We start from the raw sequence: 121896 nt of genomic DNA, 5'->3' as shown, positions 1-121896 counted from the left end.
CGTGATATCGATGTCCTTGGTGGGCGAACGTTGTTGGTTCAGTATTGTAATACAATCGTCAGCGCGTGATATCGATGTCCTTGGTGGGCGAACGTTGTTGGTTCAGTATTGTAATACAATCGTCAGCGCGTGATATCGATGTCCTTGGTGGGCGAACGTTGTTGGTTCAGTATTGTAATACAATCGTCAGCGCGTGATATCGATGTCCTTGGTGGGCGAACGTTGTTGGTTCAGTATTGTAATAGAATCGTCAGCGCGTGATATCGATGTCCTTGGTGGGCGAACGTTGTTGGTTCAGTATTGTAATACAATCGTCAGCGCGTGATATCGATGTCCTTGGTGGGCGAATGTTGTTGCTACAGTATTGTAATACAATCGTCAGCGGGTGATATCGATGTCCTTGGTGAGCGAACGTTGTTGCTACAGTATTGTAATACAATCGTCAGCGCGTGATATCGATGTCCTTGGTGATCGAACGTTGTTGCTACAGTATTGTAATACAATCGTCAGTGGGTGATATCGATGTCCTTGGTGGGCGAATGTTGTTGGTACAGTATTGTAATACAATCGTCAGCGCGTGATATCGATGTCCTTGGTGATCGAACGTTGTTGCTACAGTATTGTAATACAATCGTCAGTGGGTGATATCGATGTCCTTGGTGATCGAACGTTGTTGCTACAGTATTGTAATACAATCGTCAGTGGGTGATATCGATGTCCTTGGTGATCGAACGTTGTTGCTACAGTATTGTAATACAATCGTCAGCGGGTGATATCGATGTCCTTGGTGATCGAACGTTGTTGCTACAGTATTGTAATACAATCGTCAGCGGGTGATATCGATGTCCTTGGTGATCGAACGTTGTTGCTACAGTATTGTAATACAATCGTCAGCGCGTGATATCGATGTCCTTGGTGATCGAACGTTGTTGCTACAGTATTGTAATACAATCGTCAGCGGGTGATATCGATGTCCTTGGTGAGCGAACGTTGTTGCTACAGTATTGTAATACAATCGTCAGCGCGTGATATCGATGTCCTTGGTGATCGAACGTTGTTGCTACAGTATTGTAATACAATCGTCAGCGCGTGATATCGATGTCCTTGGTGATCGAACGTTGTTGCTACAGTATTGTAATACAATCGTCAGCGGGTGATATCGATGTCCTTGGTGATCGAACGTTGTTGGTACAGTATTGTAATACAATCGTCAGCGCGTGATATCGATGTCCTTGGTGATCGAACGTTGTTGCTACAGTATTGTAATACAATCGTCAGCGGGTGATATCGATGTCCTTGGTGATCGAACGTTGTTGCTACAGTATTGTAATACAATCGTCAGCGCGTGATATCGATGTCCTTGGTGATCGAACGTTGTTGCTACAGTATTGTAATACAATCGTCAGCGCGTGATATCGATGTCCTTGGTGATCGAACGTTGTTGCTACAGTATTGTAATACAATCGTCAGCGGGTGATATCGATGTCCTTGGTGAGCGAACGTTGTTGGTACAGTATTGTAATACAATCGTCAGTGGGTGATATCGATGTCCTTGGTGGGCGAACGTTGTTGGTACAGTATTGTAATACAATCGTCAGCGTGTGGTATTGATGTCCTTGGTGGGCGAACGTTGTTGGTTCAGTATTGTAATTCAATCGTCAGCGCGTGGTTTTGACAGACCGGGAATTGGTTTGTTTGGATACAAATTAACTATGTTTGCACTCAGAGCTATCTGCTAAACTGTATTTTTACCTTTACCATCACAAGGTTAAAACATCAAAGTGGAAAACAATTATAATCAAGACTATACTTACCCAGGGAAAAAGTTATGCGCTAAACTCATATTTTATGTTGGGACAAATTATACATTTTATGTGTAAACTTTGATCTCTTGTTGTTTAGTATAATTTTTTCCATGTTTTAGTTTGATATATGTTTTTGTAGAGCTGAGCGTACTTTTGCTATTTTCTTCCCGTTATCCCACAACGTTATGATTACTACTATATATCCTTAAAAGCTATTGTAAGGATTTTGATGTAATAGCGTTTTGAAAAAAATATTTTGTTTGATAATTGTATGACATTATCTTATATTTGTTATTTCCGCACTTAAAAACAACCTTTAAACCACGCTATCAATTATATTTTATTTAAATGTATCAATATACAGCATGTCGCACATTTTATACAAAAACCTTCCAGTATTCATCACAAATATAACAATGCTACTTACATTATGTACATTTAGTCACACTGTAATTTTAAACTGTTGAAATTAGTACACTATTCTTGATTATCGTTGCCAAATGGAAAAACATTCTATTAAACCTAAAACCACTTGACTAAGGTAAAGTTTATAAAAAACTCCGAAATCTTGTAACTTCAAATAATATTCCTTATGCATCTTGCTATAAATCCTAAAGCTATATCGTTATAAAAACGTTCAACATTAGTAATTTGGATTTGACGTAAAGTAAAGGTAAAAGAAAAGAGGGTGTTTGTTTAAATCTCAGCGTTAAATCTTTCTTTGACCTTTGCGCTTAGAAAGGTCGTTGATTTACAAACCGAAATAGAATCTTGCTGAGTTTTACTTAAACATTACACTTTCAATTACAAGATTTTATGTTGAAAAACTAGAATAATTAGCCTTGTCAACTGCTTAGTTGTAGTGTCCAGGAATATTATAGTTTGAGGTTTTGCCAAGCAGACCAAAGAAGAACTTCATCTTCCACTTATTTACTTGTTTTTAACCACTGTTAAAAACATACTAGAGACAATATATTTACATGGTTTAGTTTTTTTTTTAGTCGAGGAAGGTAAATACATACACGATGTTGTAAGTTAAATTGCTTTAGGCTTTGTTTATTGGTATTTACGGATGTGATCGAAGCCATCTTTAAAATAGTAATTGTTATAAAAACAAATGTACGGTAGACAATTATGAGACAATAATGAGATGTTGATGAAACTTATCCAGCCAACGTGTGCAATGCCAACAAAAAAGCTCTCTGAAACTTTAGATTTTTTAGGTTTCGTTGAACATTGACATCGGCTCCATTTCGGACAAACATCGACGCACAAAACAACTTTTCATTCTTTGTAGTAGCCATATTATTACACAGGTCTGCTACAGTTAAGCATGTAGAAGAACAAAACATAACCAAATCAAAACCAATCTATGAATAACGCTCTTTACTAAAAAAAACATACAAAAATATAAATGATTAAAATTTAATTAAAAAAAATTAATAGTGGAAAAGATAACTCTTCTATAAAGAATTAGTATACTTAGTTTAAGTCCAGGAAACTGCTTTGGTCGATGTAGTATTCTAAGGAGTTAAGTGAGCGCCTGTTCCATTATGTATTGTGTAAAGAGGCTTCCTACAGTACTTGGCTTTGACTTGAATCTCTAGCTTACCACACAATCTCTATAACTATCAACTGAAACACTTAGTAGATAGCACAAGTCACTGTTTATAATTGAAGATAAATAATTTAATATGCGTGAATTGAGATCTATAACTACTTGAATAAGACAAGGGCAAAAGCATGTCTGAAAAACCTTTGTATTGCAGAACTGATTACTGAAAGAGTTCATTTTAGGATTACTTCATTTACTGTTTTAGAAAATCTATGGTGTGTGATTAATACTTTGAATTATTTAGTAGTTTTGACCTGTTGTGCGTTCAAATAAATAATGTAGTTGTTATAACTTCTCCAAGACTACAACATTTCATTTATAAATATATTTTTTATCATAATATGTTTCTATTGTCTATGTTTTCTAAATATTCATAATTTAGAATTAGTTTGGAGTTAACATGCGTGCGTGTTAAAAAAAAATAATTAGAGTAATTTTAGTAGTCGCCGTTGACACATTCATGTTATAACAGAATATATCATGATATAACATGTATCGTGTTATATATATTTATATAACCTATATGTTTACATGTCATTTACACATTTATTCATACTCAAACACAACGTTTGCACGTAACAATATTAGATCACATAACCAAGAAGTAATTTATTCATGGGCACAATAGTCCAGCCTTATTTGACAACGAGATGAGGATTAAATAATTATTAAAAATGGCGGAAGAAACTAGAAGACACAGTTGAAAATAGAAAAAGTTATCATCGAGAAACTTAGTTCTTTATAAATTAATTATCTTTGGTTTTATTTATAATAGAATTTACCCTTGTATTTTTAGCCTAGCAGATCAAATTCCTAATTTTAACAAAATTCCTTGCTCTATTATTTAAGTACTTCCCGTATTCAGTTAAAATATGGTGGCATTTAAATTCCATTTTCTATAATTAAACCATTTTACAATGTCTAATTTGATCGAATATTTTTTGAGTAAGTAAGGAAAGTAATAATCTAAACCCGTCACGAAATGTTGAGTCAAGGTAATATCAAATCACTGACTTTAATAGGATCGCCGCCCAGAATACGTAATTCCTAGATTATATTGGGTAACTTACCAAATGTACGGAAATGATGACGTAACAGATGCTTGTGGATTTTAAAGTATAAAATACTTACTTACATAACATTATAACAAAAAACGAAAATGCAAATAAGTATTTGCCATTGTATTATGTATTAAATCAGGTAGGGCTGTTTTTAAAGGATACATTACACGAATTATTATGTATATTGTCATGATGAAAATGGATTTTTCGGCACTATGGACGTTACTAAGATGCAGTAGTGAAGGAGTCAGTTATATATATAAAAAAAAATAATAATTCTGCACAAAGATTGTTAAATCCTTATGCAAACTAACTATTTTTCAACAATCTCACACTGATGGAAGAATATTTAAAACGTCTAACAGCACCGAATAGTTAAGAGCAGTCGTATTTTACGGAAATTAAATAAAAGAAACGTATTATAACACTTAAAACATATATTTACGCTTATACTGTTACTCACAAGACGGTAAATATACAAAACAGATGGTACGTGGTGATCGATTTCGATTGGACACTCCAATCATCATCAGACCCAATAGGCGAATGTATTTTGTGGTATCAAGACTTATTTTGACCCCCCAGACATAAAACAAATAAGAGTATTAGACAACATATTTCAGTAGGCTATTAATCCCATGCGGGAAAATGCGAATTTAGGACAGCAAATATTCTGAAAATTTTGGTACTTAATTCAATACGAGGTATAGTTACATTAATATTGAGGTGTTCAAAATGGTCTGTATGCTGCCCTTGACAGTTTAATCAAACACATTTTAAAACACTGATATAGGCCTACATATTATACAGGGTGATTGATATAAGTGTGCCAGCTGTTTTATTCGAAAACCATAAGAGATATCAAAAAAAGTTAAATGGTTAGTGCCTTGGACTTTTGATTAAAAAAATTGTAGTAAAGTAGAAAAAATTATTTTAGCCGCCATTTTTCCAATATGGCCGCCAACTTAGATTTTTCTTATGGAACACCCTGTATTTTATGACGTATTCTGGTAGAAAATGTAATTTTAAGACGATTTTATTCTTGTGATTTTTGTCATAAACCTAACCGTTTCAAAGATAATAATGGTTTAAGTTGTGAAATTTTGAATGGTTTTCGAATAAAACAGCTGGCATGCTTGCTTAGGCCTGTATCGAAACTCTCTCATGCAAAAATGCCCTATTTAATTCTCGAAAAAACAAATAAATTTCGGATGTAAATTTCGTAAAAGTCGAATTGAACAACAACAAATAAATTGGAACCAAAACAACAATTAGAGTGCTTCATCTTGGTGTCTAAAACAACAGTTGGAGTTGTAATGCAATCAAGAGTTTGCTGTGTTGACAGACCAAGAATTATTTCATTTGTATACAAATTATCTACGTTCGTCCTCAGGGATGATGCTTCTGCAGGTTTTGGCTTTATTTTTATTGTACCCTTATTACATACATTTTGTTTGATTAGTCTGTAGATGTCTGTTTTATCCAATTATACATCGAAGATTTTATGGTTAACGTAGAATGTTAACTAATTAATTAATTAATTGTGGTTGGTTAATTAATGTGATAGCATATCATTTTTTATATTATATCTTAGGGAAAATGTGTAACAGTGTCATGAATATAAACATTTTTTTACAATTCAATATTGTATACAGGGTGATTGATATAAGTGTGCCAGCCGTTTTATTCGAAAACTATAAGAGATATCAAAAAAAGTTAAATGGTAAGTGCCTTGGATATTTTATTTAAAAAAATTTTAGTCAAGTAAAAAAAATTATCACTATCAATACATTTACACAAGTAATACACAATACCCAAGTTGTAATTGGATGCATCAGAAATTACTACTAACATTTTGTAGCACAAACACTTCTTACATTCTGACAAAATCCTCATCATATGGATTAGCGGACGACAACTTCAATGTTAATTTCGTCCGATTCATGTAGGAGCGTATTAAGGTTCACAATTGTTTATGGTTTTTTTTTTCACTTATGCAAATAAAATGATCTAATTACAAAATAACTGTAGCCTAAGAAAAATATTTTTTCGATGCAAGCACTTAATGTCACTAACATGAACCACACAATAATATACAAGCTGCAGATTGTACACTGGAATAGGAAGTCTACTGTTATCATCCAGAGTCAATGGTACATTAGAAAGACTAAAGACACGTGAATAAGACTAATTTCCCAAGTCTGAGGTTGTATACATTTTTATCTGAATGTATATAATTTTAAACAGTTGCCAAATAATCATAGTAATTTGTTATGACAATTTATATAGTTACAATGTTGAAAATCCTCATTAAAATTCTAAATGTTTGCAAAGTAGTTCTCACCACCACCACCGCAGCACTTAGCAGCACTGTCGCCTTACAATGTCTCCGTGTTGTCTAATTAACTTTAGCAAACTGAGGAGAGGTTTTAATTAGGTTGAATATGGTTACCTTCTGTGGTTTTAAGCGAACATGTTTTCATTTGACCAAACTCTTTGGCTTCAGCACTGAGCTTGTAAAATAAATTATGGTAATTTGTGGACGGGCAAATATATGGTTAAAAGAATCCACCAACCTCTTAAAAATCCCCGGGCTACAGTTCAACGACCGAAATGAAGCCAATATTAGAAAACGAGTGAGAGCCAAAACGAAACTTTTCGCCTGCAGGTGAATTAAATTTCTTCTTCATACTGCGACACTCATTAAGCTCACTTAGCAGCTTATTTTCAAATCGTAAGTTACTTACAAATACTTTTAAAATATTAAAATATACAAATACCTTACAAATAACCTTTAAATACAAATACCTTTTTAAATGGTTTATTTCTGCTTTTACATTTAAGATACGAACCCCTTACATAGATGCAATATGCATAACTCAGTCAACACAATAATGAATTCTCTATTTATTACTGAAAGTCTTTTACTTTTTTATTCGATTATACGTTGATAGCCTAGCAAATTCGTAGTAAAATATAATATGAAGATAATCACGACCACGTTTAATGCTCCGATAATTTATTTGTTAATCACAACGAAATCAGCTGATGAATTATACAGCCATGAGAATGTACAGCTATTATTTTTCTCTTCTCCAATTGATTTTTTTTGGCACATACAGAAAACGAGCGGTCTTTGCCCTGCAACGCATGTATGACAAACAGCCGTATGACGAAAATTACTTAAAACTAGTCCACTGGTTATTCCAAAAAATTGTTCAAATTGATAAAAATGTGATCGTATCTTTAATAAGAATGTTTTGTGTTCATAACATGCTATATTGAGTATTTAATAACATTAATACTGGACAGTTGAATAAATACGGCAACAGCTGTTCGTAAATAACTGAATAAGAAAATGGAAAACATTTTGGGAGATAACTTTATGAACAATGCATATTTTGGGGATTTTAAAATTAGTTAGCCAAGGGAATAGTACAGGATAATGAAAAATATACTCGTAGTTTCTTCGCGAGGGCAGAAACTTGTGTTCGACACTCACTCATTTTCTAATCACGTTTTCACCTCGGTCCTTAAACTAGAGCTCATGTCTAAACGAATAATTTTATGCCCAAGTGAATAAATATGTATACTATTTTATATTGTTTGCGTTTAATGGTGAACTGTAATTCTTATGATGTGGAATCTCAATATTCTAGATTTAGTTTGACTGGAGATACCATGAAATTCGCAAAAATCACATGATACATTCTTGTTGGAAATTAATGCCTGTGCAATTTTATTTTGTTGTAATAATGTTTTCTTTGTTTTTACATTCAGTTTTAGGAACTTTACTCGTATAGTTAAAAATGTTTTTGATTTACAATACTTGAGCTATACGATACAATGGAAATGTAATAAAATGCCACAACCATACAGGCGTTGTGATTGATTGAGGTTGGTTTTGTATGCATGGAAACGCCATTTCATCTTCTGTAGATGAAGCTATCGTCTCTTTTCTACTGTTCAAAATATATCGAGTTATACTGGATGTAGCATTATTATTCATTGTGTGATTTTTGTGGATAAAACTATCCGTCTCACAGAATAATTTCCTTTTCTCGGAGATTTTAACTGTCTGGGTTTAAACCCGGAACTTCTTTACCCCCCTGCACTAACCTTTGTACCAGCAACGCCTTGTCACAGTTAATAATAGGTTTGAAGTTTATTTTTTATTTTATTAGTTGCAAAATAAGATTTGTAATTTTCAATCGACAAGGCTTGAATTTTTATTATTGGTTGATCATTCATGCATTGAACTCAATTCAGACCTGATTCAAACAACTGGGGAAATAAATAAAACCTATAAAACTATATATAACTACAATCACAGTTGAGATGGAACAAAGTCCAATATAAGTCACATTGTTCCTATCTATTCGTATTCTCCAAGGAAATCACAACTTGTTCAATAAAACTTGTAGGCTAATACCGGTAGCTAATTTAATTGATCAAAATTTTGTTATACTTATTTATTCTTGTTGCAAATATCTGTTTGATTTGTTTAATACAATTGGAAATATTCGTGTTTTTATAATGTTAATCGAAACTTTGCTATCATTTTCTTGAAATCTATACTTTAAAACAATTGTGGTGTTAACGATATTGTAGACGCTTGTTAAAAAAATATGTAAACCGAAAATATAAAGGTGTATGATGCATAAATCAAATTAACAAATATTGATTGTAAAACTACCAAACATATTTAATATCAAGACACCAATTGAAATAATTTCTATTGATAAGAATTTTGGAATTGTTTCAGCTTTACATAATCAATGTAACTGATTTGCAATGAATTTATTTTTAGTAAAAATATAAAAGTGGACTTGAAAAAGTAGAATTTTAGATTTAAAACGGTTTTTTTTATGCAAAAGTTTTAAAAGTAACCAAATATTTTTACTGGAGTTTTTCAACTAAATTTAGTCTAAAAATAAGCACATTGCATTTTGGATGGGTTTTTGTTGGTTTTAAGGATAGATAAATACACGAGTTAACCTACTGGAAGCTTTGTTACATTATGTATTAGATGAAGCTTTAGTGGGAGGCTTTAGTAATCTTAGAAACGCTGTAATGTTCTCTGTGTGTTAAATATCTGTATTTTATCTCACAGATTAAAACACTTTGCACTGTACTTTTAGCACGATAGAGCCCCCCTTTTCAAAATTATAATTATCAAAAAAATATATTTTACTGATTATAAATCAAAGTAGATATTCTACATCAAAATAAAACTGTACCACACAAAATGAAGTCTTAAGTCGTCTATAAAATCAACTTAACTTTGAATTAACATTTATGGCAATACAAATTTTATGCATTTTTATCTTTGTTTCGGCTACCAATAATTTTATACTTCCTAGTCTCAAACTCAAACGCTAGACATCCATGAGGAGAGTTTCAAGGACATAAATAAACCTAAACGTATATCTTAACCAGGCTCATGAGTGGGCTTACTTTTCGGAAAATTAGACCCCAGTTAATACAGTAGTGTTTTCCCTTTTAACAGTTTTACACCATACACAGCCACATTAAAAATAGTTATAGCTAACAATGAAACAGTCTGTACAGACTGTCTAATTTATTATCATTTATTTTATGAGAATAACTTTTTTACAAAAAAAAACCGTCTTCAATAGTACATATTATAATTTCTATATCACTTAAAATAGAGAAATATAAAACAATTATCGAGAAATATTTTTCAAAGATTAAATAATAAACAAAGGAATAAGGTCATTAACATTTATCAAAAGCTTCTTTACTTACTTATTACTTTTAATATTCGACACAATAATACTATTTATTTTTTTTATTTTGGACTACAATTCTAAACTGAAGTAGTATTTTTATGATATGCAAAACCATGTAAAACTTATTCCGACATTAGTCAGTATAATTTTAGCCCTAACAATAATGTCTTAAGCCCACTCAATTATTAGCGCCTAATCCTCAATAATTATTTGGTAAACAACACTAAACACGAAACACTATTTTGTAACGTTTACTAAAGTAGTAAACAGCTGTATTTTGTGGTGAACATTAATTAAGTCTCCCGATAAACCCTCCAAACCAACCCCAATCAAGCTCGGTTGGCTACAAGGGTCTGTTTAGCGTTTAGACCCTTATCAGACCCTCGACATCTTAAGTGCTTCATTTAGTTTTAACACTAAGCTCTGTCTTAGTTGGTCATACGTAATTTCCTTTTAAATATATCTAATGTCACTAGAAGAAGATTTGAATGAAGGAATAACAGAAAAGTAGACACTTTTCTTAATAGAACTTAATAGAAAAGTAGACAAAATTACTGAATATTACTATACAGACTTTAGTTCCTAACCAATCTTCTTACGTATACCATTTATAATTTGAAGAATGTATCTGTAAAGTTTTCTCTTAATACAGACTTATCTGAAAACTGTATGTATGGAAATGTTATAAATTCTTCTTCTTTTTAAATGCCTGATGTAGTTTTAGCTAGATTTGTTTTATCTTGTAAATTATTTCATCCATTGCACGCTTTTACTCTCTTTCTACATGCATTCTAGATTGACATCCAATCTTGTTGCCTCTTACTTGATTTGATATTTCAGCCCCATACTTTAAGAACCCATAATATTCAAATGGTTCAAACCTGTGCCCACAAATTGAATTAAAACGTGACTCCCCAACACATTTTTGGGGTGAACCCAAAATGGACGAACTACTTTCGACCGCAAATTGGTCACTAGATGGCATCCAAGTGACCTGCCTTGGTAGCACAATAATGTAATTAAGTTTGACAATAATCTCTCTTAGCAGCCTCGTCACGGCGATTGGCGGCGTCCATGTTTTGTCTAATTAACTCTGGCAAGTTCGCAATAGAAACGTCCAAGATGTCGTTGGTCAAATTAATTAGCCTCGCTAGATAATAGAGCAAGAAACTGTCTTTTGAGACAAGGAATAAGTTAAGAGTAAGGTTAAGCTGAATAATGTAGTTCGCCCAGCAAGACATGTTGTTAAAAAAAAGTACTTGGCGTCAAGAATATCCTATTAGGTAAATAATTGATTTCTATATTTTACTGTTTTCAATCAAAGATTTTGTTTGGTTGTTTTTTTCATTTGCCATAATTTACAACCTGTAACACTTAAATAGGGAAATATATCAATCGAGTTCCTTAACACTCAACTGACATTACTGTCAATTACTAATTAAAACAAGGTGAAAAAATCAAAACGCTTTTGATAATTACAAAACTAGAAGCTAAATGTTTTTAATTTTATACTTTTCATGGTGTAGCCTACCGGTACTTGTACTAAGAATACGTGATTCATGAGGGACAGGAATTCTAGTTGAGAACTTATCTGCAAATTTATACAACCCAAGCAAGAGCCGTAAAGCAAGTTTAATACAACAAGAAACAACCATTACCTACCAATCAGAATTGTATAGTTTCAACGAAACACATTAGGATTTCGCTCGACCTAAAAAAGTAAAACTTAATATTTGTATAATTTCCCTTGTTAATATCATATGATGGTTGATGATTTAAAAGTATAAAGATATCGCAGAAGTTTGCTTGCAGGACGACCTAGGTTTAGAAATTTGGTTCCAAACCCCTCAATCCCTTACGGTCAGTATGAGGGAAACGTGACACATTCGTATTGCACCCATCCAGTCAAACACACTAATCACCAGGCCAGCGAGAATTTAACTAACCTATAAATTTATCTCGTGATATCAATTTGAACTGAAACCACTAGGGCCTACTACAATTTAATAAGCTGTTTACATTTTGATCACTTACTAGATGAGCCTGATTTGAGAAAATACATGAAATCAAAATTAGTCTTTGGAATATTAACAGGTAAGTACTGAGTTTATTTGGTTGGAATTACACTGTGCCTCAAACTATTTGAACAAACTAAATAATCGAATTTGCATAGCGAAATTATAATTTCCAAGAGACAAGAGCATTAACCGGATTTGGACAATCAAGTGGAATTGGATGGCCAATTGAATTGAGTATCGTATATCCACGTAGGCAGGGATTGCATTTGCAATCAACATTACACCTGGATGGTGGAAGACGTATAACATTACTGAACAGACCAAACGTGGATATGCAAATAGTGTATTCCAGCACAGATAGAGTATTTTGATACTTTAAAACCAAAGCAAATATGCTATGGGTATTTATTTACCTAAATATGTAATGTTTGTATTAGTAGTCTATACTTCAAACGAGAATGTTAGAGCGCAAAATATGTCCTGAAGATCCCGCAAATGGTACTGTTACAACGGTGTTGTGCAATGGTTCACAGCCTCATTAAACTGAAAGTCTACCTCATTTTAAAATATAAAATAGGCTTCAAAACCGAAAAAAATACCTCAATTGAAACCCCCCTCTATTAAATGTCTTAAGATAAAACATAGCTCAAGAGACGACGCTTGGGATAGCGAGCTGGTGTAGTGCTAGAGCACGGGACTCCGGTCCCAGGGATCCTAGGTTCAAATCCTGCCTAATCACCAATGGATTTTATCTAAGTGATAATGCCGCAACCCTGTCTAGTCTGAAGTAATGTAAAAAATCTCAGGCTCGTGTCTAGCGTCCTAGGTCAAAAAAGGAGGAAGCTGGCGTAGTCAAATCCTTCCAACAGTTAGTATAAAGTTGGACGCATAAATTTCTTTAAGCCAAAAGAACTGTCTTTCGTTATAGGATATGCCGCTACGAAAAGCTAAACAATGAATTAATCATAAGTGATATTGATATTTTTTATTTAAATTTAGGACAACGAATCCTGGAAATATTATGATCTCTTGTAACTAAATGGTTGAGAACAAACATTTGATATACAAATTTTCCATAGCTCTGTACTCATTAAAACTGTAAGCGGGTTATGTTACCTTCAATTTGCTCTTGGCTAACAAGGTCAGTAAATGGGGTAGGATTGCATTTAACTGATGAATAATAGTTTCTTTTATTTTAAGTTTAGGATTACTGTATTAACAACTGTAATATGTCTATGTGTTTATCAAGACTATCAAATAACACTCTGCTCAATTGGTCCAGCCGTTTTCACGTGATGGAACTTCAGAGTTACACACAAACATCCATACTTTATTTTTACATTAGTAGGATACTTCTTAACTTCCCAAACGTAAAAAAAACTCATATATAGAAATAAAACACTGTATTTTTAGGTCATACGACAACGGAATGCCGTAAAAAGATTATTTAGAACTACTCATAAAAACTACTCATACTTTTTATACGAAGGAAAAAGAATTGCTGTTCGTATGTTGTTTAGTTAACTTTAATACACAATCATTTTCTAATAATATATTTACGATTGTATTATATCCAAAATTCAGCCGTTTCCATCCTCGTCATCTGAACTTGCAGGTTTCTCCGATTTTAATTTGTCAGTTTTATTTTGTTTTGAGGACGTCTTCGATGCACTTTCATTATCCGTGGGATTTGCTGATGGTTCAGATTTATTTTCCTTATCCTTGCGTTTGTTTTTTGAACCGCTTTTTCCACTGTTTGACGATTTGACTTCGTCATCATCATCGCTGTCTGTATTTTTGTTTTTGTTTTTATCTCTTCTATTTCCCTTAGAATCCCTGTTTTTATTTTTATTACCTCTTCTTGACGATTTTCCAGCGAAGAGGTTTCCAAAGAAGTTCATAATTTCCGGAGCAAAATTAATAAGTAGGAACACTCCCAATGCAATCACGAGCAGCAAGAAAATATACATAATCCAATTCGAGGCTGATTTTGCAGATTTCTGGAAGAACAATATGTTTACAATAGAATTTACATATAGACCCAAAATTTATAATAATCTGTCAATGTTATTTTAAGATATACATGGTTGTCTTATTTTACTTAAGCATGTTAATCAATTAATAAACTTCGACAAAGGAGTGAAAACAGTTATTAGGTATTTCAACTCTTCCCTTTCATATATTTGTCCGTTTTAAGAAGCTATAAGGGATACATTTATAATTTTTTCATTTGAAATACCTGATTTAGTACCCCTTTCAATTCAAAATCAGCTAAGTAATATACTGATTGGCCTATACAGGGGTACTGGGTAGTGTATAGTAATCTTAACAACAACACAATTACTCATCGTTGATAAGTATTGCATTGTTTTACCATACTTAGTCTTAAAGATTATCATAAGAGGTTAAGTTTACTATTATAAACATTTGAAATTAAACATACCTTTCGGTATATCCCAATGCAATAGCTTCCAACGCATATCTCAGGTTCTCGCTCTTTGCATTTCTGTAAAAGTACTAAACATAAAAACACTTTTTTTAAATTGGAAAATATATTGATTTTAGTTGGGAATGTTCGTATGTCAGTTTGGTATTTGTTAGTGTATGAATTCATAGATATTATACTGTATTTCCACAGAGCGAGCTGTTTTCAGTTACTGATTTCTGTTAAATATACCAACATACTCGTCAAGCCAAACTAGAATGATAACTACTTGATTCAAAATATATCACCTTTCATTTAATTATACTAACAAAGTATCTATACACAAATAATAATTTTTTAGAAGCTTTCTGAGTGGTTCCTCCAACTATGTTATATTTCATTAACAAAATTTAAATAAAGCTGTTATATATAGATGGGTTGACAGTATACAAAAGTGTAAGGACATTAACTAACCCTGCAAATACATGAAAAAATAAAATTAAGTTATCGTTGAACATTCTATGTTGGTTACAAAATATTTAAATCTATTGTGATATTGAATGAAATTTTGAAATTTTCACCTTCCGTATTTCCAAAAAACCGTTTTGTTTACGCGTGTTGTAATGTTTCCTGTAACAATGTGATAGTATTTTTTGTTTAACAAGTTTTTATTTACAATCTGTAAATAAATAAATTTTATGACAATTTAACATGAGTTAATTACACTCCATTGAGTGCCATAACATACAAAACAAAAATCTATAATCAATTATAGATGTCGATTGGATGAATTCTTTTGAGCCTATATGTAGCTTCTCTGTCATCAAGGAGGTTATAAGATACGGTATGGTATTTTGTTGTCAAGTAGTTAACCTTGAAGTGTAACTAACCGTAACCATGGCTATGAAACTAGCCTGCTTAAAACGGCTTACAGTATTGGATAATATAAAGATACAATTTAATAGCTTACCCCCATTTAAATCAAAACAATTCTGTCACTTCGCTATATCTGTACTTAAAAATCACAGCCGCGCAACACAATTCAAACAATTTTCATTTAATACATATCAATTGTAGATTAGGTAAGTGCATAATTGGAATTTTAATAAAAAATATGTCGTTGCTATGATAAATATGTGTGGACAATTGAACATGAAATTTATAAAACTCTAAATAGGCCTCAGCTTCAAAATTCATAATATACAATTCATTTGCAATAATTTTGAATTTATCGTAATAATTATTTAGGGTTGGTCAGAAACAACATTATGTGATGACAGCTGAAGTTGCTGTATACCTTATATAGTGTAAAATATCGAATGGTGATGAAATATATATAAGTCCGAATTACTATTGTAGGCAAACAAATAATTTACAATAAAGTGTGATCCATCTGAAAATAATGTCATTCAAAACAAGTTAAAAAATTCAAAACAGTTTTAACAATAAATTTAAAACAAAATGAGCAGAGTCATTTTCCGAAGCAATAAAATGCAATGCTCGCAACAGGATAGTCTATTGGCACTGTTTTACCGGCAATAAATATCACAAGTTTAGTGTGTGTCGGACACAAATGTTTGGTCAGATTGGATAACTCTCCAGACACACCTGGGTTCTGCGCCTGATCATTCGGCAGTGAATTGCAAAGAGAACATGTATATTAATCCAACTGATACATCAACCTTAGAGTTGAAATCAACCTCATATTTTATAAGTAAGTACCAGGAGATTGAATTAAACATAATATTTATTATATAAGTTAATTAGCTAAATTAAAGATAAAATAGATTAATCAATAGATTATACGAAGAAAACATTATAATACACCTTTACAAATATGTAGATTTCAGTCAAAATAACCTGTACAGCTGTTTTTATTAACTGCAGCTACAAGAGTTATCGACGATTGGGCACTTTAAAGGGTTGTAGGACTTAAAATGGAATTTTCCCAGCCTTGTGACCAACTCCAATGGATATCTTGTGGCCAAATACCCGATGATAAACAAACAATCAAAAATATTTGGACAAAAATATAAGTTTGTACACGTGCTTGTTTACAGGATATTAATTAATAAAAATAATTAATCATAAATGAATCATGAATAAATGACCCAATCGTAATAGTTTTTGATGTAGTACTAGAGGTCGCCCAGTGGTTGAAAACTCAACCGAAAATATGTATTGTGCAGACACTGTAAATAAAACATGTGATTGGAATTTGTTAAATTTTTTCTGATTTTCTGTTTATATTTCTTCATGAGCATGGCAACCTATACGGCCCATGTTGATCTTTTCAAATTTAAAATGCGTTTATTGTGCTTATTTTTTAGCCCACTTTAATTTATAAAGGGATTCTGCACATCTATAGGAAAATATCTTTCTAACAGAACGCGTATATTTTCTTTGCGATAAACGCGAGCTGAGAAAAAAGGTTTTTAAGAAACATGCTTTCCTATTAATGTATAGATAGTATTTTAAATCATACACATCAGTGTAATTTAAATATTATTTACAAATGCCAGGATTTTTTAACAAGATGTCCAAAACAATATCTCACTCCATGATTTATTATACAGCAGACTAATCGATCATACCACTATTTTAAAGTTTTAACCTACTTATGCACAATATTTATAAACATTTGTTCAACTCGTCATAAAACGCAAAAATTGTAAACAAACGTGACAAAACCCAGCTGTCAGCAAATGTTACAAGCGTTGACATGTTAAATAATGAAACAAATACATGTTCGGGCAGACTATGTGAGGCGAGTAATAACCGTGTGATAGAGAATGACACTGGGCTGAATTAACAGATTGTTTACGGAAATTAAACACAAATTCAACCAACATGACACTTCTCATGATAAAAAAACGTGTGTGTTATATTGTTCTTGTAAACTATACTTGTGTTATTAGAACTAAATAATAAGCACCATTTTGTTGCTTTAGCAAAATGGTAATCAACTTAGGATTAATAATTTGAAAGTTACAGAGCTTGATATATTCGTTGCATTGTGACTATTTACGCCAAAAAGAACATCCGAAAGCCCCAACAGTTAGTAAAATATCATTGACAACAACGTACGTAAAAAAATAACTAGAGAATAGGTGATAAACTTAATTCACATAATAGGTTCCACACGAACAACAAATATATAATATTTTTAAGAAATATATGAATAGTGGAAAGGAACATATTACGGGAAGCCATAATGTAACTTCGGTTTCAGAAATCAATTCATTATTTTAAAAATTTTCATGTTTTTTGAGTATAATGAAATTACATTTTATACTGATTCTTGTATTGTTTGTTTAAGAAAATCCAGCAAATTTAGTTATAGTATGCAACAGGCATAATTTGGTTTATTTTAATTGTTTGTAGTGGTAACATTGTTTCTTTTTTCATTTCCCTCACTAATTTTGATTTCATTCATAATTCTGTATCTCATGGTAGGTAAATCTCGTAGACATTGTAAGTACAAAATATTATTATCCATTATAATCTGGGAAAGTTATATCTGAAATAAAAATTTGTATTAAAATACTATTGAACATGGATATGGGAAAATAATATTCAATGTTGGTTAACCTCAAATTCTAAAATGTGATTAATTAGGTTATAAGTATGTTAACTTGCAAAAAGCACATTGTACGAAAGAAAATGGTAATTGAAATTTATATTTAGAATAGTTATATTAGTAATATTCATGCATTTGTATATTTTTTTACTGACGAGTTCCTGTATTAAAATAGAGCTCTACGGAAGGCCATCATAAAGTAAGATTGTTTTAATTAAATATTTATTTAGGGCTGAGATACAGAGGTATAATTTAACTAAATGAAAAATATATATTTGTTACGATTTCATTTATTTTATTAATAAAAAGTCAATGGTGTACATGGAAATGAAATGGCTTCTTTTTAACTTAGGCTAATATTGAAGTTATACAGCTCTGTAGTATAAATTATTACATTTATACTTGTTTATTGGACCCTACGAGTATAATTTTTACTTGATCCAATATCTTGAGGTCTGAAAAGAGATTTCTAATCAAACCAATGAGATTGCCCAGCTATGGCATGAATGGTTATCTTCAATATTTATCAATCTAATAATGTAAATGTAATGGAATTGCTGAGCCAGTATTGTTGATGCTATTTTCAATAATCTGATGAGTTCTAATTCAAAAAATAAAAACTTTTTCTTATACTTGGTGGTTTCCGAATATAACGAAATAACGAATAAATCTATCTTGTTAGAAAACATTAGTTAATTTGGGAATACGGGTTTTTTCCATTGATACTCGGTTTTAAGGGGTGGTTTTCATTGTTTATTTTTTAGTTGTATGAGTAAAATTTTAATATTTTTTTTTCAATCAACATTTTTTTCGCGAAAAAATCCAAATAATGCAAAAGCAAATTAATAAAAATATGAAAATTGTATTTTTTAATGTTGGTTAAAACATAAGCCTATAATATTTATAGTTTTGTAAAACATATTTATGGCCATACTCATACATTTGAAATACTGTATCAGTCATCTAAAAAATAATTCAATATGTAACGAAACAGTAAAAAAAAAACAAAAATAAAAACTACAATTAAAAATAAAATTACTTGGTTTTGAAGACCAAACCAATAATTTCCATGGGGATTCAGCCTAAGAAATGCTCTAATTATGCATTCTAAGTGAGGAAACCCATTTAAGGCAGATTTGACATTGTACCAGCCTTGTTTATGGCTAAGTTTGGTATATTATTGCTTTGTTGATTATAATAGGTATACTCATATCACATAACTGGCATACATTTTGAAGCTGTAATATATAAAACATTGAATAGTAATACTGTAATTGAATTCACACGAGATGTGTATTGTGTAGCTAATATTCAAAGTGTAACTGAGTAGATGAATGGTTTTAGTGATAATCTAAATTTTAAAGTCACCGATTTAATACTGAGAAAAAAAAATCAAAATTTTTGTATGGTTCGAAAACGCAACTAAAATTAACTAAAATTAAATATTAAAAATAAATTCGAACGACAGCGAGAGGGATTAGAAAGATAATTAAAAAGTTTATATCATATGTCAATAAAAAAAGTTTATGACCCACGCTTCTTATTTAAGAAATAAACTCCACTAAGTGTAAATATAATTTACAAAATATTCTTAATCATTTTATCTTTTAAACTCAACCACGTGCTGACAAATTGTTGATTCTGTGAGCATGAGGTTAATCAAAATTCAAACTGGCTTCAAAATTTCGGTTTTTTGTTTCTATAGTAATTCAGAAAATTATACAGTAAAACTTCTTACACGTACACTTACATTGTACCGCCAACATATAATTTTAACGCTACAACTATCCAAGATTACAGTTAATTGTGACAATTACACAATGGGGGTACGTTTCTTACATGTAGTATTAAAACTAAACTATAAACCTATATTATATCTAATAGTATAGTATAGTAATATCTTTTCACAGATTTTGGTAGCATGTCATGCATCTATTTCTCCAGTGAGAGAATTTTGAAATTAACATTTCTAATAAAATTAATTACACCATAGAGTAATACCATAGACTAACCAACTCAAGGTACGACTGAGGGAGTATGTTTTATCTATGGCAATACAAACTAAAACTAATGTTATGAGGTTCATTCAAAATGAATAGCTATACTATCTCTTACTAACGACTAACTGTCATACTGGACCTAAAATACGTTTTTATTTATTCAAAACATTACACTACAAAATAAATACAAATTACTGTCAAAATAATTATTGATTAGTTTATCTATAACTGTAACAATATTTATAACTAGGAACTAATAATATATAGGCCTATATATTTTCTGGATTTTGTTTTATACTTCTACCTTCATGTAATACGAATACAATTTAAATGTAAGTCTATTTAAATTGAATTGCATTATGTTCCATTTAAATTATTCTTTTTAGTTTATTTTAATCAACTGACATTTTGAAAAAAATTAAATTACTTATAATTTCAGATTGATATTTGTATCGGAAACCATTGCGTCGGTGTTTACAGAAAGGTAGGTGATTGTAATATTTTTAATTTATTATTTTTTTATAATTTTATACATAGTGTAAAAATCAATATAACTGCTACGAGACATATTTTATACAGTGTGTAAATTAAGTCTTGAAACAAATCTGTATTTTTTAAACCAAAATAGATATAAATAATCTGTTTGTTGAATTGATTGTTAACAAAAAGTTCCACAATTTTTTACATCAACAATATTTTTAACCCCCCGTAACAGGGTCGGAGAAGTGGGTGATACATTTTTTGTATAACAACCCCTGTTGATTGATCCCTCATTTTGAAGGGCTTGTCAAAAGAAATACAATGACTCAAACCCGAGGTAGATATTTCATCCCTAGCCCAAATACAATCACAATAATTAGCAGGTATTCTAAAATTTGATTTATGTGAAAAAGCGCCTTTGATTTGAAATTTGATTTATGTGAGATATTCACCTCGGGTTTGCGTCATTGTGTTTCTTTTAACGAGCCTTTAAAACTGAGGGGCCACTCAATAGGGGCTGCAATTTGAAAAAATAAGTCACTCCCTACCCTGTTAGGGGGTTAAACAATTTTTTGGGTGTATGAAGTTGCGGAACCTTTGTTAAGAATCAATGCTACAAACAGAATACTTCTGTTCTGGTTTAAAAAATAGAGATTTGTTTCAAGACTTAATTTACACACTCGTCAAACTGTATGTGAAAAATCCCAGAGGCCTAACAGTTTGACAAGGCCTTCACAAAAACAGTAGACTGGCAGTTTCCACTGTGTATCCCAGCCTTTAAAATCAAGGACTAAGTTTATTTTATAACAATTATTTGTTTTTGACTGTTTCAGCTAAATCCTAAACCAATTTGGTTTTGGATACGCATACTTTCGGTTGTCATAGTGATACTATTGCTCCTTATATTATTTGTACCAGACCTTACTGAAAGGATTAAGAATGCATTAATCAAAAGACCAACAGAAGATTGTTCAAGTGAAAACGTTGCCAATAAAAATAATGTTAAGAGAAGGGAATATAATTGTCTGGAGAAAAGTAATAAAAAGCAAAACCGAGGAGTCGATTACGAAAATGAATATATTTCTGAGGAAAACAACTTTGACTCGGATGAAAATGAACAGCAAAAACCATCAGGAGATATAGAAAAAAGAAAAAGGTCTACAGGAACAGCATACACGAAACGAAGTGCAGCACCGTTAAATATACAAATATTCTTTTAGAAATTATATAAAACAACTTTCAGAAATTCACATTATGTTCAAATATAAAACAACATGTTTGCATATCCAAAAAGAAGTGTTATTATAACAATCCTAGACAGAACACTTTGTGTGATCCATGACAAGTTTTATGATATCTTGTTTACATGCTTTGCACACAAAATATACTTATTTTTCGTCTTACTGCAGCAAAAACAGCAGGCAGCAATATGCATTAGGTTTCTAAAAGTTCTTTTCAAATCTAGGGAAACAGGTAAGAACAGAATAGAAGCAATGGCATAGTTGTACTTTTATTATTTAGTAGTGTCCCGTTGCTCGAATTCGAGCAATTGCTAAGTAGTAGAGGTTACAGGCGTTATTTTAAAACGAATAACAGTCATAATTTCCGATGACTTTAAAAGAGTCTACTCAAAGGTTATGGAACTATTCACGATTTACATAACAGTTCCATATAATAAATATGTCTTGTAAATATCTTAGATCTTTTTTGTGTTTTTTACAAAGATTTCCCACTCTTAGCCGCATTAGGCTGTCCATAATAACAATTATAAAATAAAAAAAACATATTCATTTCTTTTACTTGGTGGTGTACTATGACTTTGCTATATTTCAATAGTTTGCGAATCGGCTCTTTTAATCATTGTTTAAGAAATACAGCATAGTGTTAATTCAGGTTTCTTTATAGTAGGTATATCAAATTCTATTTCTCTGTCAGGCTTTCTCGCTTTTTCCATTGTATTATTTACGTCAACCCAAATTCAAATAGGCTGGTAAATATTTCATTTCAACCAAGTCAGTAAAATGTTTGTAGCACACGTTTCCTTAAATTGCAGCTAAAATATTAACAGCAATTAAATTATCCAGCTGATCAAAATGTAAACAAATATGTTCTTTATGGGAATAACATGGGAACTTTAAAAGCCACTGGGGCAGAGCCCAAGGGACTTTTTCAAAAATGTAAGGCCAGTTTACAAGTCTACGCACCTATACGAACATTTTGTTATATAATATGTGGGGTTAAATCTTAAAACAAAAAAGCCTTATTGTTCACAAAGTTTCATGTAGCGTATTAATATAGATTTTCCAATCGTCTAGGCGAAGGAAATATTAATGACTTTTAAATAGAACACCTGTACAATATTACAATGTATTTGTATTTGACCAATCACTCTCTTACTAAGCGTAATTGGTTGAAATTGATCGCCTTTGTAGTATATTTATTAAATACTTCATTCTTGTAAAAGTGTACAGTATAACAGTATAACAACTGTATATATATTTACAATATTGTAGGACGTAGTCAATCTTATTATATCCCTATAATAGTGCAAACATTTACATTGCAAACAACAATTAATTTATAAACTCAGTCTCTAACAAGCCAGTATTAAAAGAGTTCAATTTTATAATCTTATATCCAATATATTCTCTTTGGAGTAGAACGCTGTTCAACAGGTAGGTTATGGACACAGTTTGAAACTAAACTAAACTAATCCTATCAAGACAGGTTGATTAATCTGACATTAACCAACTTCTGGCTCTGACAAAGAGAAGCTAGGGTCTATGGTATGTTTTGAGAAGTAATATCTGTCAGTACTTTAGTGTCTTATGATATGAGATGGTAGAAACACTAAAACTAAAAAGTAATGAAAGAAATCAGTCTAAAAATCTTAATCCATATTATCAAACCCCCTCAAAACCTGTATAATCTACTTATAGGAAAAAGGTTTTGTAAGAACAAGATAGGTAATTAACACATTGCATAGTAAAGGTTTTAATTTTACCAAGCAGAACCAGAGAACACATCTGCAATATGACAGTTCCAATTGTATTCCAATACCGAGCAGGTGCTACCCACTTGGAGGTAATATAATGTTAGACTCTGGTTTCATATTTGGTCTGCAGCTCTCTTGTTTTTCAAATTATTACTGTGGTACCTAAGTCGGTTTTACTTTATACGTTAAAAGTTACGTTAATAAGTTGTACGTTAATAAATGAGATTTGATAAAAACTGTTTCACGTACATACAAAAGACAAACTTTTTAATCCAAACATAATCATGTGTACGGGTAGTATTTAATATGTAAATAATACTAGATTTATCGTACATTTAAATACATACCATATATAAAATACTATTCAGACTTTCGTATCCGTTTTAAAATGTGTACATGTTCATCTAGGTTGCATGAAACAAAACATAATACCCATTTTAGCAGTACTCAATTTGATTTTTCTTTAAAAAAATTATTAGTGATTTCTTAAAATTAGCGAAGAAGTATTCCTCTTTGTGTCGTAACACACATAAAATAAGTTGAACATCATCCTTTATTTCCAATTGTAAACAGTGTGAATGTGGTTATTAGTGCAGCCCAGTCTAGTTGTTATAGTCTCGGGCTTTCGGCATGAGTGGGGTGGTTCTCTCGTCTAGCGCATCCACAAACATTTAATGGGCTTGGATCACTTCCCCTTAAACGTGATTGATATGGTTTTTGTTATTACCCAGGCGTAACCCTAATGGGTAGTTGAACAATTTGTTTTTGAAAGCTAAATTTCTGTTTTACAAAGGAAAAGTCATGTTTAGAACAGGAAAGTTATATGTTTTGCCAGATTTTAAACCGACGATCATCGTACGGATGAGCTATTTTAGTATACATAGAGATGAAAATAATAAAAGCTCCGTTGAATAACGTAAAATAATGTGTGTAGAGCCTTAGTAGACTACGCCAATATGTCAGGATTGCAATTGTATTCCAATATAGCAGGTGGTCTACTCTCATAGGCAAAGCAATACTGTACACTGTAGTTTGATATTCGGTATGGTCCCTATAACAGGGGATTTGAACAGTTAATAGAAGTTGTCATGTAGTTGCCCAACTAGAGTAATGAATAATTAGTTAAACCACACTAATCTTTTTAATAAGCATGAGATGCATCCATTTTGTGTCAAGATTATAGTGATATGCAATTTTTAGGCCCTTAGAGGTTAACCTAGGGGGTTTTCACATACATTTCGAATTAGATACAGCATTATGTTTTAATTATATAGCTTAAATTACAAACTATTTAAATGGAAGTAAAAATTAAAAAAAATTAAATATAGTGATCTGCATACCTTCAGCCATTATTTAGATTGTAAATGACCTAGATGCTAAGGTCAACACTTTAAAGGGGATCTGGAGTTCCGGAAAACATGTGTATAAATATACTCCGTTTTAAAAGTTAACATACAAGCAATAATATATCAAGTAGTTTTGAAAGACGTCTATACTATTTTCGTACACGAGTTAACATTATTTTAGGCGATTTAATTTTTTTTACCTGACTATAAAGCCTTAAAACACTTTTATAAACAGTTAATAGCATGTAACCTTTTAATGCAGCGTAAACTGGGATAAAATAAACGGGAATGGTTTACGAAAACTCACCTTCAAAGCTTTGATTGCCCTTGGAACTTGGAAAGGTCATTGACCCTAAACTAACAAAGAATCAGTGCAAACTTGCTTCAAAGGTTGCAAAGTTTATTGAAATAGAATATCGTTAACTAATGGAATGCATTTTGAAATATTTTTTGCAGTTTATGAAATACTTACAATCATAATATTCACCAAAATAACCATTATTTTGCCATGTGTTATTCTATAGCTGTAAACGTTTAAATATTTGGTTACTTAAACTAGTTCAGTCTGGCTTAGCTCAAATCTTCGTATAAATACATATTGTGTATGTAAAGAAAGAGACAAATTTTTCTAGAATAAATAAAGCTTTTCTGTTTTTGATTATTTTGAAATGGCAATTTTTAGATTGAAAAGGGGATGTGTTTTACCATATTTGTATAGATCACTGAAATTGTTAATTGTTCAGCATAAGACTGTTTCATAGTCAAGAAAAATTGCCAATACTTTCATATGAATACAAAGTCCACTTTGCGGGAGTATCTAAAAAAATCTGACAAACTACAATGAACTGTTAGAAATATGAATAAACTGCAGTATCGGAAATTTCGATCATATAGAAATACACGAATTTTATGTTTGATATACAACATATTTCCTTAAGAAACAATTCATATATTTTGCAGCTCTCATATTGTGTAGTCAATAGATTCAGGAATTACTTATTCACGTCAGGATTCCCATTAAGCCAGATGCGGGATAGTCTTACCTCAGTATAACACAGTTTTGTGGTAATTTAAGCTAAAGCATTTTACGATATTTATACCTACGATTTACTTTACAAATAATTATAAATTAAAAGATTATACTATGGGTATTGGGTTTATAAATCCTTAGAACATGTTGTTTATGCTGTATGTATTACTTTTAAATGTTACTTTTTAAAAAGCTTACATTTCTTATTATTTTTCACTTCCACAGTATAGAACACAATAAACCAATCTATAACACCAACGGTCACTCATGGTACTGAAACTATAATTTGAATGGAAGATGAAAAACAATCGGTAGGCTAAAATTGCAAATTAATACAATGGAAAAACTATGAAAGTTAAAACGTATTATAAAAAATATAGTAACTTTTCTACTAAAAACATTTTTACCTAATTGATGGGTTATATTATGGTCATACAAAAGATAATTACAAGAAGAGTTTAAAAACCAAAATAATCATAAATATTTTACATCTTATATTTTACACCTCTCTATTTGACAGGCACATGACAGCCTGCCATTAGCAATAAAAATTCGTATTTATTTTACCACAAGGAGTTAACTTCAGTAAGTGTAGTATTCTAAGAACTTCACCAAGCGTCTGTTCCATTATGTATTGAGTTAAGAGGCTTCCTACAGGTACTTGGCATTAACTTGAATCACTAGTTTACCCCTCAATCTCCAGGAATCTACAACTAAGAAGTGGAAGTTCCGTTTATACGGCGAATCCTTGATAAATGATATTCCCTTATCTTTAAATATTTTAAATAAACAATTAGCACAATATAAGAACCAAACTAGTAAAGACGTATTGAATCTGAATGCATGCTGTTGTTTTTAGTAGAATTTTTCTATGCTAAATTCATTTGTTGTTGATAAAGGGAATATAGCAAACTCTCAATAATCCAGACTAATTGGGGTTTAAAGCCATCCAGGTTGATTGATTGCCAGCTTACTTATGCTTACCTTATACTGCTTTTTGCGTAAAGGAGACTCTATAAGACCCATCGATGTATAAAACAAACTTAGTTTTAACCATCGATGACAAGACCTGCTATACAAAAATATAGATACATATTAGGGGTTTATGTTTTAAAGATAGCTTAAAATTCATGTTCAGTCATGTCTGAATAATCAAAACCTATATAATAAACAAATTTAGTTGTACTACAAAACATAATTAAAAATGTGTAATGCCATTTTGCAGGCTATACAACTGTAGCAATATATCAATGAATAGCGTGATTATAAATATGAGATAAAGAGTCTATTTATTAAAGTTTTTATTGGGATGCATATAACTAAATACACAACACCAAAACTGTTTATGTATTGAAGGAAATATGTTACAATCGTATAGCATAACCCCCTCAAACAATTGTGTATTCTATAATGCGTTAAATGCTCTACGAGTACAAGCAAGACTAAAACTAATTAATCATTAAGTCGGTTGATTTAACTGACTCTGACACTTCTGCTTCTGACAAAGAAGACGAGACTCAAGATGGAAACTTTTTATAATTACAAGAACTTGATAATACAAGCAGTGGAAATTATGTCTGCGTCAAAAGCTTTTTTATCTCAAAAGCTTTTAGTTAGCAATCTTATTTCTCGACTGCTTTTACTATTCATAGCTAAGTTCTAGGATCTTTTCTTCTTTTCTTCTATTATTTTCTTTATGCAATGTTCTGTGTTATACTTTTTGTATTTACATTTTTTATTACTGTAGTTGAAATTTGTATGGCTTATTATTAGACATAAATGAACTGATTTGGTAATATTATATTTTTGTACAATTTCTGGAATCGAGCTTGTTTAAGTGAATAGGGAAAGGGAAGAAGCTATTACTGTAGGTGGGAGACCTAGACACGGGACCCATTTCCTTTTTCATTTCATTTAAACATTTTGATGACCCCAGAGGCAAAAGACACTATTAAACCAAATGTATATAAATGTTACAATATATCCAAATGTATTCAAATGCATATCCATTTGAGATGAGAACGTGCTATGAGCGTATTTTCAACCAAATAGGACTGAATGTTGAGTGTAGAATGTTGTGTGGTGCCTTGTTTAGATTAGTTACTGGCTAAGACCAGCTGTTTCATTAGTCAAGATCATTCATTGAATAACTTCTTGATCATTCATTGAAGGACAGCTGGGTCTAGTGTCGAACCACCAAAAAGCTTTACACTTTTCTCAGGATCGAACCGGACCTTTTGATTACCAGGCGATCACTATAATCACTGATCTACTAATGATATGTTTGTGTGTATGTGTGTCCGTGAACACAAAACTAAGTATTATTAGGATTTTAAGTTTTTTAAAGTCGATTCTCTTTGCTTAAAAAAACAAAAAAAAAAACACTAACTTCTTTTTATGACATAAGATGTGAAATTGTGAACGAAATGCTATGCACCAATACTTGAGTATGGTAAAATATTATCATTTGTTTTAATACATGTTTTAGACATTATTTGATGATATTATTGTTCTTAATGTAAACAGACAGTTGTGAGTCATACATGTATGTATTATACTAAAAAAAAACAAAAAAAAAAAAACTAAGCACCATCGAGTAATGGCCTACCAATATACACACAATAATATATAATAAGGCATTATGCATGATAGTATAGAAAAATATTGAAACAGGGACATAATGGCTGAGTATATAATAGAGTGTGATGACCTTTAAAGCTTGGTTACTGTCTCATATCAGATATTTAACAGACGGGTTCATTTATTAAATGCCTTCATACCCAGTAGCTCACGTAATTTAGTGTATGTTGAATGTTCAAGAAGTGAAAACTGGGTTCTATATCATTCCCCAAAAAGCTACTGACCTTTCCCAGAACTGACCAGTCAACGAACTACACCAGCACTTGTGATTAACTATTGATCCCAGCTATTGTAATAGCATTAGATATCAATATATTTCATTACCATTAGAATTATAAAAACTATACTAATCTTATACTTACAAATCTTATACTTAGCTATCAAACCAAAGCAAGTGAGGCAAGGCCAAGTACCAAAGTAATCCAGATAAACATCTCAAGACAAAGACAGCAGTTGATGGCATTGTCTGCACTCCGCTACCGCAATGCTGATGTTCCGGAGAAAATTCAAAGTTGGACTCAGAAAAAACGATCAAATTTTCCTGAGAGATGATTTTTAAGTAGAGATTTAATATTCTATATATCTTATCACAAACCAGTCTACAGTTAGATCTCAACTAATTTGTAAGTTGACTACTTAAAAATAGAAATATATCCTCCCTTTGAAAAAGGGGATGTTTTGTTATTTAAATTGTTCGAATTTTTATTTCATGCCATAAGTATGTTTTTACCATAGACATTTTCTTAAGTAAAATCTAATGTCTCGTCACAAGCAAGAAGCTAAGATGTCAATACACGGAAAATGTGTGATTTGAATAGTTTCACCGTAAAATTGTCAGAGTTAATTATACAAAACAAGAACATTGTCAAGCGACGGTGCTGCCAAGTGTCGCAGTGGTGGTGGCGAGAACTACTTGATTAAACTAATCAACTGTTTGTATCGCAAACAAGCTACAATAGCTACTGATTAATTAATAGAAGCATTTAAACAATTGATTTCAAATCATATTATATTTTAGTAATATAATTTCAAAATTGCACCATTGAGAATCATATTCTAAAGAAGGATGATTACAAGGGGCTGGGTTGGATAGTGAGTTGTTAAAGGGTGTTATGATTTTTACATTGATATAACATCATAGTGTAACATTAAAAATGTTCTCAAATGATAATTTTTTAAAACCTGTTTTAAACCCCACCAAATGTGTACACTTTGAATGTGATGATTTTATAAAAATATATACTTACACCCTAGTTACGTTTCTTATTTAAACTATACACGTTTTATTTAAGTAAAAATTATAATATTAACTAAAGTACTTCTCAAACTTAGACGATAGACATAAATATAAAATTATTCCAAAACACAATTTACGATTGTAAAAGAAAATAGAGTGCTATGATGTGTAAACTAAATGTTTTTAGTGTTGAAAATATAAACTAGTTGTATAGGTCCCCCCTGTTGTTTTGCTCTCAAATAACAAAAGGAAAGTATTTATTCTAAAATGGTTGTTTTAGCGAAATTCCCCCATAGTTATACAGAATAAGCTGATTCCGTAGGTGTTATAGTAAAACCTAGAGGGACCCATTTACTTTTTCGTTTTGAGGTCCCCAGAGACCAAAAACCTCCCGTTCATTGCACGTTTATTCCAATGAGTTTGTCTAAACGATTGAGGTGTTATGGGTTAATGGTCTAATAACTGGCTTTTAAAATTTTTGACCCTAAAACATATAACTTGGTAGTGTCTTTTTGAAACATGTTGTACAGCTTAAAATTAGTTTAATATACTAAAGGTTTGTTAGATGGTTAATGATTACGTAGAAAAAAAAATTAGAATGCAGTTCTTATGGAGGATAAGTAAACCGTCGTAATAGGCTTGTAAATTGAAATATTTTTACCAAAATTGGAAAATGTATTTGTTTAATCTTAAGCCGGTATTTATCTCATATTTGTACAGTAACTCACCTTATTACCTACCCTGTAGAAGCCAGCCTACTTGTTAAACCTAAGGTTATCTAAAGAGCAACCAAAACAAATTTTGTTAATCATGGCTTATCTTCAAAATGACTGTAAAACGTCAGTTTTGTGTATTTTAGCCTTAGAACTGACCGAAAATACTACTTTTGGGAGTAGCCAAGCTGTTTACATGCGAGACACGTCCCCGCTCAGGTGTTGAGCCAAGCACTTCGACCATGTGTTGCCTACTATGTTATTCTACCTGGAGAACAATCCTACACGCTATGGGGTTGTAGTGAAACAGATGTAAATTATAGTGATAATTTAACTTAAATAAAAACTAAGTTATTTAATCATCTACTATTTACCTGAAAATATAGTCATCAATCTTGAAAGTTTCTTATGGTTCGTTGTGTTGATAAGATACCTTTAAATACTATAACAAATAAGTTTTACAAATTAACTATTACGATCACTTTACAGTTTTTATTTCAATAGGGTAAAAAGTGTATTGAATTTGAATCGCATATTTATCAGTGTAAGTTGGCTAATAGTGTAATGTTAACTATTGTGGTACCAAGTACGCAGATTTCAAATTAAGGTGAACACTAAGAAACATTTATTTGACATCAAAATCAAGTATAATATTATACAAGATTACTAAATCGCCATGCAACTCAAATGCATTTAGCAAAATTATTTAATGTTTTAAAATTTTAAACTATTGTTCAACAATCTTTGTTCAGGACGTCAATAATCTTAAAATAGCCCAAATATTTCTAACAAAGCGTAGCCTACTCTAAATATAGTTGTTGATTACAGTAGTATTTCATATAAATTAGAAAGAAATGGGCTATTTTCGGTCCCAAACTGGTAGTTTTATTTTGTCCATGTTTGAATAGTTTCAGTGAAGCTGGAAACCCAATTCAACCACTATATTGCACGCCAACACACCTGACAATTGGTTACATTTTAAATCCAATTTCAATTCGCTGTTCAAACCAATCTCCTGTTAGTGACAACTGGCGCGGTAGTTTGAGTTGGTTTTCCCTGAAAGGAAATACTGTATATACGCTTATGTAGTTTTATTTTTCTGATCCCTAATCACTTAATTAAAATATTATTCAACAATTTACTTTTACTGCATAACATCTTAACTACCAACATTGAAACATAGCCAATGGAATCAGATTTTGTTTGGAAAATACTATAGTTGGGATTTCATGATGATTTTTGTTTGAAATTTGACTTTGTTAGTGTGTACAACAAATAATGTTCATTATGTACATTGAAATAGTGCTATAACTCAAATGAGTAGACTATTGAATACCCATTAATGTACAGTAGACTAAGTTTACATATTTTGCACCGTATATATTTTTTTAAACTGAATGAACATTACATTATGCATTATTTTAGCATTATCTCCCTAATAGCTAATAGCTTTGCAGATGAGTTGTTATAGAGATCACCTGATATAAGAAGTTTGCCGTTTAGATACTGGGAAACGATAATAGCTTTTAAACATTCATTCTCAGCATAAAAATGGCTTAGTGTTGATATAGTCGTGCTTTTTGCATAGATATTTCAATTTTCATATTTCAACTATTTTTTACTTTTAATGTACACCATTTACTACTAAACCTTTACATGAATTCCCGTTCCTCAGTTAAATTTGTAGTAGATTAATGACAAACAATCCGCCATGTTTACATCTTAAAGAAGTTAAAAATCTCCGGCATTTACAACTGTAGTATATAGTTTTGCAGTAATGATGTATCCACTGCCTCAGACTGTGGTTTAATGGCCTGATTGAGGGTTATCTGATCCAAGGGTTTAGTTAATGTGGTTAAATACCCATTACACCCTATTACTCTGAATACATCATTAAATTATGGTAACCTCTCCTAAGATACACTGTAAATCAAACTGTAATACAATGTCTCGAATAGGTATAAATGCATCAACCTAGACTTATCAGAGCATGAGAATATTCCAGTCGAATATTTTAGAGTCATTAATTACCACAATAAGCGTGTATCTACACCTAAATAGTAAAATATTGCAACATAAAAAGTAAACCAATAACTTAGGCGTCACTAAAAAAAAAATACTTTTTATCGTAATCAGTAACCGGCGGTTTGACCCTGAAATGTTTCAGAAGCTTTAAAATGCTTCTCCACCAGACCCAGCTGTCCTTCATCTTAGAGGTTCTAAAAGTCCGGGTGAAGACCAGCTGCTTAAAGTCTGCAATAATTTCACAGATTAAGAAAAGAAATGCTATCATATAAAATCGTTTTACACATTGAAAAAGATGCAACGACTCCTACAACTTCACATTCAAGTCTTACTGGTGAAATCACTCATGTTTCCACACTTCAACTACTGCAACACTATGGTCAATGATATGATTGTGACTTTAGAAACGAAATTGAAAAAAAAAATTATATTTGTGTTCAATCTTAAGCGTGACGACCACATCCCACCATATTACATAAAAGAATCAATTTTGAAATTAGATGGCATCGGAAAAATCCAAATACCACCATAACTCATCACTCATTCAGCCATCAATCTTGGAACAGGACGACTGTTTCCATACCTTATCCCTTTAGTCCATAGAAAACCTAGTCCGACTGATGGTGGCACAAGGAATATTACCTACCGGATGGTCATGGCTTGGCAGGATGGCGTGCGTATGACTGTATGTTAGGGAAAAGAAATTCATTTTATGTTATTTGTTTTATTTTAAAAAATTTGTTTTTTTCTTTTGTGAGCAATTTAAGGTAAGTGCTTTAGAGGATGAAAGGACTACGAGGTCCTAAGTTTGCCTCAATAACGAAGAATTTTCAGTTATTTTCATTTAAAATTTAAGGATTACAGATTTGTTTCATGATTGATGATAAAGGATGCCTTTGGGATATGTATAAGCAAATTGTGTCTGATCTACCGAGATATAGCTTAGTGTTGATAGTAAATTAAGCACTTGAGATTTCGAGGACCTGATAAGGGTGAAGCTGTGCTAAACAGACCCTTGTAACCAACCGAACTTGATTGGGGTGGCTTGGAGGGTGACTTAATTAATGGTCACCACAACATACAACAGCTTTGTTTACTAGTAATGCAATATGATTAATTATTGATGAGTGTGAAAACTGCAAGTGTCCTGACTAATAATCTTTTGAAATTACCTCTAACATTGCAGTCTATATTAAAATCATATATCCATGGAATTTTCAAATTATATAAAGAGTATTTTAACAATGATCTTCTTGAAATATCCATCGTGATAACATCTTTGATAACATTTATCTAAAAATCTTTGTATTTTACTTTATTTTACGTCACTTAAAATAAGGCATATACCGTATTTTGATATTGTATATGTTAAAATACCATATTATGTATATATGCTAATGTGGTATATGGTGCGCTGGTACTGGGTGGCATTGGTTGGCAAAGCAAGTAAAAATAGAATGGTTGGCTACTTTCAAAGGGAGTTTAACGCGGAAAAGTGCTAATATTATATTTTTTCTGATGTTTCTACTGCTTCGTCGTTAACTTTTATTATATATTCATAATATTGTTTATTTATTCATAAAGATGAGGTGATGTGTTATCTACTTCTGTCCTATTTTATAAAGAAAAAAACCTCAGAAATAAAACTAGTCTTAAATGTGACTTTTGGTTAACCATGAATTATGTAATGGTAGTTATGTATTATGCATTCCTATATTTCTCAGGCTTAGTATTGTTCTTGGAATTTCCTTTGTCAATCCGTGGACCTAAAGCGTTTTAATTTAGAACATTGGGTATGTTCGTAAATATTCATTGGTCACTATGACAATAAAGATAAAACTTGTTGTGTTTACTTACGTTCACACTATTAAAGTTTTTACTTACTTTAAAAGAAGAATTAAAACGTGGTTTTGTGAGGTTCGTCGCCCTTTGAGTTGGGATGTCTTCCTTCTATGTTTCTGTATTAGTAAATCACGCGTATTATCTAAACCAATATTAACTTTGAAAATCCAACCAGAGCAGCTGATAAAGTAGTGGAGTGCGATGTATCTATAAAAGATAAAGGGAAGAGACACTGTTTAAACGCAGAGAATATTAACAGTGTTTCTGATATTACTAAATCTTCACACTAAACCTTCATCTAATACATAATGTAACAACAGCTTCAAGTTAACTCTTTTTATCTACCTGAAAACACAAGAGCTCCGTGTAAATTTGAGAATTTTAACTGTAGCCAAAAGTTCGTCACAAAATCACATGTTTTTTCAAATATTTGGCTTCTTAAAATGTTTTGATATTACAAGATTACGAAGATCTGTATTTTTCAAAATCAATTTAGATGTAGTTGAGGTATCTTGGTAGTTCTACAAAATCACTATGTTTCGTCTTTTGAACTGTGAGGTCTGTCTTTATGTTCATTATGTTGTAATTATTTTAACAATAATCACGTTTATAGTTAGTTTAGGCTTACGGTCTAAGTACAATAGGAGAAGACTTCTCCTTACGTTTGGAAAGAATTCACTTATGAATTAGAATGTTATTAAATTGCTTTTAGTATAAACCGTTACAGATTAATGACTATTTTAAAGGAATATTCCTTACAAGTTTTACTCAAAAATCATAAACAATATAAGCTATTGCATGTTTATTATAACATATATGTTTTGACTTTGCTAATAATTAATAATGGATTTAGGTTAATTTATATCACATTACAAACATAGAGAGGAATTCTATACAGCGTTATATCGAATCACTACGTACTTCATTGCACAGAATATAATAATTTCCCAAGAGATAACATTTCTATACAAGAATGGTCACTGGCACTAGACCTCATTCGATTTATTAAAGTTGTTTATAGCTTCCTTGGTATTAGATATCTTTCTTTTTAGATGTTTGAATCAGGTTAAAGCATGTATGAATGCATGAACAATTTATTTTATTTTATATTTTAAATATGCCAATCTCCAATGGCCTTTATATTAAGGACTAGCATCTATACCCGTGCCTTGCAACAGGGTCATTATGCAGAAGATAATTGTTGGTTCTTTGAAAATGCCTTAAAACTGGTTTCACCCCTACCATTTAAATTTGAAACAAAAAATTGTACTGTTTTTTTTTACTTGATAATAGTACGTTTTGTTAACTCATACACTGAACTTGTGAACACCTATTTATGCTACCTAGGATACAAAATCAATGATAGATTTTAACGTAGGTATAATCAAATAACATGTTGAATGGTTTGTACTGTAAACGAAAAGCTATCACAATAGTTCAAAACCTGTCAATAGTGAATTTCTTAACATATTTGAGTGAAACTATCATCAGACGAACGGAAATTAGTTTAGTCAGCAGGTTTGCTGCGGAAGGCAAATTCTATTACTGTTTACACAAAAATATATTTAACAAATAACTCTCATAAAACTCATGATAAGATACTGCAATCCTGATACGGCAATGATTATAGGATCTCAATTATTTACTATATCTATGAATAATTTCTTTTACAATGATTTATTCCCTCTAAAATCTTATTACAGCATTTCACAAATATTAGAACAGACTTGATATAGATCATAAACATAAACAAATGACGTATCTGAATGAATCCTATACTAATAACATTAACATATGGTTTGACATCTCCATTTAAGTAATGTTAAATAATGTTTACACTCGAGTGAGTGACATCATGTTTTATGTTTATGGTCCATACCCTTTCATACACAGTTCCGCTTGTTTACATTTAAAATTTGTGGGTTTGTTCTTCGTTACCATGGAGACCACTTAATATTTACTTTTATAACTGTCACCTCAGAACTTTGAAATCCCGTGGGGTAGAGTCCTTGGTCAACATTGAAGCAGGAATAGTTCTACTGTATATGCATCCTCGGTGTTGTATCTTTATTGTTGTCCAATTTGAGTCCAGTCGGTTCAGTAGTTTTTAAGTTTATCTCATACAAACACACACACAGACGGACAGACAAACACCTAGACACCTACTCTTCTTTATAATAGTATAGCTAGATAGATTGATAGATAGATAGATAGATAGATAGATAGACATAGATAATACCATTAAATGAGGGTTTCGAGTCCGCTTTGAATTGTATGTGCTTTATCCAGAAAACTATCTCATCATTTGAAAACATTCAAAAAATAAAGAGCACTGTTCACCAAAAGCCATGCGAAGAATAATAACTTATCTAGTATTTCTCGATATAATGCGAACACTACAAAAGAGCTTTTCGGCAGAAGAATATGATATGGTGTTTCTATGCATACAAAACAAACCTCCATCGATCACTCCGAATAGTATTGTTATAATAGACAATATAAAATGAATGTAAGATAGGATATCAATTGAGTATTTGGTGGCATCTTGAAATTTATAATCGTGCAGTTACCATCAGAAAGAGAAACATATAATACGTTACAAAAACAAGATGCAACTGACAGTTGAGTTTCTTTACATTTTATATGGTATTAAAGAGTCTGTGTGAAGATTTGTATGAATATAATTAAATCAATACAATATAATTAACAAAAAAGTTATAAGCAACTGTAAGCTTATGCCAAAGTAGGGACGATTTAACCAAGAATATATATCCACACTACTTCACTATTCTAAAAATAAAGTATTTAGAATAGTAATAAATATGTATTGTTTGAAGCGAAAGACCATTCACATTTATAAACTGTATAGAATGAGCAGAAAGATCTATTTCTAGACAATGTAAAAAAGCTTAGTAAAAAAGCAATATTAACTTATTGTATTTATTTTAAATTACCTGTTTCATTCTTTTAGTGAAAAAGATCTTAGATTATTTAATTTTTGATGATAAAATCTAAAATCTAATTAGTTTGATTTCCGTATAAGTGTAGGTTGATACTTGAAAAAATTAAATAAAAATAGCACATAAGAGGTAGATTTGGTAGTTTTGCAATGATAACGTTCTTCCATAGAAAATAAATTTGTTTCTTTGTCAATTTACGGAATTTGTTGTTCTAGCATCCGACATTTACTGAAACGTTTATTATTATTATTATAACCAAACGATTGTTTGTGAAATCTAATGATTAAAGTGAATTATCTACGACATGTTATTATTTAAGTATATAAAAAGTTCGACAGATAATTATACATTGTTCGGTAAAATGAAATAAGTTAGCTTATACCTACTTACAAAAGGTAATATATTTTTTATATATTATATATAAATATATTATATATAAATATATTATATATAAATATATAAATATATTATATATAAATATATTTTTTATTTATTTATATATTTGTTATTGCAAAATAGTGCGCGAAGGTTAATTAGAGAACACGGATATATTTTTCAGCTACAGTGACTATCAAACAAACGTTGACTATCAATACAATCTAATATCAATTTTAGTCTCCAATAGTCAATGGTGCTACTAAGTGTGGCTTTGGACTACTTCATAAAGATTTAGAACCAAACAATGAGGATTTAAAAAATTTTTGTTAGTATTCAATTAATCAATTATTTAAGATGGGGACGCCACTAGGTGTATATCTTAACCCAAATATGAGTGAAGGATGAGTGTGATGATCTTGTTGTATATTACTGTTAATTTATTTTAAATGTTAATACCTTTGATAAGTAATTATTTGTATAGTCATAATTAATGGCTGTATAGTTTATTCGATGCTAAAGAGACATTACAATATCTCTACAATATCTAAAACACATTTATAATCATGCGATCCCCAAACAGTCTCGTTTCCATTATCCACGGCTAGCCATGAGATGTCACTTCCATGCATACAAAACAAACTTCTCATCAATCAACATGTCTGAATGCCACTGACATTTTATTTCACTAACAGTTTTATTTGGATCTTTCGTGGAAACATTTACTGTACAAAATTGTCTATAGAAACTATCTATATAACAAATTATTTAGTTTTTCTATGTATTGGTGTTATGCAGTTCAAAACTATTATACTATCGGGGGGCTACCTCTCGTTACTATATGAGACAATACGGGTATTTGGAATGTTTAAATCAGTAATTTGTAGTTGCAATAAAGATCAATGGATGTTAGATTTATTTTAATAAAACCATATAACAACATGAAAACAAAAAGAAACACTACTAAAACTTATAATATTTAAAACCTTGTACTTTAACATTTAACGTCAATCTTTTTTGCTATCAGTTTTCACAAACGAGTTCAGTTTTAAGGACAGTTTTTTCTTATTTGTTCTCGATGCCTTCTCAGGTTCTTGAGTGTCGGTATCTTCCTTATTTGAGTTAAATTTGTTTTTCAACGAAAATCTCCTTTTACTAATATTACTGACTCTCGAATCTCGCTTTGTATATTCTTCATCATTACTTCTTTCTATATTAGGTGTATTATGATCATAATCCTTTTTCTCAATAACAGATTCCTTGGAAGATTCATTCTTCGATAACCTAGAATATTCATTATCATTCGAGATCTGGTTAGACACATGCCCAGTTTCCAACTCATCGTCTAAACCTTCTTTAGTCACATGCCCAGCTTCCAACTCATCGTCCAAACCTTCTTTAGTCACATTCCCAGCTTCCAACTCATCGTCTAAACCATCTTTAGTCACATGCCCAGCTTCCAACTCATCGTCTAAACCTTCTTTAGTCACATGCTCAGCTTCCAACTCATCGTCTAAACCATCTTTAGTCACATGCCCAGCTTCCAACTCATCGTCTAAACCATCATTAGTCACATGCCCAGCTACCAACTCATCGTCTAAACCGCCTTTTGTTATGTTTTTGCTCTCTAAATCATCAGGTAAATCTTGTTGAATTGAACTTGTATCATTTGGTTCAAAGCTAAACTCGTCATTTGATGACTTATTGAGTACAGTTAAACTATTTTTACTTCCACTTCTATTAAATTTTTCATTTGGAATATTGTCTCCTAAGGTCATTCCCTCCCTTAAATTGTCATCTTTGTCTTCCGATGAATGCCTATGAGAGAGTTTGTCTGAGTTTATGCTTAAACCATTTTCACTTTGTAAACTTTTAACGTCATTCGAAGATAAATTATCATTGGAAGATACATTATCATTTTGAATCAAATTCATGTCGTTCGCCTTTGGCTTATTTTCACCTTTTGGCTTATTGTCATCTTTTGGATTAATTAAATTGTTTAACGAAATGACTGATACTCGTTGGTCATTTGCGGCTTTTGTCGAGAAGTCATTCGATACACATTCAGGTTGAGTCGGATCTTCAGTTGCATCCGCTGTAGAAGGAATTTTATAATTTCCTGTAACACTTCTCCGCTCTTCTTCTCTTCTTTCCTTTTCTTCTTCTCTTACACTATCAAAACTCTTCTTAGTTTGCTCTTTATGATTCTTTGGCCGAATTTCATCTTTGGTGGGATTCATAGATTTATCTTGGTTACTACCAGAGACTCTGCTTTTATTTTCACTCTCGTTGCTATTTTGTTTACGATTCTTTGACAGTATATCTTCAGATATCCTTTCATTCCTGGGTAGTTTTTTTATATTTCCAATGTCATTTCTTTGCTCATTATTTGACGCTCGTGAATGTGGGTGAATGAAAACATAATACAAGGCTGGAGAGACAACCAAGACTAAAAATAATATCCATAAGAAATATAGTAGTCCGACTGACTGAAAAAAAAAATAGTTGTTAATATTTTAGTTAATAGTACGTAGTAAGTAGCTTTACATATTGTCATCTAGCACTAGTCAAATGATATTTAGTAATCTGTTTCGTACACATTGTGTGGCAGTGATACTATTGACAACTGCCTTTTCAGAAAACTGTGCACATTTGTAATAATAATTTATCAATAAGTGAAGAAATCTGAGATAAGAATTATAACTTATTACATCATCAAAGCCATGCCAAGACTGCAAGTCTAAAAAAATCTCGGTTGATATTTGGAAATCTATATAATGAATAAAACCAATCACCATTGTGTATTTATGGATTACAAGCTGTGACAAGCACTTTTTCTAAAACAGAGTGTTTGGCAGCAATATTTGCATTCCTAATCGATATTTTTATCAACTGCTCACAACTGTATTGAAGTTTCTAGTGGTTTTATATCACATTTCTATATAAAATCCTATGATTATATTCTCATCAATCCTTCAAGGTTTTTTCAATTATTTAAATACTTTCAAATGGTTTAATAATTTTTATATTTTTATAATAATAAAATATAAAATAACTACCACTACAAGTATACTGAAATAAAACAACTTATAAAGTTAATAAACAGAACATGTAGTGAATACATGGCATAACAAAACCAGTTGAATGGTCATACCATCATTATTGCTCTCTGGTTGTCAATGTATGTGTAATTTATCAATATTTAGATAGGAAACGATCATGTTTAACATATGCCTAATTACAAATCCAACTGAATATAGAATCGATCATTCTCAAAGTTGATGCAGAAACATTTGAATTTGAAGGTTTTTTTAACGTTTTTTAGCTTTGCTTTGTTAAAGTTCTGAGAGCTTAAAGAACGAAACTGGATAAATAAAAAAAAGATTAAATACGGACAAAGTGTCTGATCCCTCGACCTTTTAAACGTATTGAAATACACTACTTAGTAAATTATGTATGTAATAATTAGAATACCTGTCTTTTGTAAATGCCACAGCAAACGCCACCCATGCAAAATTCAGCACTTTCTTCAGGAAGTGCCTGTAGCAGTAAAAAAAAAATATGTTTTATGAAACCTGTATATTATGTTATTTTAACTTTTTAAATATAAATAGATAAAACAAAGATACATTATGATATGGTAATGCAATGATGAATGGAAAGAGATTTATTGACATTGTTTAACATTTAAAGAATCTTAAAATATTTCTTTTAAATAGTTATACCTCAAGTTGGCAAATGAATGTAGTAGGTGATTCCATTAGTATATTGTTTGTCAAATTGCGTTTTATTTTATAATCTTAAATTATTTTAAACCTTCAGTTCTGGCCATTTGTTATGTGCGGATACAGAAATTTAGATTTTGTAAAGCTTATTCATACTTTTAAACCATGGTAACAAGGTAATCTGATATAACGGTCAAAGATAAACATAAAATATTTATTATTCATAGATGTAAACTGAATAATTGCAAGCTTGCTGCTGTTTGAGTCACATTAAAATGAAAACGGAGTTTAATTAATCTTTCATGCAAATCTTTATCAACTGATAGACATAATCTTTCTTATCCCCTTTGGATTTAGATACCTAAGGAAATAACCTTTTAATGGTAATGAACTGGGCTCGGTTCCGCTTAAAGTCGGGTTTATAAATACATGGCCTTGAATGATTTGACTGCTTTTCACTTTTATCATTAAATAAAAACATATTTTTAACTTCATTAAGACAATTGAAAGTTTATTGGCATTGACTGTGGGAGGTAAACTTCGATATTGTGGACTGTTTAAAAAGGGGATCAATGTATATAGACAAATAGAGTAGGGGAAATACCAATTATACAGTATAATAAACTAGCAGCTATATCCGTGCCTTGAAACGGGGTCAGTATGCAAAAGAGGCAATATTGGTTCTTCGGAATTGCATTAAAAATGGTTTCACTCCAACCATTTAATTTAAAACTAAATTGAACTTGATAATCGTGGGTCCGAACAAGATATGAACGAAGTCTGGATTCATATAGATTGCGTATGAATAATATAAATTCCGAACAGAGACTGTATCAACCATAATCATATAATAAACTTATTGATACTTAAACTTCTGTTATCTAACGATGATGTCATGTAAAGGTAACTAAAATTCATAGACCAAAATATCTTATCGCTTTTTTAAGTGGACCCAAAGAAAATAGCTAAAATAACGTCCTATTCTCCCAAGTTTCAGCACTTAAATGCCTAATCCTCAATCTCTCTGAATCCGTAAATTATGTTTTAAGTAAAAATGCAAGATGTTCTCCAAATGTATGAAAACTATTATCGATGAGTGTAATTATAATGGGAAATTTAACGAATACAACTATCAGCAGTTCTTAAAATTGTTGCATTATTTTGCATCAATATCACTATCGCTCGACCTTTCTTCATTAATGTTGTCCGTCACCCAACCAAAAGGAGTGATCCTTGTCACCGGCTCTTCAGCAGCTTTTTTATTTTCAGAGTGTTTCTTTTCAGTTGATAATGAAGTTTCTTTACCATCATTTTGTAAGTTTACATCTTCAGAAGCCTTTAAGTTAGATAATTCTCTTGTTTCTGATTTTCTCATCTCAGTTGATTGCATTTTTGCCAACCCTGTCATTGGTTCCTCAGTTTCTCTTCTACTTTGAGTACTTTCTCTTTTAGGAATTGACGAGGTTTTCAATAGGCCATTCTGCAAATTTGTATTCCTGCTAACATTTAGGTTTGACGTATCTGATTTTCTCAAGTCATTTGATTGCGTTTTCGTAATTCTTGCCATTGGTTCTTTAATTTCCCTTATGATTTGAGAACTTTCTTCTTTAGGAATGGATGAGGTTTCCTTTAGATCATTCAGCAATTTTGCATTTTCGCTAACCTCTAAGTTTAACTTTTCCATTGTCTCTGATTTTCTCAAGTCATTTGATTGCGTTTTCGTAATTCTTGCCATTGGTTCTTTAATTTCCCTTATGTTGTGAGAACTTTCTTCTTTAGGAATGGATGAGGGTTCCTTTAGATCATTCAGCAATTTTGCATTTTCGCTAACCTCTAAGTTTGACTTTTCCACTGTCTCTGATTTTCTTAAGTCAGTAGATTGAGTTTTTGTATTTATTGCCATTGGTTCTCTAATTCCTCTTTCATTTTGAGAATATTTTCTTTTTGGAGCTAACGAGGTTTCTTTGAAATCGTTTTCAATTGTTTCCTCCTTGTTAAGTGGCGTTTCTCTGGATTCTGATATCCTTGAGTTAGTTGGTAGTTTTTTAGACTTCAGTGTCATATTTTTTATGTCACTAAAAGAGTACATATAGTTATCGTTGAAGGGAGACCTGTTGGGGTTTTTTTTAGTAACTTTATCTTCAGATCTTTTTGGTTTTTGTTCATTTGTTGTGAGTGATTCAGACTTCAAAACTTGTTCTTTGTCCTCTTCTTTGATGATTGACGCGGTTTCTTCTGTCTTCATGTCATCTGCATTTACCTCTTCGTGAGAATATTTACCTATCATATTATCTGTTGAGTTTTGCATATCGTTATTATTATTATTACCCTCTTTACTGTCATTAGGTCTATCATTTACGCTGATATCTTGATTCGGTTGTATATTTTTAGTTTCTTTTCCTGGAACACTGCTACCATCACAATTATCTTTACGGACGTTAGATACAAAAAAATTCTTGATTTCTTCTGCTCTTTCCGGTAACAGCAGGATTATCAGCAGAACGGCTGTTATTATTATCAGAACTACCAAAATCACCCAAGACCAAATCGACACATCGTTTTTCTGAAACATACATTCATTCAAAATCTGTAATTAAAGAAAAACAAGCAATTATCAAAACATATTACGAAAGTTTTTTCTTTAGGCATAAGTCATACGATGATTTCACACTATAGTTTAGTTACAGAACAAAAAGGTTCAACCTAGACTAATACGTCATGTAGTCAATATTTATTAACATATTTTAAATCCAATCACAAATATTACACATACGGATAATACAATGTTTAAATGTTTGATAGTATAAATTATGCTTGTGTGATTAAATGGTACTCTTAAACAGAACAAACCAAGTATTGTAAAATACGCACTTTAAAATGTACAATCAGCCTAAAAACCAAAAATTAAGCTATTCTAATACGTAATTTATACGAGGACCACTAAAGTAACTCACTGCCTTAAACATTCCAATGCAGTAATTACTAATACAAATTTCAAATGCTCCATCAAACTTTGGTACTTTCATTTTCAGTTTTCTGCAAAAAAATGATCAAATAGTAATTTAGAGTATTTGTTATTATTTAGCAACACTGATCGAATGGCGGTCGGTAAGGATCAAAACGGACCATCGGACTTCGCCATTGTGTGCTAGGACAGCTAACACTTATTCCTACGAAACAAAATAAATCTAACAATTCAACCAGACAATTTTTCACGTAAGAACACTTTCCATGGCTTAAAACTAGGCCCAACTGCTATTGGTCATTGGGAAATAAATCGTCAAAACAAAAGAAACAGCATTCTATTGACCAATAATATAGCTACACAAAAATACATTGAACCAATTGAATTAGGGATGCAAATTAGAAGCTTTTACTTTATGTTACTCTAGCTAGGTGGCGTTACAAGGAATAAAGAAAAGAGGAATGCAAAGATATATTATTATAACATTGCATGTCTCACTATAATGCACCTGCAGTTTTGCTATTCGAAAACTACGTTTAACTTTTGATTTAGTTTAGTTTGTTACTATTTTTGACTTTTTATGAAGTAATATGCCCCACTATGGGAATAAAAATTCTGAAATTGCCCATGGTATACGCTAAGAAGTAGCTATTATTGAAAAGTGCATCCATGGTAACGCAACATTTTCTTACACTTATCAAAGTCTCTAAAGGTTTAATTGAACTGAAAACCCTTCTTCTTTCATAGTTGGTTTTGACAATTGTTTAGTTTAGTTTCTGATAGTATCTTACCAAGAAACGTTTGAGTTCTTACGAGTTTTCGTTCCGATAGTTTAATGATAATAATATACAACTAAAACAGTGATATTTAGATTAAATACGTTTTTAAATATAAAAAAAAACATGTTGGGTTTATTAAACTTACAAATTTTGATACTTGACCTTTACATTTCATTTCTATAGAAACAGTATGATAAATTGATGAACCACTGGTCTTTATAAGGGATGGTCACCTTAACATCACAATAATCAGCACCTTACACATTAGTGAGTTGTAATAACATGACATTGTAATAAATAAGAGGTCTTTTAAGTCCCTTCATAAATTAGGCATAGGCCTACTACAGGACATCGTATTGATGATAACGATCAGAATATTCTAGGAAGAAATTAATACAGTCAATCTTTAATTGCAATTTCTCATTCGAACGGAACTGAAGGACTCCTAACATGTAAAATCGCAAAACGAAAGTCGCGAGATATTTAAATTTCCTTCGGCGAATCTTGTTGTAGAGTCCTTACTTTTATATTCCTAGAAACTGAAATAATTTATAATAACATTCTTCTCAGTTATACGTATAGCTACTGTATTCTGTACTGCGCTGAAAAATTAGGTACTGTCAAAATTCGTCAAACTATTTTAACTATTATGTCTGTAACCTTAGCCACCAGTACAAAACTGTACGCAGTACATGACCCATTGAGCTTTAAACGCAAACAAACTGATAAAACCATTTATCTATATTTATAAAAGATAGTATATAAATTTTAGTAGACGATTTTGTAACCAATACTTTATTGGACTTCTGATTGTCATTTCAGTTAACGTCTCAACTCGACCATTATATTACCACCATTTTACACAAAACATTAAAAACTAAACCACATCCGTTTAATATAACTACCTCTTAATATTTATTGGGTTTCATTCCTATGTAAATGTAAATGTGCCACAGGTGTAAATGAGGGTTGAGCATTTATTCCACAAGGACATTAAATGATTAAACCCCACGTACAGTAAAAACAAATATATATTTCAAGTTTATTGAAATTAAATTTAACAATATTTGATGGTTTTGAATTTAAACCTAATTAACATTACTTACATGTAATCACGATTTGGCACTTCAATAGTTTGAAATATAATACATTTTATTTGCATTTGTATACTAATAATAGGTTAACGAATAATTGTATACTATAATGTATACATAGGCATAGTAATAATATTTGTAGGCTAACGCTAACGTTAAGCTTATATTTGTATTTTTAAGAATTTTATATTTTTATCTTTTATATTAAATCTTTAACTGAAAAACAAACTTAGATTATTATAACCCAACTTTTCATCCACCACTTAAATAAAAATCCTTATAAAGAATTCTCAGAACAAAATCGATACACTAAAGTGGTGAACTACTTCAAAAACATTTATTCCAAGAACGATACATCCGTGATACTGTTAAGTAGATAAGGCAACGGAGAGAAGAAAAGTGTTAAGCCTTTTCACGAAATGCATAATGGAACATCTACAAGAATAATTCTACTTACGCTTTTCCTCATAAATAACAAGATTTCCTTATTTATTTTGACTTTTCGTAATTCATGCTTGTTGATTTTTCAATGTTTATTTGATTGAAAACAAATGCATTCAATTGACTTGTGCTGGAAAGCTAGTTATAGAGATATTTTTAACGGTGTGTCTACATTAGTGTTTTCTTGTTACATATAATTGCAAACGCTTTGAAGAAAATATGCTTTAATCTCCGAGCCTAAGGAACGAAATTATCTATTTGGTATCCAACTACGAGATACTAACCAATAGGCAAGCAACACACGACGAGTTTTGAAGGTGAGAGGTGGTTATTTTATGCATATGTGATCGATATAAGGAATAATGTTTAAACTGTCGGGCTTAACACATACGTAAAGACACGTATTAAAGGGAACAGTCCAAACGTTTTCTTCTTAATAGCTTGGTCTAACTATTGTTTAGGATTTTGCGTTTATAAATCATAAATTGAACTACACAAAACTACAACAATTAATACGTATTAGAACATTTCATGTTTTGGTTATAGTACGTGTTCAAACGCGTGAGATATTTGAACCAAACCATTCATCACAGAACATGTCTACATGGACGCGCGTGACTCACTCCACTTGTTTTGGGTTCCAGATTAATTTGTACAAAATATGTCACAGAAAATGCTGCGTGTAATGTGGCAAAGCTCACCAGTGAGTTTAGACAAATTCAAGACAAGTTATAATCTATTTCAAAAGGTAGAGTTTTGATTGCAAGACAACATTGTCAAAGTTATTCAATAATTAAATTTTGTATACATACTTAACTGTTTGAATGTGACTATATTACGTGATGACGATGCATCTAAAAGTGTAAGCACATTGAGTATTTTACTGACTAGATGGAGCTTTTTATTTAGTCCGGACCACTTATTTAAGCTAATTAGTATGGCCATCTGGTTTAATCTACGACTCATCAAAAAGCTACCGTCGAAAGATTTAAAACTCATTTGGTGGAATATTCCTATACTTATAATTCTCTTTTAATAGTTTAGACCTTCGTAGTAGGACTTTTAGGACTATTTCATTTCCAAATTAACTAAAACTAGTGTACCTGTTGCTCGAATTCGAGCAATTGCATTACAGGCGACTCAAAGATAATGGAAATACTCACAATCTACACAACAGTTAGATATAATCAAAATCGTTTGTAAATATCTTATCTTTTTTCAAAAAGCTGATCTTGTTTTTTTAGTGTTTTCTACAAATTTTTCCCTCTCATAGCCGCATTGGGTTGTCTATGATAACGATTATAAATGAAAAAAAATATTATTTCTATTTCTTCTACTTGGTTGTGTTCTATGACTTTTTCTATGTTTCCATTGTTTGCAAATCGGTTATTTCAATGATTGTTCAAGAAATGTAGAACAGTGTTAATTCAGTTTTATTTTTAGCCTATATCAAATTGTCCAGGATTTCTCACTCTTTTCCATTCTAATAATTACACCAACCCAAGTTTCGTTTACAGATGCAATATGCCAACGAATATCACCTACGTACAATCTCCAAGAAGTGGTAAAAAAAGGCAGAAACCAACCCATACAATAGATATAAGTTAACTCCAGAAGAAATAATTTTAAGAGTTACTGTGATTATAGGATTTTCCACTGATTTGGTAATAGAACATTATATTGCAAAACATGACACGATGCAGAAGAAAATCCATTTTAAAATCAGAAAAACCAATGGCAAATACTGTACTTCATTTTGACAAATTAAATAAATAACAATTTAAATATCAACAGCTGTTTCATTAAAAAGTAGTGTAGAATTATGCATATGGTCGTAATGTAAACAAATCTGAAGAGGCAACTTTAAATTCTTCTGGGGCAGAGTCCCAAGGAAATTTACCTCGTTTCTCTTTGTGGGCTCACCTACAGACCAATACCTTTCTTTAGACACCCCTACCAGGTTTCTACACCCAGCCGTTCTCTCAAATTAGCTGTGACAAAAACCCCGTTTTCCTCCATAAGAATAACATAGGATGGGACTTTAAAGGCCACTGGGGCAGAGCCCCTAGGGAATTTACCGCGTTTCTCTTTTGATGGCTCATCTACAGACCAAGACCTTTCTTTAGACACCTCTACGAAGTTTCTACGCACAGCCGTTCTCTCAAAATAGCTATGACAAAGTAAAACAGTTTCAAATTAATATATAGATATAAACGTATACATGCATTATAAATGTAATATTTCTATGGTAATTAGATCTTAGAACTAAAACATAAAACAAAACAATTTTGCCAAAATTTTATATTGACTACTTCATCGTGTTATATCATGACCCAACCCATTGACGATATTGAAGATTTAAGAAAAGATCTCGTTAAACTAAAGCAAGACATCAATCAAATACGGATGGAAATCATCCTTCTAAAAAACTTTTGTTGCAAGATACCCAATCGAAAATTCCACCTGAACAGGATAACAAATCCAATGGCATTTGAGCCTGAACTACTAGATTGTAACAGTTATTTATAGGTATGCTAGCTTAGTGGAGTAAGCTGCTAAACTGTTAAATTATATTTGTATTGGCTTCAATTGGTTGATTATATTTCTTAGACCTTAGTATGCAGTGAATCTTTTTACCATAAACCCAAATACTTTTTGTATTTTTATGAGGATTTGTAAGGTACTTTATTGGTTTACCTTTTATTTCACATTTCAGAACTTATACAAATTGTTACAATGCAATAACCCCATGTGACCATTACTCATATGTGTCTATATGTACATCCAATCTGTCTAAATATCCCATATGGACAGTAAACGTGCTGTTATTTTATTACCTGCTAAAATCGTGTTCGGCTTCGGACTGTAAACATCTGGTGTTAGTAAAGAGTTTTTTATACAAATAACAATTCAAATATCTACGATTTAAAACATAAAAAAGTTATATTTTAAATTGTATTGTAACATGTACGGTAAAATGATTAATTTACACAGTATAACACTTCTGATGAAAGTAATAAAGTACAGGATGACCAAACAGATACATAATTTTGAATGGTATAGTAATTATTTATTAATAAAATCAGTATACTGAGTCTCTTGTAAATAGAAGACATTTTTGATAAAAATAAGTTTACATGTACAGAAATAAATCTATCAAAAACAAGCTGCAAAATGCACTGACCTATTAATACATTCACTGGACCTTATAACTCATTTTTTATACAAATATTCATTCATTATCAACTCGCACGTCGAGGCATAAAATAATTTATACATTCCTTCATATCTGGTTAATCCAAGCCAATGTTGATTTTAAAAATTAAAATAACCATATACAAAATTGTACACAAACAGTTATTACTTTAAAATTTTTATACTACCTAATTTAATTACAAAATATAATTTCTTGACAAAATAAAAAAACCAAAGGATTTTATAACCATATGAAACACCAAGGCAAACCTTTTTTTTTCTTTATAAGCTGACAGTTTGTATTTTGTACAAAAAGTCTCTTTTGTGACAGGGCATGGACAGCCACCTCATACAGTAAATAAATGCAATATAAATTTTATTTTATTTTAACTATTTATTAATTTATTTTTTGTAATATAAATACAAACTTTCGTGTCATCTCTATGCTAGTTTTGAATAAAAGTATAAAAGTCTTTAGGTTTAGTTTTCATAAGCATTTCTTAACTAACATGAAAGTAAATATTAGTAGTTTTTATCTTTACATTTACATATTAGCATTTAATACATGATTCTTATGATATATGATAATTTTTTTTGTTGAAAAATAATTTGATGATTATTGCTTCATCTACTTAAAATATAGTTAATGAATTGGCGTGCTCTATACACAATAGATAGTTTAGCCTAAATGTTACCCTTCTTATTACAATAATAATACACATTTGGCAAGTCAGATCAAAATTAGCTTATGATCAAGCTAAGAGGACTGTTATAAACTATAAATTTCATTCATTAATTCAATTTAATTCAATGTAGGTAAGTCATGAATAGGAGTAATTCAACACAACTTGAAACTTGAGAACAGAAACGCTGCTTATAAGTTTTCAATAAAAAAGTGCTGTCATTTAGGACAAACCAAACAAATATTCAGAACATTAATTCATCTGGAAACATACCGAGTCGCTGATAAAATTATTGGCGAAGTTGAAACCAATAACTCCAACGTGAAAGGTGTATTTTTGCGGTTTCGCTTTTGTAAAAGAATTACTTTTGTAATCAATGTGAATTCACCAAGGAAAGATTATTATCCACCTCGTATAGTTAGATGGTTGTTCCATAAGAGTTAAAAATATATTCAATAGCCAAATATTTTACATTTCGACTCTTATTGACAAGAGGTAACAGATAACGGGTTTCAACAATTAACTTTGGATGTGTGATTGAATACATTTAGGCTGTATTGTCATAGTCCTACAAACCCATTATTCGTTACAGCTAAATCTTCGACAGAATTTCGCACAATTTAAAAACTGTTTGTGTAGCTTCTAAGATAATATCCGTTTTTGCCGTTACAGAGATGCAATGTTACTTACTCCACGAACGCAATGGAATTTGTATATATAAACTTTTTTTACTCTTCAGTTTGCCTAAATTTCAATAAATGAGTAGGCCTATAGATCGAAGTGAAATATCCAGTGTGAAACAAATATGACCAATTACAGATTTTAGTTTAAAAATGCATTTTTTGTTAATCGAGACTGTTGGAAAACTTTGTGGACAAACTTTGAATCTGCAAAAATGTTACACGTTATTGTTATCTGTATGAACGTTATTGTTCCTAATATTTTCCCTTCATAATGCATCAAAGACGGCTATTTTCAATACACCCGTTGCCTCGCTAAAGAAGTTCTTTTATTCAAGGCATAATTAATTGTAATATTCTCACAGGCAAAACAAAGAAGTAAAAAATCTGCTGGATGTGAGGAGTTTAGCTGTACATGTTTATGTAAAGAACCTTTTAGTTTTTTTTTCTTAAGGGGAGTTGTCACCTTTTAACGCCCAATGAAAATGGAATACCAAGCATACCTTTAGGTGCCAATAAATTTCAGCTACCACTATTAAATTTCTACTTAATTTTCATAGTTATAGATTAGATTAAATTAATGTTCAATTATGTCATCTACCACAAGAATCATGTTTCCTATGATCAGCACTATGAAGAATGAAAGAGAGTTAACCACTATTTCAGTAAATTATGAATTTCAAACATTTTAGAATTATAAGTTTTACACAATCAGGAAATTATTTACTTGGAAGTTTCTTCACACAACTGAAACTTTATTAACTTGTTTGTGACTAAGAAATAGTAGGTTGTAAGAAATAATAAAAATGCGATTTTCACGAAATAGACATTTATACATTAGTTAGGAGGTGAAATTATTATTCTTCTCACTCAAGTTTCCCATCTAACCTTTGGTAATTGAGATTATAGTATTTGACAGAATTCTCGTCATTATTACTATTATTTTCTTTTTTATTTTCGTCAGGGAGAATGAATTCCTCTTTGATATAAGTTATTTTGATGTTATCATTACCAATGTTTCGAGGAGTATTCTTACTACCATGTTTAGTAGAAGAAGACTCTTGACTCCCAATAGGTAACTCTCTATCAGCAGACGTTTGATTGTTTGCATTATCATTAGAAGTAGTAGGAACATCTCTTGTAGAACCCTGACTATGAGAATCATCATTTCCACCATCAAGGTCTTGTGATTCATCCTTCTTCACTAAATCTTGAGATATCTGAGGTGGAGATGTTTTATTTTCATCCTCGTCTTTCTCCTCGTCAGATTCATCCTCTACCTCATCAGTTTCATGTTCACTCATCTTTCCAATCTTATCGTTACCATGCTCTTCTTTGCCTACATTCTTTGGTTTTATTTTCTCGTCCTGCAAAGGTTGACGTCGTTGCTCGGACCGGGTTTGAGTATTGTTTTTATCTCCTTCCACATAGGTTATCCATAAGTATATCAGGTAACAAGTTAGTACAACGATTATCAGTGATACTAAAAGTAGACAAACGACGGTTGAGAACCAGCTCTGTAAAAGAAAATGTTTTACTGGACAAAATAAACAATACTTTTCAATTATTGAATACTGCGTACAGTTAAAACTCACAATAGTTATATATGATGAGAAAGACTATTTCGTAATATGACGTGATAGTATGTTGATGGATTACTAAATTACAATAGTATCACATGATCTTTTTGCGTTTAAAGCTGTTGAAGTTCATGATTTGATAGAGAGAAAATGATAGGCCTACATGGTGTTCCGAGTTTAATAAGTAATACATTGCTAATCCAACATGCGATTATCAGAAGCATGTAATCATAGGCTAGGATTATTTACACCTATTATGCCTCCCAGGCGCATTTGACTTATTTTGCTGGCAATTGGCTAAGGTAGAGCGAATTGATAATTGCTGCCTAGCTCTATTTCATGGTGTTTCTGTTTTTATAGAAAATAAAATCTTTGAGTTCACTCAGCAATCGGGAACTCTCTGTAATCTTGCAATGCCAAAGTCCCGAACAGAAATTAAACCAGAGAATTGTTGCTGTGATAGTGGTTAGCGATTGTCGTTAATACTTTACATCAAAAGACTGAAAATTCCTACTTTTTGTTTGTAAACTCCACAGCATACATCTTGCACACAATACTCTGGATATTGACCCTCTTCGACCTGAAATATTCAAAGTTAGATTAGGCAGTACCTAGCATTTGTAAAGTAGACATTGGCCTGACTAGTTCAACTTAGCAACGCAAGCATGCAAACATAAAAAACGTAGCCAATTGTCTCTTATTTTTTCTTACAGTTATGGTGTTAAAAGCTATATAAAACAATGCTTTTTTATTTAATTTTAATTATGCTTTGGTTGGTTAGGAAAGGAACATAATGAATAATCACTGTTAATCTAGGCTGCAATGCCTCCCACGTTTGAATTTTAAGCTAAACATGAACACAGTGTGAGTGGAGTAATATGTTCTGTGTAGCTTAGTTACTAGAGTGGTCAGTTATACATTTAGCCAGGATCTTTATTAAAAGCCTGGTTATCAAAGACGGATAAAGGTTAAATGAACTTTCTTAATATCAAACTGGTGATGTATTTTATTGTTAGACAAATTCTCAGACCACACAGCTGCATAGAAGTGCTTAGCTCAATACATGAGAAGTGCAGTAAATAAAAATATTTAAGTTGTAGTCTTATTTAGATTATCAATGTATACTACATATACTGTTTGAAGACCTATTATCAGGATGATTACTGGACATAGCATTATATAAAGCAGATTAACCAATTAATGAACCGGGTGGTTACAAAATATTATAACTCTGTACCCAATTATTATTGTGACATTTTTGACCTTGACGTCTGCTCTATGACCTTATCACACCACTTAGACTATAGTCATAAAACACCACCGGACTAAACACCTGCTTTTTTGTACTTTCTATGTTTCCAAGCAACAGAAGCTAAAACATTTTTGTCATGAATAAAGCTAACAAATATCATAAAATATTTAAATGACATAGAAACAGGAAAATCTTTACGAAATATAAATCCTATTTAACCTCCATTGACCAAGTAATGCGTTAATTGGCAATTACGGGACGTCTAGCTAATTCAAGAGTATTATGCTTTATAATTTATTGATTACCTCTAAGTGGCAGGTAAATTTCTTTTTGCCCTCCATTTTCAACGTGTTTATAATTAACCTCTTTCAAAAGTTTACTCTGAATTTAAACATGATAATTGCACACTTTCTGGAACCTGAAGACGCGAAACTATAACCGTGGTAACGCGACTAAAAATACATTGCCTATCTTACAATTCGTCAAATGTCTTACATGAAAAATATCATAGAGAAAATGTATATTATAGAAAAAAATCATTTCTACAACAGTCTTCAAAATGTTACAAAACGAAATATTATCTAAATCAAGTTAGGTAAATTTAGGTTAAAAATGTCCAACTACGACATTAACATTTGAAATGTCTTGAATGATTTCGCTAAATGCCTAACTACTGTACAGAGGCTGAATGGAGAGCAATTTGTCTAATGGGCCCGCCATGCCATTGGAATGCCCGTGGGTTGGAATCGAACTCTGTTATTAGAATGAACTACTTTATGAAATAGTCATTTAAAGGTTTTTTATATATTTAATTTATTTGTTCCTTTGTTTTACTTTAAAATAGCAAAGTGCTATATTTTTTCTCTTTACGGTGTAAATGAAAAAATACATATAATTTTTAAGTAGTAGAATATAAATTACTTGTTTTGTGGTATAGGTAGAACACTAAAGTATAATATTTTATTATTAAGGGTTTTGTTGTTTAAAGTTGTTTTATATCGAAAACACAGATTTAATCATTGATATACAATAAAGGTAAGGCCGTATAGTATGTATTGTTATAACGTATGAATTGCTACACGTTTTGCCATTTAAGACATTTTCACTCATCCATAACTATAAACTAGCAACAATTCATAAAAATATGAGTTTTTTATTGAAATTTTACCGTATGAAAATAAATTAAATTAGTTAAATTCTAAGATATTATAACTTGTTATTCAATAGAACTATTTTGAGATCATACATTTTATGTTAGGTGATAGGTAAATATAATTTGGTATAAACATTCTTATCATATAGTGTTTATTATAACAGCTTTGTTAAAACAATTTTTCTTTTTAAATGCAATAACCTACTGCACTCTTGTTTTGTTGAAACTTATCTTTACATGCATTTATAGGAAAGAAAGCAGAACATTAGTAGTAGGAAATAAATAAAACCTTCCCCAACTTTTGTATAATATTATGTCCTAATCTTTTATAGCTTGTATATATATATATATATTAGTCGTTGGGTTTCTCACGGAACGCTATAACAAATGTTGATATTAGGTCCTGAGAAAAGCTAGATCATTTCTGAATGGTTCCAAACTGGGCTTGTTATTAAATTTTTGTCACTGGGCTCTCAATAACTGGTTGACTAAAGAAACAGATGTCCTTAGCCAATAAGAGGTTAACAAGGTTGACAAGTGGTGACGTCTTCACATAATGACCTCATCAATAGTGATAACGAATATAACTCGGTTGGTTACAAAAATTGATCTTGAACATTTTTAGTCATGTTAAGTATTTCTGAAAGAAACAAATTCATTTGGAAAACAATTTTTGGGTGTTATTTTTTGTAATGGTCTAACATTTTAGGATTGACATTAAAAGTGTCTAATTTCGAAATGTCGTCCTTTTTCAGATAGTGACATCTTTTTAAGTTTTGAATTTCAAATGTCATCAAGTCAAAACACTACTGTATATAGGCTGGAAAATTTGAGACGATTATGTATTTTCCCCTTAACGTGCAGATAAAAATAGTATTTAAACTCATGAATGATCGTATATTATTGAATAAAAATACGTAGTAAATTTATGACGTTACAGGTGTAAGAATTTAAACACATAAATGCATTTTAGGGTGTGCTTTTAGTTCAGATTTAAATAAGGCTATGGTTTCAATTTCAATTCCCAAAATGTAAACGCCACACACATTCTTAATTCACTTAAAAATCTATTTTACACAAGCTATGCACAAAACAAACTAATATAAAAGTAACAATTGTGTATAGTTAGTTATAAGATTACTTTAATTGAATTATAAAGTAAACTGAAAGCAGCAGAACAGTTGTAGTTTTGAAGACAAAAGATAAGAAGTCAAACATTGACCTTATACGTGACTCCACTACCCAGCACCTTACAAGGACTGTATCGTTGTTTATAGCCTCATAGTGGATAAACCGCCCCAATATTGTATTGTTAACTTATGTATTTCTATCATTCTTTTCAAAAATTCGACCCTATTGGTCACCCTGTATGAATGAATTCATTCTATTAAGCTCTAAGCTTAATAACTGTTATTAGACAGAGAAAATGCAAAAGGTCATTTAGCCTGTGGCGACTTCACGGCTTTATAGCTTTCATGTAAATTAACGAAACACTAAGTTTTTTAAACAGACGGAAAATATGAACAACAGAAAAGGAAATCATAAAAGACTCAGATTTGAGTGCAAGCAAGTCCTTTAAAGTTTATGTTTAGATTTAGTAGGTAAGTCTTAGACTTATACAATTTAAGTCAAAAATACATTTTTGAGGTTAGAATATGACCATAGTAAATAGGCTACCTTATTTTACAAACTGCTTACTAGTTATTTGAAATATTTTAACGTTTTACCATAATTGTTTTTTTTTATACGTTTATATGAGTAATCCACGTTTACTATAGCAACACTAACCTTCTATTTGAAATATCCCATCAAAATACAATAATCAGTTGCTTTTTCAGTCATTAAAAAAGCCAATTGAAAAATGATTCAAACCTTTGATACAGATAAATGTTCAAATAGTTTCACTATTCCTGTTGCACATAAGAATTCATTGTATACATTGTATAGCTGAGTCGTGTTTCTTAAGAAACCTTCTCGAGAGAAGACGTCCGAACTTGGGAAACGGAAACTGTCTTGAAGAAATCTGATAAAACTTTAAAACAGTTCGAAAAGTTTCTCTCTCTGCGACGAGATCTAGTCTAATATTGATTTAAGAGAAGAATTTATTAGATTATTTACTTAGCTTTCAGTAAAGAGTTTTAAAGATGAGTTTTTATTTTATCGGGTTGTTCCCAATTCCGTTTGATAGTTTTTTCTTTTTTTGACAATGACTGGATTAAAAGGTAGCTTGACATAAGTTGACACAAATAATTCCTCTATTTTACAGTATGATGACACGATAAATAAAAAATGCAAACATGGTTTTTCTAACAACATTAAAAGTTAAATTCATAATCCAATAAAAATGTTGTCACCCATATCGTTTATATTACTATAATAAATTTTTTGCAGCATCAACAATATGAAATTATTCATCGATATCGAAAATATAGCCTTCAGTTTGCGAATAATAATCCATCCATATAAATTTTAAATGTGCATATTTCATTTAAAGTCCTTTTAATTATGAATAAATACTCTGCTTTTCAGTTAAAAAAATAAGCTCAAGTCCCTTACCTATTATTTATATACAATTACATTTGAGAAACATACATTTATTTACTACTTATAAATGATGTAACCACATTTAAAATTAAAAAAGAACGTCCGGTAAAAATAACCATGAAAAGTGTTGATCAACCACACAGCCTAAATGATAACGCACCTCAATCGCAATGGCAGTTTATTATGTAATTTGAAATCAATAAAAAGCAATAGCGGCCCCCCAACAGCGATACAGTGTGGTAGGAGGCAGTTTGGCTAGTTGCGACACCCCCCGCTAGGAGCGCTGCTCCACTCCCTGTACAGCACAACCCGTCCAGTCGCCGGTGTGCGGTGTACCTGTGCGCGCCGTCTCTTACCTAGTAGTGACAGTGCATAGACGTGCATAAACACTTGACACCCCACCCTTGACGAGCCCTAGTGGTGGTCCTAACCTCAGCTATGTGACAGTTCTCCCCCTCTGTAACCACCCTGGTGACACCCGTCTTCATCATGCGTCATGCATAGCCCGTGCCCTTTTGACCCGTACGAAAATAGCTGGGACTAATTAAAGTGTCAGTGTAGGTAGATTTCATAACTATTGTTTTTGTGTAGGGGTTTAAAAGATGTATTTTGCTTCTATGTTTTAGTAAAGAGAATTTTTATAGAGTGTAAAATTTAGGGAGAAATTTTGATAGAGTTTGATAGAAAATTACTTCATTTTTATGAGGGGAAGGGTTTATAGTCAAATATTCTATAGAATAAACACTTGTCCATTTTTAATTTCATAAGCAAATTTCCCTAATAGATAATTTAAGTGAACCTATACCGTATTATCTTGAGGATAGATACATCTGTTATGTGATTGTTTGCCAAATTAATGTCAATAACTAAAGTAAAGTAGTAAAAATTATAAAATACTTTTTCGAAAATATTTTTTTTCAAATATGGATTTTAACGTTATAGTGTATAACAACCAGATTATATGAAACGTGTGTCATCGATATAGGTTAAATTTTACATAGTTCTTAAAAAACCATCCTTATTTTATAGCAAAGGTGTGTGTTGTCTTATGAAGTATAAAGTTAAAGACCTTTAAATTTTTAGACATACTAAGAAAATGCAATTTGTAAATAATTCCTATATTTTATTTTTATTTGGTGTATATACACTTTTGCTAGTGAGCTTCAAATTGAAATCGAGTCTTTTAAAACACCCTTTGCATGTTAACAGAAATGGTTAATCTTTTACTATGCATCTCAAAGAGTTTGAATGTATCTGATCACATATATAAAAGTCAGGAAACCTGAATTTTGGTGGTATACCTCACTCCCAGAAGTCATTATGAATAAAACTAAAAAGGAAACCAGATATCCAAAATACATCACTGCATTCAAATAATTTATTAGCTTAATAAAAAAACGCATTTCCCTGTTGTAGTAATAGAGATCGATGGTTGTAACATATACCCGTAATGTAATTTATCTTAGATATCCTATACAACCTATCAAATTAAATACCCTATACCTTAACCCAATTAAAATCGATCATTTGAAATATCTGCTCTGGAAAAGGATTGACGTACTTAATTAATTGTTTTTGTTTGCAAACAAATATGTTTTTACATCTGAACAACAGTAGCCAATGCAAATTTCATTTTTAATTAGGATGTCATATGCATCGCTATAATTAACATATATACATAACATTTGTTAGTATAAATTAAATAAAATTGTTATCCAAGCATTAAAAAAAATTAAAAACGTCTTCTGATTTTAAATTATATTTGATTGCGATTTATTTAACCATCAAATAACCTAAGATACGTATAGGTAATATTACAAAGATTGTATTAATAAAATATACGATTAGGTAAATGTATAATATGCATAATCGTTTAATATGTATAACGAACTTGTAAACATTAAAATAATGATTAGATAACGAGTTAATTTTACCAAAAGGAATTAAGTTTAATGGGAAGATAAAACGTACAAATGTTTGATCAGTTCATGTTTAGTTTTAAAGTTGAAAAACATTAATTTGATCTTTTGACTTTTATTGAACACACTGTTTATATTAAAATATGGCATATTTTAAATTAAGTGTATTATACATACTCTGTATGGGAAATATGAAGTAATTTTTTGGAATAACTCATTTTTAATCCAATAACAATACATTAAAGCTTACATCCAATCAACAGTAGTCGTAATGCAATTAAAATGAATCTCGCTATTCGGAAACAAATAAGCAAATATTTTACCAGAACGGGGTGAAAACAAACGCACAGACATGTCGGTCAAATACAAAGACACTGAGCAGTTTTATCCGTTTCAAAGCCTCACAAATCTAAAGGGTTGAAATGTTGAAAGGCTAAAGAGAGGCGACGAGGGTGGGTCGAGTGAGGAATTGCAGGAGAATCTCCAATCCCATCTGACAGGAAGCTACATTTCCTATTCAAGGGGAAATTAGAATTGAACTGAGAGAGGCAAATTGAATATCTGGTAAAATGCAATAACGCAAATGTAGCCGCGTCCTAAGTGGGGGTTGAGGTTTGGGGGAGGGGAGGAGGGTGCCATAAACCATCTTCAGCCCTTGTGTACACCGGAGACTCTCGTTGGAGTGTGGAGGCGATTTATGCGCATAATTTTGGATCTAACTGCTTTAAGCCTAAAGTACTCTTTGACATGTTTATACGGCGTTTCATGCAAATTCTTTTACATGGAGTTTGTGCACGTGGCCCTGTATAAATATAAATATACATCAAGGATGTATCTAGAGGTACAATAAATGTAAATATTTTGATTTGAAATGTTTGTGTTGAAATATATATTAAAATAATGTATAATTGTGTAACATGAATGAAAAATTATTAAAAATTTACAATGTGCCTTATAAATAATTATATGCTGTACAGAAAATGTTTATAAATTCTTGAAACAAAATAAATATACTAGACCAATCCATAGTTCTGAAAGTAAAAATTATTAACTGCTTTGTGGCATACAATATTGTTTATTTCATGACTTTTACATCATGTTTCATGCAATCATTTGTCAATCGAAATCAAAAAGTCTGTAAAATATTTCTCTAATTTTACTCTTTCATCTGATAGGTAACTTGACTGTTTGAGACTCATACGTTTAAACGGTTTCAGGAAAACTGTGTAGTAAAAACATGGTTGGAATTAAGAATGATTAGTGAGATTAACAGCTGAACTTACTCTAACTGAACAAAGTAACCAGTCCCCAAACAGTTTGATAAGATGGAGGCGTAATTTCAACAGTTAGGGACGAGAAGGCCTCCCCTGTGGAACCCCTAGTTCGGGTCGAGTTCGCTGATTTACATCACAGTGTGGTAGCTCGTCCTAGATCAGTTCTAGGGGTTGTGTACTCTCATATTGAAGGTAGCTCACGTTTAACCTACTTCGAAGTTATCGTCGTATACAAACTTTGATATTTATATAATATGGGTGTTTGCTGACTGAATAATAATCTCATGAAAACTTGATGACCCTAAATCGTTTTGTGTTGTATGTTTCTAGCAAAAAAACAAAAGATATCGATTTACCTGTAGCACTAAATGTAATGATACTGCAGTAGAAATCTCATCTATATGTTTGTTGTCTAATGCATTTAAACATAAAATAGTAATATTAACCTCCATAGAGTGTGCTACTGTCTTCTTAGTTTAAACGTAGTATATTTTTACATACAGTTGATGTGACATAAAATATGATATTGTCTACGATAAGCTGTCTTTTTAGTTAGGCTTCGTTAAAAAGCTTTGACAAATGTCAGTAATTCAAGTAATTCTGTACGTGGTTCAATTCAACTAAAGTTAATTTAAATCTAAAATGGGTTTATTTTAACTCGAAAAATGGGATGCCTACATTCATCAAAAGACAAATGAATCATAAAAAAAAATTTATGGAATTTTAATGATTCAGGTTTATGAGTTATAAACGTATGGTTCGTAGCTTGTATTATGTAATATTTTTTTATATTTATGTGGAATTTTTATTAAATACGTCCGATTCATTCATTGTAGACCTAGTAAGAACAGTATCCATAAATTAAAAACTATCGGCATTTCTTTTCCGAGTTAGTTCGGCTCTTCTCATAAATTGTATTGTTTCTTGGATTTGGAATATCTACTCATTTCTAATTGTTATATCCCATATGTTTGGATTCAAGAACCTTCAGTAAAAAACTAGCTTTCATTTGAGTTTTTGATCGAACGTATCTAAAGCACGCTGCCGAACACGAACAACCACAAATGGTTAACAAATGGAGTTTTCACTATCGATTGATAATTAAATGATTTTGCTCGAAAGATTAACAATCACGTCGATTTTGACTTGTTACACCTTGTCATTACTTAAATATTATTTTTAGTAACATTCGGTAACATTTAGTGTTTTCAGTTTTTAACAATTTTAAACAAATAATACAAGTCAATTTATTTGCCCGTCGTATCCATATCATGTAGATATATAAATAATAATTCATCGCCTTGTTGTTATCCGTTACATCTGTAACCTAAATATTAATGTAATATTAGTTTTTACCATAAAATTACAATAATTATGACGCAAGCTTTTCAAAATTGATAGTTGGAACTGCAATGATGCATTTGAATTATTTAGAGTACACTAATTTGGTGTTTTACCTGCGGTAAAATAAAATATTGAACTGATTAAATACAAAAAGAATGACCAATAATAAGAAATCACCAACGAATCGTTTAATATAGACATACTTCTTTAAGACTCATCCTCCATAAAATAACTTTGAATAAATAAAACTTCTTTTAATAAATCACATAACACTATCATAAACACTAAGTGTATAGCTACAAAATCCCTCATAGTTGTTGATTTGTGGTGTTCATGTGAGGGTCATGTCAAAATCGAAAACATTTCCATCAGCTGACGTTTGGCCTCAATGTAAATTGTTATCACGGGGTTGAATCCTGCACGGTACCAAGCTGATACTTAATATGGGAAATGGAAGTGTTTCCTTGATTTTGAAGGTCGTCAACGAATCAAAACTATGTCACTATGAATATCAATGACAAAAGTCATCAATTACAATCCCGCCATATGCTTACAGATGAACCTGCAACGATTTTACACCACCTAGTGTACTACGATACAGACTCAGTGTTGTATACGTCGAAGGGCACCAACATGTCGCCTGTAGCTATGTAGACATGGCGTGGACGTCGACAGTGATAGTGTTGACTGTAGCTGCGGTCTCGGTAGTGTCCGGGTTCTCTTGCGTGTGCAGTCCCGCGGAGTGTGAGGAGGTAGTGGACGCAGACTGCCCCAAGGGTGCCATCTGGGACCCCTGCGGCTGCTGCAAGGTCTGCGCCCGCACCGAGGGGGAGCCCTGCGGAGGTCCGTACGGCTTCTATGGATCCTGCGCCACAGGCCTGCAGTGCGTGATTACCGACATTCTAGCAGAGAATGCCGAAGGAGTTTGCACAGGTAATTATTAACTGTAATGTAATAAGTGTTGTATTTTTGGTACTTGTAGTGATTTCTGCAACAATACCTAAACTAACGTTAAACTAAGAGTATTAAACATTTTCTTCAATTCCGAATAGTATTTTATTTTAATTTATTAATTTTTTAAACGCTGATTTTGAATATTATTACCAAACCTAATGAGATAGTTAAAGCAATCCATTACTTTCCTTGGACCTAACATTAATCTGATAAAGGGTCCACTCTATATGATATATAGATACACTTGAAACACTTTAATATAGTTACACTCTAAGTGTGACTGGAGAAACGTAACAGTATTTGTAAATATTCCTACAGGTCTAAATGTTCGTTTGACTTCCTGAACCCATAGAAGCCATTGAGTTTTATCCAAGGACGGACCGACCTGCAGTGTTTACTGAAGCGGCTCTAAGCGCCCAACATTTAAAGGCAGGCGGAACTCAGAGGAGTGTAACCGAGCGGAACACGACTACATTTCCGTTAACATGACCGGTTTTCCGGTATGACTTGCCTTCGTATTCTAGAAAGTAAAGGAATTTAAACTATTGTATTTTAATTTTAAAATTTTGTTTCCAGTTTGTCTCTTGTTGGTGTATTTGATTCTGTATTTACTTTAAGAACCTCGAATCTGCTATTTAAATAACTAAGACTTTTATATTGGGGGGAGGGCACTATAATTTTTCCCTAGGACACTAGACACGAGCCTGGGCTTGTTTTTCACATTACTTCAGCCTAGACCTAGAGGTTGTGGCATTATCACTTAGATAAAACCGATTGGTGATTTGGCGGGATTTAAACCCGGGACCTCTTGGACCGAAGTCCCACGCTCTAACCACTAGACCAGTTAGCTCCCCGAGGTATGGAGGGGCACTATAAGAGAGAGTATACGATTGAGCTATCGGACAACCTTGAATAAATTACATGTACAAACAAATACAAATATATATGTGACCATTCAATGGTATCATCCATACTATCGACAAAAAAAAAGTTTCAAACATTAGTATTGTGGATTATTACACAAAGGTAGCATTGGATAAATTAAATGTATGAACTTGTGATACGACCTACTACAAACCTATCTACAGTATATGGTACATGGGCTATTAGGAAGTCGTTTATTGAGGAAAATTACATTCCTTGATTTGTTTTATACAAGTAATGCAGTGCATATAGAAAATACATTTGATAAGGTTTCAAGTAAATAATAGCATAATCTTGCCCTAAACTTAACTATTGGAAATATTGTCCCTTGGTTAAGGAAACTAGGTATGAAAAATGCATAGTTGGGGACGCATACTCATAATCTTGATAAAATATTGCATTAAATCTTTCAACACATTTGCTATGGAAATTACACAAACACTTTTACAGTTTATTTGTTTAAAACTCACAAACTTAAACAAATTCAAATCGAAATAACGATATATCCCGAAGAGTTATGGTATATAAGATCGTACAACGGACAAATTGTAAATATAATGTAAGTTTGCATAGCTTGTTTTATGTGTATATTTGCTTCAATAACTCTAAGCGTTAGCGCACAATTGTCCTGTTTTCTACTTGTTTGTTTCAATATATCTGAGGATAATAAATAAAAAAAAGATATGAATAAAAAGTCTCTATTTAAAAGTACATATTTTCTGCATCTATTAATTTAAAATATTTACAGAAAAGTATTAAATTCTTCGACCAACCAGTTTTTTATAAATATATAATAGCGTTTCAATTCACAAGCCTAAGTAAAAAATAATTGAATAGTAAACTAATTTTTATTCAATTAATTTTTGCGACAAAATCTATGATATTTGTATCACACCTTATTACTCTTTCAGCATATTACATTAGTTTATCCTCAATAGATATCCACTATACCGTGGATACTGTTAAAATTTTTTAAGCGACTTTATGTAATTTAGATTAACATGTTTTACAATCCTTACAACGCCTATATATTATAATGTATATTATTATATACATTAGTCAAGTATAAAGTATTAACATGTCTACCCTTAGCAGATACTATGCTAATATACATAGATAATATCGGTGTCTCATATGGGGTTTTCTTTTCAGTGAGGGTTACACACAGTTCCAGTAAAGTTTACATTTTCTTTAGAAAGAAATAATTGCGATGGATTGGATATTTTAAAATTCTAATCTTTGACAAACAAGTGGATTACCTGTCATGTTCCATTTTGTAAAAAAATATATCTATGTAACAGAGAGAAAAGCTGTTCTATTTTGAGTTTGGAATAAAATCAAAAGAGTTGGTCTCTTTGAGACAACAATGTCGAAGCTGTAACCGGGACAGAAGTATACGACTGTCACTGTTACATTATTAACGTCCGAGAACGGATTACTCTCGGGAGGTTTGATGTAGTTACATACACACTGACAAATTCCAATTTTACTAAAAAATTAACAACTTTGTATTTACTGCTTAAAAAATTAGTTAAAATGGCTTCTAAAATATTTGGTTGGTTTATGTTAACGAAATTAAACGATTTAGTAGATTTCTCAAGTCGGGTGTTTCAAAACAATATAGAATAACCATTCTTAAATTCCAACACATAAACTTAGCAACAACACACTTAACAGCATACTTATAAATGTTCGAAATTCCTTAATATTTTAATATTTATGTAAAGAAAATCATAAAAATCTTTGTAAGTTACTGAGGACATTACTGATTGAAGTTGGCTCTAGTTACCAACTCACTGCCCTGTGTGTTAGAAAGACGTACTAAACTTACTGAGTATTTCTTGGCTTAAAATTTATATCGGTATGATATACTATTAGTTTAAAGATATTTATTGAGTTAAATAGCTAAAAGCTATCTAATCAGTGCTTAACATTAAAAATAGACAAAGAAGAAAACATATGAACAAAACTTTCTTAAAAAATAACTTTAAAATGTTTCTAGCTTGATTCTCATTGGCTAGGTATCTTAGTCCAGGCAACGAAGAAAAAATACCAAATAGAGGAAAAAAAACTCATGTATAAGCCAAATTTGGTACCATGTATACGCTCTACGAAAACCATATTATTTGTAATAATACAACTTTAATTTAAGAAAATATTAAAAATAATATGGTTTATGTTAGCTATTCAACGTCTTAGTTGTTGACCAATCTTTAAGATTTAAGTGTCGAATCGCTGGACTTTTGTCAATACCTATTTCAAGAATATTGGTTATATTGACCTTAGTTGGATTAGCATTTGTTTTTAATACATGTATTTCTTGTGGAAGAAGTATTTGAATAAGGTATTTATTATATCTTGTAGATAGTGGAACCGAAATAGTACGTCATATACTTTTCTTGCAGGAAATTCTTCTTATTTTGCTAATTTAGTGTTTTATACAAAAAAGTTGATAGTTTTCGAGTTATTTACGAAAACACTAAAACGGGACCTTTAGAGCCCCCTAACCCCCTTAGCTCCACTTCCACCGGTAGGTACTTTTAGCATGTTGTTTAGGGACCCTGCCCTACAACTGTACCAAATTTGGCTTATACATGATTTTTTTCTGCTACAATGTCTTTGTTGCCTGGACTATCTTAGCAGTATAAATTAGTAACAGCTGTTCCAAAGCAATATGTTCGTTTGTTTTAGTATTGGTCATAATGACATTGTTTGTAATTACCAGTAAAATTTATAAGAGTAGTAATTACACTACTAACTTTGAATATTACATAAAACCATAACCTCTAACAATATGTAAGAAGAAGAAATTGTGTAAGTTATTTACCATTAATAATGACCAATGATGTAGTAAAGGTACTAACAAGTAATCTTATATCTGCACTGACAATACACAACTAAACAAAAAAAGTAAAAAAAAACCTTCTTACACGTAAAAGAAGTTATGTCCCCAATACTATGTTTCTAATGTAAAATAATTGCTGTCATTAAATCCAACTATTATATAAATGTCAGTTGATAATGTAATCAAATAGCTCTGGAAACTGCGAATGTCAACTACTAATTACATTTAAAGATCTCAATCTCGTGGAAGTTGTGACTTTCAAGTTGTGACTAATCAAGCTGCAGTAATTTCAAACAGAACATTCCGCGCAATAAAAGTTCTCTTTCGAATGATTACAAGTCAGCCAATTCAGTTACGCTTCGTTCCTGTTAATGAGATAATTTCTCGTTTTCGAATGGATATTGATTTTGTAATGTAATTCAAGGCTGTTGAAGTGTCCGACGGTTGAAGCTATCTGAGTTTTCTGAATATTGGATTTGATTTAGTCCGGAGGTTTTATCATTGTAATATTGTAATTATACTGAATTTTTACAAAATTGTAATTTCAATGTGCCCTTACACAATTCCTGCTGTGGTCTGTCGTTCTTCCCCTCTTTTCTCAAACTGAACACCAATGGTTAACAGTGCTCCAATAAATTTGCCATGGAGACTTAAATATACATTTTTTAAAATATGATATTCTAAATATACTCCACACAAAGCTTTGACAATATTCGTGTAAATTTTCAATCATATGATATGACCTATCTTTTTGCCTGTCAACTAAAATATGCTCAAGAATTAAGTAACATTTAACAATTCATTTTACCTTCTCTTCCATGCTTGCACAACAATATATCATACTTCTTGTAAGAGATATTACTTTCGTACTCATTTACTTACTTAGGGTTTACTACAATGGTGTGCGCAAGCTAAATTTTAGTCCTTTAATTGCATAAGTAGTGAGAAATACATAAATAACTAAAATGACTACAATTGATGCGTAATCCTGTTTTGTATTAGGTCACATAGGTACAGCCTTTATTGTCATAAACAATCTTTTACAGTAAATTTTAATCAAAATATTTCATTAAATTATATATTTATTTAAAATACACTTAAGTTAATAAAACTGAACTAACTGCATTCAAACCAAAATTACCCAATTAGCCAAGGGAATGCTTAGCTAATGGTTTTATTTGAAACCTGAATTATGATGTTTACACGGTCAATTGTTTGTTTGGTGTATGATAAATAATTTATCAACCAACTACCGAATACATCTGTGCAATTTTAGAGCTATATAAACTGTGATATTTGACCGAGCGGTGTAAAGTCTTGCTCAACTGTTTTATACCATGGCAAATTTTGATAGTTGTGCAGCCAAAACTTGGAACGGTTATAATAGGATTGGAGCAAATCAAACTGCAAATCAGTTGGTGAGTCGGTAGTGTGACGAAGTATGAACAGCAGGCACCGGTGTTTTGAGTTCATGTACCAATACAGCAGTAAATGATTGTAATTTATAGAGATTTAAAATAATTTGCTCATTCACTGTAATGGCTCAACCCTTGCTTTGCTCAGGACGTCATACATACAGGTCATCGAAAGTAATGTGGGCAGTCAAATTCAAGGTTAAAAAGGCATCCAAAATCTTACAAGAACGACAAAAACTGTATAACCTTTGTTAAGAATATTCACATCTCAAAGATTACACTTTATGTAAGAAAAATCCAGAAAGTGCATGATAACGTAAATTGCTTTTAAAAGAACAGTATACAGTTTTAAGATAAGAAAAACAATTTTGATCCCTTTGAGACCGTGGAAACGACAGTGGTTTTATTAAAAATGCAAGCGTCAGATAGGAATCACAATCTCTTGAGGATAACAACTTTTACCCTGCGACTAGTTTTGTCTTCAAATCGACTTTTTTATAAATGTTTCTCATATCAAATGAACAAATACAGTTTGGTAGGAATACAATTTACCTTAAGGATTTCTCAACTGTTGTGTCGATGATTTTATTTATGCGATTTTCGATATCACAATGGGAAAAATACCACAAAGTTAATCGTTTTAATTCCAATCAACTATTTTTTTTTTAACGGCCTACATATATTAGCTATGTTTGGAAAAAGATTTTACTTTAAATTGTTTATTACTCACATTGTAAATAAATCTATTAAGGTTTTTCAACAACTTAAAACATACGTAAAGACTAAGATTGGTCATCTAGTTACTTTTTAAATATTTCAATAATATGCTTATGATATCTTATTGCACTATGAAAATCTTTGTTCACTATACAAATTTAGTTACTTTAATTGTACTTTAATGGTCAATTGAGAAAACTACCTTGGAACCTGTTATTGGGATCGAATGGTATTTTTTGCCTCTACAGATATTAAAACGAAAAAGTAAATTGGACCCCTAAACTATTTATTTTGTGGACTTAAATAAATATTTTAACTGAAGCGTTGTTAAGAGCTTTTAATAAAGCATTTGTTTGGAGAAAAATTTAAGAAATTGTCTTAATTTTAAGGAAATATTTGAGTGAAAACAAAATCAGGAAAAATTGAAGAAATTTTCTTAATTTTAAGGAAATATTTGAGTGAAAACAAAATCAGAGATGATTGGTCTGTAAGTTTTCTGGGCTGCAGTCACGTGAAGTACTTTCCGACCATTTTTGCAGGCTATGACTAGCAGCTGGGCCTTAGCAATAGGTCAAACACGATGATAATTGTGACACGTTACAAGAGTGTATTCATATGAGTTGTCTCTGATAGTGTTTGGGGCACCAAAATATGTTAATTTGTTGCTATACGATAATTGTTTACGATTTAAAATCATCTAAGTAGGCCTATTATAGGAAACTTGTTTCAACTGTAATTTATGTGAATAATATTGGACAAAATTGTGTAAGAATATACTCTCTATAACTATGAAAGATATACTATGAAAGACTATAACTATTTGTTACATGATAATTGTTGATGAACCTAAATCATCTAAATACGAAAACTGTTTCAACTGTAATTTATGTTAATTGTACGACTATATTTTACAAGACTATAATCTCTTATTTAAAGCGCTATAATATGTTTTTATGGACTATAATAATACAAGATTTTCATTTGTAACTGGAATGTTATTAGCAATATACAAAACGTTTGTTATAAGTTGTTTTGCTTACTTGGACCACAGTTATTATCCCTTTTTCAACTGCTGTGCAGTAATAAGATAAATATGCATAGTACAAAATTAAAAAAATTGATTATCAGTGATGTGTTTCTGTTCTACTATAGAGGGAATCAACAATGAAGTGATGCGTAATTTGACCTTTGACCCGCGTATTTAGCACTTTACGTAAAAGCTGCAAATTGGAGTTAGGGCTCTTCACGAGCACGTGTCAGAAAGTTTAAAGTTTATTTTCAGAGTAAAATTTATACTCTTTGAACACCCTTTTTGATTGGGCTACGTGGTTGGCTGTGACCTTTCGATATCCTGTTGTTTATTATGAAAGAATATATGGATTTTGTGCTGGAAAATTTCTAAATCCATTGGATTTTGTTAGATATATTTTACATGTTTTTTATTATACACTAAAATACTGCAAATAGATTGTCAAAAGAAATACTAGCTTTAGTAATTGAGTTCTAATTTTTTTTAAATTTGAAATTCCTGGGCATTTGAGTGTATGCTGTGCTCGCCTATAAATCAAAATATTGCCAACTCGACCTGGAAAAGTGTAGATTTTTGGTGGAGACGGGCCTAGCATTCTAGCTGCGCTTGACCACGGGGCAGTACGGGTAAATAACTAAGTTCTGGTTGAAAAAAAACATCATATCTTGGTCATGACACTCTAACTTCAATCGAACTTAATGTGGTCATCTAACTTAACCAATGAAAAGATTTTGTATTCATTGACTTTACTCAGTTTAAAATCATATTCAGATTAAAATGCGCCCCCTAGTGTGCTTTATCTTCCTAGTGTTTTGTCCTAGGACGCTAGGCACGAGCCCGTAATTGGTTTCACATAACTTCAGGCTAGACCTAGGTGTTACGGCATCACTTAGATAAAATCCATTGGTGATTTGGCGAAATTTGAACCTGGAACCTATGAAACCGGAGTCCCGCGCTCCAACCACTAGACCAGCTCCCTCCCTCTAGTAACAAGTTATCTGCCTAGTAACAATAACGGCACTGGTTAAATTACATTTATTCCTTAAATGGACCAAACAGGATTGTTCACCAGAGCGACTCAAAGATCCCAACATTTAAAGGCAAACGGAACTTAGAGAAGTGTAACTGAGCGGAACACGACTACATTTCCGTTAACATGACCACATTTCCGGTTTGTCTTTCCTCTATATCCTGTATTGCGTTACGTATATAGTTTGGCATTCCCTTATTTACCATGGATGAAAATATTTCCCAGATGTTGTTTACGGGTACATCTGAGGATAAAAATGTAACTAATGCTCTATTGAAGAAAATCGAACGAAAATTATATCCGTACCAGTAATACTAAATAGAAAAATACAATTTTTAGATCAAAGAGAACACCAAATCAACACTAAGAGTTTCGTTTTACCAGTTTCTGGAATTATTATTATTGTCTGCTAAGCTTTGGCTTTGTATAGCATGATCGTTTCCATAATGTAGTAAACAGATATACCTGTTACAAGGAGAAAATATTATTGCTAACTCCTCGAAAAAACTGACCTCCTAAAAAGATTTCCTCTTCATTGTACTGTAATTGAATATTTTAAAAAGTGAGTAGAGTCTTTCTTTCCCACTAACAGCCATGTCATGTTAATGGGTTTCAGTGTGTAGGCCAGCTATACATATTCATATTTATTTTAGACCCAAAAAGTGTTTTCAATGATTTTGTTTCATTATTGATTCCAACTTTTAGTGTTATTCAAGATAAGCCCATTCAAGTGGCTGATGGTTTGGGAAAAATATAAGTTCGTCAATACACTCACATTGCAATATAATGCATAAATTGGTTTATGAAAGAAAACCTTCAATTAATAGACCCTATTGTGATTCAGATACCTGTAGCTCATTGATACAATATGCATATTAAATTTCACTATGCATTGGGTAGTACAGTACTCCTGTTTAAGTAAACCTGTAAAATGTCCATTCTTAAATTGATTTACAAATCAATTGATTTACAAATACTTAATTGAGCTTATTAAGTAAACCTATTCCCCTACAGAGAGGAAAAAAATTGTTTTTCCAAACATTGATGTTTAAATTATAATAAACAAATGTACCAGATTTTATAACAGCAATATAGAGCAAATTGTTCTAATTGAGAAATACACGAATGCTTGGCATTTAACAGGCTTAAGATCTCATAAACCAATTAGTAAGAAGTTCACCATGATTGGGTCTAGTTTCTCGTACTGAACTTAATTAAATACGATGTTTATGAATGATAACAAGCTAATTGCAATACAGCCATTTCGTTGAAAACAACCCTTTCATTAGCTGGATCGGATAAATCAAAACGTACAGATATTTTAAATCTATTGCTTACCATACAGCACTACGGAAATAACCACTTTCTTATACAGCAGGAACAATGGCATAAATATGATTTGTTCCCCAGAACTTCTTGAACTAATATTTATATTTTTACTATTGTCTGGCTATGTTTAAAGTGTTTTTGGGTAAACATGTTTGCCAAGTCAGTCACATATGTAGCTGAAGGCCTCGCGAGCAGTTTTTAACTAAGAAATAGGTTTTTAAAGTGTCATTACAAAAAATTATCTAACTTAGTTACACATATATGATGGTTGTTTATATATGACTCTTGCAAAATTGATGAAGGTGCTTATGATAGTTTGACTCATCTGATCAAATTCTTTTTTAAGTAATAAAAAAAACAAATGTTTTTTTTTTTACTCTACTAAAAAAAAAACTATTTTTCGTATCCCCCAAAAAGATTTATTATTATTAGATTTATCGTAGTAATTTTACGTTCACCAAACAATACCAGTCTTGGATAGAAATAGTCATTCCTACCAATTATAATGGTTAGATATTATCGAAAACAACGCCTGTCTTATATTTTTACAAAACAAATTTCAAGAGATCAAGCTCAACCATGGGAGCACAACCCCATTGTAAGTCTTCAATAATTCAAGGCTGAGAAAGGAATTACTCCTCAGAGGTGTTCAGTTACAAACGTCTTGGTGAAGGAATTTCTAACTGTTTCTGCTACGTATACTACACTCAAAGTAAAATAAGTAAAATCCATTTGGTGTTTATAAACTTTCAAGTTTTTTCATTTGTATATGGGAAGGTTCCAGACCCTTCCCGTACAATGACTTCATACTATTTATCTTAGATTAAATTAGTGACATAGAAAAATATTGTTTAAATGCAACGATCGTCAATACAAGCGTCAGGTAGTACTGTTGATATATTTACTTCTTTAGGGAATAATGGACTGTATAAAAACATTCATAGCGTGAGCAGTGGTATTCGCTTCATATTATTAACCCAACTCATTCTCAGAATTATAGTGTACGACTATTAAGAATGTCATAGTTTTTGTACTCATGCAGAGTGTTTGATTAAGCTTAAAACTCCAGGAAATCGTTTTATTGGTCAAAATAAATAGAAAATCAAGAATGATTATTTTTTCAAAAACACTTTCTTGGCTGGATTTCCTTCCTTTTTTTCTCTATTTATGTACAATAAATTGAATTTTCATCGAATAAAAATGTAACTTAGTAATATGAAGTGTTATTTACACTGTTAGTTTTGATGTCGAGGTCCAAAAATTATTGTTCTAATCAACACTTTACATCTCAAATGTATGTAAATCCTAATCAGGTGGCACTTTTATTTGAAAATTGATTGGTTACTAGTTATTGTAAATTGCAAACCTGAAATTTGTATTATAAATAATAACATACAATGATGACGAAAGATATTAGTTAATAATAATGTATGACTTCAACTGTCCAGAAAACAAGAAAAACACTCCACGACCTTTTTCAACAAAAGTAACACTAGATTCTTGTCACTGTAGAATACTTATATTGTCTAAACTTAATCATCGAACGAGATGCTATATTGGAAATAATTAGTCAGATGAAATTGTTTATTGATATAAATTATTCTGCTTTTGCAAAATATTCAAATTAGAATTGTATTCAATATCGATTCAAATTTATAGTGACTTTTATTACAAAGGTTTTTGAAACAATAAAAAACTGTTACAATGGCGTAGTGTTTTTAATTGGAATGCCATTTAGATCGTTTTGGAATAGCTAAGTTATCCTATTGTAAATATTTACACAAAATACATTTCTTTCCATTAATAAAAAAATAAAAATCTTCAGTGTAATAACAGGAGGAATAATAGACTTATATTTGATTTAGTTAAAGAACCCGATAATCTATAACCGTATCATTTTTATGTATGATAAAATCCCACATTGGAATAAAACTATGTAGCTACCTTGTCCAATAGCAAGATCAATTGAAACTGTGATTCCAAGTTTCACGGTTGGCACGAGGCCAGAGAAATGTTCTGTCGTTAATTTAACTTTAGGCTTTGGTCTTACAATAGTACTTTTGCAAGGAGGAAACTTTACTTTTTGATAAGTAAACAAAATCCCTTATTCGTTCTATACAACAATATGGCGAAATGTGTAGTATTTGAAGATTTTGTTATATTATTTTTAAATTACTTCTTTTGTTTTAGATGAGACATTTTTGAAAGATTAAGGTTTAGTAGTTTTCGTTTTATAGACCTATATTTCTTTGCTATTCTTATTGGGTTGCCAAAGAGACTAAGGTGGGGTGGGGCTTACATTACAAAGTAATAGCTTTTGACTAAGTTTAATCGTCGACTAAGTATAATGATCTGTTGATAATTTATGTCATGTTTCCAAAAAATAATGATACTAAGTTAGGCAAACCTTTGCAGGATAATAACTGCACACCTCTTTACAATATAGTGTAATTTTTAAAATATAATGCAAACTGTTTACATCCGTTTAACATTGAAATATGTTAATAACCCCGATCTTAATTATTATGAGTACTTTCCTGTGAAAGGGAACATTCATTATTATCGATGATTTTTTTCTCGATATATCGATATTAACAAATTGAAACATATCAGCTGACAACTGCGATAAATATTGTTCAGTATCAACAAACAATAAAATAAATGAAACTGTTAAAAAAAAATAACCTTGCTGTGTAACATTCCATATTCGTTTAACTTGCCTTTTCTGTTATCAGGAATTTTTAAATAGTACAGCAAGTTTGGTTGATTATGTTAGGTTAGCTTAGAACAGTTTCATTTCTTTAATCCATATAATAGACTATTTTAGCCTAAACAAGATCAGTTGTCAATATGTAATGGATCGGTAAACAAAAATATCGATATATCGAAAAAATGATCGATAATAATGAATGTTCCCTTTAACAGGAAAGTACCTTATTATGAAATAAACTGATAATGAAAAAGAAATACATTTCCAGGAATTATTAAAAACGAAATTACTTACTCCTTTCCAGTTCTACATTGAAGATTCAAGAGTTATAGTGAAAACATATTACTACTTTAAAGTTTTTCAGCAATGGTTATCGATGCGAGCAAATACATTTTAGATGAGTAACAGAATTTCACACCTTTCTTGTTGGTTATTCTGTGTGTTATGTAATATAATTAGCGTGGATTCTTTAACACGTAAAAAATACTTATTATCCTTATTGATAAAAAAAATTAATACTACAAGTATCCTGTTTCACAAACTTTTAGTGTTAGCTAGTCCTAATTTAAAATTGACTTATATTGCATTTTCTTTTGACTGGTTTTTAGAGTTTTATGATACATGTATTATTATCATATATGACAAAGATACTGCGTAGTTGTAGAAAAACAATATTTATTACCATTAACTATATAATGGTGAACAAATGATTTTCAACGGAACGCAATTTATTACAAAAGAGTATACTAGTGTACATAATGTAACATAATGTGTTACTAATTTATCTCAGTTCCCAGTATACAAATTAGTTTTTTAATTGATTATTGATTAGATGTTTACTATAACGACGAAGTTCTATTCTCAGAAAACAGCTATAGAGTATAGAGATCTCTCTAGACAGTGGGTGGCAGTTTAGGAACCTTTGAACTCAATCTAACTCCTCGTGGACTTCATTCAGGTGAAGATCCATATTGGTTCTCAAACGATTTCCTATAGTTAACATATTAATTACCGATTACAATATATTGCAATATATAGAAAAATGCTCAACAGTATACATAACTTAAACTCACCTTGTAAAAATATTATCAATTCTATTAATGGTGAAAGATTCTCCATGTAGTATATACTTTTTGTAGGTTTAGTATGACAAATTGGCCTTACTAAATCCATTTATAAAACTCAGCTGTGCACGCAACGGTTGAACCCTTTAGCCTTACTAACGTTTTTTACACACGAAAGGCCGAGATGAGGCTGTTCCTACATTGTAGATAACATCAATACGTAGCATAGACGTTTGTAAGACTTTGATCTTTTTCAACAAAATCAATTCAATATTTTATGGGAACATATTTTATCAATATATTGTTTAAGGAAGCTTAAAAAGGATAGTACATAATTTGCCTACTCTGGCAATACCCTCTAGGATGTAACGGATAATATCTACATCCCAGGGTAGACAAATGATGTACTATCAACTGTATGAACTTAGTTAATCCTTTTATAAGATTTCTTAAACAAAATATTGACTTAAAGTAATGACACGTGTACGGAGGGAAATATCTAATTGGTTTTCTTGAACACAATCAGAGCCTCACACACGTCTACGCTATGTCTTATGGTATGTTAAGTTTTTATACTGATCTGGAATCGAACCGTGTCCGAAAGGGATTAAACACAACAATGCGAATTAATACAGAAAGACAGCCAAAGGTGGACAAATGGCTTCCAACTTCCACTTTGTGTGATCAAATTTGAACTTCAATATAAAAAGCTGAAAGTCAAAAAAATTTACAAGGGATCCTTACACCATTCTTCACCCATATTTCTCCCCCGATGAGGTTAAAATAGGCAGCATTGTAACACCGTAATAATAATGGTAAAGAAAGTCATAAGCCATTTTTACTACACTAAAGTGCTAAGTAAAATAAAAGGACAAACATGTGTACCAACACAAGAGTACAAGATGGTATGATTCTAGTAGAGATTTCTTACATATTTTATAATATTATGAACCAATTGAATCGAATCCTTATTCTCAGAATGAAGCAGACAACTCATCGAGATGTAGGAAAATCAAACGTCAAACCCAGTTGGGTCAGAGAAGTATGAAGCCCATTTCAATCTGACTGGATGTGTGACCTGTCACAGTGGATACATATTTCATGGTCAAAACCTTACAACTGAGAGATTTGGTCACAAGTAATATAGTTAACATTTTCAAATGGTTGCAATATTAAAACACAATACACGTTTTTTATAATACGATTTTGTCAACGTTTTTGATGAAAAAAAAAACATATCTCGAAGTTTAGGAAGATATTATCTATTTTAAATATCTATCATGTATGATTGGTTTTTGTAAAAAATGGACGATATGAATCACAATCCCAAATGTGAATGTGATGCTTAATGTCAACAATTTTGATAAGTTTTTATTGAATATCCAATATGATAAGTATTGAAGAGTAAACTATTTTCTGACCAAACATATTTCAATATTTATTTTCAAAAAAGAACATCGTTAGATTTTTTGAGTAAATATCTAAAACTGTCTTTTTGATGCTCTTTGTTTTTGTTTCAAACAAAGTTTCTCCGGATTCAAATAACTCCAGATTCAATAAGCTACCGGGTAACTGTATTTGATGTGAAACTATTACTCTTTTTTCTGTTTAAAAATTAAAGTTTTTGCAGTTGTTTTGAAGTTAACAAATTTTTAGAACTTCCATTGAGTCTTTTTAAATATTTGAATAGCCCCCAACCTTTTATGGTTTAGTATCCAATTGAAAAATTCTTCACCTCATTGGTGAAGAATTTCATCTCTATGGTCTCTCATTTATCTGCCTAAAAAAATAATAAAAAAAAAACACTTTCATCAATGCCATTATGGCCAATTTATAGTAAGTTAAAACTTGAAATTGAACTGTTAATTTTCAGCAAAACACCTACATGAAATCCATTACTTTAATGCATAAATTATTAATTTAATTAACTGTATAAAGGATAAACAAGAAGTAAACTGCAATGAAGAAAAAAATCCAACAAAAAACAAAATTACAACTCTCGTAGGGCAAGTTGTTTTCAGCTTAGTCCTAATTGGCATAGGTGTGATTCTGAGGTCAATCTATAAACTGTCTTAATACCTAATATCTCATTGTTTATAGATTTTTTGCCTGCTTTAGTCTTATATAGTTTGGATATTAATTTATAAAGTAATTATCACTAGGGGGTGAAAAATAAAATGACTTTTGTCTTTTCGTGGAGGAAGGTTTTGACTAAGGGAAGATTTATCATTACTTGATAAATCTATCTTTTGGTTTTGTTTCAAAATTGGTGGACATCAGGACTAAGGTAGCCTCAAAATCATCGTACTAAAATATTTCGAGCATTATTATCAATAAAATAATACCAAATTTGTTATACTTTTTATATTAAAAATGTAATCCATTGTTACTGTTACTACTACCTATGACTAAAAAAGTTATTAACCCAGCAAATACCATTCAAGCAAATATTTACAATTTAAAAATTTTTTGAGATAACAATAAAAAAAGTGTGGGAAGAGTGAGTTCAACTAGATCAGTATGATAATTTTAATAACAAAATTACACCAAGTATACAATGAGAAGTAAGGCATTTTACAGCGTTGCGTCAGAGTTTTAGCAATCATGCCTCTTGTTCTATTCTAAGCCTAATCGATTCTGTACTAAATCACCGATTGTCGTGGTGCTATGAATTGTGATAACAAGACCAAAGTTAGTTCCATTCTTTGCACACAAAAAAACTTATAACATAAAAAAAGTACCAACACACAAAATAAAAACAATGCACTGAAGATATAGTTAACACAAAACAAAACTTTGCAATTATGGTTTGTAGCAGAAATATCCTAAGGATTTAAAAGGTTTATGGTAAGATAAGTTGCTGGTATCGCTAAGTCAGTAAACATTTAGGATTCCCAACGAGTAACTCAGATATCAGAATGTCTATAGCCCTCAGGGGCTGCACCAATACTGTCTAATCTTATCTGAAAGGATTTACGTTCTGAGCGCTGGCTTATAAAGTAATAATTTGACGTTATTATGTGTGCTTTCGAACTATCTGCACTGAGTAAGAGCTACCTTGTTATGGCAAGAATTTTCATTGTGAAAACATGAACTTGAGAACAAAGTTATTAGTAGTGGTGTAAGTTAGAAAACAGTAATTTAAATAATAATTATTTATAAAATACCAAATTTTGTCTGAGAAGACGGTTGTTGTTAAGCTGCACATAGTGAAGAAACTATAAAGTGTAAATCTAAAAGTGTTTTGCCATATTAACATGTCATATGTTATATACAAACATGCCGTTTGTTTTATTATGTTTTGGAAACCGCTAATAATAAGAGTACAAGAAAGTGTAACAATTTTACTACGGAAAGGAAGTAGCAATAAACATTTAGTCAAATAAAAATGAAAAAATTAAATTTAAAAGCTAAAAATAATTTAAAAACAATTTTATTTATTATATTTTATTTATAAGGGTTATAATATAGTTTATTTTATAATGTTGTTATCTTAAAATGTCATTTTATAATTTGTAACTGTACAATAATTGTAACCTGCAATAAAAAAGTTATATGGATAATAAAGCTAAATAATATTCATAGACTTATTTCTTTAATAATTGAAAAGTGAACTCACTTGATACCTGTTTACTAATTTATTTGTTAATATTCCATAATCCTTGTGTCGACGCAAATTGTGCTACCCATTATGTAACACATTTACGAAACATTCAATTGTACGTACATATGTGTAACATAAAAAAACCTAAGACTCTCAAATTTAATGTTTTTAACATGATTGCCTTTATTACAATAGGAAAGTCACCATTCCAATTGAATTTGAAAACTTTGAAATATTAAAGTGTAAATAAACAAAATTATGAATAAAACTCAATTGGTGTATGCATATTATTTTAGATGCAGTTTCCATTTATAGAAGGAACGTATTTTATTGTAAGATTTTATTGAAGTGTAGATGAATCTTTCCACTATCGTCAGTAGGAAGTTATGGTAACTCTAGGAAGATAACACGAGAAACAGCTTTTTTCCTCTTAAGCGTTGTATTCAATGTACTTGCTAAGATTATGAGGTAAAGTATTTACTGAAATCGTTATAGGTTTTTACTTATTATAATGATCAACCCGTTTTAAGTTGCTACATAGATCTTTAAGCTGTAAAATATCTTTACAAATTACTTATAAAATGCGTTGGACTGTTATTGATTCCACCCATTGACTTTTAGATACCGGGATACACATCCCAGCTGTATGGACCAGCTGTAGCCAATTTATTATTTGAATAAAACATATTGAGGAAGCCACTCCCAAATCAGGCTGCGGTAAAAATTAGATAATCTATTTTAGTTTTCTATACTACGAAAGCTATATAACATATGAGACCTTGTTTGTAGTAAGTTTACTTTTCAGTTTTCCTTGGTTAAAGTTTATGGAGGTTGTATTCAATTACGTAAATTGTTATTTAAAAACAGTTTAATATTCAAACACATGACTAAACTGTCTGGTAAAATGTGCGTAGCCTATGTTTCTACCAGTAACGTCTTTGTTAAGTTTCAGAAATAACCTAAACCTTTTAACATAGTATAAAAGTGCTTCGATATCATTTTTATGCTTACGGATTACGATTTATTAAAATTAATGAGTCACGACTAACTAACTACTAACACACTAACTACAGGGAGCGGCAAAATGATCTGACGGTTTTCTTTGCCGCCCTGTCGAGCGAATGAGTGGCGTAGGGTGGTGGGAATAGGGGCGTTACAAAGCCAACGTTTGGACATTTTTAGTAGCCATGGAGCAGTGGGATAGCTGAGAAACATGTATTTGTAGTAGAAGTATTTTTAAAAGTGGAAATTCCTGTGTAGCGGTTCAGTACACGTTTCAATGTGGGTCCAAGGAGAAAAGTCCCAACTCAAAAAACCATTTTGCTGTGAGTAGGTAACTTCAGAGCTACTAGTTCAGCATTGAAAAAAAACCAACAGGCTGTCCAAGTCCAAGGTCAGTCCGGACGCCAGAGAACGCTGAGAGAGTAAGAGAAGCTGTGGAAAGTTAGTCCTCAGCGGCCTAAACATTAAGCTGCAGCTCTGTACTTGTCTGGCCGCTCGGTAGAAGAGTATTTCAATACGACCTGCATTTCCATTCATACAAAATGGCAATTGTGCAACAGTTGAAACCCAGGGGTTCTGCAAAGCGCATCTCTTTTTCAGAACAAGTAGTGATTGATTTTCTTGCATGTAACAACATTTTCATTATGAGCGACGAATCACACTTTCAACCACAACATACAGTCTTCCTCACTCTCTTTAGTTTCACACCACGTAGTCAGATTTTAGTTTCAATGCTGAACTAGTAGTTCTAAAGTTACCCACCCACAGCAAAATGGTGTTTCGAGTTGGGACTTTTCTTCTTTGACCCACATTGAAACGTGTACTGAACAGCTACACAGGAATTTCCACTTTTAAAAACACTTCTACTACAAATACATGTTGCTCAGCTATCCCACGGCTACATGGCTACTAAAAATGTCCACACGTTGGCTTTGTAACGCCCCTATTCTCACCACCCTACGCCACTCATTCGCTCGACAGGGCGGCAAAGAAAACCGTCAGATCATTTTGCCGCTCCCTATACTAACCACTAACACACTAACTACTAACACACTAACTACTAACCACTAACACACTAACTACTAACGAACTAATGAGTCACAACTAACTAACTACTAACACACTAACTACTAACTACTAACGAACTAATGAGTCATAATACATACTGATCAAAGTATTTTGGTAGCCAGAATAGCATTTAGAAAACTCAAAACACTTCGACATTTCAAATGAAAAGGAGCTTGGCTGTCCTTGATAAAATGATTTTAGGTGATCGTGAATCAAAGATCAGCTAGCTCAAATAAACCATATTTATCATTCTACTTTCTGATCCATCATTAGGCTTTCTAAAACATCTTTCCGCAAATTTCCGTAATAAGTATACAGTTTTCTTTTACTAGTTGAACGAAGGAAGTCACTACGTTTATGAAAGAGTCACCTTAGGTAATAGTAAAATGTCGTGATACTGCAGCAAAAACTGGTGGTTTTAATTTTATGTGTTGGTAATGTGCCTAGCTAAAGTAGTGTCCTTTCCCTAAGGTGAAAAGGAACTAGCTGAAATCAAAGACATGAACTGTATATTTTTATAACCAAACATTCTTCCGCTGATTGTGCCGAAAAACAAACAGAACCAATTTTAAAATTGGTTTCTGTTGAATTCTGAACAGAACTGAGCAGAACTGTTGGTTCTGTGATTCCTCTCTTGAAATATGAAAATAGTGTTGTTTTCTTGGAGTATTACATGTTGGATGTAATACAAATAATATCTGTTCATAAATAATAGTAAAATAATTATAAAATCGCGTAGAGAACGAATTTATAAGGCCAAATAGCACTCTTTGCCGAAAATAGGCACTCTAATCATCCAATATACAATTAAAACGAAGTCCAAAACAAGTACCAAGGAAAAGTCTCAAACCAAAATTGATCTCTAGAGTAGGCTAATGTAGCATCAGCTAATACTAGTTTGCTACATCATAGCTTTTCTCGATTTTGTATTTGTCTTGGTCTCAATATTAAACTTCTTTGTATTGAGAGAACCCCCAAATGTTTCATATCACCAAACTTGATGTTGGTTGAAAAAAATCAAATATACCAACTCATACTGAGAACCATTTTATGATATTGTTTTATATTTTCTTTTTAAACCAGTTACTCTGTAATCTTAATCTTCTTTCCCTGTATAATATGTATAAAAGTGATATAAAAATAAAAGAATACCGTGAAATCCTCAAAGGAGGCAGACCTGACACAAGCAGCCACTACAAAAAGATTACACAACTCAAACTGGACGCTGGAAATGTAATATATCCGACTAACCAAACTGTAGTTGACATTTCATCTTCCTCCTTCTTTTGGAGAGCGGGTTTTATTTGGGATGAAAGTTTGATGAAAATAGCAAAAACAACTTTTACAAACCTTTGAAATTTCGAAAACAGTTACCTCTAAGCAAGGGGTATTTCCCTCAAACAATTCAAGTGTATTTTGTCAATACGATTTATATTGAATTGGAGATTGGAACTAGAGTCTAACTGCAGATTTGTCTTGCAGTGAAGAACCTTTAACAATTAGGCAATTTATCTTTAGTATTAGCTATTTAAAATGTTTAAAAAATGTACTAGGTGTTATAGGCTATAAACAATAATTATTATTGTGTTGGTTGATGGATAACGTCATTTTACTATTCTAGTTATCAAATTACGCAGTGCGTTTGTTATAAATTAAACAGATATATTCTTTAAAAATATATAATTTACTACACCAGTTAATTCTGACAAACAGGTGGTTTTTGACAATTGTCTCGTGAACAATTTATTATATTTTAATTAATACATAAATTAATTAATTAGTAAATAATGTTTTTAACGGGTATTCATGATTTTTAATTACTGTATCTTAAGCATTGATATAGTGAAATAATTATTTAGTCCTTGGTTTGTCTGTATACATTGTTTCTTGTTTTTTTTTAGAAAATAGTATATGGAACAGTAAGGTTGTTGATTAAATAACAAAGAAAATATTGAGAGAGACAAACAGCTGTCCGTGTAATCCAGCAACACTCCTTAACTCGTTCAGAAACTGATAAAATATAAAAAACCTAGATATCTCAGAAACAATATTTGGTATATTTAAGATAAAAAGTCACAGAATAGAGAAAAATCTACTTAAGGAATTTTTTTTATTTTGCTGAAAACTAACAATGAATTGATTTATATGGGACCAACACCAATTTATCATTAACTATTTGTATTTTTCAGGGCAAACAAAAATAAGCCAAAACTTGACTAACATGCGCATTTCTTAATACAATTAAAGTCGGATTAGTTATAATAAAGAACGTAATAGACTTGTCGAGTTATGCCATATAAATTCAACGAACTGGTTCTTTTTTCCGCCTTTGAAGCTCTTCTACTCCCACTTCAAAACCTATTAAAACAGACACACTAATTAAACATAACTAAACATAATTAAACTGTCGCTTGTGCTATTAATTATACACTGTTTGAAGTATTAAGGGCATACATAATAGTCGCTAAATTAGTATCTATCTGCAATGGAATCATTCTATAAGTGAATGTTAATATACTCGTATAGACTTAAGACCAGTTTGGCAGAAATTAAAGAATACATTAACATTTGAAAACTAAATGCAGTTATCTGTGAGTTACGGTATTGTGTGGTGCAAGTAAGGTGTAATTAATATTCATCATCATCATCATCATCAATTATTATTATGTTTGATGGTTATTGTTAACATGGCCACGTTGAAACACACTACAGTTTATGAGGAGTTTAGATACTAACAAATATCCAATAATTTTTAAGTTATTTTAGGTGAATAAGTGTTTGTATATGCACATTATTTATAATTTTTGTACTATTGGCATAGTCAGTCGAATTTAAGTTCCTTGTAATAGTTCCACAAAAAAAAAAAAATTATCGGAACATCATTTTTAGAGAACTAAGATGAGCAAACTAATTCAGTATAGGGGATCTATTTGTTTTTATTTATATGTTATTATAGTCATTACTCTGACAGAAATTATTTATTCGTAATATTGTGACAGTTGGTGTTATATCATTTATTTGTTTTCACTATGACGATTGATTTAGAACGTGCTATTTTAATATTGTAGGTCCATCTGCACACATCCTTGCGTAATATCCTAGATTTAAGTTGATTTCAGTTAATTTACTATTGGTTGTATCAGTCGTCAAAGGTTAAACCCCCTGAACGTTTTCCCAGTTCAAGAATGGACATTGGCGAAAAACTAACTGTTAACATTGGGACAACAAACAATTACAAGCCTCTTTAGCGAGAAATCAACAGTGTTTATCACGTAATACACGCTGTAATGACAAAACAAAAGAGAATTATTGATGTTGTTTGAACATTGGTCCAAAACAATGATGATTACAATTACGCCGAACCAGAAAGTAGGTTAGAACAACATTGTGTTTGACTACGGAAAATGGTACTTACACAATTTGAATTTATCTGCTTCCAAATAAAATAAATGGTTAAACTTTATTAATGTGTGTTTGTTTTAAAGCGGTTAGTGACATAATTTATCCTCATATCTGTTCATATCAAAGGAATGTTTGTGGAAAGTACCGAACAACCAAGAAATGATGCAGTACATTACTAGATCCAATTGCACTGATTCGTATTTTGTATCAGCTCTGGACGCGAACCCTTTAGTTTCACAGTCCTCCATGTTACCAAACTGAGCCGCCGACTCATCCAACTTATATTTATTTTGTGATAATTTAAAATTATGGATACAATACGATAAATTGTTTTTATTAATACTAGACCTAAATAGTTGAAAGTTGGGGTTTGAACCAACGGGTCACTGAGTAACTAATAGCTCAGAACTGTTATTTATTGCTATAAATCGCTCCAGTAAAGGGTTCAGTTATCATTTTACATTTAAACAAATAAAATATGTATTATGGTATGTATGTAATAAATACGGTTAAAATTCTTCTTATTAATTAATTAAGACAAATTATTTCGTTGACTAATTAAGCTGTCCTTGTTGGTGTATTTCTGGTTTGTGATTTAAATAAAGATGCAATATAATATAAACCAAATTGTTCATTTAAACAAAATGATAAAATAGCAACTGAGATTTGAGAATTACATTTGTTCGATCTATCTGTGTTACACAAGTGAATTAAGTAGACTTTGATGTATACAATGGTAGATCAGTAGTCAATGTATGTTTGATAATCAAATGTTGCCTGGATGAACGTCACAGTATAGAGAACGGATACTGTATTCGATTAATCTCAAAGTTTTGTTGGCCGGTTGATTTAATATGATTATGGTCACCCAAAGTTGTAATGCAGTTGAGAGAGAACAAAGTTCAACTACAGACTCTTTTTGTCTAATCGATTTAATTTCAGCTGGTAGTATGTTATAAAACATGATTTCAAGCTGTTTGTCTTTATGTAAGCTATCAGCAAGTGAACTGGTACTAACTCCAAATAATAAAGTCGTAAATGCTGTTAGTTATGCGACAGCAATAGATGTTGTTGCAATGCATCTGGGGCGTAAGCTCCTATTCTCCTAAACTGAACGAAAAAATACTTTTGTAATTTACCAAAGATAGAACCCCATTGTTAAATTTATATGCAATCGTTTATTCGTTTGTATACAAAATTCAAAAATACAAAATAAACAGGTTTTTTAATATTGATTTTTTGGTTTGGCACCAAAGGGAAGCCTGTGTTACTGTGTAAAGAACACAAAATTACCGTTATATCGACACTGTGTGTTTGACCAAGCTATCATTAACGTAGCAAAGTCTCATGTATTGTTGTCGTGACTGTTATACTTCAATATATTTCATAAATACCTCAAAGTGTTTCATAAAACATTATTCATACATAAAAACAGTGGTGGTTTCTATTCATCTTCTGAATATGCCTTAACTATAAAGTTAACATATGTTAACTAACCAATTAAATAAGTTAAGCATTTATTAATACAATAAATATGTTGTTTAAACTTTTTCCATACATTTTATATAAAAAGAAACTACTAAGCCATCAAAATTTAGCCTAGAAAATTCTGTAAAATATAAGAGGGATAGAAAAAATGATGTTAAAACTTACTAATACATTATCATTTGTTAATTTATTCAAGCTTATCTTTGTCTATAAAAATAAGTCGCAATTCGAATCCTACTCTGTAGTAAAAAAATAAGTTAGCTTGAGCTGGTATTTCAATCCTACAAGAATTCCTAAAATAAAAATAAATTTATTCCAATATTTTCTCCAATGATACTGAGCAACTGTTGCAGGAAAAACTATGGTCTGAAGTTATAAAATCCCAACTTATGCCATTAAATTCTAGTGATTATAATCAGTGTTTCTGGTAGGAACAGAATATGACATTGGACCAGCTCCAACCTTGTATGTTTGCTTGAAGGTTCATACATGTAGTTAGAGATTAAATGTTATGTTTTGAATGAATATTTTGAAATAAAATTCTATATTATTGTACCCAGATAAAAATCAACTGAAATATTTTAGAAACCGGGGTGGAAAATGTATTGTGATTTTTGGTATATTCATTTTCTAGATAATAAGTCTTTAGTTTAAATTTAACATGTATTTATCCATTTTATTGAACTATATAATATATAGCATACAATGCATTATCCCTTTACACTATCAGGGATCGTAATAACTGACATCAATCTTGCAAAGATATTGGATATACGAGTTTGTAATCGATATTGTGTAGGAGTTACACTTTTGTACAAAGTCTCTTTTTTACATGAAACAGTTTTTTTTTACGTAAAGTGTGCCAATAATTTACAATATTTCTACGTCAATTTGCATGGCTTACGTTAATGTGAATTAGTATTAGGTATAAGATTCCCATTTATATACCTTCACATCTATAAATATTTGTTGCAAGACTTTTGTAAATAAAATCGTCAAACTTTATTTATCAGAATTTTCATTTATTCGATTTTAATCATGAATGTGTATTTTCCACTTTAATTAACACTAAATTTGAACAAGCACTTTGAAATACATAAGAATTTTGGTATAATAAAGCTATGAAATAATTTAGGGTGTTCAAAGGCACACAATGGATGTGTTAGACTTTAATAACGTATTAAACAAACGATTATGATCACAAGAGCAATACCAGTGGCATACACTTACTTACTATACGGGAGATATTGCTGCGAACGAGCTGGTCAAGTAGTTATACTTGGAAACCCGAGGTCCCGGGTTAAAATCCCACCAACCACCAATGGATTTCATCTATATCATAATGCCAAACACTCAAGGGCCTGAAGTCATGTGTAATGTAGTTCCGAGCTATAACATAGTGTTCTAGGGTTAGCAGTTAGACATACAAAAGAAGGTGTATTAAAACACTATCATTTACGTTGAGGATGAATCAATACAAAAGTTATATACAATACAGAATATTACCCTGAGGATAAATAATTTTCATTTCAATGATAGCTACGAGACGACAGGAAATTACCATGGCAAAGCTTTAAGGGAGTGATCAAAGGAGTCATGAATCTCTGATCAAGAACTTCGATCATTATTAATAACTATCTTGATAACTAAGAAGCTATTATCTCTCCGTTATAAGTTTTTATAGAGCTGTTTTATAAATCTATCACCCTTAAAGAAAAAAAATAGTATGTTAGCAATTTGGCACAACTGCAAGAACAGCTTTTACGTATTATAAAAAAAAAACGCACGAAGGACCATTCTGTGCAAAAACCTGATCCTTTTATGAAACCTTCTGTGTCTAAAAATGATTGAAAATAAACGTTACTGTACTAGCAACCTGACACACATTTTCTCCCATTAGCTTCCCAACAGCCCTAATGACGATAACGACGATTTTTCATGAAAACAACCACAAAAGTTGCAATAACTTTTGAAAACTACAATTCTTACAGAAATGAGAGTTGTTCTGTTGTTAGTTACAGGGACTATAATTTACTAACTTGTAATCAAAATCGGCCGAGCCGTTTTTTTAAAATCAGATTTTATGTTATTTTTTGGGATTCCACGAGAAAATCACAAAGGCCGCAACAACTATGGGACCAAAACTTTTACAGAAAAAAGATTTGTTTTTACATCAAAGATCTTAAAATTGCTATAACATACTACATTTTTGTAAAATCTTTCGAACAGTTATTTTTCGAAAATCTGATTTTCGACAGATCTGGGGTTTTATTTGAAATTTATTATAAAAAAAATAATAAAAATTAAAAAAGTCCCTGGAGATACAATAAGTTATGATCCCTACAATAAATTATAAAACATAATCTCAGGTGCGCTCTGTAGGTCTGGACACAGCTGCACATACAAAAATACACACACAAACACACCCATAATTTCACAACCTACATTTTTGGGTTTAGTAGGACCCAAAGTGTTTATTTTCATCCAAAACTCTAAATCGAAAACTTTTAAGGAAACACTATTTTCTCTGTATACTATGTATGTGTAGGGAGAGAAAGTAAAAAAAAAATTAGTAATAAGCTTGTCCTTAGGGTTAATTATTAAGAGTTTGAGAGTATATCTGCTATATGGTATTTAATGTATTATCTCTGAGTAAAGAACTGGAATATAATCTTGCTGGAAATATATTGATTTTGCAAATAAGAGTTTTAGTTCATACTTTACAAATCATAGGTCATACTTCATGTTAGTAATTCAAATAACAGCACGTCAAATACGTCATCATTAATTCAAGCATTAGAAAATTGTGGAATCACACTTTTTTCCGTTTATAACCAGTGTTAACACAACATATTAACATAATTTACACCTGCAGACATGTGGAAGGGACGGTAAAAGTCATAGGTAGTCATAGGCCTACACGTTGTTAATCACAAATCATAACATAGCAAAATTAATTTTGAGAGGCATGATGAGAAAATTTAAATTTCAGTGGATTTTGGGTTATATTTTTAACAATTTAAACTCATCTCTTGATTGCAGGTATAATATTTTTAGCTTAGGATAGTTTAAGGTTCAGGATATGAAGGTAAAACGAGCCCTCAATAATTCAACGACAACCTGAGATAGTCCTCTAGGGCCCCGTAGAATCTGTGCCTTTGTATCCTGTATTACCTAACTCTTTAAATAATAGCAAGTATAGAAGAAAATAAATACAACCTCACGAATAATATTTTGCATCTACTTTTAATACATAAAAATTATCTCGTCTTAAAAATAATTAGAAATTTTACTCGTCAAACTAGTTATAGCTATCAACTAAAACAAACAAATTATACGAAACATTGTTCCCTTATCCCTTATTAGTTACATACTTATAAAGAAGAGTGTAGTGTAAAAACGAATACAGTATCCCAACAAAACTAATTTTCCTACAGTCACCTGACAAAGTTGGCTTTCTTGCACTGATTATAGTACAAAAAGCTGCTAAATTTTCCCGCACGCCTATTTTCATTGCACTGTTATTTTTTTGTCACACACCATTATTCCAACCAAACAACACAAAACAGCTTGCTTTTATTATGCATGTAAACCGTGCACGCTTGGAAATAGGTTGGCAATACTTAAAGATGCTACGACCACTATCAGCTGGTGCAGTTGTTTTCCATTTCTTTCAACGCTTGGATTTAACCTAACCTAAAACGTGTTGTTAACAGTTTGAAAGACTATTTTTTATGCTTTATAGTAACTGTAGGAAAAATATAATGTGTAACACGAGTGCAAAGTGCCTTTGCTGCACCTTGGAACGTGCCATTTCTCAGACTAGTTAAACAAAATAACTATTTTGTTTCATAAGCAAAGAAATACTTCTTATCACATATTTATGCTCCCCGGTAGCATGCAAGTTGGATTATACATCAAACTAATTATATAAGAATATGCGAATAATTAACTGAATCAATCTCGGTAAAAAGTTCATTTTCTTGACTAACCACAGCTTAGTTTCGTAACGATTGTAGCTATAGACCAAGGTAATTACGATCAGCTGATTTCCCTTGCTCCAAATCCTTTCTCATGGTCTCAATTAGTTCTACATTTGCCTACTAGCACGATAGTAAGCAGATTAGAACGGCCGAGAAATAAGATGTGAGAAATAAGATTTTGCTGTGTCTTAGCATCAAAATAACCTTGAATTGATACTTTTTCATTGATATAAACGTTTGCTATAACTCGTTTGCTTTTACTTTTGCACTTAAAATCTGTTAACTGAGAATTACAATAAAACTTTTGTTTAGGTATATTGTTCTGCATGTGAATATTCTTTCATCATGATGAAAATCATTGGCTGTACTAGTACCGAAAATCATTTACGGCACTTGTCCAGCCCTAGCCTTCTTCTCGTACGTGAATATGACTTCCACACGTTTGGTTTCACTACGACTAGGTAATTTGTAGTGAAAACGTAAACATTTTTAAATAGGTTGTCTAATTGATTTTACTTAACTGATAGCTTTGCGATATTTATTTGTTTTTTTTTCCGTTGTGGTTTATCCTATTGCGAAACGTTGAGAAAAAGACATTATTAATACTCAAATTACACGCATTGCCTTAAGAATCCTTGAGATTATCCATTTGTTTTTGCATAAACTAAACCACCGCAATCATTGTTCTGAGAATTTGAAATGCACCTAGGTCGGAAATGTTTAAATGGCAATGTTAAGTCAACTCTAACATGACAAGTTTTTGATCAAATTACGACCAGAGGAAAGCCTTTGAGGGTAATGGAAACGCAATAATTGTCAAGTCACCGTTAACTAATTGAAACTTCTATAGTAATTTCATTGGATGTTTTGAGCATTTCCACGTATTTACTCAATTCTCTGACATTTACTGGATAAGAAATAATACCCGACATTGAATATCATTGATGTTAAATGTTATTTCACATTAATTAAACATTCAATTTTACGTTGCTCTTTTCATCTTGTTAATACGATGAGCATTACAACTAGCCTTTCTTTGTTTGCCTATTGGTATATTCCAATATATGATCAGTTATCGCAATTGCAAACAATTTGGTAAGCAAATAAGAATACAGCCCCCTAGTTGGTATGGAGTAGGCCTACTTTGCAATAGTTTCGGTAAAACCGATGTTATTTACTTAAAGATTTTTTCAAATTACACATAAAAAAATAAAAATTCATGAAGTGTGTTATACAAAAGTTAACAAATTATTTTATCAGTTTGTTTGCTATAGTGCTGCAAACTGTTTTACAGAATTTACTATTCTTACAATAACAACGTGAAAGTCGTCAAAATACGAAGAAAAAAAATTACAAAATTAGCTTTAAATAATGTAAAATTCTACTCGCATTATTTTAAAACCTGTTGTATTAAGTCTGTTCTTTTAGTCATATGATTTGTTTGTGTTTAAATATCTTTTGTTGACAGATGATTTTTGTAAACATGTTTTTGTAAACATTGGCTTAGTTTGGAAATAGAGTTTGTTGAAACAAGATGTGTGTTTAATATTCTTAAATTAGAAATAGAACATGGTGGCAGCTTAGTGGATTTTTATCGAACTGAAAGTCTAAAACCACACATAATGTCAAGTAAGGGCAGAAAAAAACGAAATACTCGGAGGCAAAGGTATGAGGACAACGGTGAGGACGACACCCAAAGTGAACTCAACTACGTTTCAGAAAGGGACTCTAGAAAGACTAAAGATGAGTCACGAGGATTTGCATTGGTACATACGAACCGAGAAAATAATGCAGTTATGTGTACTACTACTCCGATGATCAATATCACGTTACCAACTCCGGAAACGTTCTCTTTTACTCCGAATGAGTGGCATTCCTGGAGGAATCGCTTTCAAAGGTACAGACGGGGTTGCGGTCTGGATAGCACTTCCGACGCTCGGCAAATCGATGTACTTTTGTTTACAATGGGTAGTAGAAGTGAAGATATTTTCGATTCGTTTTCACCAAAACCTAATACTTATGACGAGACTCTTCGGGCCTTTGATGAATACTTTGTGCCAAGACGGAATATAATTTATGAGAGATCAAAATTTTTGAGACACAAGCAAGGGAGTGATCCATCTGAAAAATTTATAACAGATTTGCATGGCCTTGCGAAAACGTGTGCATGGGGTGAACTAAATGATGAGATGGTGCTTCTCGTCCTCATTATTGGTATGAAAGATGAGGCTCTAAGTGATAGACTCCACCTGGACTCTCAATTGACTCTGGAGAAAGCAATTAATACCTTGCGCCAACATGAGGAGCTAGAACGCCAAAAACGTGAACTTGCCAATTTTAATGTTTTTTTGGTAAATAAAACGTCAGTTCAAAACGGTAAACCGAATCGGACTGAAGGAGTTTGTGATCAGAAATACATCGAGGATGCAGAAAATACAAAGAAGTGCAGGAAATGTGGTTATAATTGGCACGGATCACTGGCCGAATGCCCTGCTAGGAAAGCCAAATGTGACAAATGTTCCGAGATTGGACATTTTTTTCGATGCTGTCCCTACCGTGAAAAGTGGATGAGAAAAAACAAAAACGTCGTTAAAGAAATCAAACAGCAAGTTTCAGACTGTGGAGATCTACAGGTTCCTGAGATTTTTATCGGGAATATAGAAAACAATAACAGAGCCTGGGCCCAGGAGGTAAAAGCAAGCTGTGGAAACCAAGTGTTAGGGCTTATAAAATTTAAGCTTGACACAGCCGCTGATGTAACCATGATTCCAGTAGGAGTTCTTGATGATTTTATTAAGACTCTGCCTCTAGGAAAGTGCAAATCCCCTGTGTTCAGTGCAAAGAAGAAAGAACGAATCAATATTTTGGGAACTTTAAGGCTGAAGCTTGAACATAAGGGTGTATCGGTTTATGATCATGCGTATATTTCTGAGGAGATCACTGTTCCACTTCTTAGCAGACGTTCCTGTGAAGAGCTGAACCTGGTGAAAAGAATCTTTTCTGTAGATTCATCAGATATTGACTGGGTTACTAAGTACCCTAATTTATTTCAAGGATTGGGAAATATGAAAGGAGAGTACAAGTTAGAAATGAAGGAAAATGCAGTTCCTTATGCTATATCTACCCCCAGGGTTGTACCAATACCTTTAAAAAGCAAGGTGAAAGATCAGTTAGAGAATATGCTTGAAAAAGGAGTGATTGTCCCAGTTGAACACGCGACTGATTGGTGCGCACCAATGGTAGTTTGCGCAAAAAAGAGCGAAAATGTACACAATTGAGAGCGACCACAAACCGCTTGTCTCAATTTTCAAAAGACAAAATTTGGACGAGCTCTCACCGAGGCTACAGCGATTCCGAATGCGTATGATGAGATACGATTATCGCATGACCTGGACCCCAAGAAAAGACCTTGGCATAGCAGATCTGCTATCGAGAAGTCCTATTCCGGCTAATGAAAATGGCGAATTGACAGAAGAAGTGGAAGCCTTCGTCCATGAAATCAGTATGATTAGTATAAACACTACAGACGAAAATGTGACAAAAGTACTTCACTCACAAATGAGGGATCCAATATGTGCACAACTCAAGTTAAAAATTTTAGACGAATGGCCTGGAAAATCAAGTTTACCTAATGAGATTCAAGAATACTTTAACGTGAAAGACGAGTTAAGTTGTATTGATGGGTTATTGCTTCGAGGAACTCGGATGATAATACCTCAGGAACTACGAGCGGAAATGCTCGAGAGGCTTCACAGTGGACACTTGGGAATCACAAAAACAAGGAAACGTGCTTTGGGAACCATGTGGTGGCCTGGAATTTCTCAAGAAATAGAAAGAAAAATCAAATCGTGTCCAGTGTGTATTCAGAACTCAACTAATCACAGTGAACCATTGATTCCAGAACTTATGTTTGGAGGGAAAATAAGAGACAATCTTCCATCTACTTTGGTTGGAAATCCTGTGGAAAATAAAGACTTTTTTGAGAGGGAGAATAAGTACCAGTGGATGTATAAGATACAATTTGATAAACGACATGGAGCGAGTGGTTTAAGTGAATTAGAAGAGGGAAGCATGGTATGGATCACAGATCTACGGAGACATGGTAAAGTAGTCAGGAAATTGAACGAACCACGTTCCTACCTTGTGGACACTGACAAGAGAACCATTCGACGAAACCGGAAGTTCTTAGTTCCTGCACCATACTACGGAGAAGATTGTATTCTTTCAAACTGTTCATCTACGGTCCTTAATTGTCCATCTAACTCACGTGATCGTCCAGACGCTAGCACAGTTACCCGTTACGGAAGGTCCATCAAGATACCGAGGCGGTACCGAGCTTCATGAAGATGTAGACATCTTGAGGCGGGATGTTGTATTAAGTCTGTTCTTTTAGTCATATGATTTGTTTGTGTTTAAATATCTTTTGTTGACAGATGATTTTTGTAAACATGTTTTTGTAAACATTGGCTTAGTTTGGAAATAGAGTTTGTTGAAACAAGATGTGTGTTTAATATTCTTAAATTAGAAATAGAACAAAACCTATATAATATACTCACCGAGAAAAAAACTAAAAAGTATATTAAAACGTGGCAACAGGTTCTTTATTCTGAAAGCATCCAAAGTTTGTAAAAATTATAAAGGGAAAAAATGCATAACCATAAACTGGCACTTTTGCTTAAACAATGATCTGAACACCAAGGGAAATAACCTTGTTTATTATGCGTAGTGAACACAATAATGACACAATATCAGGTGATATCGACTCCGTTTGTTTGGACAGAAGATCAACAAAGGCTTGTTTATTTTTGTTGGGAATTTTATACGGTATTATCTTTCATAAATACCTCGGAATCGTTACCCTTAAAATTCGTTTAAAGTGCAAACTGGTTTAAAAATATGAAAAGGTGTTAATATGTTTACTGTGGTAAAAGTAAAAATCATTGGTACATATTGTTAGTGAAATTAGGAAGGCTAAAGATAATTATCAAAATTTTTAAAATAATCCCACTTAACACATGGGAAGCGTGTTTTTCTTACTGTATGCTTCTTATATTTTATGTATACACCCTCACTCATAAGTGGATGTACAAATGTTGCTACTCCGGAGGGTTTTAAACTCTGCTGTAAAGTTATATCATTGACTTTATATCTACACGTTATACAAACCCATTTGTCGAGTTAGTGTGTAATTATTAGATTATATTATTTAAAAAAAATGATGACATATTGTATAATTTTTTACAATCTTGTAAATTCTTACAGTGCAATTGTAAATAAATATTAGTAGGTTATGCCAGTGATGGAAGACGTATTTTATTTATCATAAAATGATAAATGGTCATTCATTTTATATGACAACACGGTTTCACTTTGGAATCCTTTGGTGTTTTCCCTTTAATCCCTTGAAATGATAGTGATTATAAACTGTGTTTCTGGTAGGGACAATGTGTTACCTTGGAACTGCTCCAGCCAGCCTTGTATGCTGGTGACGTTGGTTCAGACCTGTAGTTTGAGGTGAAATATTATGTTTTTAGAATTACTGTTAATGAACATTAACATACTTTTATAAATGTTTAAAGGGGGACGAAGCCGCTATAGTAGCTGCATTTAACATCAATGCAAGTATTCAATTTAATGTATTTGGTATGTTCGTTTCCTATATAAGTCATTTTAGTTTTAGCTTTCCACTGGCAAAAAAAACGTACTCATGCGATAACAGATGAGTATGTTGCTGTGTAATCCGAATGCTGAGATGGTTTTCGTTAATAAATGTAATTTAAATTATACCTAATATTGCATGCTTACATGTACATACCTAAAACATTGTTTAGCAGAACAGATGGGACACTGTCAGCTGTTAATCAGCTGTTTTCTGCCCAGTTCATGATAAACATGAAACGTATGTCTAATAGTGTACGATTTCAGCTGATATAAATGATTTATGCATATCACAGTATTCCTCTTGTTTATAGTTCTACAAAATTTGTAGAATATATGTTCTTCATAGGGACATTTAATGTCCCTAGCTAATATTATTAACTACATGATGACAAAACTATCCTACTGTTTCACACAAATGGTTGAAGCCAAACAGCTATGTATTTTTTTTCTTCTGTGTCCTACGCCGCTAGGCACGATCCTGGGATTGTTTTTCACATTACTTCAGGCTAGACCTAGGGTTTGTAGCACTATCATAATATCAAATTCATTTATGATATGGAGGGATTTGAACCCGACCTCAAGGACCGAAGACCCTTGCACTAACCATTAGACCAGGTCGCTCCCCTGAGTGTGGGCATACTAAGAAATAGCTGTTCCAAGTTTATGATGAAATGGACATATAACAGCTGATTTAATAATGGACAGCATACTTTATGTGCTGTAAAACAATAATTAAGGTATGTGCTTGTGGTGTTATAGAAATTACACTTATGAAAATTTATTGTTGTCAATATTGTTGTCAATTTATTGTTGTCAAAGTTGTCAATATAGTAAATAGGCTTTAAAAGTATATAATAAAAACTAATTTCTTGTTTATAATTGCGTATTATCCAACGAGCCCAAAATATTCATTATTTAAGGAAGTGTGAGATTGTATGTTAAAAATTAATTGTGAAAATGATATGAATCAGTAATAAAACAAGAACTTGTTATGTCAAAATCATACAGGATTATATAAATGCTCAACTCCAATGTCGAGAAACATTGTATAGTTGTGAAGTAAATGTAAGTGAGAAGGGCAGATCCCTAGTGGCCTGTCCGATATTCTGTGCAAAATACAACTGGGGCAAAAACAAATATCAATTATTTAAGAGACCAGGAGTTTCTTTCATTAATATAATCGCAGGGGGTTTGCTCAAAATCGCTTTTTAACTAGAGAACCAAAATTTTATTTTGTACATAAAAATGTTATCTTGGAACTATTTCAACTAATCTTTATTACTCATTATTATCTTCATAAAACACTAGGAGACATCTATGCAAAAAATAAATATGGATTGTTACAATTAGAAATTTCAAAATGAAGGCCATTTATAATCTTAAATAAAAAAAAATGCACCAATTAAAAAAAAATAGATTACACTACCTTATCGAACGTGGAACTTTTATACTTAGAAATACATATAAAGTTTCATAAAGATATAAGGAAAACATTCCAGGATATAAATGTTAATGTTACAAAAAACAAAATTGGGGATGTTCTGGTTAACAAAGGATTTTTGGGAAAATATTCATATTTCATATTCTTTTTATTTTGACCCATAAAACCGTTTGCTGTAGTTTAGCCGTTTAATTACGAGACAACATGTAATTTGCTTTGCCAATAAATTGGTTTTATCCTCATAAAGATGTGCGGGTATAAAGACAAATTAAATTTAAGCCCTACAATGAAACAGTCGTAGGGCGAGTGAATAGAACCAGACTTAGGTTTAATTGTGAATATCTACTAAGCATAGAAATACCAGCAAGCTTAAGAGGGCATGTTTAATGAAAAGTAATAATGGTAATTATTTTACATATACGAGCCTTGGAGTTTGTAATGACATTCCTTAAGTATAATTATTTAAATGAAGAGCTCTGTCGTATTTTAAGTATACATTATGGTTTGTTTGAATTCTTTATTGGTTTCGTTTGGTTTAATTGAAGCCATAATATACTGTATATACAGAATACTATATTATAAGTCAATAGACGTATGCATCAACAGACGGATAAATTGATTTAATTATGAAAAAATAAAACAATAAATATATAAATGGACAAATAATCAACAAATTACGCCTTTGTTGTTACATTAACCAAGATAATTAAGCAAACTTTAATTTTCTAGCGTCTAATCAATAATGAGTATTTTGTAAGATGCTTGATGACAAATACAACTAATTCTGTACGAACTATTTATTTTCACTAAGCAAACTTGCTTTTAAGGTCTCGATAGCTTGGTTTAAATTAAAATGACTAAACTAAGATACCAACACATTAAAACATACTATATCGGTTTGTAAAATTGCGTTTACTCTTCAAATAACACGTGTGAGTTTCGATTAAATTATTAATATAAAGAATTGATTGTAACCTTCAAGAAATTAGGGCGAAATTAATCAAACTAAACATTAAACTAATAATATACAGTATAGAACTATTTACTTTTATTATAATACGAGATGTTGGCCCGTCATACGTACGGGTATCGAGTAGTCAGTTAAAACTGACTATAATTAAGAAAAGCTAATTTACACGCATAAAGATACACTTTGGTAGTTTTAATGGGAAACTTTATTTCTGTATTCACTTAGGAATAATAATTGTTATTTTGCTGATAGCTCCAAGACTCAACAGGAAATTGCCGTAGTAAAGCTTTAAGTGATCAAAGTGGTTCATTCTCATCTGACCAAAAACTTAAATCATAATTAATTACAATCTTTATAACTCCGAACCATAATCACAACAATTGTAACTCATCTTTCATTTGGAAAATGTAAGGGATAGATTCAATTTTCATAATGCAGTTCACGTAGTAAATAACGGCTTTCTTAGTGTACAATTGAGGACCGATTAATTGATGGGGTTCTCACGCCATAAAAAGGTATTGATAAAAAAACAAAACAAAACTGTTAAAATTCTATACACTCTTGTAGTTGTTGATAGATAATTTTTTTACCAAAACATAGCGTCTGAAATAAACAATGTTTTTCAGAGGAATCTATTAAACGAATTTCTTTGATCTCCTTGTGAAATACTCTTTCTTAAACTAACTCGTAAATTATCTAGCTATAATAATTTTCTCCAAGACTAATCTGAGGTCATTACTGTCCCAAATTCATTTAAAAACATTTCCAACTTAACAAAATTTAAAATTTGGACTTATTTGCATTCGAGCTTATTATGGGGTTGGAGGTGTATTATACGTTTTATCATAATAGTGGCAAAAGCTGTTTAATAAAAATAGCATCCCGAGATGGAAAATCATTTTGCAAGCTTATTTATAAAGAAACTCAATGTATGATATTTACTTAACTACACCACAATAGAATGGACATTTATCGTTGATCAACATTTATAATATTAAAAATTTATAGTTGGTTGGCAGAGTATACGTGTTGATTTTAAATAAAAGTAAATAGCTGCTAGTGTACTGTAGCAAAACAAATGGAAATAATTTTTGCAGTTAATTTTAAGTTAAGTAAAAAATGTGGGAAATGTTTGTTTTGTGACGTAGCTAGCTTAAATTATGCTGCGGTGAAATTAAATAATTATCAGATGAGCCAGAGGTATCTTGTTGACCTTCGCTAAATTCATAACTTTGGCTTTTCCTCGGTCGTCAAACTAGAGCTCATGTTGGGAAGAATCACTTTCGACCTTAGTGATGTGATAATATTAAGGGCATACGGAGAAGCTCTGCAGACTTTGGCATATAAAGTGTTCAAATTCGGTGGTTTAACATTTATTCACATAATTCCAATCCACTCGGATGTGAATAAATGATGTGAAATAATGTCAATAAATGTAATACAAAATATGAAATACAAAAATTCAATACCAATAAAATACAAAAAAAAATTTATACAAATTTATACAAAGTACAATTTATACTTTTATACAATACACGTGCTTTTTAAATACAACTCTTATATTGTATGTTTTGTTGCAGGTAAACAAGTGTTTAATATGAAAACTAGCGTGAGTAATTTTAATTGAATACTACCTTATATAATATTTAAAATGTATAGGCTAATAAACACATTTTTGTTAATAGAATTCAATGTAAGAACTTGCTTTTGACTTTACGCACATTATATTTATTTATACTGATATGAGTTGACAAATTACGAAAATGGAATAAGGTAAGTGCTCTTCAAAGCAACTATTCTAAGGAATTCCAAGTTTACAGAGTACAAATATAATCTCGAAACCCACTAGAGCATTTTCTCCCTTCTTTAATCTTAGAGACTCAAGTTTATTTTTTCTAGGAAACACTTTTTTTCAATCACTAGTATAATTTTTAATCATGCCCACTATTACTTAACATGCTGAATATTAGGTAATCTGTTAACAGTGTCTTAGAAAACATAATGATAACATCTCTGTCATTTATTGCCTCAAAGGATGCTTGTAATTTATTAAATAATTGAATTGTTTAAAGTCAATCTGTTATAACGAGTTCCAGTTTAATTTGCTCTATAATGGTAATCCTTACAGAAGTGCCACGTACCCAATCATAGAACCAGTTGTAACCTTATGCGGTCTTAGTGAAATAAGGTTCACCGTTATGGATAATGCGCAAAATAGAGTCTGTTTCTGAATACTTTTCATGGTTAAGCAATAATCCCTTCAAATAATTTACCGTATTTTTTATAAATTTGAAGATTCGTGCTAATTTAGGGGACTTAGGAATTTAATATTTTGAAGTTATAATTCCCAACTAGCAAATGCTTAAGCAATGATTACCTTTTAATATAGTTGAGTAAAAAAGTTAGATCTTTACTTAACGTCACGTTTTCAAAGTAACATCAGGCTCTGATGGTGTGTTCGTGCTTGACACCTTATCTTATCTTAGTGCCTTTAGAAATAAAGAGCGAGTCACATTTTGTACTTAGTGTAGCAAAAAAGTGGTTTCGTTTCCTAATTATAAAACATTCTTACATAAAAGTGAGTTTCTACAGTTCAGTGGAGATATCAATAAATTGGTATGGATAGGGGGGTAAGGCTTGAGAAATAATAACCCTATATTTGTTTAAATGTTTGTAATGATATAGAGTATTAATAAGGCGATTCTAAATAATCTAGAATAAAACACGAAAACCTGTAATTTTACACCATTCAAAAGTTGTAAAAAATTAAATTATTCTCGTTTTTTTCGTAATGCGTTGGTATTGGCTGAAAAATGGATCATTGAGGGACAAGCATAACATGTAACTTGAAATGTCAGATACAAAGATGTAGATTTTGAATGTGACACATGAGCATTAATACATACTGTAATGAAAACTAAAGGTATTCCATGAAAAAAAAACTTGAGTAAATAGGCGTACGTGTTTCATGTAATAAAACCACGATTACTAGAAAAATACCGGTATGGATCATAAACATCAACAAATTAGGTTTTTGGCCCGAAAATAAACATGATTTAAGATTGGTTAAATGGAACTGCTAAAACAAAACATATGTTCAATGCTATTAGTATAGGATTCGGGCCAACAACGTCATTTTGTTTATGTTTATGATCCATACCGGGTATTTTTCTAGTAATCGTGAAAAAAACTCTAAAAATACAGCTTTAGACGTACTAAATAAACAATCTTAACTCTACAGTAGATGATTATGTTGGTGTATGCATGAATGTTACAAGTAATAATTTTCACGAAATATTGTTTATGCCATGTCACACAGCTTGCTTTGATAAATGAGAATCAGTAAGACAGTGAAACTCTAAGAGCTAACACTTTAATTCTTGAATTAATCTTAAAAGCGGCAGAATAAACACTTCTTCATTCTTGTTTATTCGCTAATTTTCTACTGTCTAAACTAAAGGCTGTCTCGTTTGTCATAAATGTAATAATTTTATAATTGGGATTTTGATTAGAGTTTACTGTGTTTAAGACGTTGCTTTGTTAATGTTCTCTTCCAATCCGACCCCCCCCCCCCTCTCAAGATCATACTGTAGAATACGTAAAACAATATTAGTCTAGCTCACCAATTAATACAACAGAACTTGTTAAGTTAATAAACTATTAGGTTTTCGAAGTGAACTTATTATGTATGTAAAGAATAGTAGCCTAAATTATTAAAAATCACCACTTTATCATTAAAAAACCATTAAGGTTTAGATTGAACAGAAAGTGTTATGTAAAATAGTCATACATGTTTATTTCATCCTTCAAAATACCAGTTTCAGATATCGGTTTTTAAAATTGGTTACTTAAGGCATAGTATATAAATAGTTACATTTTTCAATTTCTGCAAAAAGCATAATTTGTTCGATTTTAAAAACAAATTTAGAAGTGTAAAGTTAGTAAGTTTACTACCAGGAAATGTTTGTATTCAAACAATTATTTGAAAACATATCCACAGTATTATGTGTACAATGCTTAATGTAAAATGTATAGTTTGATTTTCAATGTTTATTTTAGTGCAAAAACTGTTCTTCTATTTATGCGCATTAAATATTTCTCAGGGTGAATATATGTGCAGTAATTCCGCCAGTACACACTAATATTGATTTTTAGACACTGAAGTAGATATTCTATCCATACGGTTCAGATGTGATGTATTTTAGCATTTAAATCAAACATAGTTGAATAAGCTATAGCTACAGTCTGAATCGACATATTTCTGCCATATTACATGATAGTAGATTGTTTTTTCCAAGAAGAATGCTATATCTTAACATAAATTGCGCTATCAGTTTGAATTGGATAAAAGTTGAAAGAGTCGACAGAAATAATTAAACAATATCAGGATACACTGTGGGTGGCTCAATTTTACCTCCACCCATTTTGAAGAAACACTGGCCTAGCACCATTGACATGGAATGTCTAGATACATTACTAGTGAAATGCAATAAATACACAGCAGAGTATGTCACAGATAGAACCGGAATGTGCAATAGTCATCCGATATCTCCTAGACGAAAATGTTTATAGTTTTTCAATTGAACTACTATCAACACTGGCATACCCGGGAATCAAATAAAAACGACTTATTTGAACTGTTTGGCAAAATATATTTGAATTATCATTACTACTATTAGTAAATAATTTAACTCTACTACAGTATAATGTTTTCATGTCAACACAGATCTTCAGAAATACAAATTTAAAATTTAAATTTTTAGTTTCATTGAACCTTAGTTTTTGTTGAATAAAAATCTGTTTTAATACGAAAACGTTTTAACTTTCATATTTTATTAGCATTTGTATTTGTACTAGTGGAATCAAATATGTACTAATATGGTAATACAAAAATGTATGGTGAAATACTAAGAAAGTGTTTAGTTCATTACCTAATGAGTTTGTTCACACGTATTTAAAAGGATCTCACCCTCTTACATGGCCTTACAAAAAAGAAACTCATGGAATTATTAATGTCTTATCAAGTTGAAATAAACTGTAAAATATTTACAAAGATCCAAAGTACGACTGGATGAACTGAAGCTTCGTAATTGTTTCTTTAAGTATTTGCAAAATCATTTAGAAATTCCGTAAATAAGCCTTTTTCACTTGTGATTTTAACTTTTAAATCATAGTTACAAATTATTTTTTTGTATACATTTTAACTCTTGATATTTATGAACACAAAATCATTGCAAAAAAAATTTGTTGCAAAATGTTGAGTGCTTGTACAATAAAGGCATGTTCAAACCCAAACTATATTACAATCCATATAATCCGCCATGTTGAATTGAAAATCAGGTGCCGTTGTAGAACCGTCTTAAATAATTTGTACAACAGCTGATCTTAAAACATTCATAATTTTATAAAAATAAATATTCCTTTTCTTGTTCTTTTTCACCAACTGCTCTTAATAATTATACAGAATGCTTGGTTAATACATTCAAATAAATAAATGACTCTTATATCTTTGTACAATGTGGAGTAGAACACTATTATGGAAACCGATACATACTCAAAGCCTAAACCCCAATCTAACACTGATTGTCAAAATACTGAACTATCGTACAAAATACTTGCTTTAACTGACTGTAGCTTGTTGAAGGTAAATCTTAACAAAGAGGATATTGCTGTTGCTCGTAGCCGTGTTCCCTGCGTGGGACGAACTTGTATTTTGTATTGAGTATTTAAAAAATAAAGCACTTTTTCACTCATTCATGCATAGCAAAGAGAGTAAATTTGTTGTTGTTGTTTTAAAATGTTTCCGTCTTAGTCTATTTTTCTACAGCTAGGTATCAAGTCTTAAAAAATGTTTTAGTACTAATAAGTCGTTAAAAAAAGTACAAAACATGATCAGTTTTTAATACCTATAAAAAAAAACCATTTGTATAAACTTTGCCAATGAATATATCAATAAATAGAAGACTCTTAGTACTCACAATGCTATCAATATAACTATGTAACTATATAACTAACTATGTAACTATGTAATACTACTACTATGTAATACTATGTAATAACTATGTAACTATGTATGTAATAACTATATATGTAACTATGTACTTATGTATTTGCTTATCGTTACTCAGTTCTCTCTTTGTCCAAGTTTTTCACATGTATACTTTACTCTTATTATTGTTACATTTGACACTCTTTTCATTGTTATTATTACTATGGATTATCTAGTCAATCAAACTGTAAATGTGGTGTAAATCCGTTGGCAAATAAATAAATAAATAAATAAATAAATAAATAAATAAATAAATAAATAAATAAATAAATAAATAAATAAATAAATAAATAAATAAATAAATAAATAAATAAATAAATAAATAAATAAATAAATAAATAAATAAATAAATAAATAAATAAATAAATAAATAAATAAATAAATAAATAAATAAATAAATAAATAAATATTTGTTTAATACTCAGACTCGTAAATATATTTATTATTCACCTATTAATTTATTGATTTGCATATTTCAATATATAATCCACCCATCTACCCCCCTAACCATTCATCGATTTACTTATTTAAGCTATAAATATAAAATGTTCGAGCTTTAAGGCTAACAAATGTGACCAAAGGGAATATTACCACTAGAAATGTCGTTATAAGTTCCAAGGCTCGTAAAATAAAAATAATTCCAATTACTTTTCATACATTTTCCCTTAAGCTTGCTGGTATTTCTCTGCTAAGCCGACATTCGCAATTAAACGTAAGGCTGGGTCTATTCACCCGCCCCACTAATGCTTTACTGTAGGGCTTCAATTCAATTTGTCTTTATCTCCACACCACTTCATGAGAATTAACCAATTGGTTGACAGATGATTTTCTTCATTTGCGATTACATATTTACTGGAATGAAATTCATAATAGATTTATAATGATTTGTGAGTACGTTAAAATCAATAAATAGTATTAATGACAATAGTATTTTTTTAATATCAAAAATGCTATACTTGATTTAGATAATGACTTAACAAATAGCTTTCTGTCATAGTCATATTTCATTTCAGTTTGTGTTTACTTAGAATATCGGACAGTCCACTAGGGAACTCTCCTCCTCTTTCGTAGTTAATTAACCATAAAACAACTCCCAACAATTAGGTTAATGTAAACACAATTTTCATGCAACTCTTTATGCATTTGATAATAAGAATCTAGAGTTTGAATATTATACTATATTTCATTAACACTGAACATTTAAAATTTGTAATAAAAAAATTAACACTTAAAATTCTTTCTTAATACCGTATAACAATGAGGCCTTAAAAATGAATATTTTTGTGACTTTTAGTAATAAGTCATATTTGAAGAGCAACTTTTACTCACTATTACCCACTATTATTATTTTTAAACTTAAAATTTGTAAGTTATTACTTTTTTATTTATATAAGTATACTAACTCACGGTTATATGTTCTATATCTGATTGTAAGCCTATATTTGTATCCAACAATGATTATGATCTTAATTTTTGCCATACAGTTCTCTATCCTAATAGCATTCATATATTGTTTTTTATATGATGACTACCTTATTGCATGAGTTTTTTTTTTATTTAAATGTTCGGCCTAGTATAAATTCACTTTATTGGATTTTGCAACTACTTTCGTCTGAATTACATATATTTAAAGCTTTAAAAAATTTAATTTCTGTCATTTAATTCAATTAAATAGCAACGTTGCTTGTACATTATTCAAAACGATTCAGTACTAATATCCTTTAAAAAATGTATCGACTAAGTTGGTAGGCTATAACTTAATTAATTATTTTTTCTAACTTAAAAAAATCATTAATTTTTAATGTAATGTTTACCTACTAGCATATTAATTCACTAATCGGTTTCAATAAATTTAAATATCTTCACTCAAATATGTTTGCAGTCCCAATTAAGCCGATATTTAAAATAGAACCTAAGGTTTAAGCCATTCTCTCGTTCCACTAATGTATAAGCTTCAATGGTTAAACTCAATTCGTCTTCAACACTCGTTATGAGGTTAAATCGGAATTCATTAAGAGATTGAATTAATTTCGTCCGTAATTTTCAATAATTATACAGAAAGTTCAGACATTTTCTAAGTATTTTTTGCAGCTATGTTACTTGCAAAATACACAATGCAATAAGGGAAGAAGAAAAATGTTTTTAGTCTGTCTGTAATTAGGTTTAACTAAATAAAAAAAAAAAAAAACTTAAAGAGGTTTGACCAACACATTTAGTTTTAGCTCCTTTTATACCACTTGTACATTTTTACAGTTTTGATTGATATTTTTGAGGGACACATCTACTACGCCAATTGGTATTGAAAGTATTTAGTCTTTTTGATATTTTACTTGGGGCAAAAATTTCTTATTGAGGTGTTTTGCAGGTAAATACTTATTAAAATCCATGGCAACAATAAAAATTATTTAGTTATTAAATTTATTTCCTATTTTAGGTTTTTTACAGTTTTTTATGCCAGATTTCATGAATACGGTAAAACAAACTATAACAAGTAATTGATAAAACCAAGAGGTGTCATTGATTTGATTATAACTCATTAATTCTGATCGGACTGACATTAAAGTAAGGAGTGGGATTAAGATCTTGACCTGATGTTATTCTTCTTCCTCCGCTAAATACAAAATAAACAGTGTTGAATTATGATATTTTTGATGATTAATTAACAAAATCTTTTAAATGTTCAGCCTTTAATTACGTTTTTCAACGATCTTCTGAAAATTATTACCATGAAAACTGCAACAATTTCAAAATAAAAACACCCAGGCAATTAAAGTTCTTTTCTTTGATTACAAAAGAACAAGCCAATCCACAACTCTTCTTTTATTCTTGATTATTAGATAAACTTCTTTTGTTTGAATAACGAGCAGCTGTCTTGTCTTGGGGTGTATTTACGTTCATTGCTTTTATATTGTACTAAATTTGAATTAATTACTAATGCTTTTTGCATTTGTGAACTTACGTATTTTAAATAGGTTTTTAATTAAGTAAACTTTTTTCGTATTAATCTTTTTTTCTACTTACAAATCTTGTTGTTGTTGCTTATTATATATGTTACTTAACAAATCAAAGTATTTTATTAAATAGTAGACCCTTTTGAGTATTGAGTCCTAAGAACTGAAATCGAATATAAAAAAAAATAGCATTATACAAATATTTCCAACGATTATGTTTGTTTCAAAAGTTTGCGAGGTTAGTAAAACTACTAACTAACAATAAATAAAATTTGTAGATTGTAAATATATACCATAAATACTGATTTACATACTTCATTAAGGTCACAATTAATTCGTTTATATATATAAAAAAAATTGGGTTTGTTTCAAAGTATCTAACTCAAAACGTATAGGTAATACAATTATGTCTTATCCATTCATATTAGCCTAAACATACCAATGGCTCGTCAAAATCATTGTTGCTTTTCAAGTCCTCATTTATTAATAAATTGATTTGTTACCTTTATTTATTTCTTCATTATCTATGTACCCATTCATCTCTCCATCTATTGATTTATTTATATTACTTTTACGTATAAAGTTGCAGATTCAAAATACACTAATGGATATAATATTTCAGATAAAAACGCTAACATACAACCTGGGCTGTTTACCTCAATGATATTGCAACGATATGTAACGATATGTATGTGTATGATATGAATATGTAAATTCTAATGCATACTTTTTTATGAAAAAATTACCGACATATTATCTTTCATAAACTCCTCCATCTAAGCTTGCTGGACTCAGCAGAGAATCCCAATCATACCTCAGGGTTCTACTCACACGTACGACTATTGCTTCCCTGAAGGGATTGAATTCAATTTCTCTTTGTTTTTGCACCCCTTTATAAGAGTTGAGCAAATTAATTGACTCAGTATTTTGATAATATTATATTTAACTCAAATAACCATACAAATGTAAATTTCTATAAATTAAAACATGTTTACCACGAAAATTACAATAACTTTTGAATAGATTAATCAATTAATGACGTTTTTTTAATGAAAGTTTATTAAGCATTTCAGTCAACGCATAGTGTATGTAGCACCAAGTATGTGACATATTTTGGACAAAATATCGGAATCAAAAACAAAATTAAACTATTTACACCTAATTCCAACTGAGTTTAACCACTTGTATACAGACTGTAGATTAACTATTGACATTTGGTTGAAATTCAATCATGAATTTCAACAACATAAAACAACATATTTTATTAGTTGTCATTTTTATGACAACTAATAAAATATGAAAGTAAGATTTTTAATACTAGTTATGTGCGTTTTTAACTATATGGTCCTTTTAAATGTTTTTGCCTTTGGTTTTCCAAAAAAATCTGTTTTATGCCTATTGAGTACAAAAATAAATAAATTTTAAAATGAGATAAATTTTTCATTAAGTGAACGTAGTGTAGACTATCCAATGCAGTATTTTTATAACTTTGCAGATACAAAGCAGCTACAACTATTCTTGTTCTTTCAACGTTCTAAAACTTGTTGGGAAATGATATAATGACAATGTTATGTCAACTCTAACAGTACAAGTTTTTGATCAAATTAAGGTCAGGGAGGAATGGAAACGCAATCATGGTTACTATGAATTAATTAAAATTTCTATTTGGCATTTCGAACCCTTACATGTGTTTTTTTTTTACTGGCGTTTGCAAATCAATAGTTACTAAATATTGTTTTTTTTTGCCCATTTCTCTTACTTGATAAGTTTTTTTGGTACTTTTAATTTCATAAGTTCCATTGCCAATTGTGTCAGTACAAAACATGTGATTGTATACCTCGTTATCACCTGCTATTTTCATTTATAATTTATTTTAATCGGTTGGTAGGAACGCTTCCGTCACCTTGCATTTACTTATGATATAAAATACGAGTAGGCTATCTTAAATAAACATATTTTTTTACATATCTATATACCATTTTTGGTGGAATAAGAATACAGTCCTCCAGGAAGAAAGGCCCTCGTTCTCTAACTTTATCCACCCTCATATTAGGCTATAGGTAGTAAAAAAATATTCGTCGAGAAAGTGCAATGTGGGAAATGTCCTTAAATCTCGTGTTTAATGTACTAATTCGTAAACCTATTTATTAGGGTCTTAATTGATCTATAAAATCCTTATTTACTTATTTTTTATAAGCAAATGTTGTAATCATTATTGGACGATTAGCATGCGTTTAAACCTCAACCACATAGACCTGTATTTCAAGTTTAGTAGAAACATTATATCTTTAGTGAGTATCACGTGCTTCACGTATCTAAAGTAACATCAGGATCTAATGGTGTATTCGTGCTTCACACCTTTTTCTGTACCTTACCTTCTCCAATACTAAAGACTTAGTAATATCTTGTACGTATAAAACTTGTATGTTAAAACTGTTTTTAAATCAAATAATCAATATTATAAACAAAAATTGCAGCTACTTTGTTTCTTATCATTGTTGTACAGTTTCACTGGGAAACTAAGTTTTGTTATTCCTATGGCTCAATGTAAATATATTTAATTAATTATAATATGAAGTAATTTTTGGATAAGGTGATTATTAATTATTAGGCAGTAAAAACACAATATGAATTCAAAACTAATGCGTTTATGTGAAAAGCCGTATAAATAAATATACGAATATATTTTACATGTCTTAACTTTTTGTTTTTACGCTTACTGTTTGTAAATAGATAGGCTACTAAAATATAAAATTGTCATATTTTATTTGTGTCAGGTGTCGTACTTATATTCATACTTATAAAAAAAGGAAATCGTTAAAAAAACTTAGTAAATTCTATCATAGAACATTATTTATAAATAAACACATTTTCAAGCATTTATTTCTCTATTGATATATTGTTTAATGATAAGGATTGTTGTTGTCATCTTGTTTATTATAAACTTATATATCACTTGTTTGTTATAAATTGTTATGATAGCAGTTTTGAATTTTATATACGGTACATGTCTTTTGTATACGGGTATCTAAATCTAAAAATAAAGCTTTCTTAATGCATTCTAAATGGTTTTAGTTCCTAATCATCAAACGAAATACCATTATTCTAATGAGCCTAAAAGTACTTACCCATCCTAATCCTTTTATCCTCCTAGGATTTCAATCGTTTGTCTGTTTTGCTTATTAATTTGGCAGTTAATTTACTGATTTCTTTATGCATAATCTAATCTATACATTCAACCAGGAATGGTTTAATTTTTTATTTTGTAAACATACCATTACGAATGTAAAAGTTGGATTAAATAAATCATTCAAGTTAAACTAAATCCCAGCCAAGCCCAACAAGTGCCTTGCGTTTGTAAATTCAGTAATATAACTAGTGAATATAGTCATCAGTTTCAAGGCTTATAAATTTAAACCAACGCGAATTATTGCTCTTTATACAGGGTGATTACTGGGAAACGCATGCTTTTGACTTTCGTAGTACACAAGGAATATCGTTCGACGACGGCCGGAAGTTGTTGCGATGTGTAGGGGGAAGTGTGCAGTTTCAATTTTTGCCAAGATGTGGGACCTTGAGCATCGTATGTTTGTCATGCGACGATATTACGCAAATGGTGAATCAGTCACTCAGACTCAGCGAGACTTTCATACACATTTTAACATTGCACGGCATGGCGCTACCCCTGATCGTAACACGATATTGCGTTGGATACATAATGTAAAACTCAATTAGATCTCTGCTTAAGAGAAAACCTCCTGGACTGGCAAGGACAGTTCGTACCCCTGAGGCAGTTTAAAGAGTGCGCCTTGCAACAGCTCAGAGAGTCCTAGCCGCGACGGCAAAACAGTGACTCCAGTGATTCCACAACGGTACCTAGACATGTTGGAAGAATATTTCTTGCCGGAACTGCGCCATCAACGTGTACGTAATGACATATGGTTCCAACAATATGGGGCAACAGTCCATACAGCTCGCATTAGAATGGAATTCCTTCGGCGAACATTACCTAAAAGAGTTATCCCACGTTTTGGTGGTGTCACTTGGCCGAGCGCTCACCAGGTCTTAAAATTCCAGATTTCTTTCTATGGGGATTTTTTAAATCTAGAGTAGATAAACAAACCAAAAACAATACAGGCACTTTAAGAAGCTATTCGCCAGGAAATCAACGCCATTCCTAGAGATATGTTAGCAAATTCCGTAGAAAGTTTTAAGGAACACCTCCAACGCTGTATCAAAGCAGAAGGCGACCCGTAAAATTATCAATGTTCTCTAACCACCACGTTAGAAATGTAATTTTTAAATGCTAAATTGCAAGTAATTTTATTCTGAAATTGCATATTGTGTACACTGTTTTTCCACTCATAAATAAATTTTTTGCTCTGAATTACCTGAGTACTCGTTATTTGAAAAACATGCGTTTCTCGGTAATCACCCTGTACTAGAAGCCCCCCTCAAATTAAGCTCGCAGGTAGTAGTTGTTGCGGAAAGGAATTGCGTCAAAAGGAAAAGGAAATTTAACATTTGGCTGGTTCGATTCACCCGTAACATTAACGCTATGTTTGTAGTGCTTGAACTCACTGTGTCTTAATTACGCATCTCCTAATGGGAATTAAATATATTTATTGACAGACGATAATTTTAATTGGTAATTTGACTCATATGAATCAATAATGTTTCAATAAAAAATTTTAAATATGTTTTGGCGAATAAATAAATAACAAAAATAGTTATACAGCTATCTATGATTCCATACTTGATTTAAATTATGAATAAAACTAAAGCGGGTAATGTAAGTGAGATAATTTTACAGCTCTTGAATTAAATACAGAATACAAGAAAAACACTAGGGGACTGTCCTCCTTATTTCTAGTTCATATCTTCCGACAGTCTGTGGTTGATTCGATGAAAATGAGTCAAGAATTCAAAATTTTTTTAATACGGTATTCCTGTTTAAAATATATACTGCCTTTTATATACAAACCTTTTTTAACGCCAGTATCTTTACTGAACTTCGTAATGCATATTTTCGGTGGAAAATTAATATATTTGTGTCGTTTAATTTCTTATACTTCAATGTTAGTATCTTATGACTAACAAGTCTTAAAAGTGTCTTTCAAATACATATTTTATTCATGATTGTAGTTTCTGTAAAACACCGTAATACGATATTCAATAATTGTGATAAATATATTTACAAAAGATTGATGTTTAAATAGTCTGCTTTGTACAAATAATCTATAACATTATACACCTCCTGACTTTAATGACTTATTTTGTAGTTTTCTTTGTTGACTTACTCTAGGAGTAGCTTTGAGCTTAATTGTGATTAGCATTCAAAGAACAGTACGCAGTTGACAAAATTTCATTAAGCTCGGTTCGGTTATTGTTACATAGACGAATTAATAAAATAATCCTTATAAGTACCTAAGTGGATGTAATATATAAGTAAACATACGATTAGTTCATTTCTTCTTCATAGATCCTAGGATAACTTTTAAAATGAAAACATGAAATCTAGTATAGTTTATATTACTATAACTGAAGAAGTCTGGTGAGTTTTTTTCTATTATGCATGATCTTTACATACACGCTAATTTCTTTTGTTAAATAAAGGAAAATGTATTCACTTATCCCTTTTATTTTTATTTTAAATTGTCAATTCTGAATGATCTGAACCACCCTCATTACTATTTATTTATTTTATATACATTTTACAGCACCAATTATTATGTAATGAAATATATTTGCTATTACTAATAAAAACATATTGTGTTGTTGAGTGAATTAGAAATGTGCAATTAATTCATAAATTTCTATAAAGATAAATATCTGGTATAAATACAGGACAGCCTGTTGCACTTGTCAAAGACAAAACTGAGAACGGGGAAGGGGCATAGTTACTTTGGCCCAAAAAGGTACAATGCTTTGCTACCCGCTTTAAAAGAGTACAGTTATACGCAGTTATATACAGTTATATATTAAGAAATATGTAAAAGAAATGTTTACTTAAACTGTATAGATACTTTTAATTTTGATTTTATGTATAGATTATTGTATTGTTTTACTTAATTTGACTAAAGATGTAATGAAAAACAGAGTATGTACTTTGATGAACGCTTGCAAATAAAGACCTTATTTATTTATTTGAATGTCCCATGTGAAATTGCTTGTCCAATATAATCTGGATGCCGTATAACCCACGATTGGATCTACATTTTAGTCAATAGATATTTCCTAAACAAAACAATTTATTGCTTTCGTATTGTTTCCACGATTGTACATTGGATTTCAAAGAAAAAAAGGAGTGTTGATCAAAATGATGGTAAAAATTTTTTTTTTATATTATATAATTAATCTCAATTACGGTATAACGATGTTTATGATCAGATTTACAGCATAGAACAAATTTACAATGAACAAATACAAGTGCCATATACTTATCTCTGCCTGATTCATTTTACCCTAGGGATAAAAATAAATAATTCGGTAAAAAAACCATAGTTATTGAAAATATCTTAAAAAACCAAAATTGTTTATGCTAGGACCAACATTTCAGGTCATATTTGTATGTTAATAAGCGATAATATTAAGTTTCAATTATAACGAATTGCATTTTCTTAGTTTCGTTCATTTTATTTGTTTACGTTATGTAGGTGAAGCCGTTGTTTTGATTTAATATTACTTTTTTCCACTTTCTTGATGAGTAAGCAAGTCAATTCGTCAATGAAATCGGTTTACAATTATACATTTATATTTGATTTAAAACGTACCCAACTTTAAAGTTACAACAAATAAACTGTTTAGTGATAAAGGGTAAATTAGTTCTTTGTCACTGAAGCTGAACAAATTAATAATAATATAATAATAATAATAAAAACAGTCAGGTGATCAACGTTCTTTTCTTTGATTACAAAAGACGGAGCCAATCCACAGCCCTTATTCGTGTTTATTAGATATTATTCTTTTGTTTAGATAAGAGCTTCTGCTTTTCTTTGAGACTTTTATTGCTAGTTTATTGTCCTCAATTCAAATTACATTTTATATTTGCTAATGTAATTTTTTTTTTAATATTTGATTGATTTTCTCAAATGTCTGAGCCTTAAACATGCACTTAATGCAAATTTTAAGTAATCATATAAAAGATAAAGTAATTTACAACACTTGTTCATTTTTTGTTTAGATTATCCTGAATAACCTCTGCTACATTGTTAGAACCTGACTTGCCTCAATTGCAACAATCCTTAGTGTAAATAAATATTAATCAATAATGTTTCAACATTGTTCACAATTTGACATCATCTACTGGACTTACACAAATAATTATGAAAAATGATTATTCAAGTTTGATAGCAAAAATTTTATTTGAAAAGAAAATGGTGGTCATTTGGTAGACGAAGAGTTTTTGAATTAACATCTAGAATAGATTTTCTCTGGAATTGATGATCTAGAATGGATTTTTGCTTTAAAGAGCACTATCCGGAGTTTGGCTGGTTACTATGGGCACAATGTGCATCATGATTACTTTAAATATATGTTTGAAGAGCTAGAGTATGGCCAATATTTAAAAGAGGCATAAATACGAAACAACTAGGAAGATATAATATATAGGTAATTTCATTCTCCTGGTTTGTCAAAATAAAGCTTGATACCCAGTTTGATAATATAAATAATTTTTTTTTTCTTTCCTTATAAGCAAACACGTAACAGAAAGTAGTTAAATGACTATTCATAAACAATTGAAAACAAAACTTAATATCTTTGACAATAGTGGACCAAAGGAAGAAAACTAAGTTACTATGGTAGTGCATGTTTAGGAATTCCTTCATAAAAGGTTTTACTAAACTTATATTAAGAGTTAAGCAGTAGTGGACACTTACGATTAAAGTATAAAAGTTTATTCTTTGTACACTCTTAATTGTTTTAAGCAATAATTGACATTAATTCACACTTTAACAGATTTCAAATTACGTTTGATCGATAAAATGCACAGTAAATAATAATATTTAAATAAAATAACAGCTGGGATTTACTCAACGATACCACAAAGACGTGGATCTTTTGCCCTGATATTGTTAAGGTAAACTTTTAACAGGGGAAACTTGGAAGTTTCGATGTAAGAAGACCCTTTGTAGACAACCGAAGTGAAATAATTGATTAGGCATTGTGTAATTCTCAGAAAACTTCAGCAGCTGACATTACTTAAACAACCATAATTAGAAACTTTGTTACTCGCAAAAGGCATCATTCTAATAAAATATGACTGACCGTTGATAAGATACTAAATTTAAGGTAGTACTTTTAAGGTTTACAGAAACCTTCACACCATCATAAAACCAATTAGAAAACTTTAGGAAATCTTATTGTTTTATTTTCCTACTAGGTGTTTTGCGTGATTTGTGATCGGCTAATTTTTGCATTTTGTATGATTACATGACTGCTAGAATGCATACACTTGCCTGCTACTTTCTGTAGTTTATTAAGGCGTAGGTTTGGTTTTGTTTATTGTCAGTTGTAATGTGTCAAGTTTTTTATCGTCTGAGGACGAGATCAGATTTCAGATCCTGAAACGTTGATGGAAAATGTTCTATAAATCTTTAAACAACTTGAATTACATATTTAGAATTCTTCTGAACAGGCATCAGTGATACACATACACCATACTACAAAGAAACGTATACCACTGGTACTAACGGCTAGTATATGTATAATCTTGAATCCTAATATTATGTGTTCTAATTTAATGAATTGTGTATACTTTTATAATTAATTTGTTAGCCTTATACATGGAATCAAGGTTGGCTTCATTTTATATTTAAACGTCTTCAATATTAATGTAATTTTAAAATGTTGTTACTTTTACCACATTACAGTGAAAATGATTAACTAATAGCAAAGCCGTACGTAGCTAGCCAGAGATACTTACACATTCTAGTGTATTTATTTTATTTGAAATAATTTATCGGAATGTTTATTATATTTTTCCGTAGTGAATGCAATAATAAACCCGACAACTGGGTAGTAACATTTTCCTTGTCATAATAATTCACGTAGGTAGTTTAAATGGATTAATTAAAGGATATCAGTGGCTGCACGAGGTTGAAACTTAATTTCAACCAATCACGAATTGATAATTAATAAAATAAAATTACCTTAAATTATGTAGGTAGAAGGGAATGCTTCGTTGCAATTGTTATGCATTGTATTGAAAATATAATTAACTGTTATATCACTGAACCACTGAAACAACTTTATTTTAAAAGAAATATGTATAAGATGAAAAACTCATGATTACAAACTAAATTATTTGCAATTCTCCAGTATTTCAAAGTCATATAATAGTCTCAGCGTAACAAACATATTTTAATCTGTTTAAACATGTCTATATTTTCACAAAAAAACTTTAGGCTACTAAAATCCAACTCTATGATTCCCAAACTCATAAATAGCACATACAAAATTAGATGTTTTTGTATACTTATACATGGTTTAGGTAAGCAATACGGGATACATAAATGTTTTCCATAAATGAGTTTTTACGTTAGAATCTTGAGTCCCCATGGAAGCACTAGGAATCCACAACACTAATGAAAGTGCATTGTTAGATCACTCTGTAATCGTAGACTCATATGACTCCATATGGCTCCAGAGTTTATTTAGAGACTGGGGAGGTTATGAATTATAATGTTGGTTTAAAAGGTTTTATAGCTTTCTGAAAATATAATCAATACAATCATATTTTGTCACAACCTAAACCTTCATAGCTTAACCTGTCAGGAGTTGCCATTGAGGCCAAATCCTTGGGCCAGTAACTTCATGCAAAATTATAACAACTTCCTGTTAAGAGATACTGCCAACTCCAGTGTTGCCAACTATAACAAAATACATGTGTTTACTTACCAAACAGGAGTCCAGATCGAATCAAAAGGAAAAAGTAAACTTGTTTGACTGCAAAACAAATTATTTCAAAAGGAATCGTTTGTAATCAAAAGGTAACTTCATCATACAAGTACAAAGATTAAACGTGTTGTTTGTGTATAACAATGAAATATTTTTCAATCCTAATCTATATTTAAGTTTTTATCGACAAGATACATGTAAGCTGGCTGATTTAAGGACATTATATATATTTTTTTATAAAACTTACAAACAACAACTGACATACATCGAGAGGGTGTAGACATTTGTTTAAATATACTCTTCAGTTCCATCCTAAATAAATGAACTAATAACTTTTTCAAGAAAAGTTTTATAGTTTTCTTTATATTTTGTAAACATTACGTTGACTAAGCCATCCACCAAAATATCTTTTCACACAATTTGCTTTCACAATTGGCTTAAGGCTTGTTATAGTAGTAAAATATAAGAATAATTTACTAATAATGAAAACAAAATATTAAGTGCAACTATTTCCTTGTCTACTGTTTAAATCTTATTTAACATTTTTAAACCAAATATAAATAGCAATATCTTAGAAAATACGAATAGCAAATTAGATGTAGTGTGCCAAACATTGATTGTAGACTGGTCATCAAACAAATATTTTTTAAGTCCATTAAATATATAATAAAATCCAAATCGGGAAAAAATTAAATATGACATTATTATGATATCTTCGTAAATTAAATAAACATTGCATGAGAAAATATATAACCTTTCTTGAAACACCAAAACTGCAAAATTAACAAATAGTATAATCGCATTGTCACCTAGAATAGTAATAGTTTCGGTGTCACACTACGACTATTTCAACTGTAATGCAGGGTGTTGGGAATATTTGTAATTAATCCTGAAACAAGAGATTAAGTTCATAATCCACTGCAGTCGCCGACTCTACGATTTCTGGATTAAGTCCACTACTTGAAACTGGAAGTTTTAGCAGTTTTTAGCATCTTAATAAACATGATATTTCTTATTAAAACGTATTTTACCCCAACTCGGTTTCCATACAGTATCGAGATTACATTAATTTTTATCGAAATATATGTCTTAATAACCAGATTTACATTTTGCAATTAATCTTTATATGCATAAAATTAAAGTCAGTATACACTTAGATAGTCCTTTTAGGCTATCAAATGGCATCGAAAAGCCCTATAATTGAAAATATGAAGATAGGAGTGTAAATAAAAAATACAACATATTTATTACTTATGGTTTAAATTATATTCTTTTTACTTTTAAATGCAAATCTTTATAAAAAAACGAAGTGGTTTACATTGAATGTAAATAAATCTAAAAGAGTGTGTTTTACTGTAGGTGGGAAGGGGAGAAAGGATAAAAACAAGATAAAATAAAACCACCTATTTAAGTTCAAATTTTCTACTTAATTCGGCAAATGACTTGAATTATAACAAGATAAACAAAGTAGTCATTGCATACGACTTCTCATATTTAATGTAAGACCATCTAACTATGTTTTCTCTTATATAAATTGATAATCCACGTATTTATGTGCAATCAGAATGTATTCATAATACGGTAAAAGTTATGAATGTATTAATTTTAAATTAAGTAGCCCATTAAATCCATTTTAGTGATATATAAAACTCGTGGTTGCAAATTTGAAGCTTTATAGTTTTTAATTTGTGACAGATTTTTGAGCTGTTTAGTTTTTTTATGTAATGACGAAGTAGACCATAAACGTCCCTTTCCAATCCCATTTTAGGGCTCCGCCCCCATGCCCTAAGTTTAATTTATTATGCAAATCATTGAGCCTACATGTATTTTTACTTAAAATTATAAAAAGAAATAGAAAAAAATAAAAATGTTTGCTGGAAGACGAAATGTGATGATTGCGAAACGGCCGATGTTGACTCCCAACCGACAAGACAGTGGAAAGACAAGTTAGAATATATGTTGGAAAAGCGATATTTTTACATACATTTTTCTACTTTTCTACACTTTCGAATAAATTAAGGAGTTATCTAAGTTAATGAAAATAGTAAAAACTAAATTAATGAAGTATAATGAAAAATTATGCGCAAATTAAAGCTATTTTCTAATAGATTTATAAAAATTTATATTAAAAGTTTAAATAAAACATTATATAAGTTAAAACTACATTTAAAAACTATTTTTTGCTACATTACGAAAAATATAAGTGAATAGTACGGTAGTAACTGAAGTGTAAGTTTAAGAGGAACGTTATAAAATGGTTTCTGGAAATGATTAATGCAATAAGTTAGATGGCAAGCCTGTATCTTATGGAACTAAAAGTAAAGTTTTATCTAATTAAGACTTTGATTGTCAAAAGTTTAAATTCACGTAAGAACTGTTTATTTCTTGTAAGAACCTTTTAGTAATTTGTTGACAATATTCAAAAGTATGTTTAATGTATAAAGTGTTTTATTTAAAATTTGAAAATAAATTTTTATGATTTCCAGTGATAATATAAGTAGTTTTAAATATACAAGAATACAATATAACTGTAAACAGTACTCTAAATGCGTAAACCTATTTTTGTGTAAAAGTAAAACATAACTAGTATATTTTTATCACACTACAAGTCCAAAAAGTGACGGATAAAAGATAGTGACTAGCGAGATGGAAACAACCATCGAACGCCTAAATGGAACTTTTGTGACGATTAGTGGTTCTTTTCATCACGGTACAAACGATCCCAAAGCTTATAATTTAACTAACATTCTACCATTGTTTATTGATTCTATTTTAAGGTTTTATAGTCTGTGAATTAGTTTTACAGTTTATTTAAAAGTCAAATATTTTATGCTATAATTTAAAACATACCAGTGCTGCAGTTGAGCTCAACATAAACTTTATTGGTTTTGGTTTAGAACAAAATATATTTATTTGGGACAAGCATAAGTTTGCTTAGGACAGGAAAAGTTATATTAAGGAGAGGAAAACATTTTTGATGGAGTATAAAACAACAATCGCTGCTAGAAAAGTTCATGTGTACGGATGTACGGGTTTTCGTCTAAAAAGTTATATATCCCAAAAAAAGTTGAGAAATATTTGCAATGACAATATTTTTCCACAACGTCGTTACTTTGTACAATTTTGTGAAGATTTTATAAACTTATGTCCCATGTTAAAACAGCTTTTTAAAATGTGTTATACATCTTCCTTCTTAAAATCCGTATTAATAAGTTTTTTATCCTTTTTGATCCCCTGTATTAATTCAACTGTTTGTTGATTTTAAATTTCTATTTATTATGTATATTTTATAAATCTTCTATAATTTTAAACTTAGTGAGATGGAACTTTCCTTGTCGCATAAATGTTGGATAAATTATACTTATCGAGAAAGGTGAACCAATTAAAATACAATTGTTTTAAACGATCGTCGAATCACACCTACATATTCATCTCTCAATGATATATCATTGATTCAAATCATTATATTGACATTACAAACCTCTAACTACCGATGTAATAGGTGCATTTTCGCTGTACGATTGATCGAGACAGTTGAGTAGACCAGAACATTAACTTGTCAATAGTCGACAAAATCGGTTGACTGCATTGCACAACTTAGAGAGCAATCGATGACTGTATTTCACATCTTAGAGAGCAATCGATGACTGTATTTCACTTAATGCATGGTTGAATCAAGAACGAACGGTTTGATGAGGGGGATATTGAGTGCATTGAATATCAGTTTTTGTTATATCCTTTGAATATTTAATGGTTACAACAAATACCAAAGCGATTAGAAATAAATAATACATTAGCCTTCTAATTGGTACATAAATATACTCTATTATA

The 121896-nt window shown here is 31.0% G+C and overlaps 2 protein-coding genes and 1 long non-coding RNA gene across 3 annotated transcripts; 1 reads left to right on the top strand and 2 right to left on the bottom strand.

Moving 5' to 3' along the window:
- Positions 1–13832: 13832 nt before the first annotated feature.
- Positions 13833–15732, bottom strand: LOC128999425 (probable cyclin-dependent serine/threonine-protein kinase DDB_G0292550). Its single transcript, XM_054425946.1, has 3 exons — positions 15648–15732; positions 14696–14758; positions 13833–14252 (listed from the first exon to the last, which is right to left on the bottom strand). The coding sequence occupies exons 1-3, from the start codon at positions 15651–15653 to the stop codon at positions 13833–13835; spliced, it is 489 nt and encodes a 162-aa protein (XP_054281921.1). The 5' UTR covers positions 15654–15732.
- Positions 15733–19996: 4264 nt separating this feature from the next.
- Positions 19997–22000, top strand: LOC128999300 (uncharacterized). Its single transcript, XR_008491273.1, has 3 exons — positions 19997–20083; positions 20697–20741; positions 21571–22000. It is a non-coding gene; the product is annotated as an uncharacterized LOC128999300 (long non-coding RNA).
- Positions 22001–34892: 12892 nt separating this feature from the next.
- On the bottom strand, positions 34893–54716 carry LOC128999422 (uncharacterized protein DDB_G0290685-like). Its single transcript, XM_054425933.1, has 5 exons — positions 54600–54716; positions 53557–53622; positions 52351–52979; positions 39070–39718; positions 34893–34910 (listed from the first exon to the last, which is right to left on the bottom strand). The coding sequence occupies exons 1-5, from the start codon at positions 54633–54635 to the stop codon at positions 34893–34895; spliced, it is 1398 nt and encodes a 465-aa protein (XP_054281908.1). The 5' UTR covers positions 54636–54716.
- Between the last annotated feature and the right edge of the window lie 67180 nt (positions 54717–121896).

The sequence above is a fragment of the Macrosteles quadrilineatus genome, unplaced genomic scaffold (assembly GCF_028750875.1).
Source record: "Macrosteles quadrilineatus isolate MER2022 unplaced genomic scaffold, UCM_ALF_1.0 Scaffold_8__2_contigs__length_117827958, whole genome shotgun sequence".
NCBI classification, from domain to species: domain Eukaryota; kingdom Metazoa; phylum Arthropoda; class Insecta; order Hemiptera; family Cicadellidae; genus Macrosteles; species Macrosteles quadrilineatus.
Note: the sequence above shows the minus strand (reverse complement) of the source record. Positions and strands in the feature narration are given on the sequence as shown.

Bases quoted from the DNA above. Each gene is read 5' to 3' on its own strand.
- LOC128999422 (XM_054425933.1), bottom strand. From the start codon at position 54,635: ATGGAGGGCAAAAAGAAATTTACCTGCCACTTAGAG. The intron at 53,623-54,599 runs GTAATCAATAAA...TGAATATTTCAG, and splicing joins AATTTACCTGCCACTTAGAG to GTCGAAGAGGGTCAATATCC. The intron at 52,980-53,556 runs GTAGGAATTTTC...TTTCTTTTACAG, and splicing joins GTGGAGTTTACAAACAAAAA to AGCTGGTTCTCAACCGTCGT.
- LOC128999425 (XM_054425946.1), bottom strand. The intron at 14,253-14,695 runs GTATGTTTAATT...TTGTTCTTCCAG, and splicing joins GCATTGGGATATACCGAAAG to AAATCTGCAAAATCAGCCTC.